The sequence below is a fragment of the Fundulus heteroclitus genome, chromosome 6 (genome assembly GCF_011125445.2).
Source record: "Fundulus heteroclitus isolate FHET01 chromosome 6, MU-UCD_Fhet_4.1, whole genome shotgun sequence".
Lineage (NCBI taxonomy): Eukaryota > Metazoa > Chordata > Actinopteri > Cyprinodontiformes > Fundulidae > Fundulus > Fundulus heteroclitus.
In genome coordinates, this window is record NC_046366.1 from 23,063,858 (window position 1) to 23,185,824 (window position 121,967).

The 121,967-nt window shown below is 39.0% G+C and overlaps 4 protein-coding genes across 6 annotated transcripts; 2 read left to right on the forward strand and 2 right to left on the reverse strand.

The window, feature by feature from the left end:
- Positions 1-2,500: 2,500 nt before the first annotated feature.
- LOC105937829 (oxygen-regulated protein 1) lies at positions 2,501-17,306 on the reverse strand. The gene is made up of 6 exons (XM_036138360.1): positions 17,250-17,306; positions 14,202-14,370; positions 10,626-11,309; positions 8,991-9,150; positions 4,859-8,283; positions 2,501-4,771 (listed from the first exon to the last, which is right to left on the reverse strand). Exons 2-6 carry the CDS (start codon positions 14,202-14,204, stop codon positions 2,849-2,851), a joined length of 6,195 nt encoding a protein of 2,064 aa, XP_035994253.1. The 5' UTR covers positions 14,205-14,370; positions 17,250-17,306; the 3' UTR covers positions 2,501-2,848.
- A 1,139-nt stretch (positions 17,307-18,445) lies between these two features.
- On the forward strand, positions 18,446-32,093 carry tcea1 (transcription elongation factor A (SII), 1). Its single transcript, XM_012879349.3, has 10 exons — positions 18,446-18,706; positions 20,253-20,315; positions 20,439-20,544; positions 21,393-21,495; positions 25,652-25,800; positions 25,898-25,954; positions 26,508-26,662; positions 26,797-26,943; positions 27,166-27,237; positions 31,840-32,093. The coding sequence occupies exons 1-10, from the start codon at positions 18,632-18,634 to the stop codon at positions 31,846-31,848; spliced, it is 936 nt and encodes a 311-aa protein (XP_012734803.1). The 5' UTR covers positions 18,446-18,631; the 3' UTR covers positions 31,849-32,093.
- Positions 32,094-36,350: 4,257 nt separating this feature from the next.
- rgs20 (regulator of G protein signaling 20) lies at positions 36,351-59,192 on the reverse strand. Of its 2 annotated transcripts, none has more exons than XM_012879316.3 (5): positions 58,786-59,192; positions 45,948-46,114; positions 42,641-42,715; positions 42,307-42,541; positions 36,351-40,351 (listed from the first exon to the last, which is right to left on the reverse strand). In XM_012879316.3, the coding sequence occupies exons 1-5, from the start codon at positions 58,969-58,971 to the stop codon at positions 40,163-40,165; spliced, it is 852 nt and encodes a 283-aa protein (XP_012734770.2). In that variant the 5' UTR covers positions 58,972-59,192; the 3' UTR covers positions 36,351-40,162. The 2 variants fall into 2 exon arrangements, with proteins under 2 accessions (XP_012734770.2, XP_035994254.1); XM_036138361.1 differs by lacking the exon at positions 58,786-59,192 and adding an exon at positions 49,820-49,941.
- Positions 59,193-60,285: 1,093 nt separating this feature from the next.
- On the forward strand, positions 60,286-105,578 carry atp6v1h (ATPase H+ transporting V1 subunit H). Of its 2 annotated transcripts, XM_036138362.1 has the most exons (14): positions 60,286-60,426; positions 62,104-62,252; positions 63,442-63,541; positions 64,061-64,150; positions 65,272-65,385; positions 75,363-75,467; positions 76,344-76,403; positions 77,361-77,458; positions 80,425-80,617; positions 86,433-86,611; positions 87,033-87,158; positions 90,535-90,636; positions 94,676-94,789; positions 105,212-105,578. In XM_036138362.1, the coding sequence occupies exons 2-14, from the start codon at positions 62,149-62,151 to the stop codon at positions 105,279-105,281; spliced, it is 1,455 nt and encodes a 484-aa protein (XP_035994255.1). In that variant the 5' UTR covers positions 60,286-60,426; positions 62,104-62,148; the 3' UTR covers positions 105,282-105,578. The 2 variants fall into 2 exon arrangements, with proteins under 2 accessions (XP_035994255.1, XP_035994256.1); XM_036138363.1 differs by lacking the exon at positions 76,344-76,403.
- Positions 105,579-121,967: the final 16,389 nt, after the last annotated feature.

Here is a 121,967-nt window from a genome sequence, read left to right on the forward strand (position 1 = left end):
CTCCATAGCAGCCGTCAAAGCCTTTGGAAAATATTCAGAAAGGCCACTTTGTAAAGACCTCTCTATTTGTATCCCTCTGTCTCTCTGTGGGAAGAGTTTGCTCGCAGCAAGTGATCGGGTCAAAAACAGGGCGAGGAAACGCTTACACAAAAATAAACAGCCCCCTTAAATTAACGTTAAAACGTTTTTATTTTCAAAGAAGAACCTCCTGTCATCTGGTCAGATTTATTTCAAGGACAATACCCTCTGGCTGCACATAATTTTAAATCGCCCTCCTAGAGAAAATCACATCTGTCACTTCCTGAAGCCTGTTGACTTCAGAAGGGCATCAGTGACACTGACAGCTGCAGATGACCCTCAGCCTCTCCATATTTACTTAGACTGATAAATTGAAACAATGAGAAGAACCATTGTGTGGAAATTAGAAGTTGAAGCAACCTCTGAAGGACTGCTGACGAATTTAGCACATTTAGATGAAGAAGAATTCATGTCCACACGGTCATTTTCTAGTAAATAAAAATAAAAGATCACCTAACATATGTTAAGTCAGTAGCTTATGTGATGCCTTTATTGCTGCTCTGAACTTATTCTGTGCTTAATTAAATTTATCTTGTTGACCTAAGCAGACACTCACCTGTCCCTGCAGAGGGATCCAGCTGTAGATTCATGAAAAAAATATGTAAATCAAATTAGTTTTCATTGCTATCAAATAAAAATAAAAAAATAGAAAATCTCAGGTTGACTTGATTCTGCCAGGAAGATTAAGAGAGAGTCCTTTCAATGCATTTATGTAACCAAAACACAAGGAAAAAAAAACTAGGTTAAATTTGAAGACCATTTTTGTATTGACCAATCCAGAATAAAAAAAAATGTAATCAAGTTCAAGAAGACTTTGATCCCTCAGAATATTCTAAATGTACGATAAATAAAGTAATGATGTTTATCTGGCCATTAAAGCAAACCATCAATGTGCTCGGGGAGCATGAGTAATCTGGTTCCAGGAATAAGGTGCACCCAAGGCTAAGTCGGGGTCACATGCTTTCCTCAGTTATTTACTTGAAAAAGGGTTAAATGCCATCAAAGTGACACGAAATTCTTCCAAGCAATATTTTGGATAGACGGATACTATTTTGCAAATTTTAAAAAGCATGATTTTTGCAAAGATTTAATAGAAGAAGTAGGTTGCTGCTGTTCTGAAGCTATTCCAGGTGGTGTCTGACTAGCAAACAAGTCTGACTAGTGTTTTACATGTGATAGAAATTTTCTGTAATAATTATGTGTTTGGACTGCGTAAAAAATTTGCAAGACCAAATACTTTCTTTGGAGTGTGGTATGTACAGATGAAACCAAATATTAACCTTTGAGGGTCCAAATTTGAATGTTTCGCACAAAAACAAAGCTGAATAGCCCGAAAGAACACAATATGCACAATGAAGGAGGGTCATGGCAGCATCAGGATCTGGGTTAATTGTATTCTGTTTCAAGTGAGTTCAGATTATTCCTAAAGTGTCAATGCACACAAAAATTCAGTCCAATCATACTGCCAGATTCAAAGTCAAGCACATGCTTCCCAATTTGATCTTAGTTATCAAACAGTGCAGTCAAGCTGCAATTTATTAAAGCATTTTCTACCCAGCAGATTGCATAGAGTCAAAAGTTATGGAGTTACACGACCATAGTCCAGAATTCAATTCTACAGAAAATGTGTGGGGTCATCTGAAGAGGGGTTTTTCTCCAAGATTTTTCTTCACAAATTGATAGATCTGAAAAAAACGTTTGCAAGGGAGAATCTGCAAATATTGTAAAATTAAGATGTGGGACGCTTATGGACAACTATAACCACAAAATTATAATAAATGGTGTTTTTGAAAAAATGGGACTTCAACAAAGCATTAGTTACAGGGGTGTGCACACTTCTGCTACCTGGTTAATGCACATTTTTGTTTTTTCATTTCGCTTTTAAAAGATTTGTTTGTTTTTTGATTCATTTGAGCATGAAGTTTATTAAGGTATGTGTGTGGGGGAAAAAAAGGTTTAAATGATTTAAGATGGTCTTAATTTTCACATCACAAAAATCTTGCCCCTGTCATTTTAACTGTAGTGTTTAGACTCCAGTGTAGAGTTTTGCTTACAATATAGAAACAACTGTCTCAGGACTCTTTACAGCATAAAAGAAAGTTTTTACATATTTGCAAATTGAAATCAGAATATCTCTGAACGAGGACAATGACAGGCGAGAACTCTAAATGAAAACACTGTCTAGAGTCGAATAAGAGAGGCACGCTACTGATATCAAATGAAGGAAGAGTTGAGACGAATCTTCATACATGTGTTGGATGAATAAAAAGAAAACTGCTTACTAGACTTAAATCTCATAATATGTTGGAACTTCCTACCATCTGGCTGGTACTCCATTTTCAGATTTTCTTAAAGCTTTCCTAGTCCTTTGCTCAGTTCTTAAAAATAGAAAACATACAGATAAGTTACAGGATGTTTGCCTAAAGCATTCGATATCTATGCTGGCAGTTAGTTACACATTATTCAACAACAGTCTGAGGCATCAAATTGGTAAAAAATAGGTCATTTTTTAATTTTCAGGATACATTCATTAGCAACCACCTGGAAGACAACACTAAAGTTACTGCAAGTATAAAAATAATTTTACTAGATATCAAGATAAATAAGAAGAGGCACGACTGTCGTGAGTCACCAAACATATCTACGAGGTTACTGTTGGTCATGATTTAATGGAAGATAAAGGTTTTCTAGCAGCAACACAAGACAAAAGTTCCCATAAAACTAAATGTATAATGTGTTTTTTTGTTTTGTATATTATAGTGGCCTTCTTTTATAGTATGGGACAGTACTGCCCACATCTCAAATGCAGCGAGTCCAAAGAGTCTTGAGCTTGCAGTGCACCCTGTTCACCATTAGATGTCCTTCTTGGCTGCGTCACTGCAGAGGAGTCCACCTCAGGGTGCACCTTTCTGTCCGGGATTTTGAACTCAACTGAAGCGAAGGACGACTGACTGCCGTTCCTGTTGGCCCAGGTTTTGGAAGTGTCAACAGCTGGCGACACCCTGAAGCCTCTTGCTTTTATGCTGCTTGCGTCGTGTCTCCCACTCCTGACGCTGGCATCGTCCAAGAAGGGGTCCGAGTCGCTCCCGTGTGGCATGTTGTAGTAGGTGCACTTTGGAGTCGGGGGCTTCGCCATCTCCTCGAGCTCTGAGGAGGATATGTCTGCGAGGGGTCTGTGCGGGGTGTTAGCGTGACACAGGGAATCGACGCTGGTGTTTTCCTGGCCTGTGTCCATGGAGGTGCTGTCCAGGTTACCGTACATTCCCAGAGACACAGGGGGGGATTTTCTTATGAGATGGTTCTCCTTTAGCAGCCATCTCCCTTGATCAATCAAGACCCCATCACCAGAGTCCTTATCAAAAGTTAAAGGTGTTTCACCTTCGGTTTCGGCTTTTGATGAGCTTGCGGCACTGAAATAAGAGAGGTCCTCCCTTGAAGCTTTGGTGCCCTCTTCACTGGAAGGACTGTTTCCACTTTTTAATGAGCAACTTGCAACAGACAACTTTGAGCACCTTTGTTGTGAGACTCTTCCCTCAACGCTATTTGCTTTCTCTAAAGGCTCTTCTGCACTTTCTGAGACAATATCGACAGACTCCTGGGTGTTATACCCTCCACTGCCTGATGTTTCTGGTCTATAATCGGATAAATCGGACGTGATGGGGCTCGGGAGGCATTTTAGACCATAAGAACTATCCTTTGCGGGTTTTGGTATCAAACTTTGCTTAGTTTGTACGACTCTAGCGTTATCAGGCACAATCTTGATATTTCCCTGAGTGTCATACGTAAATATAAGGGAATAAGACTGGAGGGCATCGTTCACAAAGTCAAGCAGCTCCTGAGAAATTTCAACAGGATGGGTTAAGCTGTTTCTTCTGTCCTCTTCTCCTCCCTCATCTGTCTCGTGAATAGTGTCTGTACATTTGTCCTCACACTGGCCTTCAGATGAATATTTCGATACAGTTTCTGAAGCTGCTTCACAGCTGTTACTGTGCTGCTGCTGACAAGAAGCTTCTTCTAACGTCGTTTCACAGTCCTGACTGACGGGGAAATTGTCTTCATCGTCAGACAGAGCCCCTTCCTCTGCCTCATCCTGCTCTGATTTCTGATCTGACCTGCTTTCTCCACAACCATTCCTCTCTTCTTCATCTACAGTTTGCCCTGTCGTTGTATCATTGTCATTATCAATGTCCAACTCATCCACAAGGTCCTCCTCCTCTGCCCTTTCTTCCAGCAGTTCGGTTTCATTATTCTCTAGTGTCATTCCCTCATCTTCAGCCTCATCATCCTTTTCTCCAGCTGTTTCCTCCTCGCTGTCCTTTTCTTCTTCATGTTCGCTCTCATCTTCTTCCTCGTTCTCCGTCTCCTCCTCCCTGTTTCCTTCACTAAGCCCATCTGTTAACTGCTCTATCTCATCCTCCTCTTTTTCCTCAACATAATTCTCAATTTGGTCACTTCCTTCTACATTACCTTGGCCTTTAAGTGCACAAGTAGGTGAATTAGGCATATTATCATCTTCTATGTTTTCTTCCTCAGGTATCTCAATAGCTTCCCTTTTTACCTCAGTTTCCACTTCCACTTCCTTCTCTGTATCCTCGGAGAGAAAGCCTTTACATTCATCCTCCTCCTCCTCCTGTTCCTCCTTCTCTTTCTTCTCCTCTTCCTGCTCCTCCTCCTCTTTCTTCTCCTCTTCTTGCTCCTCCTCCTCCCCTTCCTGTTCCTCCCCCTCCTCCTCCACCTGGCCCTCCTCATCATCATCCTCTTGCTCCTCCTCCTCCTCTACCACCACCACTTCCTCTACGTCCTCCTCATTAATTATAGTTTCTGCTTCATCATCATCTTGCACTTCAGCCTCCCCATCCTGAAGGTTTTTTTCTTCCTCCGTCTCTCCTGCCCCCTCCCGATCATCTGTATCTTCAACACTATCACCGCTTCCTGTTTCCTCGTCTACAAAACCTTTATCCTCCTCCTCAAAAGCTGGCTCTGTACCCTCTTCATCCCCTGTCATCTCTTCATCTACTTTTTTGCATGATTCCCTTTCACTTGCCTTCTCTTCATCTGAGTCCCTCTGCATCTCTGTGTTCACCTCCTCCTCTATCTCACCTTCTCTTTCCAATTCTTCCCTGGCATCCTCTTCGTCAGCATCTAAGTCTTCTGTATTTGCTAAATTATTCATCTTTTCTTCCTCGTGGTCTTCATCTTTTAATGCCTCAACTCTTTCTGAGAGTACCAGTTGTCCCTTATCTATTGACATTTCCTTTACTTCTGTGGCTACCTCCCCATTCACTTCGTTGTAATGTATTTGCTTCTTCTCAGTTAAGTTCCCGGTCGTACTTCTAGACTCTGGGGAATCTTTTGTTTCCTCTTCACACTCACCGGCAAATCGTTCTACGTCTTCCTCTGACTCTGACTGGTTTTTAACGTCCTCAGCAAAAGTGCTCTCCTCCGCCGGATAGAAACTTTTAGTTTGTTGGATTGTGGAAACGATCTCCTCTCGGAGGTCTTGTGGCATGTTCAGCTCTTCCATGAGCTCGTCAAGAACCATTTGCTGTTCGTCAAATGTGTCACCCCCTTCAGAGACAACATCCAACGCAAACTCGGTCTCCGAAACTCTGGGGGAGAGCGGCTCGCTTTCAAGCCTCTCCCTCAGAGTCTGGAAATCCTTCCAGCGTTCTCTTAGCTGGGAAGACGCTCTGCTTTGCAAGTCGGTAAGACTCGCCCTCTGCTCTTCTTCGTCTTCTATAGCAGAAATCTTCTGGAGGGATTCCATCATTAACATGGCCTCTGAAGGGGTTCTCGATTGGTTCCCTTCCTCTAGTTGGGAGCCTGTTACGTTGTCTCTCAGCGTCATCACGGACAAGAATGAGACGAAGGCTTTACACGACGAGCCGAACACCGAGGCGACTTGTGTTGAGAAATTAGGAACGCTGCTTGAATTTTGAAGAGTGGGGGTGGTGCTGCCGCCAGATGCTCTTCTCAAGCACTGAACGGATGAACAAACTTGCCGAAGGACCGGCCTTAGCTTTGCCTTTGGGCTCAGCAAGTTAGTCAACGACATTTCACTGTCATTTGGACCGACGTCTTCAACAGATTTGTGTAACCTGAGATTATTCTCGTTGTTTTCTGGGTCAGCCCTGACACTTGGCATTGAAACACAAAGACCTCGGGCTCTCTGCTCACCATGGTGTACGCCTGATGCCGGCCCCTCGTGGCAAAGAGGAACGGATAAACAGGACGAGGATTTCTTCATGGCATCGTTTAAACCAGTCTGGCATTGATTTATTTCATCTGATTCCGAGTCGTCGCCTATCTTAAATACAACCTTTGCCCGAGTTTCTGCTCCATCTGTGAGCACCTCCTCTACGTACGGCACAGACTCTGGGCGGACGTTTTCCAACCAGTTCTCGACATACTGGTGAATTTCCGTAGGAGAGGGATTTAAGGAAGGTAATGATCCACTCTCACTCAGCTCTAAAGATGGTTTGGTTGGTGATAGTCCACATTCGATCATGGACTTTGGTCGACTGATTGTCTTTTTGCCCGGTGAAAGTGTTTTTTTGGTTTGTAAAATGTCTGACATGTTCTTCCTCATCTGGGGCCTTCCAGTTGGAGTGTTAATATTATGGCCATCCTGTTTTGCTGATGTTTTGTTTTGGGTTTTTTTCTGTTGTGGGTTTATATGAGTATTTCTAGGGTTAAGTAATGAGGCTGAATCCTTTTTGGAAATTTGTTCATCTCTGATTAACTTTTTAGAATTAGACTTTTCTACTCCTTTATTCTTTAGCCCACTTTTAGATCTCTCTAGTGAATCCCCGCTCTTTTTTCCAACACTAGCGTTGCTGCTCAGCTTGTCAGTTGAGGAGTATTTACTATGTTTTGAGGAGCCTTTTGTGCTTTCTTGATGTTTTTTATCTAAGCTGTTTGTTGAAGCTGAACTCTTCTCATTCCGGTGTGGCCGAGCAATCGTTTTCTTCTTAGTGCTTTTGGCAGCATTATCTTTATTTACTGTTTCAACCGTTTGTGAGCAGACAGCCTCGTTCTCAGTTACCAAAGACAGATTGTTTGTTGCCTGATGTGTTAGAGACCCTGGCTCTGATGATAGGGATAGCATCTCCTCTTTCTGCCTCTGTAGTGAGTCAGCAGTGGACGGATGCCAGTTACAATCTATATCACAATCGTCGCTGGACGACTGCGGCCCTGAGGCAGTGGACCGTTTGCTTTCTGCCGCCGGAGGGGAGCCATGCAACGAAGCGCCGTCTGCACTGAACTCCTCATTCGCAACATAGTTGTCGTAGCAACCCTGACCCTCGTAAATATGCATCACGGTCTCCGTGACCTCCATTCCACCATCCTGTACGTGAAGGACTTCAGCGACCCCTGATGATCTGACAGAGGAGCATTTGCTGCTCACTCCTGACAATGCCGTCCTATGAGCTTTAGGGGCCGGTTTGTTGCTGCTGCTGCTACTGCTGTGCCTGACAACGCAATATCCCTCAGTGGTCTCGCCGTCAGCAGTCCTCTCCATGTATGAATAATGTCCCATGGTGCTCTGTTGAACCCCTGTCTCTGTCACCATTTTCACACTTTCTACAGAAGCCCTCTCGTTCACATGCTGTGGCCCTGGTGTAGAGACACGCTTAGATCGTGTTTTCGCTCTACCCAGAGTTGTCGAGCTGTAGCCGTTATAGATGTGCTCGTCATTAAAGGCAACTCCTTTTGCAGGTCCGCCGCGATAGTTCTCTTCTTTTCTTTCATCCTCTTGAATGGCTGAGGAGTCATTGGCGACAGCATTGTTTGAGTCAGGTGAGCTGCTGGCTGACCCAGAAGGGGAGGCACATACTGTCTTCTTGCTAAGGCCGGAGCGGCTGAGCGTGGTCGTCCAGTGAAGCATCTCCTCCTCCTTGATTGTCAGACGAACTCTCATCTCCACCGTCATACTGCCGTCCTGATTTACGCGGAAAGACTTTTCAATGTCGTCGTCATGAGGGATGATGTAGTCGCTGTGCTCATCATCTCCCCTCTCAGGTCCACACGTCTCCATGGCTGCGTGATGCTGATGAGCTTCTGTTGCAGACGGTCCGTTGGGACGGTGCAGGTCGCTGTTCAAGCTTCCATTCTGAGACTTGTTTATCTGGTTTACGATGAATCGCTCTGATGAGAGGGAGAAGTTTCTTGAGACTCTTCCGCTGGATAGGGACGCGTCTTTCTCTGCATGTGGAATTTGGAGTTTGTGAAGGACAGGCGAGGAAGAAAGAGAAAAAATCAGTTGTTTTTGAATAAATGTGTTGTATTCATATAAGGCAGGGTTATTTGTACATCATGTTCCATAAATAAAGTAATTCAAAGTGCTTTGTAGGAAAATATTCAAGGAAATTACAATGAAGACAAGACATACACTCAGAAAAGTAGTGCTGTTTACTCATCTTAAAGAAAGAAAGAAAATATCTAGTTTAAAACAAGCAAGACAACTAATAATGGCCAATAGCTTAGACGTTACAAAATGAGCTGATCAAAATAATATTTTATGTTTATGATAAAGCTGCTATTTAAAAAATGTATATTTTAGTCCTGATTTAAAGAACCAACACCTTCAGCACATCTGGTGTTTTAAGGGAGTTGGTTACAGAACTAAGGAGAATTAAATACTTCCTTGCCTAGTTTGGTTCTGGTCCTGGGAACTCTGAACAGATCTCTGATAACCTGCAAGGTTTATACCTGACTAGTACCCCTGAAATTAACCTTACATTGTCAAGAAACTGAAAAATATCCTGTGAGAACATATGAAACTGTAATAATTTTAAGTTTTTGTCATGTACAGGGCTGTTAAAACATATTTCCCCTTTACTGTTTTTTATTGCTGTTTTTTTTTGTCTTGGCTTTTGTTGTTTTTCTCCATAATACTAATCAACACTTACGCATTCTAGGTTGTAATGATGATGGTTCTACATGTTCCACATACATGACCTGGGCTGCCTGGCCGGTTCTGTGAAAACGCTGGTTTCCTAATCTGAACGGCTCATTGCCGGCTGCCACAACGACTCCAGAGCAGAGGATAAGGGCAGCAAGACCATCAACCTGGAGGAAGACATTGGAAGCAAGTTCAACACGTGAAAGAAATCATCATTAACAGTATGTGGGATTAAAATGCCATACTTGTTGCTGTGTAAGTACAGATGTTTGAATTAGACATCAAAGATTTGTTTGTTTAACAGAAATATTTTACTGTCTACATACAATTTCTGCACAAAATGCTAGGTTCAGCAAAATGCTGTACTCATGGATAGACTTTGATGAGAAGTCAGAAGAGAGGCACACTGTCAAACCTTCACCAGAACACGTGTCCAAATCCGCATATGGTGCTCTTGATCTTTATTAGGAAGCTTTTTGTTGCTGAAGGACATTCCAGATTAAATAGAGGGGGGTGGGATGACGGCACTTCTAAATTACGTGTCGGAATCCATTGTCTCGCCCAAAATATCAAAGCAAAATCGTGTTGTATTCAGTGTATCATCTCTTTCAATATAAATTATTATTCTGTAAACTTTCCTATGTTTTTCTTGTCTTTTAATAAACACTTTAAGCTTTTCGGGCCAGGTGGCATACAGCTCAAAGATCAGAAACTATTGAGATCAGATGAGACGGTCTGATAGAAAATAAATTATTAAACTTAAGGATTGTCTTAGTGACAAACATTAGAACTAGACACGCATTCAACACTATCCTGATGGTGTTTCCCAAATAAATCTCTCCCTAATATAGTCTTGGGTCTCTTTAGATAGAGTACTAAGAATCCCAACAGATTAGGAAGGCCTAAAGAGGTTGCAGAACGCCGCATGGTGCCGGCGGTAATGTCCTAGAATCATGTCCGTCTTGGAAAAAGCAACATTGTAAAGAAAGATATATTTGTATTGCTCTAACCTGCCTTTGTGTAACAATTGATCACCTATATATTGTCCCATGCTCAACATAAAAATGTTTCGAGTCTTTTGAAAGTAAGTCATAAAAAAGTATCTTTCATTTGAATTAAATCTGCATTTTCTTGTTTGTTTGAGCTGTGCTGCACTGAATCTGAAGATTCTCTAGTAAATCGCCATTTAGTGATTACAAAACTTTTCCCCCTCCAATTTAAACAACGCATTTTACAGATGTGTTCGTAAAACCAAATACCTGTTCAAATTGCTCTAATTTCTGCTTTTATCTGTTTTTTGGGTTCAATTTTTTGCTGCAATTCTTCTGAAATTATCATAAATTGTTTTTATTAGTTAAATAATATAAATAAAACTCTATAAGGGTGTACTTTTTTACCCACACTATCGGCGGGAAAGGTCAGAGATAAATATAAAGTTCCTTGTGGAAAGCCAAGTAGTTGAACTGGGAAATGGAAAACGGAGTCTCTACCTGCTTCTCTAACTCTTTTCATCGAAAGCAAAATAAAGGGCCACTGCAAAAATATTGCAGTGGATGTCATCATATTTATTTAGACTAAATCAAAGCAACACTTTTCCTGTGTCATAACATCTACTGATCATCCAGTTTTGGCAACCACCTACCCGTCTCCCTTCTGTGGAGAAGAGCTTCACCACTGGAAACTGGAGGATCTGAGACAGGTAATCCAGCAAAGCATCAAACGTTGGTGCTGTTCTTCTCTGCAGCACAATGGTTCGTCTAACCGCAGGATCCCTGTTTTTGATAACTATAAGCTTCTTGGGCGTCCGTACTGCCACTCTCTCGGTAACCTTCGCTGGCCTGTTGCTTGCATCAGTCCCTCTGCCAAACTGGCGGCGCCTGACCTCCTGCTTCTTACGCCGCCCTGCGCTGGGCGGCCTCGTGGCGTTCCAAGGCACCTGCCTGCGGTTCACCTCTCCCAGGTTTAGTGGCTTCACTCGTTTCTGATCCGAGCACACGTAAGCTCCCCCGTCCTGTAAGTCTTCCAAAGCTTTGACAAAGTGAGTTCCTCGAGGAGTGGTTATGGTTCGCACTCCAAACGGCAGAGGCACTTTTTTGGACAGAGCGTCCAGCAGGGCATCGAATGTCTTGAAGGTGCGGGCAGTGACTGTCATACGATGCCCACTGAACTGATAGTCACCGCTTTTGTAGAAGCAGACCCGTTTAGAAGCTGAGGGTTCAGAGATGGCCTGCGCAGGCCGAGAAGACAACATCTGCCCGCTGCTAGAGGACATCTCCTGGGCCGGAGGGTCCAGGACAGGTGTGTTGCTCATACTGTCGTGAGGTGGCTAGAAAAAAAGGATGCATAAAGAAGGTTTTTACTTTTTTACTTTTATTAGTAGTGTCTCCATTAATTTGCAACTGCAAATACAGTTGATATCAGTTTCTATCTTTCCATGGACTCAGTGTAATGGAAACAAGTATTGAGTTTAGGCTTTTTACACTACTCGTGATGAAGCACTAATGTTAGAACTGAAATAAATTCAAGTTTTTTTTATTCCACTTTTCAGGGATAGTAAAAGTCTGTGTTTTGTTTAAAACCAGAAGTCATTGTCAACCTTGGACATCTGTTAACATCTTTCATACCATGGTCTAGGTGAATACTTGATTGTGATTGGCTGCGGGGTGTCCGTTAAAAGTTAGCTGGTAACGGCATATAGTTCTCTCACCCACTTCTTGTGAAAAACTTAAACATTAAAGTATTAATAATTGATTTAAGATTTATTTATTTATTTATTTTGTAAGAGGCCATGGTATAAGCGGGATAATGTCCTTCGAGGTGTCCATTATTGGAAATTAAGGGACTTTGTGGAAGCAACCGTCCTCCGCTTCGTGTCGGACAGTTAACGCCTCTGCGTCGTCAATTAATTTCCAATAATGGACACCTCGTCTGGCATTAGCCTTTACATATTAAAAAAAAAACAAACAAAAAAAAACAAACATTTGGAACGTAAAGGAACACATCAGTTTTTTGCATATTTTTAAGCTGTATCTCGTGGAAATGTTGAGAACCATTTTAGTGACAAAACACTCGTTTTCATATCGCCAACATGTTTATTGAGTGTTGAGGCTTTTAGGACACTCGCTCCCTGTGTAAGCAAGGACACATTTTTTAATGCTTCCTGTCACTTATAAAACTATTAATAGGAGTGCCCCTGTCTATCTTAAAGATCTGATATTCCCATACATTCCCATGAGAAATCATCTCTCGCTTTTTGCAGGAGTTTTAATTACCTTTTAGAATTTCCAGAATCGGAGGCAGAGTTTCAGTTTTCTGGGTTCCTGCCTTGTGAAACCAGCTCCTTGTCATAACTGCAATGCAAATTTCCTACTGTTTTTTTTAAGCTAAACTTAAAGTATTTAATCAATGCCTGGTCCCTCAATGATATATTGTGCCAAGTCCATGTCTTTATTACAGAGCACCTGTTGAAATACCAGGGCATCCAGCATAAAAGCTCGACCAGCTTTGTGTGCAATTATTTTTTTTTTTTGCCACTGTCACACCCTGAAATTTCTCCATTGTGGGACAATAAAAAAGTTTCTTATCTCTAATGACTTGCTGTGGCAACCCCCGAACAAAGGAGCAGCCGAATGGACTCTCATTTTATCAGTTGTTGAATACTTTGTCTCAAGTGTTTTTTAAAAACCTTTTGTGAATTTTCAAACGTGTCCCCTTTTTATTATTGCTTATGCTTATGTTATTGTACAGTGTCTTTGTTTATTCTGTGTACTGCTTGACTGTTTTTGTCTTGTAATGTACTTTAAAGTCAAGGTTAAGGGCAGCAAGACCATCAACCTGGAGGAAGACATTGGATGCAAGTTCAACACGTGAAAGAAATCATCATTAACAGTATGTGGGATTAAAAAGCCATACTTGTTGCTGTGCAAGGACAGATGTTTGAATTAGACATCAAAGATTTGTTTGTTTAACAGAAATATTTTACCGTCTACACACAATTTCTGCACAAAATGCTAGGTTCAGCAAAACACTGTAATCATGGATAGACTTTGATGAGAAGTCAGAAGAGAGGCACACTGTCAAACCTTCACCAGAACACGTGTCGAAATCCGCATGTGGTGCTCTTGATCTTTATTAGGAAGCTTTTTGTTGCAGTGTCTTTGTTTATTGTGTGTACTGCTTGACTGTTTTTGTCTTGTAATGTACTTTAAAGTTTCTTATTGGTTGAAAGGTGTCCTGTGTTAATGCTGAGATGAACCCGAATGCAGGCAGGATGCAGGCAAAATTAAAATCAACTGGATCTCTATAAAATAAAGAAGTTCTTACACTAAAACAACCGGATGCACAAAAAGCAATGACTGGGAAAGCAGACCAGTGAAAAATTAATAGCAGCATGAAAAGGATCTGACAAAGAATAAAGTGAATAGAGGGCCTTAAATGCTCGGGATGTTGGTTAGTTCAATGCAAAATAAACTAAATGCTAAACGATATTAAATATAAGATTCAAAATGACTGTAGACGGAAACACTGGGGTCAGGGAAACTAAATAAACAAAGCATTCAAGGTTGAACACAAAACCGAAGTGACAACAAAACCTATACCTAGCCATAACAAAACAACGCTGTGCTGAGTTGAACAACATAGATGACACGGGAAACTACTTTTATTTGTTTTTTGTTCAGTTTTGATATTTAGAGAAAACAGAAATATGATAAATCTGCTGTTGTTTTTTTTCTTGACTTCTCAGTATCAATAGAGATAAATGTACTATCTGAGTCTGATCCTGGGCATACTGAACAAGCTACCTCTTTAATGCTTTCAGTCTTTTTTGTAGATTTTATCTATATAATCATGGACAAAAAAAATTACAAAAACACTAGTTCTTGGCTGAAGCTGCAGAACTAGTGAGCATGAATGATATATTTGTGCACTTGTATAAAAAGAATGTGTTCTTTAGCATATTTCAGAGTTCTGAGAGTGTTTGTGTCTAAGTCTATTGTGAAATATAGGCATAAAGACCTTGAGAAAAAGCATCATAACTGAATTTATTTCCCTTTCAAACAAATAATTATCCTCCGGATACGGCAAATGGCAGCTTTATTAAGCAGATACGGACAGAGGCCTTCCATGGCTCAAACATATAGGCAGATAACAATCTCAAAGTAAGATAATATCTGATGCGCAAACTAACCAATCAATTGATGTAATTAGCAAAACTTACCATAAAATGTGCATTTCTCCTTGTTTTATACCGGCAAAAACAACTAAAAGCCTGCCTCCTTTGCTTCTCTCACGGCCGATCAAAGCCTCTCAGCCGTGTTGGAAGGCTATTTTAGGACATGCAGCATCATGGCCAATTTGCTTAATCTTTGCTAACACTTGATCAGCACCTAAGGTTGGGGGAAAATAAATAGGAGAGAAATGGAAATAAACAAAACACTACTCGAATTACATTTCAAAAAGCTGTTAACCTAATTTTTGCAATTTTGGGACAATAATGTGATTTTTTTTTAAATAATTCTTTAGATACAAATGTATAGTTGTCAAAGAAACGTTTTTTTATCAGTATCATTTTCTACAATTAGTTTGAACAATAAGCAGTTAATTTCTATTGCATTTTTATTGCTCAAAGTCAACATGAAAATAAAATAGGAATGTACATGTTGGTAAACAAATAGATTAAGGAGCAGAAAGAAAAACAGTGATAGTTCACTAAAATAGATACATTTCCTGACATAAATGATGGTGATACTGTTCTCAACAGACATCACAGGTGGTTTGGACTATTCTGAATTTGCAGGGGGCCACCATAATCAGATTTGTGAGGTCTTGGCCTAATAGGGATTAGTTTGAAGATTCTGCGCACCTGCTGACAGCAGGAGGCAGAATAAAGTCTTTAAGCAGTACTTTTACCTGGCAGCAGGTAATTGTACTTCCACAGCCAGACCACAGGACTAAACAACACATCATTAGGACTTGTGAACATGGTAGCATGTTAATACTGAAATATAAAATCTGAAAATATTTGCCACTGGCCTGCCCCCACAGAAAAGACACATGTGTTTTTCTAGCAGATTGCCATTTGCACACTTTGCCTTTAAATTCAAAGAACCAGCAATCTAACTGCATCAAGAGTTCACCACTGTGTCACAGTTTTCCAGGTAACAGGCACTGTGCCACTTTCCACCTGTACCCAACTGTGTATAAGCTGCTGATAATTCCCACCAACATGTGCAGCATCCTGGAAGGTGGGAACTGGTTGTTGGGAGCGGACACTCAGATTCCAGTGCAAAACAAAAAAAAAAAAAGCATAGCCAAAACAAGCCACAATATACATCAGAATATTGGTATATTATAAGCAAATGGCTATTGATGTGGTTGCTATCCTACAAAATACCTCTAGCTAACAAGAGCCAAAAAGTAGAACAGTCACAGTACTTGATATATATATATATGTGTGTGTGTATATATATGTATATATATATATATATATATATATATATATATATATATATATATATATATATATATATATATATGTGTATATATATATATATATATATATATATATATATATATATATATATATACACACACATACATATACATACATACAGATAGATAGATAGATAGATAGATAGATAGATAGATAGATAGATAGATAGATAGATAGATAGATAGATAGATAGATAGATAGATAGATAGATAGATAGATAGATAGATAGATAGATAGATAAATAGATTTGCTCTTTTCAGATTTATTTTTATATGTTTTAGTAGAAGTCCAATGTTCAAGATCATAAAAAGAAAGATACAATTAATCACAAAAGTTGATTCAATACAAATAAGCAGTTTTCAAATTATGATTTCATCAAAATAATTCATTAAAGGAAGCTATACAAATCCACCTTATACTGTGTGAAAAAAAACAACCTTCCTCTTGTTAAATGGTTAATTAACAGAGATCAACATTTATTTTGATCAATTTCCCTAGCCCCACCCAGGACTGGTCACTGGCACACATGTTGAATCAGGAAATCACTTCAGTAGAACCTGTCTGACAATATGAAGTCAGAGTTTAAAGACCTTAAAAAGTAGCACATGATGCCTTAAAATAAGAAAATTCAAGAAAAAGTGAGAAACACTGAGCTATATTATACACTGGGGTGCTAATAGCCCGCTGTTAGAATGAGTCGCTTTGAAGCCACCAGCCGCCATATTGGTACTCCCTATTTTCCCCCAGTAACTAGGGAATACATGCGCTACAGCATGGGATAACGAGGATTTTCTCATGTTCAGGGGGGGCTTAAAACTTTTAAAATGTCAAATGCCATATACTTTTATGTTATGTTCTAAAGCTATCAAGTACTGAGAAAGTCATGTTTTTCTTTATTCAAATATATATATATATATATATATATATATATATATATATATATATATATATATATATATATATATATATATATATATATATATATATATATATATATATAAAAAACAATATACAAAAACATATATTTACATATACATATACACATATATACATATGCACATACTTATATATACATATATATATATATATATATATATATATATATATATATATTTAATATGAATAACGTGCAAAGTATTTCAGCACCTAATTATCTAGTAGTTGATAGTGTTATTACATCCCCTGGCTGTAGAATTACCTGTGAAACGTTTTTACACAGCCAGAAAACTGCTTATTGTTTCAACCAAATCCTATGGGATTCTGTGAGAGTAGGGAGTAGCAAGATGGCGGCCAGTGACTTCAGTTTTTCCGCAAAATCGGCACTCCAGTGTATAATATAGCTCAGTGGTGAGAAACAATGGCATTGAAATGTATTCGTTGGAAATTATACATAAATAGAACATGACACATTGATGAACATCCCGAAGGGGTGACCAGTCTACCCACATTTTTGTGACCTCCAGGTGGGGACTGATCCAGGAGGTCACAGAAGAACCTTGAACAACATGTGACCACTAATGTCACTTGCCTTAGCTAAGATCAGTGTTCACAAATCATGACTGAGGAGGAGGATGACAAGGAAGACCAAAACCACTGCTGTTCAAAAAGAACACAAAAGACTGTCTCACATTTCTCAGAAACATCTTGATTGTCACCAAGAAGGCTGTGAAAACGTTCTGTGGACTGAGAAGATGGACTGGGACTCCTTACGAAGTTTGCATCCCATTATATCTGACCTAAAGCAAACAAAGGGACTTCAGAAAAACAACATACCTAATGTGAAACGTGGTGGCCATGTGATAGTCTGGGGCTGCTTTGCTGCTGTAGGATCTAGACCACTTGCTCTAATTGATGGAACGTCAAATTCTGCTGTCAAGCAGAAAATCTTAAAGGAGAATATTTGTTCATTAGGATGCTTGGGTTATGCAGCAGGACAATGCACCAAAACACATTAGTATGTCCAGCTCTGACACTCACAAACACTCACAACCAGGAACTGTTTAAGTGGACCAGGTTGGTTTGCAATGTCCCCCCCTCTTCGTAACAGAATCATCTGTTTGGACATTGCATTTTGTATTTACTCTGGTTAACTTTAGCTGATGTTAAAATTAGCTTGATGCCAATTTAATCATTAATGTGGGACATAAAAGTAGCAAAAAATATATTAAATCTAAAAGGGAAAAAATATTTTTAAGAGCACTACAAACTTTAATAACTCGTTGTACTTGTGATAGTTCCCCCCACCCCCTCCTTGTTTGTAATTGGAAGTCGATGTTTAGAAGTTCCAAGTCAGAAATTCAAATAGAACGCCTGCCTCTAAACATCTTGGAAAGTGAGGGGTTTGCATGGCTGTGATGTTTTAGAACACATTCACAGCTGCAGCTAAAAAGTGTTTATTTCTATGATCTTTTGATGGTTTGTATCCGATTAAATCAATGGGACAAACAAGTACTGTACAATTATATTGTTTATTTTAATCGTAATTGCTCAAACTGATTCATGGCCCTCTAAAGAATATAATTTTCAAAATGATGTGCCAAGAGATTTTTTTTTCTTTCAGAAATGTGGTCAATGGGATCCATTTAGTCCGTGCAAGATACGTGCTTTGTGTTTTCTCGTAAAGGGCATTTAAAAATATATATATAGCTGTGAATTAACCTTAATACAACAAACTGATATATTTCCGTGAGTGTTTGTTAGAAAAAACACCACGCTTTCGCGCCATCTAGAGGTAGTCAGTATATTACTAAAACTATACCGAAATTTGTTATGGTTGTACAAAGAAACGCCTTTTGGCATAATTTCGAAGTTATTATGAAGATGGATGCATTTTGAAAAATAAAGAAAACAAAAGACGTGTTCTTATAAGATTTCAGCGTGATTATTATGACAATAGCCACTGACGACATGATCCATGCTTCTGTCTCGACTACCTCTCCTTTGTTCCTTCCACTCGGGCATCGACTAGTCAGGTCTGCTACACAGCGGGGGCAGCCAGCTACTACTGTGTGGTCCCGGTCCGCCAAGTTGACGCTGCCGCCGTCTCCGCCGTTGCTGCTGCTTTCTGCTCATCGGCGTGGTCTTTTTGTCCCCCCGTTTTCTTTTTTTCTTTTTCGCTTACACCTCCTTTACCCCGTTCTGTCAGATCAACCAACATGGGGAAGAAGGAGGAAGAGGAGATCATCAGAATCGCGAAAAAGATGGATAAAATGGCGCAGAAGAAAAACGGGGTGAGATGTTCGGAGACGGATGAATGCTACTAGCCGACCGTGCTAGCACGGGCTCTAATGGGATACGATGGAGCTCAGCGACGGCTAATTTAGCTTCTAGCAAGTTCAGTCAATAAGAACAAGCCCGATTGAAACATCGCCGATCTAATCCGCGAATTTACACGCACATACTCGTATCCGGCTTAAGGACTCACGACTATTATGTATGAAGTCTGTTACCAGCACGTTAGCTGCCAAAGACAAGTTGTTGTTGTTGTTCGCTCTCAGTCTGTTTGTGTTGCTAGAAAGTTAGCAGTTAGCAGCCTAGTGACATCTCCGAAGCTGCGCGAGCGTCAACAAAACAAACAAACGCTCCACACGCGGTTAAAAACTAAACGTCAATTTGGGAATACGATATAATCCGAGGTGCCATTCATGTGGAAGTCGTGTTTTTTTTGTTTTGTTTTTTTTACACTGTGCGAATTCGCTTCCTTAGTTCGCCTGGGATGCTCCGTATTTAGCCGCCTAGCCAGTACAGCGAATCCGTCCGTGCAGTTTTACTACTGTGTTGTGGTGCAGCTGGAGGGAACCGCTGTCTGTTCATTGGTTATTACGCCGATGAAACAACCAGCGTCCGGAAGGGATTTTTTATTTTCTTATTTAAAAAAAAAAAAAGCTCAAAATTAAGCTTCAGTGGTCGTTTCAATGGAATATCCCGAATCGGAGCCATGAAACTAACGTTAAGAACGAGGAAATGCAGGAGTTCACCGAAAAGAAGGGAACATTTTCAATCTGATTGTTTAAAAAATAAAATAAAAATGTTTTTCTTGTTTCTCCCCACGTTGTGCGCCGATTCCCGCATTTTCTTAAAACACGCTTTTGTTTTTCACTTGGGGAAATGTGATGCTTTTTGTAGTTGCAGTTTTAGTTAGCATTAGTGCAGCATTAATTTAATTTAATAGGCCTGATGTTTAAAACACATCATTCCCACATGTTTTTGTGTCTATGTATAGGTGATATAGGAAAAAACGCATATCGATAAAATAGAAATCATATTGATCGATAATTATCAACAAATTCAAAACATATATTTTAAGTGCAGCCCTGGCCATTTTATGCAGACCTAACAAACTGAATTCAAACTCAATCCCTTTTTTTTCCTACCAACTTTTTACCTAAACTTCAAATGCAGACCCAGCGTTCCTGGGTTTGTGATCGTTCGGGAGGATGTAGTGACTAATATTAACCTGCATGGCTAGAATGCAAAAGAAAGAAAAACTTATTCTGCAGAAATTTCTATTGGCCCTATTTTCCTATCATCGATACGCGTCTGTCGACCGGTATGTATTTTTATTGAGTTATCGTCCAGCGCTGTATGTACGTTTGTTCCAAAATGATTCGGTCTCGTGTAAAATAGACTCACATATTTTGAGCAAATCAGCTTTTCACAGCCCACAGTTTAGTGTCTATTCAGCTCTGATGGAGCTTACTAGAAGGCTAAGCTGGAGATGCAGTGTTAGACGTACTGGAGCCTTCCTCACAGTCTCGTATCTGCTTTACTCTGCAGGCCGGGGCATTGGACCTCTTGAAAGAGCTGCGCAGTGTACCCATGACTCTGGAGCTGCTTCAGGTATATTTTGTCGTGTTTCTTTTTGTTTTTTACCAGGCGCTTTGCATTCAGGCATTTTTATCAAGAGATAAGTGTAGCTGGTCTCAAGTACTGATGCTTTTTTTTTTTTTTTTTTGTCAACAGTCCACCAGGATCGGCATGTCTGTCAATGCTATCCGCAAGCAAAGCACAGACGAGGAGGTGACATCTCTCGCCAAGTCGCTGATCAAGTCTTGGAAGAAGCTTCTGGGTAATTTTTTATACCTAATGGTGTTTAATTCTCCTAAGATAAGTTGACAAAATTGTGATTTTTTTTTATTGTGGAATTGTTTGCCAGTGTCCGGTGTGAAATCACTGCCAAGCTCCATGCGTGGCAATTTTAAAGTTCACGTTTGCTACATTTACTGCTGACAATATATATTTAATCTGTAAATGTTGAAAATAACCACCTTATAAGCACTAATAGGTGATGAAAAAAATTGTAATTTGATTATTATGTATGCAGAATGTAATTAAAAGTTAAAAAATAAATGTATCCAGAGTTATTTAGACACGTCAGTTTATTAAATAGTGTGCTGTGGAATGTATTTGTTAAAATGTGTAGTTGTGTTGAAATCATATGTAATTATTTCAGTGTTATTTCATGTTTGATTTGCCGCAGTGCATCATGCAATATTTTAAACTGTCTCATCAAATAGACCCTAACATCTGATTGGCTAACCTGCACCATGTGTCTGCTGCAGAACCGCGTCTTTTATCTAGAGAAGCAATGTTTGCCCCCTGAACCTGGATAATACTAATGGATCAAAAAAGTTTAAACAAGTAAAGAAACAAGTGTGAAATTTGTGTTTTTTTTAAACTCATTTGATTAGTATATGTAATAAATTATTTATATATTCCCTCTATGTTAATTTATCCTTGCAACATCTACAGCAACATCAAGATTTTTAATTCAAAATTTTTTTTATTGCTTTGTGGCACTTTTGGGTTCCCTACACTGAAACCGTCTACTCCATGTTTTATGATATAGATTTAATATCTTTTAATAAAATGTATGTGATGTCTATATTTGCCTAATATGGATAATTTACGTTGCAGATGAGCCTGGAGGTGGAGAAAAAGCTCCAGATGAGAAGCGAAAAGAGCAAACAACACCCGTCGTCTCTCCCTCGCAAGGAAGCCCAGAAGCAAAGGAAGAGAGGTAACAAAACGTAAAAAATATGATATATATCAACAAAGCATGGCTGATAGAAAGCTATGGCTCCACTTTTCAAAATGCGCTGCAGATTACGCTCCCTGCAATGGCTTTTAATCTGGGGAAGCACCTGCTCGTAGCTGCCAATTTTGCGAAGTTCTCGCTATAATTTTAGCAATTCTTCATACTAGGGCTGGGCGATAGGACGATACATATCGTACGGACGATAGAAAAGTGTCTACAGTGCTAATTCTATTCTATCGTTTCTATCGTTTCTACCACCATTTTATCTCGTATTCAAGAAAATATTCCCCAATGTAGACTACGACAAACTTATTAGTGTAGTCACGTAGCCTACACACAGTTTATAAGTGATAAACAAGATTTATTTATTTTTAATTCACAAAGAAGCGCCGTCTTGTGGTTTTGCAACATGACGCTGCTTTACGGCTTTTGACTCACACGCGGGTTTGCGACATGCTTTACGTTACTTAACTCATGAGAGCTGAGAGATGGAGACGCAGGAGGCTGAAGTCTTAAACCCGTGCTTGCAACAAACAGAGACAGCTACGCCGGCAACCCAAGATGAAGCACTTTTACCAAAAAAGTTTCGATAATCTATATTGCCGTTATGGTATGCAAACTTTGCACTACAAGGTTAAATATTTCAGAAACTTGTAACTAACGTTTGTTCAAAAATGTGTGCTTTTCTACTCCGAAACTTAAACTAAACATTAGTGCACTTTTATTTATTTATTTTGGTAATTTAATTTAAAAACCTGTAGGATTTTGAAAAAAAATGTGAAGGGTACTGTAGCGCTACCTCTGCCTCATTTTATGTATTTATGTTACTGCACTACAATTTATTTTTGTAATTTGTGACAGTACTATAAATGTCACTTCAAAATAAAGTTGGAAAAAAGTAAATAATTATGTTTTGTCATATTTTTCAGAGATTTGCTGAAAACTTACTTAATTGGGGCATATTGCAATATATATCATTATTGTGATATAAAATAGTCCATATCATGATATATGATTTTTTCCATATCGCCCAGCTCTACTTCATACCCGTTCAGTGACCTTTTTTCAAAAAGCGACTAGCAAAAAAATCTAGTGACCTTCTTCAGTTATTGGCGACTTCCCGGGAACGTAACAATTGTTATGGAGTTACTGTCTGGGGAGAGCGGTGAGTGCTGCTGTGAGCTCCTTCCAACTTCTCCTAGCTCTCTGTCACAGACTGTTTTCCTTCATGGTCGGGCGTACTAATCACTTACATTTCTTGTGACACATTTCTACATTTCTCACACTTTCTTCCAGGGGCACGCAGCGAGGGGATAGTAGCATGCCCGTTAAGCTAGTCGGCACCTAAAGTCGCTTCTTCTCCAGCAGGCACCGAATTCGCAGCTGTCAATGAGGCTGTGACACCGCGCGTCCACTTCTGATTGGGGCAGTTCAGTGCATCGGTACATATAAAAGAGGATAGGAAGACCTCTACCCGCTGAGCAGATTACAGGGTGACCACGGTCTTAAAAGCAAGAGCTTTGTGTGCCTGGATTCATGTCCGCAACTATGTGGGAGGGAGCTTTTTGTCGGCTGCAAAAAAAGCGATCAGCTCTCTGTTAGCGCTCGCATTTCAAATTGACGGCGCGCGCACTGAGCGCCCCGCGGTGTTCTGCTCGTTTAGTAGATCCTGGGTTTAATGGTTTACGGTAAATTCTGTGATTCTGTTTTCCGCATCGTGGAAATTATGAGCCCCAGCAATAGCAACTTAATCGACACCTCATAGATTACAGTCAGTCCTACAATATGGGACTGAGAACATTTACTGAACTGTGAAGCACCAGCTTTACTGAGCATGACGTAGGCTGCTGATGCTGGTCGCTGCGTGCATGACGCACACCTGAGTGAGGGCGGGTGGTCCATGCGCGCTGCTTAAAAAGCCTATGTGGGGATTTTATCTCAGTTTACCTGAACGGGCCGCCCAAGTAGAATCTATGTATGGGAAACACAGACAAGTCGCAGAATTGGCCCAGCTATTAAAAAAAGTTTGACATATAATCTGAAAAATATGATTTATGTTCATTGATTCCATTTGCTTGTTTTGAGGGAAATGTGGGAATTCCAAGCAGACTAAATGAAACATGGAATCAGAGCATCTGCAAAAGTAAATGAACCACAGCTGCACTGGTAAAGACAATCAGGTAAAAGACTCAGGTGAAACACACGTGTGAGTGCTCGAACAATCAATTAAGCAGACCAATAAAAATGAGACATCCTTGGGGTAAGTTTTGAGGTGCGCTGGTTAAAAGGGAGAGGAAACCAACCAAACCACTGTTGTGTCAAGGCATAAAGACCAGATCAAGAATGCCGAGAGGAAAGGAGACATCTGAGGACATCAGGAAGAAGGTGGTGACGGCCCATCGGTCTGGGGAAAGCTATAAGACCATCTCCAAAAGATTCCAGCTTCATCCATCCCCTGTGAGACAAATCATTTACTACAACTCTGGCCCGAAAGTGGACGGCCGTCAAAACTTACACAAAGAAGCACCAGAGAAATATAAGAGCAAGTAAAGGCCGACCCACGCACCACCTCTCCAAAGAGTTGCAGACCTCAATGTCAGCGTCTGGGATAAATGTACATGCGTCTACAATCAGGCGAAATATCAATAGACATGGCATTCATGGGAGAGTTGCTAGACGGAAGCCTCTGATCTCAAGGAAGAACAAATCCACCTGTTTGAAACTTTTCCAGAGAGCACAAACAAGAGTTTTTCTGGAAGTCCATTCTCTGGACGGATGAGTCCAAAATTGAATTATTTAGCCGCAATCACAGGCGCCATGTTTGGAGAAAAGTCAACACTGCATTTAAAGAGCAGAACCTCCTCCCAACAGTGAAGCATGGCGGTGGAAATGTGAAAGTCTGGGCCTGCTTTTCTGCCTCCGGACCTGGACGACTCCATATAATACAGGGAACCATCAATTCCCAGGACTATCAACAAATTCTTGACCAGAATCTCCTGCCATCAGTCAGGGAGTTGAAGCTGGGACGAAAATGGATTATGCAACAAGACGACGATGTGGAAGGAATGCTGTGGCAAGATCTGAAACGGGCAGGACGTGCCAGATGTCCCTCCAACCTCACTCAACTGGCAGAGTTCTGCAAGGAGGAGTGGACAAAAAGCAGATGTGAGACAGTCGTCTGTGGTTACAGAAGACCTTTAGTTGAAGTAATGACTGCAAAAGGAGGTGCACGAGGTATTAACTGAAAGAGTTCCCATACTTTTGTAATTGGCAGATTTTCTGTTTTTTGACAGATAAAATACTTTTCTTGAATAAATAAGGAAAACATGTAACTTTTTTTCTTTGTTTCCCTTATTTGGAAGGTCTGCATTACAATTTGAGATTTGGAGGTTCATTTCACATGATTATTATATTTTTTCTTTATTAAACAATGACCATGTTTGGGTGGTTCACAAACGTTCAAGCAGCACTGTATATATACTGAACTTTATGGCCATTTTGCATCTGCCAACATTGCTGAACTTCTATAAACCAGTTAAATTTAAAACTACACAACTGGACATTTACTGCATTTTGGCACCATTATCATTTTGCACTGCAAACAGTGAACAGCATGCTTCTGCACACTTTTTCCAAAAAACAGTTTTTCTCCTGCATTGTTACATTCTTATCACTGCTGTACTTTATATTTTTAATGTTATTTTATTTTAATTGCAATCTCATTACACTGTTGTAAGCCTTATGCAACAAAATCTCATTTTGTATGAACTCTGTGCATACAAAATCACAATAAAGTTTGTCTAAGTTCATATATATATATATATATATATATAGTGTGTATATGTATATGTGTATATGTGTGTGTATATATATATATATATATATACACACACACCATATTTTTCGGATTATGAATCGCTTTGACGTCAGTCAAAAACTGTGTCATAAGAAGAAAAAAACATATAATATAAAAGTGCACCGGACTAAAAGTCGCAGGAGCGGCCAAACTATGAGCAAAAAATGGGACTTATAGTTCGAAAACATACGAGATAAACAAACAACCAATCAAAACTGGCTCCTCTTGTTGAAGTGGGCTGCAGCGTCCATTGATTTCTTGCGTTTCTCTTCACTTCTGCAGCAGCTCCAGCAGTAATTCCAGCAGCAAAAGCGAAACCTCTGAAGTCACTCCCAACACGTTTACCACCACCTTTCCTCGTGCGCCGTGCACCTCCGACTCCATCCGGCTCAAATGCAGAGAGATGCTGGCCAATGCTCTGCAGACTGGAGGTATGGCCTAACGTGTCACGTCATTTAATGTTGTTTGGTTGCTGTTTTTCATCTTTTAATTCCTTCTTATATGTTAACTATATGTGATCATTTTCAGAGGATCATATTGCCATTGGTGCTGATTGTGAAGAGCTGGGAGCACAGATTGAGGAATATATCCTTTTACACAAGCTCTAGATCTTATCATTTTTAATTCAAAGGGTTCATTTGTTATACATTAGTATAATTTTGGGAATAGTGGTATAATGTCATAGACAAACAATTCAGTGGCAAACCTAATAAACCACTTCATATTTTATCTGTTAAAACAAACACCTGAAAGTAAACAACTTTCCATTCAGTTTTATGATATTTTTATGCGTTTGTTTTAAGGTACACTGCAAAAACGGATCTAAAAATAAGTCAAATGTTTTTAAAGTTAGTGTATTTGTCCTTGATTTGAGCAGGTAAATAAGATGATTTGCCTATGGAATAAGATTTTTGCACTTAAAATAGGAACAACTCATCTCCATCATCTTATTTCAAGTGAAGGATGTCTAATTATCTTATTTTAGGGGTCAAAATACTCATTCCATTGGCAGATAATCTTATTTACCTGCTCAAATCAAGGACAAATACGCTAACTTTAAAAACATTTTACTTATTTTTAGATCCGTTTTTGCAGTGAAAATAGATCTATAAAATTGAATTCCTTGACCTGCTTCCACGTATCTTCCAAGAGTTTAAGAACACAGACATGAAATACAAGAACCGCGTGCGAAGTCGGATCTCGAATCTGAAGGACATGAAAAATCCCAACTTAAGGAGGACCGTGCTTTGCGGGAGCGTAACCCCGGAGCGGATGGCCAAGATGACGGCAGAGGTACGCCGTCTGTCGATGATGCACTTTTCAGAGGGCAATTGGCCACTTTTTTTCCCGCCTGTCTATGTTCGTATAACGTCTTCTTAGAAGGACGAGAAATCAAAGCATCTGTTGTTTCTGCCACCGTTGTGCAGGAAATGGCCAGCGATGAGCTGAAGGAAATGAGGAAGAATTTGACCAAAGAAGCTGTCAGGGACCACCAGATGGCCACCACCGGGGGCACTCAGACTGATTTGTTCACCTGTGGCAAATGCAAGGGGAAGAACTGCACCTACACACAGGTAGAAAAGCCCTTTATAAGTTGTGATGCACTCAAATTTAGTTCAGCATTCTCAGTTATAATGCACTGATTTGCAGTTTTCAGTGTTGGCGTGCTGTTAAGGTAAATCAATGATATAAAATGTGTTACCTTGTGTTCTTTGATTTATTGCTTTGAATGTGGGGGATTTCACGATTGTGACGTTTGGTAACAAGTTGTGTCGATTTCCTTTCACGATTTCTAGGTTCAAACTCGAAGTGCTGATGAGCCGATGACCACGTTTGTCTTCTGCACACAGTGTGGAAATAGATGGAAGGTACGCAGCTTAATTCAGTTCTTTCCGGCTTGCTCTTTAGACTTCGCTCTGACTTTAGATTTCACTGTTGAACCTGTGAAGCTTGTTCTTGTGCTGGAACCCCCCCAGATCTGGATTTCTCTGGGAGTTTAAGGGATCTATATGTTCTGAAGCCAATTTTTTTATTTGACATTTATTTATACAGGATAAATGTCAAATAAATCTTTCTCATTTCTCATTGAGAAATAAATTCTCATAAGAGACCTGTTTCAACATCACAAGCAGTCATGGTAGTTGCATACAGAACCTCAGTAGTACAGTGTCAACATTTTTGGATGATAAATACGGTTCTTTATCATTTGTAACCATCCCTGTTAAGAAGCTTTGTGCCACAGGTTGTGAACCTCCTCTGCTCTAGAACATGCTTCTGATTCCTTGTCCTAATAACTTGTGAAACACGTAACTCTGTTCCTCTTATTGCCATTTGGCAATGAACGTCTTGTTTACATCTTTTTAAATTGGTGGTTACAGAGTATCCACCTCAGTGTCTTTTTCGTATGAATAAACAAGACAAACAGACCAGAAACAGAAACATCAATGTTGTTTCATCTTTGCGCGGTTTGTGTTGCGACCGGCCGAGAAATGCCCGGTAGATGGAATCGCCTCCTGGGGGCGACTTTGTAGTATCTGTGTAGTATTATATAGTCCCTCCATTTCTTCCAGCTTTAATCCAACAGGTTCTTCTTATGCTTGACCTCAGCTGTCGTTTTCTCCATCCTGTAAATAGTTATTGTGATGTCCGTCCACATGTCCAGAGTTGGGCTTTCCTGTAAGAGCATTTTTTTTTCCTTTGGCCATTCTTCAAGCAGAAGCCCAACAAATAGAGTTTTACTTTCCAAAGGTAGACGAGTGCTGAAAAATTAGTTGTATTGCTCCATGTATTTTCTTTCAATACACTCTAATAATAACACAGTCCCAAAAAATATGAGAGTGATTTGCATTAACATTTCTGCAGTTTCTCCAGCATGCTGGTGAATTTTATAGCAAGATTTTTCATAAGGAGTAATGTAATATCTGGTTCTGCTTTCCCATCCAAATTCCCTCCAACTATATGAGCTACTGCATTTCCATTGCTTTGGCCGTATGGTTTTTCATTCTTCCTCTTTTAAATCTACTCCCCACCTTTCCTATTATATTTTAATATATAAAGTTGACTATGTTTACATGTTTTTCAGACCTTTATATAAACCAGAAATAACACCTCTATCTTTATTTGAGCTTTATGACCTAATCTAAAGTTAATTGAATTTATCAATCAACATTTCATTGATAAGCAGCCATTTTCTTAAAAACTCGAGTTTTCTCTCGTATCAAGAGAGTCTTTCTATATCATGAAGGGCTGTTTCGTTTTACAATGTGCTGAATTTAAAAAAGTGGCACATCATTGTACTTTAGCAATTTATTGTGTCACCTGTATTAAATACGGACTGAATAAAAAAAATTGAGATTTTTTTTTTCACGCATTATTAATCTTAGACATGTTTATAGAATATTACAAACAGGAACCATTACATTACTGACTAAACAACATGAATAGAATAAAATATGTAAAAAATTCTCAAGAAAGCCTTCATCATCAGCCGTGGTTTTGGCATCATGTTACAAATCGTTAATGCGTCCAGCCCTGCCGCGGCTGGATGGGTGCAATTACTTGAGAAGCTTGTTGAGTGTTTATATTTAAAAACAGAGCATCCTTATCTCCATTAAACACTAAAATATTCTCACGTCAGACTGTGTTTGGACCGCTTCACGTTGCCTCCGCCACAATTGTTTTGTTTTTCTCTTACCAGTGTTGCCAGATAAAATCACGTTTTTCCAGCCCAAAAAATCTGTTAAAAACCGTCACAACATACAAACCCGCCTAATCAAATAATGTTGTTTTTACTCTGAGGGCGGGCCTGAATGCACATCAATACAATGCGTTTTCTAAAGCTGCAATCCAACAAAACCGGCCCAGAGTTCTTTTCCTAAAGACCAGCGACAACAAAATCCAGTGTGAGCGTAACGTGACACATCTACCCACCCTGACATGTTTGAAGATCAGCTTCAAAACAACCTTTGTTTCACATTCGAAAGACACAAACCTTGATCAATATGCACAAATAAATAAAAAGATTAATTCTGCACATTTTAGTAAATTACATTTACTATGGTCATCAAGATTTTTTTATACCTTTTATTGCAAAATCCACTGTTGGCTGAAAGGCTGAATATCCGAACACTGAACTTACTATAAAACAATCCATTGTGATTTGAGATCAGTACATGGTTGAGTCAAATTTCCCCAATAACTGCTATGAACCAATGACAAATGATGAAATGATAACATTAATAAGGTTAACTAAAATAAAAAAACACACCAAACTGACTTCAAATCTGACCAAATTATGTCTACCCGCCCAAAGCAAATTATACCCGCAAAATAAAAAGTAAAACCGGCCATTAGGGCAGAAATCTGCCTAATCTGGCAACGCTGCTTACAACTACTGTGGTCTGGCTCCACATTAGAATGAGTGGTGGCGCCCTCGTCTGGATGGCGGCGATACTACAACACTGAAAGGAGGTCTGTATGTGGACCTCATCAGTTAATCTGAGGGAACACGAGTCGCTCTTTTTACCTTCCACCATGGCTCATAATAATTTGGACTAAAATGGTAAACAGACAACTGCTGTTGTTATAGACAGATGAAATTACAAATGAATGTTTTGGACGTTTTTTTTCATAGAATAATGAAAAAAATATATAATTTCCACAGCAGAATGAAATTAACAGCACCAGAAATGCTAAGATCTATATTTCCTGTCATTAGGTTGAAAAATGTGTTTGTTTGTTTTTTTTACATAATTTTCATCCAGTAGAAGAAAGTGTACTCGTCCTCTTATTTCAAGAGTTTTCCTTTATTTTAAAACCTAAAAATGGAAATCATGTGGTGGTTCTTTATAAATCACAACACATTTTCTGCTGTAGATATTTGTCAAAAATCAAAAGTAACCTCTTTTCAAAGGGTCGTGTAACATTAACAGCTCTGTGTGTTATTTAGTTTGACTTTGGGCAACATTGGCTCTTTGTATTGTGAAGGTTGTAGCCCTCAGCACCGGTGTATACATTTCTTTAATTCTTTCAAAGCTATGTTTTACCTTCCTTCATTATTTTGTAATCAACATATTTTCAGGAATATAAGTCGCATAAGTCAGAAAAGGGCGTCACGAAGAAGAAGAAAAAAAACATGCATAAGTTTCACTGGACTATAAATTCCATTTATTTTGAAACTTATTTCACAAAATCCAAGACTAAAAACTGACATTTGATCCGGTAAGGCAACATATTCAATTACACAGATGCATCCACAACAGGCTGAATAACATGGAACATACCTGGGAGGTGGAAGAGGTAAATTAGCATAAGAGGCCAGCATAGCAACGCTCCGCTGCCTGAATGCAGGCTGAAACAGCGAAACGACATACATACAGGTGTTCAGTCTTTGAGTACAGGTTCATTTTTAAATAAATTCTTATATGATACAGGAGCAGCGTATAGTTTTCACAAGCCTGAAGCATCCCTTTGGTTACTTCTGTAGACGGTAGTGTTTACTCCTTGGTTCATGTTGGTCACTATGAATTATCATTTAAAAACATGTTAACTATTTTATGTATGTCGCACCTGGCTATAAGTCGCAGGATCAGCCAAACTATGAGGGAAAGTGCAATTTATAGTCCGAAAAATACGGTAACTGTTAATTCATTGTTTGCGTAGTGTTGCTTAGTGAATCTGTTATGTGATTTATTTGAAGTGAAATGTGTACCATATACGCAACACTTAAGAATTGCTATATCTTCTTCTAATTTGTATTCTGTAATCACCGTTTCCCGGACTTTAAGTCTCTGTTTGCTCCATTGGGTTTTTCTATCGTTTAATGAAGCCTAAAATCTCTCCGTTCTACTTAAAGAAGAAAACTTGCTATTCTCTGAAAAGCTTCGCCATGCTGCACGCTGCAAATGAGCCAAGCAGGCAATCACAGGAACAATTTAAAGAATCTTAAACTTTCAAGAAAAAAAGAGAAACAGAAAAAATTAAGTTATTGAAAATGACTTGATTTCATTCCCAAAGTGTTCACGTTGAAGCCATGACGTTGTATCAAGCAAGGGTAAATATTATGGCTCGGCCTTGTTGTACATTTATTAGATTTTAAAGGTAGAAAGTCAAATGAAAAAATAGATTAATTTGGTATGTGGGTGACCGTGTCCTCTGACTTTTTAAATGTACATTAAACAAGTTGCCTTTTATTAAATGTGAGACGTGATGATGCTTGACCAACAAAAAAAAAAGCAGCTCAGATGGCCGGAGCGTCTTCAGATCTAAGTGCACTGAAAGCATATTAATAATGAAAATAGTTCAGCCCATCAGCTTATTAAAGATTGTGTCCGACTCCTTTTATTTAAAGGATGAAACATCGCCTGAACCAAATATTCTGTTTAATCCCCTTGAGCACCCCCTAAAGCTGCTTACCAATAACTTAGTGTGTGATGTTTAAGAGTTAATACGTTTGCTTCATGTCTCCCTAGTTCTGCTGAATCTGCTGGCGTCATCCACGGCACTCCCGGCAAGTAGCAAAAATTCCCGGACCAGGTTCTGTCCACCTGCAGCAGAGCGGAGCTTTGTATTGTGTGGTTACATCGTAATCAACATCCAAGACGCCACTACGGTTACCGTTTGACTAAATATCTTGGTCATAGATTGAGCTTATCGTCACTTCCCGTAAAGGCCCCTCTCTCTAAATCTCTTACTGTTGTCATTAGTTGTTTCTCGCTGTCAGATATACGCCATCAATCTTGTGTCATTCTCTTTTATCTGCGTTTTTATATGTAGTTTTAACACTTTGGATTATATTGTTTTTGCTTTCCCGGCACAAGCATTGTATTGTTTTATTTAATTCCCCCAATAAAATGTAATCCATTTGATTAAAAAAAAAAAAAAGAAAAGGAGTTGTTTTTGACCACTAGTCTATTATTATTCTCCACTGCTTATGTAAATCTTTAACGTCGACCTAATGCCTGTAAGGATCTGAGCAGACGAACATCCTGGATGAGTGTGTGGGAGTATACTTTTGTAATTGGTGGAATACTCATCACTTCAAAGTGAATGCAGATGTATGCATATTATTAATCTGTCTAGAGACAGGGTAATGTCATTGGCTGGATCAGGGAGTACACAATTGTCCCCCCCTTTGGTGGAGCTTTTGTAATTGCCAGGTGCAAGCACTCTGTGCTGATGAGCTGCTTTGCTGCCTTTCTACAAGCCTCGCTGAACCCAGACCAGATATATGCGCATTGCTACAGGAATAAGAAGAGCATTTATGGGTAAAGAGCCACATGCAGAACCTCTTGGAAAAGTATTCATGCACTTTGAACTTTTCCACATTTCGCCAACTTACAAGCTTAATTTTGTTTCACTGGGATTCAGGCCCATATTAAGACAATGTGGTGCCCCGGGGCATTATACCTCAAAGCCCCCCCCCCCCCTTACCCGTGCTGTCCTCCGGTCAAAAACATCACACATAATCAAGGGGATTTCTGTAATGTAATTTACTATTTACTAACACAACTACATGTAGGCATATGAGCAGTGAGCAATATTCAAATATCTCATTTTAAAATGTTGAAATCAAAAAAATCTTGATTTATTTATCATTTGTTATTATTGTGACATCAGTGTTCACAAAACAAATAATGCATGGTCTTTCAACAATTTCAAGTAAATAATATAACAATTTATGAAAAATATATTTTTAAAGCATGTGTCATGTGGTGCCCCCCTCCCCATGGTGGTTGGTGCCCCTGGGCACTGGCCCACTGGCCCTTATGGATAATAATCCGGCCCTGCTGGGATTGTTTGGAGCAGGGGTGGCCAACCTTGTCATGTGGGCAGAAATCGTCAAGTCATAAGTACTAGTGGGCCAATAAAATATAGTTTTTTAAAAGGCTAAAATCATTGTTTGGATTTTTTTTCTCCCTACCGAACAATAAACAAATCAAGCAATATTTTAATTGAACAACTAAAGAAAAGGGGTAAATAGCTGTAGACCCAAAAACACGTCTTTGTCCTGAGGCATCCAGTTTGCCAATTCTTTTAGGCTTAATTGATTAAAAACAACTGAAACAAAGGTAGTCTGTTACCTGCAATAAGAACAGCATTTGGGTCTCTTTTTTTATCAAAGATTAACAAATTAATTAAAATTAGAATTTGTGCCAAAGTTTGCTATTGAGTAAAAGTCACTGGACATATGTGGTCCTGTTTACAAGGAAATTAAAGGGAAGGCCAAAAGTGTGGTTTTCAAAAAAATTATAGTTTGTGTTGTACTTAACATTGTAATTAAAAGTTTTATTTTGTCAGTTATAATTTTGCCCAAATTAAAAATAATGACTCACAAAGTCAGTGTGGGTCATTTTGTGACACCCATGTTTTACACAAAGGCTGAAATTTGTATTTTTTTTTTTTTTTTTTTTTCAAAAAGATTCTCAAAATTTATTTGTCTGCCCTTTGACTAGGCCATTGTAATATTCAAATATACGTTGATTTAAACCAGGAGTGGCCAAGTCCAGTCCCTGAGAGCTACTGCCCTGCAACTTTTAGATGCATCCCTGCTCCTACACGGCTCAATGAAATGGCCGAATTCCCTCACCAGCATTCAGTCACTCAGGCCTGCAGATGCCTGGTAACAAGCCATTCATTTGACTCTGGTGTTTGAGCAGGGATGCATCTAAATGTTGCAGGAGTGTAGCTCTCCAGGACTGGACTCTGCTATCCCTGGTTTAAACCTTTCTATGTAGCTCTGTTTATATGGACGAGGTAACTGTCCATACTGAGGTTTTTTGTTGTTTTTTTTGTAGCCGCCATGAGGTTTTCTTCCACGATTACCCTGTATTTAGTTCCTTTTATATGGAGCTAAATCAGTGTCATAATGTTTGTTCGAAAAATAAAAAGAATTGAAAAAAGATTGGAAACTCAAAACAAATGTGAAACTGAATGAAAGATATGAAACTGAAAGAAAAACTGAAAAAATGTGACTAAAATGTCTTTGAAACTGAAAAGAAAAGACTTGAAATTTATATATACAATATATATATATATATATATATATATATATATATATATATATATATATATATATATATATATATATATATATATATATATACTTTGGGATTTGTTTTTGTGTTTTAGTTTCAAACCTTTGGCCCTGTACTGTGAATCATGAATTCCACACCCCTATAATTTGAGGCCCTGCCCTCACGCCAAAACAGGGCCAAACGTTTGAAACTAAAATGTAAGTGCAAAAAAAAAAACTATGTGAATCTGAAAAACAGTGAACTTCTTTTACAGTTTCCAATTTTTTCCGTTTCAAAAACAATTGTTCAGTTACATTTTTTTTCTGTTTCAAATCTTTTTTTTTATGCTTCAGATCTTTTTTTCAGTTTCATTTTTTTTAATTTTTTGAACAAATATTATGACCCCAATTTAGCTCCATATTATTTCGCTACAGAAGAGCATCCCCACAACATGATGCTGCATTCAATCATATAGCACGTAACACCTAGGAGACAAAAAATAAAGTAACTTGTGGTCTCATCTGGCCGGAGCACTTCCGTCACGTGGTCCCCCACATGGCTTGTGGCAAACTTCATATATTTTTATTGCGAAAATGGGCTTTTATCACAAATTAGACTTAAAAAAGCTGCTATATCTGGCCAAGGTGGAACTAGTTGCTATAATAGTGTAAGAAAACTGTAGAATCTCAATGTTACGGGTTTTGGTCAGACCTGTGCTTATCAGTGTGGGCTGTAGTGAAGTACTAACTCCTCATCAGAAATGTCTAACATGGATGGTTTGTTTAAAAGATGTTGGAATTTAGAAATAATAAATGTATTAATATCTTTTTCTCCTCTGTAATTTAAAAGCTATCACCTCTTAACAAAGAACTGTTGCTGCTATGAAGTTTTCATCTATAGACGTACAGAAATAGCTCCCATTCTCATTTTTTCATCATCACCAAACAATAAAGATCAGGATCCAGATTAGCAGTGACTCTTCCCTCTTAAACAATAAGAACTCAATTATCTGAATGTGCACATGTGAAGTGCCATGGCTGAGTGGTAAAGCAGGGGTGCACTATAATATAGAGGCTATCCGGCACCACAGCTGTCCTTGGTTTGATTCCCAACCCAGACCATTCACTGTTACTAATGAATAAAGGTCACTACCATCACAAAATCCTTAGAAGAAAACATGCAAATGTTTTAGTGTCTTTGGAAAAATTAAGAATCGACAGATAGTGTAAAATCAAAATATTTTAATAAAAATACCGAAAGTAAGAGAACAACAATAACAGTGGTTAAAGGGTTACATAATTACTAGCATTTTCTAAATATGAAACTTTACATTTGTTCCTTCAACAAAATCTAAAAAATAATTGTGTGTGCTAAAATTCTAGGATTGGGCAGGTTTTTTTCTTCAGACAAAGAAGTTGATTGTCATCTTTTACTTAGTTTATGGTCTTAAAAAGGTTAAAATGCTATCAACAAAAAGTCCTGATGCATATTCACAAACAGATTTACAAGGTGTCCAGGGATGTTGAAATCTCTACTGTAGCAGTGTATGATATAATTAGATAGGATCAAAGCAAATGTCGCTAGTTGTGATTCAGAACTTTATCCAAAAGAGTTAAAACTTAAGTGGGGAAGTCTATGTTGGCTGGTGCACTGAAAAGAGCGTCCAGCTAACTGGGAGTGAGCTGCAGATTCAATTCCAGTGCCGCACCTGCACAGTAAAACCGGCCAGGATCAAGAACCATCGAATGGCAGAAAGAAAAGCAACAACGTTTGAAGTTTGCATTATTGTGCATGAATATTACTGAATATTTATTCCACTTGCACTGAAAATACAACAATAAAGAAATATTTTGCTGCTTATGTAGAACAACAACGAAAAATACTGTAAGTGTCTGAAAAGTTCCTGTTAGGAATAACCTTCATCAGTTTCAAAATGTCAATATTTAATTGATGAAATCACTCCAGGATGAGTAAAATTATTGTGCTTTATTATATATATATTTTTTCAATCGAAATGCCCACAAGTCAATTTATTTCTTGGAAAGAAGCAGAACGAAACAAAACAAAAAAAACTAAACCATACTGTAAACATTCACATTGTTGTTGTTGTTTTTTTTTTTTTTCTTCAAAAAATGTTTTTATAGGTAAACTCAGCGCAAAATAACACATTTCATAAAGTAAACAGAAGAAACAATTATAGGCATCACTCCAAACCATTGGCTTAGATTGTGTTTTGAGGTTGATCTGCACAATGGGACCCTTCAGCTCAAATTGCACATCATATGTAGTGAGTTTGAGTTAACTCTAAGACAAGTGCCACCATGAAGCACAAAGGTCGGCAAGAAAGCTCCATCTCCTCAGCCCTGGACGCAGCGATCTCCGTCTTCAGCTGACAAAGAGGCGCTCCTTCCTGTCGCCGTGAAACCGATGTACTCACGAGAGAGGAATCGAGACCAAACACGTGTGACGTTTTGGCCAATGAGAGGGACAATTTCCGGTAAAACTGGAGCCGCGCTCCAGTGAACGACCTTCCGGCGCAATGTCAGCGAACAACTGTTGCCCATGAGAAAGATGTCAGAAAACTGAATGTCAAGGCACTTCCCCATGTGAGGATCTTGTCTTCGAGTGACACGACGTGAGGCAACAAAGAAATTCAAATAAAACTAGATATTATAAGTATTAAACACTTGGCAACTCCAATTTTAGTCTAAACCCTCTTTAAACATATGAACACAGTATACAAGATAGCTTTGGTGTTTATGCTAACCTGGCAAGACCCCCCTGCCATTAATTCTGACCATAATATTTTATATACATTTTCAAATATATATATGACTATTTTATGATAAATCTCACGGTGATGCTTTATTAACAGGTCTGTAATTTCTCATGACTTTCCTGCCTGTTCTTTGGACACACTTTAAAGTTTTACTTTTAGTTATTGCTCATGAAAATGATGTGGTTGCTTCTTTTTTCCCCAACAAGTCAATAAACAGCATTAACCGAAACTGTTTTATTAAGTTGGATGAATGTCATCGTGAAATTTTTGAGAGTATATAGAGGAGAGCCAGAAAACCCCAGAAAACTTGAAAGTATGAAATAAATGTAAAACAATTCAGCCCTTCAGTTGCTTTTTTAAGCAGATAAGTCATTTTTAAAACGTGTCTTTCTGAAAAAAATAGCTTTTTTTCAATGAACCCCCCAAAGCAGGAAGGCAATACCAGATAGACCGATTTTATGTTTATTCTTTACTTTCTGAATCATGGGCACTGTGCTGATTGGCTGAAACCAGGAGGGAACTGTAATTTCAGTGTAAAGAGAATATTTAAAACACATGCAGTCAGTAATGCTTTAAAAATATTGCTGTAAATGAATAATAATTGACAGAGATTCTTGGAGCGGAAAACCTGTCGAACTATATGATAATTCTCAGTCTGGACATGTTCTGGAGGCGTATTGAGGAATCTCCTGTTTGTTAAAATGTTAACATAAGTTATCAAACAAGCTTCACACCCAGAGTGCCATATTCCATCTCAACAACACATCAAATGAAATCTTAAGACGCTAATTTTCTAAAAAAATCTGAGTATTGATGTGTGCACCATGTTTATGGGCTTTTGACTTTTTAGCTCCAGATCTCAGCATGCCTTTATGTTTCATGCCCTGCTTGAGTATAGTAATGTGGCTCTTTTGCCAGCAACACGGAACATGAAAGGGTGACGCTGGCAATCCTGACCTCACACTCCATATAAATGGGTCTTTATATAAATGATGACGCTGCATCTGAAATGGCACCAGTTTTAAAGCTGTCTCTCTGTGTGGCTGTAGGCAGATCATGGATTGTTTTATTGTTGAAATATACCTTTTTAACAGAAATATGTCTCATGGATATGTGGCTTTTTTTTTTTTGGCGAGACATAAAAAGAATATAGCGGGCACTTTTGCAACAAATCTACAATTCTATACCGAAAACTGTCTGGTATTAAACACAGACAGGGAGTAAACTAACTACAAATGGACTTGTAGAGTTTTGATGGTGTGAAGGCGTCGTCTGAATAACGGTCTGACAGCTATATTACTAAAATACAGTTACACACAAAAGAACATGGATGGATTATGTAGAGAAAAGAGAAACTTTTCCAACCACTGCATGACTCCCTAATCAAAGGTAATCTAGGGCAAGTTGTTTAGAAACATGGGCTTCAAAGTGACAATGCTGGTCAGAACTGGAGCAGAAATTACCTCTACCTGAATGCTGCCAGGATTTGTTTCGACAGTATTTCCATTTACACTTTTCCTCTAAAGCAGTAATTCCTCATCATGGTGCATTCCTGGCAGACTGGGCTTACCATTGGGCAATTTTAAATCCCCCTGTTGGGTGCTGGTTTGCTAGGTCTCCAAGCTACGGCTCTCAGACAACATTTCTGCTGACTTTGTCCCCCTCACTGAAAAAAATTTGCAGATGAACTCGACTTTGCTATTACTCTGTTTTTCTTAGGTGAACAGTGTGTTGAGTTTGACACCGCAAATGTATCAACATCACTGTTTGGCTATTTTTGGCAGCATAGCCATGCACTTGATTTTATTATTATTATTATTAATCTAAAATAAGAGTTGTGGAAATATGGTTTATGTCTTTACAATAAAACTGCAGCATATTTCGAAAACTCGCCTATTATTATTTTGTTTAAGTCTAATTGCCTCTTTTGAAGTGACAGAATGTAGCTATTATAAGGAAAGGCTTGGAAAGTGTTAGGAAAATTGCAGACCCATCAAATAAAATATCTTGAATAAAATGTCTTAATTTTCTTTGTTATGTTCTTTATCAAAATAATTAAATATAATTTTAGATGTTGAAATATGAAATAAAATACTTTTTCTGGTGAAATCTACTTACTTAGTTTCAAATGTTACACCAATAAATCTTTAATAAACCTATCAGGTGTGCTATGTGTAACATTAGCATTGAAAAAACAAACACTGTCTTTTGCAGGCAATTGATAAAAGATAAAACATTCTTCACCATTACTGATACTTTTTTTTTTTTTTGCACTCTATCAGTTCAATACATACAGCATTTTAAACTGCGCACAGGCTGTGCGTGAACTGGAGTTGCCAAGTCGCTGCCACAGGTACTGAAGTTTGAGGTTCGGTAACAAAACAAAGTGAAACCAAATAAGAATAAAAAATAAAACAGTACCCCACAAAGCTGCCTGCAAGTCAAGCTAATGTGTAGCTTTGACTTGAGCTTTGATTTTCATACGCAGTAAATAGAACCAGGCGTTTCCACATAAAATACCCACAATTTCATTTGAACTATTTACAAACTCATAAATATATATGTATATGTAGTCTACAGTAGGAATCATTTTCCCCCAAAACAATCATACAAAAAACAACAGACCATAAAAAACTCTGAACACAAATAAAATAGAATATTTCTATCAAAAAAAGGAGAAAAAGAAACAGAAATAAAGTGTTATTTGTATTCCTTTGGAGTGTTTTGCTATGTCGATATGTAGCAGTACATGTGATGTCGAGCCCTCGGGAGGTTTTTCAGACCTGAGTGTCTTCGGTCAGGTGCAGATCACAAAAGCACTGAGATCCCTGGGAGGGGCCGGGCCCTGAGGCCTGGCTCATGTAATCCTACACTGAACATACAAAGACAAATTTTTTTTCTTCTTCAAAAACTGGGGGTAGGGATCGGGTGGGTGGTGGAGGATTCAAGGACTAAGAAAGGGCAAAGAGGGTTAAAAGATCACAGGTTGTCGTCGCCACCCTAAGATTCGGGGGACTGCTCTGACAGAGTGTTGAGCAGGTTTTTGTACGCTGGGGAGTTCAAGTAGCGGGGATAAGAGTCTCTTTGCATTAGCGTGTAGATCTGCAACTGGGCGTCGTCAAACGTGTGCAAGTTGGGCTCCGGCATGTTCCTGTTAATTGCCTCGCGCACTCGGGAGTCGAGACTCACCTGGAAGTTGAGAAAACACAACATCAGGAAGAACCGAATTTCTCTTTCTCGGTGATACGGATGTGAGATATTGGATTTTCTACATTTTCTTATCAATAGCTTAAAACAAAAGATCTTTAAAAGTCCTCAGACGAGTTTAACTTTGCACAAAGACTGCATGAAGCAACTACCCCAGCTTTAGATAGGCTAGGTCAAAAATAGCCTATTATTTAATGCTTATGTAAGTCTGGAGTGTTGTGTGGTTCACACAATGGGAAATTCTGTTGCTTTTTCTCAGTTTATCGACTGAGACTAATTCATTGCCTTTTCTTGTTTTTTAGTATTAAGTAAGAGCAAAAACACTGTGAGATACAGTTGGCAATATTTTATTTATCTAGATTTGTGCAAGGTCATCTTTTAGCCGACTTCATGTTGTCAAACAGGTTCAATTTAAAGGTCTGATTGTGAACTGTGAAATTTAACTCAGGTATCCAAAAAATTTGGTTAAGCTAAGCTAATCAATTATTTATTGCAGAGAGGGTGATCAGTTTGTGATTTGGACGGCTTTACACTCTGAATACATTTGGTCATCATTTAAAAGCTGATTTAGGATTTACTCGGGTTATTATTGTATGATGTTATATTTTCTTTAATAAACTGATTTTTTTCCTCACCTATTCAACTTGCCTCGGATTTTGTAACAGAAATGCCAGTAGTCTACTACCTTTATTTCTTTATTCATAATTTTTGTTAGCCAAAGTGTAAAGCACCCTCAGCCTTGTAAGATAGTAAATTATTAAGCTCTTGACTCATTTGTTTCAATTCCTGCAGTATAGTGTCATTATAGTGTTTTATAGCTTTTCTTGGTTTTTCTCACATTCTTTTTTATATTAAATAAATTTGCTCCTCAAGTATGCTATTGCTATATCCCATTAAATAGAAGGACAGATCATGTTATTATCATCATGTTATCTGTGACATCATCCAGAGAAGACGGCTCACCCGCAATTACCATCTAATGTAAAACACATTACTGGATCAATGTGTGTTTCTGTGCTTTTTTGTCTGTCTTGTTGTGTCTCTGCTCTGTCTTCTGTAACCCCCAGTCGGTCGAGGCAGATGACCGTTCATACTGAGCCCGGTTCTGGTTCTGCTGGAGGTTTTCCTTCCCGTTAATGGGGAGTTTTTCTTTCCGCTGTCGCTCCATGCTTGCTCAGTATGAGGGATTGCTGCAAAGCCATGGACAATGCAGACTACTCTCCCTGTGGCTCTACGCTTCTTCAGGAGTGAATGTTGCTTGTCGGGACAAGCAACATGGGAACATTTTGTGAAACTAACAGTGAATCTTCATCGTTGCAGACAGAGCATCTGCAAAGTGTAGTTTGATATTTATTATATCTACTAACTGGTCATAGCTGCAACAATTGAGTAACCCTTGAATCAATTCTGCATCAGTGGAGCATATGTGCGGTAAATGTGTTGTCTCTAAGAGGCGATGCAAATGCCATAGAATTTCATGACAGGGGCATAAAATCTGTGTCATCTTGGTTTTGCCGGAGTTTAAACTGCATTTACAACCACACAACGGTAATCCCCACCCAAACCCAAAAATTATATCTTAATCAATGTTTTTTGTTCAACTTTATGAAGTTGCTTTTATGTGCTAAATAGTTACAGCTAAAAGGCTCACCTCATTTCAATTTCAACAACTTAGTAACGTTAGAATGGCATGGTCGGTAAGGTCTGAGTGAAACTTTTGTTTTATTTATTAATTTAGAGAAACAGAGTTGAACTAAACACACATTAGAGCAAATACATGATGGATTTTATAACAGTGTGAAACTGACCTAAGTGGCTGAAGCTTCACAGAAGCTTGAAAGTGTCATTGATATTCTCATTCAACTCAGACATCATAAGGTTTTGCCCTTCAAACAAACCCTATTTTTAACAAAAATGAATCAATAAAGTTCACACACCTCTTTTGGCGAGAGAATGGAGATGTAGTCCTCGTAGATGAGCCGGGCTTTCTCCTCGATCACACTTTTATTGGTCTCTTTGCTGAACTCCTCGCATGCAAGCCAGAACAGCATGTTCTCTTCGCTGAACTCGGTGCGAAGAAATAGCCGGAAAGAGTTCCTCCCCGCTGGACAGCCCATCAGCTTATCAAACGACTGTCCCCACACGCGCACCTCCTCCAGCGTGGGCTTCGGGCTGCAACGAACATGAAAACAGGCGAGTAAGTCACTATAACAGATGAAGTAGGAGTCTGTTTTATTTGTCAAGCATTGTCTTGCAGGGATTTGGACTGACCAGTCTTCACAGTCTGAGGTCTCTTCTTTGACGTCATACGATGCCTTTCGAGTCCTTTCATCCCTGTCTTCGTTCCTGTTGGAAATGGAGAGAAACACCGTGGCGAGACATATCAGTGGAACACATTTTTGTAATTAAGTGGTGCAAATGATCACAATAACACAACACGGTTTGTTGTATTAATCCCCAACCTTTGTGACATTACACTACACATCTACAGTGTAACACAGTGCTAACTAGAAGTTAACATGCAGTCTTAAACGGCATGAATGTCATTGATTTGGGGATTTTATTGTTGCATTTCTTGTTTTCCAAGGGTGGTATGATGATACAACAAACATCTTCAATGAACAACAACAGGAGTTGAGCGCACAAGTTTGAACTGATTGCAAATTCTTTCTAATTTCCACACATGGAGATACTGACTCAATTAGCTGCATACACTTATATTTGGTTTGATATTACTCAACAAGTTGGCGAGTATCCAGTTTTTGCCATTAGAAATAAGCTTCTGAAGGGATGTCTGACCAATCTTATTATCAGAATTAATCATTTATTTTGAATTATATTTCTCCCCCCCCCCCCCCCCCCGAAACAGAACTGGCTATATGGTATCATTCACTAATATTTAGTTGCATTGTACATGTTTTGATATTTCTTTGGGATCATTGTCGTGCTGGAACAAGCAACTGTGTCCAAGTTTTTAATCATCTGTACATTGAATGGATGTTAACTAATTTGGTAACAGTCCTCCTTTGTCATTCTATATGCATTGTGTAATGCATATGTACAGCTGGCAGCTTAATGCACCCTAACAACCTCACAATGCTACCACTGCCATGCTGAAGAGCTTGTGTGGCGTTTTTAGGTGTGAAAGCCTCGACTCCAAACATTGTAGTTATTTAGCCCAGCCTTCACCTGACACTAAAACCTCTCCCCATAGACAATTGGCCTACTGTGGGTTAAATTCCAGCTTCCCCTGTCATGTGCCGATGTGCCCCTGGGAAAGGCACTTAACTCCAAGTTACCTACCGATCTGCGTTTGTATGTATGAATGTGAGCGCAATTGGGTAAGTGTGGCTATAGTTTAAAGGGCTTTGAGTGGTCAGTATGACTAGAAAATTGCTGTATAAATTCAGTCTATTTACCATTTTATATTTACCATATCAGCCTGCATAGAGTTCTCAGGTGCATGCGTGGGTTCTCTTCTGGAACTCTGATTTCTCTCCAAATTAAACATAAAATTAATGTTAGATTAAAGGGGCCACTCTAAATTGCCCTTAAAAGTTTTTCTTTGTTGCTGTGTGATACAATGGCAAACTGTCCAAGGTGTACCTGCTTGTTACATGCCAAAGATTAAGGAAGGATAGAACATGATAGACTGATGGATTTATAGTTTATGAAAGACTTGAGCCTTGGGATGGTTCCAGGGATTTTCCAGATTATAATAATAATATAATAAATAATATTTATATAGCACCTTTCAAAACATAGTTACAAAGTGTTTTGCATTAAATTATAAAATTAAAAAAACATGAAATATGTAATATAATTTAAAATGTATTAAAAGCATGCATAGAATCAACAGTTAAAAGCCGATCTATAGAAATTAATTAGTGTGGGAGTGTAAGGAGTATGTAGCTCGGAAATATAAGATGAGGCAAAGCCATCCATTGATTTAAGAACTAACATTAATTTCTTAAAATCAACTCTGAACATCACAGGTAATCAGTGCAAAGAGGCAAACGTTTAAGTAACATGTTCCCATGACTACAGAAACCAGATTAGAATATTTCAAAGATCGAACTTTTATTTTAAAAGGCTAATAACAGAGTATGGGCAACTTTTTCCAAACCTTTGGCCACAAAAGGTAGTTTGGAAATAAGTCTAAAGTTATTAAAATCATCCAAATCGAGGTTTGATTTCTTTAATAATATTCAATGTACATCAGTGTGATGCTACCACCAACCACCATGTTGACAAGCTTCACATTGATTCAATAGCTCAATAATGTTTTAGTCGAAAGATAAAACCTTTCTGAAGAAGGAATTTAGGATGTTCATGACGGTAGCTGCAATGTTTTTTTTAAGCTTGAATGAATTCATTTCGGAGCGGATGCTTCCCTCCTGGTCATCACTTGTCATCCCCCTGGACTGACAATTTGCTCACATTTGTGGGTGACGGTTTGGATCAGGTAGCTAAAACTTGAACACATTTGGATGTTTAAACAATAAGTTTACATGGGTTTTAGAACACCCAGAGAAAATGAAACAGGCAAAAACAGGCTGACATTAAGTTTGTGGAATAGGCCAACACTCAAACACATTAAAAATGGATGGACTATGCATAAAAGCTGGGTTTGTGGCTGGAAATCAACCGCATAAAATGAGGAGTATCATTTCTGATAAGATATCGGATCTGACATCCGGTCAGAATTAGACAAGAAGCCTGCTGATATCTAATAAATGCATTAATTAGTTTTGACTGTTTGGATATTAGAGAACATCTGCAGTGAGTTTAGAGTTGTGCAGCCGGTTTTTGTTCTTGAAATCCATTGATGTTGTTCAGTATATAAGCATTTACCCCTGAAAAAAACAAGCAGTGCATCATTAAAGGCCCAAAATTAATGCTAATCATGCCGATGGTGAGTGAATGTATACTGTTCAACATGACATCGTTTCTTATTAATTTAAAACCAAATATCTATCTTTATGTCAAATGTCACCTGCACAACATAGATGTCTTGTTATTGTATCAGCCAGGTAGATGTTCAAAGGATTGTAATAAACGATCACTTTCATAAGGACCGGTGTTGTTTATGTGATTAAGTGATTGAACAATAAAAAAAAAAAACAGAAATGAAAAGCTAGCACAGCATCTGTGTCACACCGTTTGACACAGTAACTTTATTATAACTGCAGGTCTAAACATGCAAATTGTAAAAGCAGTCCAGATAGCTAATTAAAATGTGAGCATTAATTGCAAGCAGCTCATTAGTAATTCAAATTCATTCTGATTTTGACTGATTCAAGTGTGTCCATCGGAGTGCAGAGCAGCAGAGAAAGAGAAGAGTTCACACAGACATGCACATGCAGATGATGTTCAGGCTTTCCTGAATGTAACCAGGCTGCTGCTGCTGCTGCTGCTGCTAAACTGACATCCACGGATCACATGGAAATCTGTCAAGAGTGTGAGACAGAAGCTGACGCCTGCTGTTGAGACACACTAGCTCAGCCTGTGGCTTCTTGCATGCAGCTATGTCGGCCACCCCGCGCGTCAGCGAGTGAGTTCTCGGTGAAAGACCTACCAGGAGCAGCTACAGCAGCAGCACCAGCAGAAGCAACAAGCGTTGGAGCTCCGTGGGTTGGCCTGGCCCGGCTGGTCCTGCTGGGCCGGTGCAGTTCCCCCCGCTGCCGACTCCTGCTGCACCGACATCTGCCTCTTTCGCATCTCCATCCGCTCTGATCCCATGGGCTGCAGACAGTGGAGAAGAGGAGCGGGGGTGGGGGGTGTGGAGGGAGGGTGAATGGTTTGGAGTGTTGATGTCAGGAATAGTATGTAACTGGGATTTTATCTTGCAGGAAAAGCTTGTGGCCTGCAGAGCATTAGTGTGATGGAAATCAGTTCCACTATAACAAGTGTAGCAAGGGCAGCGCTGGGTGTAATGCTGTAATGTCACAGTAGAGGAGGTGGTAGTGTGAAACTCTGACATTCAATCCATTTTTGCCACCATGTTTACAAGTGGGGGTTAAAACTAGAAAGAAAATGCCTTTAATTTGTTTATGGAGAGTGACATATTTAGAATAGGTTGGTTCAGAAAGGTTTCGGAAATGGAAACACAAGCGTGGAGATGTTGCTGCCTTACTGGTGAAGTTGGTCAAATCTTTCCTGAAACTTATACAAAATATGAGATATACAAGGGAAAAAAACTGAAACTGAAAAGATGACAGCATCTCGTGACCAGTTTAAAGTCTGAATGCCGTCTCTCGCTTAAAGAATGTGGGGTTTCAAAAGATTTTTTAAGCAGGTTAGAGGATTTTCTATTTCTTTCAGTGAGGCAATATTTTTAGAATAAAGAATAAAACTACATATGGAAAAAACATATTGCTGAAAAACATAAAAACACTGAAGGTTTTGATATTTGAATAGTTGAAATAGAACAAAGCTTGAAAGACCAAAAGATGAAAGAAATTACCTAGAATAAAAATGCTATGGATTACCATAGAATTTAAGTAACAGATGTTTTTACATAATCTTCAAATTTTAAATTACCAACTATTTATGCGGTGCACCTGGTATTTGACTCAAGTATCTGCTGGCATGCAATGTTGTGCGCTCTGAAGGAATGCCATCATCCACTACCGAAAATATTGAAGTGCAGAAAATACTTTTGTGGCTCTTTAATATTTTATATTTTAAACAGTACTTATTTCCCATGAGTGAGGAGCAAGGTGTTGAATGGATGAAAAAGAATATTCAGTTTCTAAATAAACATAACAGTGAGTGCTTTTATTTTGAAGAACCAGAATTTCAGTAGTGTAATAACACAAGCCTAACAGCAAGAAAATACAATGTCTGAGGTAAGTTAAGTTTATGTTGTTTCTGAAAGGATACATTTCTGTTTTAGAAAAATCTATATGGTTAATATTATGATGCAGCAACGAGCAGGTTGTCGTGGACTACTAATAGCCTACAGCGCACGAATGTCCTTGACACTAAAAAAAAACTAGAAAATCTGCTCATCTCTGTCAAAGCAACGATTTCTGATGTATATGCTAGAAATGCTTAAGCAATAGCATACTGTATAACAAAACCAGCATCGCTTGGACGCTGCTATTAACTCCTTTTACAACATTTAAATTTTTGAGGTAAACATGGTAAAGAACCGATAGATACTGCACTGTGTGTAATGTTACCATGATAACCAGTCATTTGTATACACTAAGGTATCTCAGAGGGGACAACATTAATCATTTACTAAAACCATCTTCATTGACAGGCTTTTTTTCACCTATGATTAGCTGAGATAACGATTGCTTATGAGATTCAACCCGCAAACTTTGAGTCCAAAGTCCAGAGTCAAAGTCAAAAGCATGTTTCAGATCATACGATCAACTGATGCTCTACACAGGTTATCCATTTCTAGCAATTAGCTATGAGGTCCCAGCAATGAATGGAAGGGGGGGGGGGGTTGAAGTTGACCCACCAATATTTTATTACGTTCACACAGCAGCCGAATCCATCCCAAATCCGATCTTGTTCCCCCACATACACACTTAGTACCACTTTCGTATGTGCTACTAAATTGGTTGTATATCCTATGTTTTCAAAGTGTCTAAGGTCTGAACGTTCATGTCAAATTTCATCCGTCTTTCAAGTCACTGTCCTGGCTCTCTAACCTTGTCTACAAGCTGAATTCTCGTGGTAGTTGTGCATTCACAAACATAGGAGAATCCATCTTGTACATCTTTTGCTTCATCCATTTGCAACCGAATCAAAAACAGTTTGGGCCAATGACGTTGCAGTATTGTGGTTTAAGGCGGGACATACCACTGTGGCGAAAGCAATAGCTGCCGAGCCCACAGCCGAACAGCGCAGGAGGACGCACACACAGTTTCTGCTATCGTGTCTGTTTAGTTAGAATCCACGATTTCATCTTTGAAAGAACAGACGTTTCTTGACCATCGTTAATTATTGAGGTTTCTCATGATGCCTGCTGCTCACATGTTCATTTGATAATGTAACTAGCTAAAACCAATCTTTGGTAGGCGGGCACAGGTGTCGCTTCGTCCAATCAGCTCAGAAAGTTCTGCTGAATATCCTTCTTTTCCCCAAACGGATTTGATAGGAGCAGTCCCAAACATAAAACCATTATGGAGTGGAAGGGTAAAAAAAAGATTTTGAAACATAGTGTGACATGCAGTAGAAGTATGATAAAAAGTAAACCCGGTAACACAGGCCACGCCTCAATGGCTTCCATGAGCCCAGCTGTATGGTCTGAGAGTATGCATGGCCCATGATCGTGCCAGATCAACCAGAATTTTATGAAAGACATGATGATCCGTAAAGAGTGGTGCAGGGCTGTGCTATATTGCAGAATATCATCTAATTCTCAACTATCTTCTCTTGGGAGCCCCCTGCAGGCAGGGGGACCTTAAGCTGACTTGGCTTATGTCCTGGGCCGGCTCTGGTCATTTAGGCTGCACTTAATGGAGCCTACATGAGGAATTCCAGATCTAATTGTGAGTATGAATGTCTGGCCTATACACAAGAATCCCATCGGTTTGTAGGCCCATATAGGCAGACAGGCTTATGCTCCCGGAATGTGAGCTGATTTTAACAAATGTGTCATCACTGGGTCAGACTCTGCCAAATCCTGTCAGATCATTTATGTAACAAAGCGGTCTCTTCCGACACACGCCATCATCCAGACACTACCTGACACAAGACACGAAGCCTTAAAATGCGTCTACAGATTATGGTATATATAATGGAAGAGGGGTGGTGGTGGTGTGTGTGTGTGTGTGTGTGGGGGGGGGGGGGTGATGCTGAAGGTGCAGCGTGCAAATCCATAACGCAGCATCGTTCTGTTACATCCTTTTCAGTGAATGGCTACAACACCATTTAGCCTTTTCTAAAATGGATCCGCGGTTTTTCACAGATACCCGAGCTGGCATCTGCCCTCAGACGTCGTGCGTCTTGCCAAATGGTACATTTTTACGCATTGTATTGGGTGTACTTCAAAGCTGGCACGATGGCAGTACGCTAGGGTTTGACTCAACAGCTATATTGAGGATGAAACGGAGGGGCGCTGCGCGGCGGGGGGGGGGGGGGGGGGGGTCGTATCCATTGAACGCATAAATCATGATAACTCTTAGGTATACCCCTGTTTTTCAGACAGCCCTGAAGGGACGCCGGAGAATGTGTGACCCTTCATTGATTTAGAAGCAGAAAATACACATTTTAACAATAATAATAAAAAAGAATGCACTGGTGAGTCGCGCATCACATCAGTTGAAAGTGCCACCATGAAGAACCGTAGAGCTTCATCGCCCTGGACAACCACCGAAAAGACACTGCCTAGATCTGTTAATGACATGCCGTTAAAACCGCGACCTCAAACGCGCAAACCGCAACATGCCACCTGAAAAGACACAGCCGTTCGCTCCCGGTACTTACAATTTCACCATGTATGCACCACGAGAAGAGGGAATTCTTTGCTTTGATTACATCCGATGGAACATAAGGCTTTTTTTCCCCCCTCTCCTCCGACCGGCTGCTTCAAGTCAGTACGCATGCGTCTCCTCTCCAAGTCGTAGTAGCCCGCTGAAGAGCGTAAACCCCGACAGTGTGGCACAGGTTTACAGTGCCGGTCCTTTGACATATATAAACGAATGTTACGAACACTATCTGACAGTGTCAAGTTATAGTACGGTGTACAGGTGCGTCACAATATATTACAATTTCACAGAAAATGACATTTCTTTCAGTTATTCAAATCAAAAGGTTACATTTATATAAATCATTACACACGAAGTGGTATATGCAGAGCTCTTATTTATGTGGCTTACAGGTTGGCCTAATGACATCCCACAATTCATGTATCCGAAGATAAGAATGTTACATAAGACCCGTAAGACAATTATTTTGTAATGTAGAAATGTCATGTTATAGCCATGTAAGCCCTACACAATCATGTAGAAGACCACTGACTCGACAGTTGTCCTGCAGTCAGTCACTGAACGCTTCCACAAAGAGGATATGCAGCAAAAGGTCATTGTTAAAGAATGTACCCATTCACACTAATAGAACGTTTGGTGGAAGGAAAAAGTCAATTGTCTTCTTCTTATCCAAGATTTAGACAAGGTCTCAAGTGTTGGCATTGACGTGGACCCAGCAGGTGGCAGGGACGAGGAAGAGCCATGGTGAGGTGATGAGATTTATTGAATGAAAACGTAGAAACTTACAAAAATACGGGGGAAACACAGAAGCCAAGAAGGAATCGGGAACAACTGGGTGTGATGGGAAACAACGGGGAACAACGGAATGTAATGCAGAGAGTTCAGTGAAAAAGAAACAGAAACTGGGAGATAATCTACTAACAAACAGGTGAAAACAATAATCAAAAAGCAATCAGCTGCGGGAACTGAGCAAGGCACAAAAACAGAGAAAATAAAATGCAAATGAGAGCAAAACACAGGTAACTGTGGATCACGACACATTGCTGCAGAGGGTAAATCTAGATACCACTCTCCCCAGCAGCAATAAAAACACAGTTTTGTTTTGTTATTCTGTTAAATTTGAATATAATGGGGTCCAGCTACTGAAAGCCCAAAGCTGATGTTTTTTTATTATTATTACATTGATGCATGAGAGTTGTAAAGACAAAATATCTTAATGCAGAAATAGTATACTCTGGACAGGTTATAGCCAACACAATCATGTGCAAAACTGCTGATTTAACAGTTGTCCGGCAAACATTTCTTGACAGCCTCCAGAAGAAGCATAAGCAACAAAGGGTAGCTGTAGAACTTGGCTGTTCATGGGATGATGTTCCCAAATCTATTAATGGCAAGGTGAGTGGAAGGAAAGACGATCGGGTGACATAGGTAATAGGTAATAGAGGTGCTATGTGAATCTGATGGCAGGCGATGGTGGGGCACCTTCTGGATAGGCACAGCCTTGAGATGTATGAAACAAAGTCCAAACCATTGACCAACTTTCTGGATATACCAGTTTCTTTTTCCAGAAGGAACTTAGTATCTGCCCACATTATCAAAAATACTAATATCTGGTTCAATTATCATGGTAACCTGGGCTTGATTGGCCAACAAACTTAGCCGGAAGATCAGAGACAACAGAGACAGCAATGCGCTTAAGCTGAAAACCGCTATTTAAGTAGTCTGCGCTTCCTTCACACCTCAGCAGAGTCACACAGATATTTATCTCTATTTGTGTAATGAATGTAAATAATATTTAAATTAGACGTTTTTGAATTGAATAACATCTTTCACTTTTTTAAGAGGTCTATTCAAAAAATAGTTTCAGCCTTTGCCTACAGTCGCTGTCTGTGGTTCTGAAATCATGCAGTTTCCAGAGTGTATTCTGTAATTTATTATGCTGGGTTATTTTTGAACTTTTCAGATATTTCTTAATCCCACAAATGTATAATTACATGTCTGTACTTCCAATAATGTGTGAACGCGATGCTGTACAGAATTGCGGTTGAAAATGTATTGATATGTTTTATCTAAGTATGTCACCCCAGCTGCAACATGGAAAACAATGGGGCTCTGCAGCTCCAGAGGATAGTGGGGAAACTGAAAGTAGAGCTGCACATAAATAAGAAATCACAAATTTCTATTAAGTATTGTTATGGCAATGTTGGTTGGAATTAAACCACGCACCTCAACCTTCTCCCTCATCTTTGAAATCATGATGCCCCTACTTTCTGCATTGTTTGTTGTCACGAAACTGCCTGGATATATAACTGGCATTCAGACCATGAATACATTGCATTTGAAATATAAACATCAAAGCCAAAACAAATAAACTTAGAAACAGCTTCCACCCCAGAGCTGTGAGGGCAATCGGCCCCTGATGGAAGACTGCAAGGAAATTTCACCTCGGTGACGCGCGGTGACAATTAAGAATCTTTGAAAAAAACCATCATACATTGCTTCCAAGCGCTGCAAGATTGGATAATGCTCACATTTATTTTGCAATGACAATTGCAATTCAACGTAATGTGCAAGTCTAGCTGAAAGGGTTATTGTAGTGACTCAAGCCTCTGTCCAGTACGGTTTCAGGGCCCCTGCAGGAGCAGGACTCTGAAGATTATGAGAGACTCCCCACACACATCTCCATTAACATTTTTTTTACTGCTCAACCACAAGACTGTTACGTACCTTCCTGCCTTAAGCTGTTAAAATGGCAAACTGCTGCTGAGATTACACACTAAGCCTCACACAAAAGGATATCATAGCTTTTTAATCTTTAATGGCTAGGTGTATCATTTTATTACCCTGGAAATCGGTGAAGTGCCCCTCTATCTCACAACTGCTTAAAGAAGCTTTAAGTTTGAATAGAACTGGACAGAATGAATCTTCAGATTGTTGTTTCACCAATGGCAACTCTTCTGCTCATATTTAAAGATATACCCCTGCTGCTTGCTTTTGTCTTGTTCTGTTAGTGTGAATTTGTGTAAAAATATTTTTTTCATTAGTAAAAGCGAAGGATCCGATCTCTTTGTTTGATACTGGTTTAATGCATTTTAAGCATTTGGTATTTTCTTTGATTTCATTTAGATATTCTGAAGAAATACAAATTATTTTATGCTTGTATTTCTGGAACGAATTGACAACTGATTTGATTGATTTCCATAATACATTTAACTGTTTTATGTTACCATAAGTGAGACTCGACGGCGTGGGCGTTCTCTAGATGCCATATACAACACTGCATCTGTTGCACTCGCTCACACTGTGAGGATGCTCTTATAGCTGCTGGATACACATTGAGACATTTCAGGCTGGCTTCACTTGCTTATAACTGCTCCAATGTTTCAATTTACTCTTCCTGCTCTGTAACAGATTATTATCAGGAGGCTGTTTGCAGTTTAATTCTCTGCCCATGACGGTGACGAGTGATAATGTAGAGAACAACAGTGCCATCTCAAGGTAACAGATACTAAAGCACTAACATGATGATGTTCCTGTGCAGATGATAGAAAGGCATCATGTGCTGGCTGATGATGATGTTTTGTTATTTTCTAACAATTTTGGGTGGCTACAACTTATCTTTATATAATGATATATTTTATTATAGCCGCTTTTGATTTTGCTTTAGTTTAAAGCCTATGAATGTAGGTTATTTGACAGAGAGCTATCCCAGCTTTGGGGTTTATTTTCACATAAACATTTCAATATGATCTATTATATACCAGTTTGATCACTTCTGCTTTTGGATCTCACTGTGTTTCTTGCAATGGATAATCACAAGATGGCACTATGCACTCAGCACCTGTCGCTTCTGCAAAACTCCAGCGTGACACAGCTTTCTGTGTGCTTAATTTACACCAGCACATTCATGCTGTTCCCTTTCGGGGACACGCTATCCGTTAGAGGTGCCTCCTGATGGCGTGAAAATCAATCTCACCAGATTCACATCAGAGTAAGAGGAACCACAAAAGAGAGGGACTGAATCCTCTTCTTTCAAAGGGTTTTTACTTTTCAATTTTACTGCATAGCTAGAGACTCGTAAAGATAATCAGTAATCCGGTTTGTCATCTCACAAAGAATCACAACATATGCAAAAAGGGTTTTCACAGGCACTACATCTGCTGCAGGGGTCGCACAGTTGGTTGTGCAGTTGCCTTGCAGCAAGGTCCTTGGTTCAAATCCAACAAATCTTTCTGCATGGAGTTTGCATGTTCTCCCTGTGCATGAATGGGCTCTCTCCAGGCGCTACGGCATCCTCCCACAATCTAAAAATATGACTGTTTAGTTCATTCTCATTGATTCTCTTCAAAATTGCCCTTAGGTGTGAGTGTGTGCGTGCATGGTTGTTTGTTCTATGTGCCTCTATGTTGCCCTGTGATGGACTTCCAACCTTTCCAGGCTATACCTGGCTTCTCACCCAAATGACCATCGGAGGTAGGTGCCGGCTCCCCTGTGACCCTGCATGGGTAAGCGTGTATAGACAATAGATGCATCTGTTGAACTTCCTCTGCCTGTGACAATGCTCATATGCAAATAATCACAATATAAGCTTGAACAATTTTCTCAACATGAAAGAAACCGAGCCATTCCTTGGCTAGGCTATGTAATGGGAAACGGCTTACTTTAATAACTGTTTATTGGATTTAGAATAATTGTCATCCCTGATTTGATAATGTATCTAAATATTATCAGCAAAGCGGTGGAAAGCGATATCATATCTCCAAAATATGGAACCTAAAAAGCACATATAAAAGAAAATAGCACGGCGCCTAAACTATAGCATTGTGGATAATAAACATAGCCATTGCTGCAGCTGCCAAGTGTTCACCTTTGTGGACACCTGAAAATGCTCCAAGCCTTTATAAGAGGATTGTGCAATGTATGCTATTAAAAGCCATTGCCAAGTCTAAAAGAACCCACCCATCCGAGATTACTGAATCGACATTTAAAAGAAAAACATGTGAACCTCTCAGAATCTCCAATGGTACTTCTGCTTGATGCTCTTTCCTCATAATGCCATGTCCCATTTGTGCATTGCACAAGTCCCCAAGGAAGTAAAACTCCCACACAACATGATGCTGCCACCCCCATACTTCAGTTGGGATGGTGTTCTCAGGCTTGCAAGCTTCCTCCTTTTACCTGCATGGTGTAATAATGGCCATAATGATCAAACATTTCAATTTGATACCTGGACACTGTTGTTAAGGCTTGCATATAATTGTTTAAACAGATGAACATATGATGAACCGTCTAAAACAATAGTGATCTTAGTCAATGCGAACCACTGACTTTAAATAAAAACAAGTGGTAAATTCTTTTACCATTCTGTAATCAAGCAAATAGACCAATATTTGGTAATCCTTACTGACTAAACATAGGAAATATTTATCCTGATTCAATGTCAGACAGTGAAGAAAAGAAGTGTTAGGTGTCTTTTTATACAGTGCATGTAAATACCTGGTTTCAAAACTTAAAATAGTATTTTCTTTCCCAGTGATTAGAGAAGGTTTTCGCAGCTTTAGGCAATTTGGATTCATAAGAGTGAGAAGAAAATTGTTATTTGGTCCCTTGCTCTAAGTAGAAATAATCTGAAAGTAGGAAAATAATGGTTGCACCCTTTTCAGGACAAGGTCTTTTGTCGTATTTGGAAATTATATCCAGACTAGAAAAGAGCACGTCCATCAAAATGAAAGTCAGTAGATAAGTTAACAACCATGAACCAGTTGCATTGCCAATCATATTATCTACAAGATAGCAAAAACTGGATGTCACGAATTATCAGTGCCAAAGGAGAGAAGATGAAATTTAGAGCAACCTTCAACACTCATTCTGTTGTGTTAATTTAGTCGATGGCCTATTTCAAGAAAAATGTATTTGTTCCGTCCATGTGAAAAACAAAGTTTACTATAGTTTCATCACATCCGCTGAATGAGAAAACTAACAAAACAGTCAGTGGCATTGTTCAAAGACTGATGCAAAGTGGCTCTTAAAATCAGTTTGAATGGAGGTTTAATCAAACAGAACAAGTGGAAACACCTGGGAAGAAGCAAGGAGCACTGGCGAGAGTGATCAAGGACACTTGTGCCTCTGCTTCTGTTACAAGCTGCTGTGAAAAGAGTCGTTACTGATTAAGAGTTGATTTGTAAAACTCAAATGTGGCCACCCGTTAAGGTACAGAATGTTTCCATACAGGCACTGTTTTTGTGAAATCATGACCAGGTGACATATATCTGACTATAAAACAGTCTGATCAAGAGATCTGGTGCTTTGATTTATGATCAGGATGAAAACAAATATTTACTCAGTATAAATGCACATATATTTGTTCTCACTGTCTGACAAGAAGTGGGACTAAACCTTCCATGTTTTAGGTCAGTTAGCTTGACCAAAATTATTTCCATTCCCTAAATGTCAGAATATAGACTGAAAAAAGGTTTACAGGATTTTATTATCAATGTCTTTAAATTCAGGGTTTACAAACGTTAAGATTATCATGTCTTTAAACTATGTTGGACAACCCAGAGGATGATGTCATAGCTTTGTGAGATTCTGATAGGATGATTCATATTTTAGCTAATGGGGCCCAACGGTATGATTGGAAAAAAAGGGGAATCAGCCAAGATCTGAGTAAGAGAATTATCGACTGTGTACAACTTTATGATGCCTGAAGGTACCACATTCATCTGTTTAAACAAAGGCATGCTGTTATGATCCACAGGTGTTCGGGTTTTGGTTTTCTTTTGTCTTTTCATAAATTTCCTGTTAATTATTATGTTCTGAGGTGCTGCTATATTGGTTTACTCTTTTGTGTTTAATTTCTTGGTTAATTCTTATCTTCTGTTCTTTGAGTTATTTCTGTTGGATCTCTTAGATGCTTTGCCCTGGCTTGAATGTTTTTTTTTTTGGGTAAGTTCAGCTCCATTCGTGTTAATTAGTCGCTCTCCCTCAGCTTCCCTGCCTTCATTCTGCCATAGATACTCCATATTTTCTCCGATTAGTGGATACAATTCCTTGTTCATCTTCTCCTGACTTCTCATTGTTCTCTGCTGAATTCTCTGTTTCTCTGTCAACCCTGTCTGTTTCTCTACCCATGCCAGTTCTCTTTGACCCACACCATGCGTAAGTTTCAAAATAGTCAGTCTATAGCTGCACTTGGGTCCTTCTCAAAACCAACCGACATGACATATGAGAGTTTTAACATTTTGGGAATGTCCAGCAATCATACTTTTAAGGAATGAGACAGGTTCTATGCCCCAGACATAAACATGTTTTGGTGTGAGACACGTATATCAACCCCAGAACAAAAGCAAAAGTCCTTGTGAAGATGCTGGCTGAAGGGGGTAAGAGTGTCATTATCCACACTGAACTGGGTCCTCTGCCAACATGGGCTGAAAGCCCGCACAGAGAAGAAGACTCCATTATCCTACAGCAATATTAAATGCAATAAGGAACAAAGATGTTTATTTTCAAAAATAACATTTGGTCAGTTTGGCCATCATGTGCATTGTTAAAAGCCAAGCAAAAAGGTGGAAGCTTGCTGGTGAAAGAGCACCATCCCGACTGAGAATTACAGGGGTAGGAGCTTTGTGTTGTGTCGGATCTTTACGGCAAGAGCAACTTGTGAACTTTACAAAGTGGATGAGGTCCAAGAAGCAAGAACTTTACATGAAAGTCTTGAAACAAAGTATAAATTCATCAACCAGAAAACTAACGTTTGGCAACAAAGGGGTCTTCCGAACATAAAATAATATCCCCAAGCACCCGTCCAAAACAAAGTCAGTGTTTCGGTGTGACCGTCACAAAGCTTTTATGTCATCTAGGAAGCCTGTGGAAGAATAACCAAAGTGTTTAACCCAGTCCATTCAGTTTAAAAGGCAATTCTACCAAATAGCAGGGAGATGTATGTAAACTTCAGAATCTGTAGAAAGCGTAATAAACAAATCTCTACAAAAAATATCTGATGTCATTCTGGAAATTAACAAATGGAAATAGTCTTGCTAATCAAATCTGACCAAAAATCAGGATGCTTAGACTTAAGGAACAGTTACAGTTTAAATATTTGATGTCAAAATGTTTCTATTATTTTGATTGTTAGATAAGTGTTTTGAAGTTAAATAATTTTTATTTCAAAATGTCTGCTAAACTGGACTCATATATCCCCGGTCAGACCTGCATGCAGCTCCCACGTTTCTTAAGACTCTGCAATCTCTTCCTTTCTAGGAATAGCAACACAGGTCTCCTCACAACAGAGAGCTGCCGGAAATCTTTAATTATCATTTGCCAGGATTAATTTTTAAGCTTCATCCTCAACATGAATGCAGAATGCTCAATTTGCTGTTTCTTATTTGACCTTGTTGTCATACCCATGGTGGTGGAAGATATTGTTGAATGGTTCAAACCCTTTTTTTAGAATTCAAGCCACTTGACTCACACTATTTCAGGTCACGCTATCTTCTTCTTTTAATCTTCTTTTTAAGCCTTGTTTAGACTGCAAGCGCTTCCCTAAATAGCGGTTTTGTGTGAATCAAAAAGACTCCATAAGCCCTACGCAAGACCAGTCTATTAACAGCAAAAGTACATTATCAAGGGTGACAGAAATGTTAAATAAATGATATGAGGACATGTTGCTTCACTGGGTTTGAAAATTAAACTGAGATTCTTATCTGAGAGAACACTTATCTGTGTTGTTTTGCTTTCTCGAGCTTATTATCAGAGTCACGGCAAATAGGGAGGAAACTTTTAATCTGTTGGAGATCAAAATATGTTTGGAAGAAGTTCTCGGGGGGAAAAATGCATAAAATTGTCCCCCAGATTTCGACAAAAAAAATTAAATAAAATGTTCACAGGGTTTTGTATTGAAATTTATTAAAGGGATAATAACAAAAAAGAATGATGCTGGGGGAGAATATGACAACACGATCATACCTCGAGGCACACCATCTCCTGTTCTGCTTGGTCTGCATTGTAGTTAACTCGGTAGCCCCAGCTCTGCCTGCAGGCCCGGTTCAGCCCCTGAATCCACTGCCACATGAGGACCCTGGTGTCTTTTATCCCACGCAGCACGACTGTGGGCCTGATCTCCCACTGCCTCACCACGCTACTGCATGGCATGCTCTGACTTTGAGGCCTCCCTCGCGTAGTGAGGCCCAGGTCTGCTCGAAGTCACAGGAAATCCACGCTTCCCCGGTCATCCTTTCCATGCTTTCCTACAGCCTGACGTGAAACCCTTCATGACTGAGACGGAGAGGGGCTAAAAAGCACCGGCGACCCCGACAAAGCTAAGAGTGTTTTCAAAAGAGAGGGCAGATGGGGATTACGACAATGTTCCCACTGGTTACGATCCTGATTCCTATGTGCTTTTCTGCGTCTCACCAGCTTAGGCCAGATTAAGTCTGGAGGTCTTAATGTCTACGCTAGATGGACAGAGAGGAAGACCAGTGACAGGCACAGAATCATTTCTGATTGTTTATGACCTGTGTTTACTTCATAAGTATACAAGATTATATTTTTTTACATTTGACAATTACTGATTAAATCTCTATGTTGTGCAGCCAAATGATGTGTTTTGTATTCTTTTAGACTCTATCGCTAACTCTTAGTATCAATAAAAACACTATATGTATATTTGTGAAAAAAAATATTGCACTTTCATTAAATTAGATCACACCTTTTTTAAAACAAAAAAACGGTTTAACTGGATATTAGACCAAAAATAACAACAAATTAATTTGTTAAAAACTCTAAATGTGTTTATTAGGAACAAAATCAACTTTCTTCCCTGACTATCCAGTTCCCAGACCTATACCTTAATTATAGCCAGTTTCCTGAGCAGATTAGATGAGTGTATAGGAGGTTAGACCCATCACTCTTGACAATCTGTCAGATTTTGCAAGATTTTAATTTTTTTTTTTAATCCCCCTTTCTGGATGCTCCAACATTGTGAAATATAAAAAAATAAACTTTCAACAATAAGGCAAAAAAAAAAAAAAAAAGAAAAAGTGGTCCTACTAAAAAGCAAGGGGGTTGTGCAAAGTATTAGCAACAGGGATACCAATAAATTAAGCAAATTTGATTTTGTTTTAAAAGCAATTAATTCTTCATTTGTATTCTAGCACCCGCTGAATGTTTGTGCTCAAATTAAACATTGGATTTTCAAATGTTTTCTATGCAAGATTGTACTTCTTCAAAAAAAATAACATTCTTTTTTTTATTTATTTTTATTTTCACACGTGCTTACTAGGGGAGCAAAAAAGGTGCCACTTTAGTTTTAGCTTGTTGGAAACCTCCTGGTGAGGTCGTGTTTATTATCAATAATATTTCTTCTGTAAATCCATCTGCATTCAGCTGTAACCCATACCAAACCGTGAAAAGAAACATAATTTCAAAATCGTATTATTTACGCAGTGAAAGCCAGTCAGCCGCAGTATCCAGCATGACGTGCTGGGGCAGACTGGGGATCATGTGACTGACGGAGTGACCGTCACATGACACGTCGTGACGCCGTGTTGTAGTCTGACAGCTGTTAGCATAGCTTAGCCTAGCCCAGGACAGCAGCGCGGAACAGCTGTAAGTTACACCGCTGCACTCTTTTATTGTACACAATTTATTTAGTACACATGTTGTGATACTGTAGTATCTGATTACTGGTATATCACGTTTTATTTTTACCAGTTTATGGATTGCCTTTGTGGCTGATTTAGCACAGCTACTGTGGGTTAGCATGCTACTCGTTTTTATCTTTACTCGAGCTAACGGTTTTCTTTTCTGTGTGTATCTGTGAAGGTAAACATTTGACATTTTTACATGTTCAGAATAAATCTGGTCAAATTCTATTTGCTGTGTTTCGTTGCAGGCTGAGTACTGTGTCGTTTTAGTCAAACCTATCACGACTAGTAATGACATTGTGTTAGCTAAGATTGCAAGCTAGTGCTGTGTAGGTTCAGTTTCTGCGACTCTCTCAGTCTGATAAATAAACAATAAAGAATCTTAAATAGCTGTTTCCCCACTAATCACTTGTGGGATAAACGTGCCAACATATAATCTCTCCTTTAGGCTGATGAGCTCTCTAAATTAGAGTTTAACCATCCAGGTTGTACTGCTGTACTCCCAATTACCTGCAGTCCTTGGCTTAATCTGAATTCACAATTTAAATGTAATCTTACCAAGATTGATGTTTAGCACTTGAACAGATAAAAAAAAAAAATCTAGATAATTATTTTTGCAATTATCAGCTCAGTGGTTACATAGGGTTGCACAGCAATAAGCGCACACAACAAGCTGAAACAGAATGAGCAAAGTCACTAGCTATGCGCAGTAGGTAATTAAGGAGTTCCAAGCCCAATTAGCCCAATATATGCAAATAAAAAAGTCCACTAGGTCAATGCTGTTACTTGATGCCTTCATGGATCTCAGATAGTGGGAGTTGTTAATTTTGATGCATATAACTAAAGGAAGGTATGTCCGTATAGCCAATTGGCTCCTCCAATTATAAGCTATTTTGTATATTTTTATATGGTATGCACCTTTAATTGAATGCTACATGTCAAAGTATTCTGTTTTTTTTTTACTTAAGAGCTTCTTAAGTAAATAATCCTTGCAACTGGATTGTTCACTTTATGTTCAACAAGGATTGATGTCATACTCAACAAGCTATTCTCATGAGTAATAAGATTCTGATTAATATTTTTTTTTTTTTTAAATAGTCCTTGTTTACAGACATCTTTATCTACAGGGCATTTTTATTGCTTATGGTTAATGCAAAGAAATGCCAGAATTAAATCGTAATTTATGGCTGAAACAAATCGCAATTTAGATTTTTTGCAATATGGCACATCCCTGCTCTCCAATTCAGCGTCACTTGGGATTTAAACTTAACATATTTTGAATTGCGTCTCATTTGCTTTATGAGGAAGTACAACAGAAATATAACCTGACCAATTCAGAGAATTTCTCTCATCATGTCTGTTTCCTCCGATTGTCGTCCTCACGATTTTATCCAGCTTTTGTCTGGAGTTTGATGTGCACAGTCAACTTTAGTTGATTTTATAAAAACCCTGCAGTCTGTGACCAAGCAGCAGGTGAAGTTGTCAAGTGTGTGTGATCTGAAACAACAATCAGTCTGCTAGTTGTGAACGCCTAGTCTTTTTTTTTTTTTTTTTTAATATGTCACGACTGTAGAGGTCTTGTAGTGTTCCCCAGTAATATGATCACATGATGTTGAAAGTTCATTGTTTTTCTCTTCAGATCGTGTTTTCTTCCTGACACATCCTCTAAAGAATCCAGGACAAAATGGACATCCGCGGGGCTGTGGACGCTGCAGTCCCAACCAACATCATTGCTGCCAAGGCGGCTGAGGTTCGGGCCAATCTGGTCAACTGGCAGTCCTATCTTCAGTAAGTTAACTCTGCTTAACCCTTAAGGTTCTCACTATTAGGATGTCCTAATTCCAGTCCGTTCATAGCTATAATATAATGCTGTGATTCAATTCAGGTTTTCCCTTGTTTTTTTTTTGATTGCTCTGTTCAAGAATCAACTGGTTAATAAAATGGCCATTAAGAGCATTTAATGCCAATCTATGTGGGAGCATTTTTAATAAAAAAATAAAAAGTAAGCGTCCTGTCCCGAGAAACCACAGAAATTAACTTTTGTCTGTGTTAGTCAGCCATCCATTTCCATTTTAAATTCAGTAAAGAGCTAACCGCCTTGCTGTTGTTCGTTTGTAGCTTGTTCTAAGTTATCTGTTTCTTACATGATGGGTGAGCACAGAATCTGTGCAATCGGTTCTTAGCTTTTGATTTTAATAATAGTAGCTAAATAAAGTCGGCTTCTAGGCTCACACATGCTCTGCTGTTGTAGGTACCGTCTGCCAAATGTGTCACGTACCGAGTTTAGCAACCAATATGTGATTGGTAGAGATCTATTTGGACATTAAAAGGGTTTTCTGCCATTGTGTCCATGGCAGCTTCACAGATGTGCTTCTTTAGAAAGCCAACATGAAAGCAGATGAAGTTTATTGTGGTATGTTTGACATAGTTAACGTTGGGAGATCTGCTGTATTTCATAGCCTTAAAGCAGCTGTTCTGTAGTTCCTCATGGTGATTCACTGTCTTAAGTTATACTTCCTGTTTTAACTCCGTTCAGTTTAACGGCTCTGATTTAATTTTAAGCCCACAGTATTATGTTTAAGTCAATAATCCATGATTATGGATACGATTATGATCTCGGCTTCAATTAGATGGCCGATTTTTAAAATTGCGGTTTTGCCTTTGCTGCTTACCATTTCAGACCCGGCTGCGTTTTTTTTTTTTTTTTTTTTCTTTCGACATGACCACGTCTTATGTCTAGTGATTTATGTTGTTGCTGAAGGTGGCTCTTTGACTTTTAAGTGGCATGCTACTGCAAAGCGAAGCCGCAGTGCATATATGTTTATGAGCTGCATGCACGGTGAAATGTTGCCTTATCAATAAATGGCCGTTTATTCTTTTTCCTGCAGACGTTAGTTTTGTTCACATATCATGTGTTGTACAAACTTTATTGTAGCTGTGCTCTGACAACCATTGTGGTTGTTTATTTTGCTTGTAGGAGTCAGATGATCTCTACAGAGGACTGTGAGTTTATCAAGAAGTTTGAAAAGGCAAACTCTGAAGAGAAACAAGTCATTCTGACCAAAGAGGGGCACCAGGTAAACCGTTTGTGTACGCCGCAGTGTACTTTTCATATCGTCATTCAGTGGCTGCAGTTTATTCAAAAAGTACCGTGCTGGTACTTAAACGATCTCTTGCACATTTATTTACAGCTTAACCTGTAACTTAAAGCCTTTTTATAATAAAGACCCTTCCAGAATCGTCTCCCTTTTTGATAGAAATGCAGAGTTGTAGTGTCTTACAGAAGTCTTAAGTAAAGTGAAAGCTGTTATTTGGACATTGTAAAAAATATTATCTGTATTCTATGGACAGCATGAGTGAGTTTTAAGGTCCTTCTATTGATTTTCATGTTAGTGATTTATTAGCTTAGCATTCAATTATTTTATTCAGCATTTTACTAGTAGCCCAGAACAGATAAAATGACTTCAGCTAAATCCCTGCTGTTATATAGCCTTATTTATCATCTTTGTTTAGAGGTGCTTGTCAAATAAAAGAAAGAAGGAAAGACAATGTTGTTGATTTCTTGAAAAGAAATACATGTCTGTTTGTTTATTCAGTGTGCAAAGACATTTCTGAACCTGATGGCCCACATCTCCAAGGAGCAGACAGTCCAGTACATCTTGACTCTGATTGATGACACTCTGCAGGTAAACAAATACGACCTCGTGTACCATTTTGTTCTGTCTCAGTAACGTTCAGTGTAGCGAGTCTTACCAGGTACATCTGCACAGAAAAGTTATTTTATTTAGAAATATTTGCTTTATCCTTTATAGAGGAATAACTGCATGAACAAAATGTTTTTATTAAGGTATCAGAAGTGGATATACAATATGCCACTTTATATATATATATATATATATATATATATATATATATATATATATATATATATATATATATATATATATATATATATATACCATTAGAAATTCTGGACTGATGGGAAAGCATAGCTTTATACATTTATAAAAATTTCATCTGTTAACAGAAAAAAATCTTATTGAGATAGGTGTTGGGTATCAAATGACATTGATAATGAGTTTTATTTATTTGATGTTTGCAAATATCGAAAACAAGTCGTATAATTGAGATTCTTACTTTTGCTGTCCAAGCTATTCTTGCATTGTTGACTGATGAGAACACCAATAAATGGGCCGGTTACATTTCAAAATATGATCAAACATAATAATATTAATATAATTGCACTGTTGAATGGAACTGTTGCCATGACGTAATATTTTTCATAAGGGGTAAGGTATTAATATTAAAAGCAGTTTTTCTTTTACTCAGTATGGAGTCTCTGTGTAACAGATGTTTATTGGGGTTGAATTCCACATGTTGGGATATAAAAGCATTTGCTTAAAAAAATTAAAAAGAATTCCTGTAGAGAAAACTAACTCTAAAATGGGAATACAAAATACCCTATGTAAGTAGTAGTAGTAGCCAGAAGAACTTGGTGAATTTTTAAGTACCTATTTTATCCTAATTTTTACCTAAAATATTGTATACTTAGAATAAGCGAATTCAGATGCATAGTGGTAAAGAAACTGTGGTTATGAGTTTGGAGAAGGAATATTATTTAATAGCACATTTTTTGTCAGTTTCATATCTTCACTGTAAACATCAGTCCTATTTTCTATTTTCCCCCCTTTTGAATATTATTGTTTGTTTCTAAGGCTGTGGTCTCTTTCATGCAGTCAGGTTGATACGCAGTCATGCATTTACAGTTCAAGTCCCAATCCAAGATTTTACTTTAATTGTTTTTTAGGAGAACCACCAGAGAGTGAACATCTTCTTCGACTACGCCAAAAAGACTAAAAACACCGCCTGGTCCTATTTCCTTCCAATGCTCAATCGCCAGGACCTGTTTACTGTCCACATGGTGAGTTGCAAGAGAAATTGGACATCTTGGTAGATTTCCAGTTCTCTTTGAGGTCAAAAATGATGATTTAAATTTTTAATGTTTGTGATCTATTTATGTTATTCTGATGACTAAAACACAAAAATGAAACCAACTGTGCTGGAGGATCTTTAAGAAAGGTATTTGTTTCGAATTTCTCCAGAAAATGAAAAGATTAGATCATCTCCATTTATGCCTAAAAGCAAAAATTTTGATTTTTATTAAACTTCAAAGTATATAAAAATAAATGCTCTTGGTTAATGCTTTTATTAGGTTAAAATGTTGGAAGTTCTTGGTTTTGTTAGAATAACTGCGTAAGGGAAAAATAAATCAGATTTTTAAATATTTTACCTGCCAAACATCATTCAGAGCCAGTAAAGAGAAAATTGTCCAGTTCTAGAGCTGTGTCGATATCACAATATAAATTTGTACATTTTTGCAGTCACAAAAGATGGCTTGGATGCATTATGTGGTTGGGTATCTTATTTGAGTACTATGCAATCACTCCCTGCTTGCTAGCAATATATGTGGCAAGTTAGAGTGTGTTCACACCTTTTATCCACTGGTTTGGTTTCTTTTCACACTGAGAACGCTCCAAGCGAACCAAAGCCTGTCACTATAAACCCCATAAGAACATGAAAAAGGGAAGAGAATAAGGAAATCACGTCGTAATTGTAATTGACCTCATCACCTCGATATTCTGCAAAAGCATTGCAGTTGTGCAGCCCTAGCCGATTCCAATTTTGGTTTATTGATTTTAACATTTCTACAAAAATGTGTAGATAAACCTGTTAAAGCTGTATAGTTAGTAAATGCTTTTCATAAGTAATGTTTTTTTTTTTCAGGATAAAACACAACATGAAAACAACACATAAGTAAATTTCAATTAACTCTTATTATATTAGAATGGCTGTCTGGGTGGTTTATTTTCTATTCAATTATAGTGCATTACTGCGCCGCTGGTTCTCATGTATTTAAAGAAGAAGGTTTTGCAGTCAGGTAAGGTGCTCCTTGTAAAAAGTGGTTTGCACTTAATGGAAGGGTTATATATTAAAACCAGCAGTGAACTGGGAAATGTAGTGCGAGGCATTTTTGGAAGCAGATATTCATGTCTGGAAAGAAACTGTTTCACACATTAACAAAAAATAATAAAACGTGTCCGGATTGAGAAACTTAACAACACGTGGTGCATTGCAGTTTTCAGCGCATGGAGCTGCAGAGCAACAGCCTCAGCACAGCGTCCAACACTGACAACTTCTGTCCTCTGTAGAAAGCAACTAAAAGGGCATGTCTGTCTGAAAACCTGAGTGAAGGAGTGTCTCCAGAGACGGAGGTGACCTCGTCTATTGATTCATGTTTTTGGGTGCTTTGTGTGACTGGCAAGGAATGTGTGGTAACATTTGGGAAAAGATAGCAGAAGACGTGATAGGAGGATGGTAAGCTGGTAATGCAGGGTTTCCGCGCGGTAGTTAAAGGTAGTAAATGAAATGAGCTCAAATTAAGGCCAGTGAAAGGTAGTAAAAGGTAACAAACAGAAGCTGACTTGGTAGTAAATGTTTAATCACCTCTTCAATATATTCTGACTTTTCTATTGATGCTAACTTCTTGTTTTAAGCTCGTTTAACTATAGAATCTCTATGAAAAATTATTACTATGGCAGGACCTGAGCTAATGTCCATTTGTGTCTTGTTTGTCTTCTATCCCTGCCTTGTTCCTTTCTGATTATATTTGTGTTTCACACTCTGTGTCTGTAGCCATATTTTTATCCAATTCTCATTCAAAATTTCTGCGTATTTTTAAATTGTTGCACAAAAGAAAATGTGAATCATACGTGTTTCCATCTACTTGTTTCTAGCAGTTTAACCAGGCAACGCTAAGCCTTCTGCCGTTATACGTTGACATTACGCTGTAACAAACAGAAAATAGAGGTTGCTAACCAGCACGGACCACAGATCAGTGATGAGGTTTAAATCAAAGTGTTGCTATTTTTTCTTGATGGATGAGACTAAGAAATGCTCAAGTCTCTTTATCATTCCACACGTACCTGTTGTTGCTTCCAAACATGTTTCCAAGCATTATGGGGACGTTCAGGAAAACAGCAGCAGCGGAAACATCTGATCAGTCAAGTGATGTAAACGTTCGCTACGTCAGAGCTTATTCGACAAATGTTTCCATCTCTTCTTTCGTATATTTACTGTTTCTCAAAAAAGTTAAAATCATGGAGGATGATGGAAAGCACATAAAGTTAGTTCTATGAACTAATTTATTAGTTCACTGGAACTAACTATTTACATGATAAAAAAATTATAAATAAATAACAACAAATGATTCACAAGTTTGAACCAGTTAATACTAACAATCAGCTTGGGACCGCAGTTTGAAAGGTATACAGAAAAAACATTCGCCATGACTCCCCATGATCACCCTTAATGAACGTGTCACAGGGAGAAAAGAGCTTCTTTAGTTCAATGGGGAGGAGGAGGAGAAAAAAACAGTGACCGCCGCTGCAGTGTATGGACATTATTCTATGTAAAGTTAGATGCTGTATGTGTAGTGATGCATGATACACTGGACATGGGCAATGTATGCGCTTCACGTGATCTCAAGGCACGGCTGCTCAATGCGCTATTGGATCAATGAACGCATTCACGTATCGGCCGATACTGATACAGAAAAAAATAAAATAAAATATTGTCCCTTCAATGTATCAGTCAACCTCTAATGTCTAGGAGAGAGAGCTAAACACTGAAAGACAGGACCAACTGCATCATCCACAGGATGAGCTAGAAAAATGAATTCATGCATTTGTTTTTTGTCAAATTGATCAACGGTGTTTTCACAGGTCTGCCTAAAAAGTGGATCAGAAAGCTGCAGCTGATCCAGAACGCTGCTGCCCGCGTTCTGGATCGTAAGACTGAGAAAGTAGAGCACATCACCCCAGTTCTAAAGTCCTTACACTGGCTCCGTGTATCTCAGAGAATAAACTTTAAAATACTTCTGTTAGTCTATAAATCACTGAATGGCTTAGCACCTACATACATCACAGACTTGTTATCAGTGTATCAACCCTCCAGACTACTAAGGTCTTCTAGCTTCAGCATTCTCTACCCAGAACCAAACACAGAGAAGCAGCATTTGGTTTTTATGCTTCACTTATCTGGAACAAACTCTCAGAAGAGTGTTAAAGAGTGTTAAAGTGTGGAAAGCCTGAGTTCCTTTAAATCAAGAGTTGCCTTTAAATATTAATGTTGAAGTTTGTAGTCCAACTTGTCTTATATTATCATACTGCTGCTACTGTTCCAATGCAATGTGCTTTTTATCTGTAATGTCAGTGTTTCCCCTAGAAATACTGTCGGGGGGGGGTGTCTTTCTTTCACTTAGCTTTCCATTAATATCACAGAAAACAGCTTTAAAGGAGCAATCACCTTATGTCTCTCTTAACCTTCTTCCTATTTATCCATCTTTCTGTCTCTCTCTTTATGTTTTGTCTCTATCATGTAGAGACATGGTTATATTTTGAAGGCTACCTGCCTTTCTTCCTTCCTACCTCTCGGTTGAATGAAAATCTCTTTAAAATCTAGATCTGCCAGAGTTTATAATATATTTGAGCGTAACTGTATTCAATTTTAATTTTATTACGTTTGGGATTTGTTTCTGATCCATTCATGAGATCTATCTAGCAACAAAAATGCATTTTCCAAGGACAAAGCAGCCATCTTATTTCATCGATGGACTCAGGAAGGTGGATTTTTGTTTCCAGCAGAGACTTTTGGTGATGTGCAACAATCAAAGCAAATGTTATGTTTTGTTTGTAGGAGATCTGAAAACGACCATAGATCCGATTACCTGTTGAATATGTGCTGCATTGAGCATTAATGCTTATAATAGTCCATTTTAAACAGAGGTGATCGTCCCCATATCTATATCAGGCAAATGTTCTCAGCATATTGAAATAATCAGGGCACCATGTGAAATAAACAAATGCGTTCTTTGCAGTTATAACACAACAGTAACAACTGACAAAGGACGCATTTATCCTGTTGGATCCCGCGCTCCCGACACAATCAATACACATTCCGTTGGGGATAGTTCTTGGTAATTTAAGCATTTCTCTTTAATGAACTCCCCATGTTCCCCCATCAGAACAGCCTCTGCCGATGTCTTCGCAGCCAGGAGACGCTCGGTATTACAGAGTCCGTGGGAGTTTTACAAAACGCAGAAATATTTACCAAGGCAGGTAGAAATATGTAGTGACTGAGCGTTCTCTCTCCTGGCGGGAGTGTAAGACTACCTGCGTGCAAACCCAGGTGACTCTGAGCTTAAAGTAAAGGAGAGACGACTAGCTTAGGAGAAACATTAAAGGCGGCTGTACACCTGGTTGTACCGTACACCGCGCTGACTCTCCGTCGACATTTTAAACTTCATAGTTGAGCAAAGTTATTAGCTACATGTCTTGTGACAAACTCCTACATTTCCCACAGCAGCACCCACCGTACACCTGTCGGTCCGCGGTGCAGAGAGGCTGCAGGAGCTTGCACGTGGCAGAGCTGCCATGGAGACCTCTTCCCGCCGAGCAGTTTATAGTGACGTCACGTACGCGCTCGTAAAACTAAGCTCTGCGCGTACTTGTCAGCGGACGCATCTCCACCTTGTGGGAGCCTAGAGACAGAAATATCTCAGAATGCGATCTGCTGCTATTTAGAAAGGCTAATTTTAATGAGGTTAACCAGGAACACGCACAGACATATAATAATTTACTACATACTGTGAACTTCTTGGGGGGGGCGGACAATTTTGTTGGCATGACGGTGCGCCTTAGTTGTTGAACGGTAGGGCAAACACTTCATGTTTTTTTTACTCAATAATTTTTTTTTTTTTTGTTCATGTTCAGCACTTTGAATTGTCTTGTTACTGAAAAATGCTTTATAAATAAACTTGCCTCGCCTATAGAAGGGAAACAGGAAGTTGTTTGCAGCAGCGGTTCAGCCGATGCCCCGATCCAGGACAGTGTTGCAGATAAATAGAATGCCAGACCAGTTGTAGCTACTATGAAGATGAATATCAGAGACAACATAAAGTTCAAAGTTGAAATAACAGGAATTCTAGGTCTCCAGGAGGCCAAGCCTATAGCAGCATAACCTCAGAGATAACACAGGATAACCTAAACCACTCCAACTATAAGCTTTATCAAAAGGGACATTTTTAAGCCTAGTCTTAAAAGTAGACAGGATTGCTACATCAAAGATCAGCAATCTGGTCTCTGAAGCAGCACGGACCTTGATTATTAAGGGCTTTATGTGGGAAGGAGAGTTTAAAATTCTATTCTGGATTTAATGGGGATCCAAGAATAGAATAGAATAGAATAGAAATACCTTTATATTCCCACAGTGGGAAATTCAGGCATGACTGTAGCGAAAACAAGTTGACAGAAGGCACCAAACTCTCACACAAGATTAAATATGGATAAAAAAAGCTACTTTTAAAGTTAAGCTGTAGAGCGAAAGAAAAACAAGTTATTACAAAGGGAAAAAATACAGCACTGTATTTCTGGTAAAAATGAAATGTTCAAGTTAAAATAGAAGAAAATCAGCAGATGAATTACAGAGCAAAAGGAAAATTATCTCTTACTCATTTTCATCAGGACTCTTGCTGCAATGCTTTGGATCAGCTGAAGGCTTTTATCTGACTTTTGTGAACTTGCTGTGATAGTTAAGAATTACAATAGTCCAGCCTTAAACTAACTAATACATGGACTAGTTTTTCAGCGTCTCTCCTAGACAGAATATTTCTAGTTTTGGCAATATTCTGGAGGTGAAACAATGAAATTCCAGAAACCTGTCTAATATGGGATGTCAGGATTTCCCACAGAAAATGCGACGACCCTGGCGGTAGGTGTTGTTGTGGGGGCCCGGCAGGCTTATAACACACTGGGGGAAACCCTGGATTTAAATGAAGTGGCCTGGTCAAAAATAACATCAAGGTTGTTTACTTACCTGAAGCCATTTAAATGCCATCCAGATTAAGCGACTGACTAATCAGTGTCTTTTTCAAAGACTCTGATCCGAAGGCAACAACTTCTGTGTTGTTTGAATTTAAAAGCAGAGCATTTAAAGTCCTCCACATTTTCATGTCATCCTCAGCGCCGCTTGCAAGGCATTCTGGGGCCAAGGGTTTGGCTCAGGGACGCATTTAGCCAATACTTGAGCCACATATTACTGCTTTAACCATAAGATAAAACTTGAAAACCTACAATAAAAAGGAAAAAAAAATAATACATTGTTTTTTATTTTTTTTGCAACCCAAAACAGATTGGTTAGTAATCAAGATTTAGCTCTGCAGGAACCGTGCACCAGTTGGCTGATTGTCCTATATTAGATAATGATTTCTTGTTAACTCACTCAGTCTCTGCTGGATGTTCTCCTTGGTTGGGCAAATGTGTGAGCACCATACTTTTGTTTTTATTTAGTCACCAAATGTAGTCTGATTAGTGTCTCTGACCTTCCAACTTTTTTCTACCCTGCATGGCTCATCATGTCTCCACAATTTGTACTGATTCAGATGTAAATTGCTGTTAAATTATCAGCTTTTGCTTGGAGATGAACCAGTCAGAATTGTCATGGCCGATTTCTGATCTCCCGTTTTTGTGAGGCTTTAACCAGCTAAAACCATTTATGGCCAATTCCAATATCTCTTTTGGGACTATATTATAATATGAGATCAGTATTTATGTGAAAATATAACTTAGATATTGATACGCAGCAGAATACTCCAAGTCTGAGGCCATGGTCCTTGACCGGAAAAAGGTGGGTTACTCCCTCTGAGTTAAGGGTCAGGCTCTGCCTCAAGTAGAGGAGTTTAGGTATGTTGATGTCTTGGGCACGTCCTGCTGGGAGGAGACCCCGTGCAAGATCCAGAAATATCAGATTATTTTTTATTTTTTTCTTTCCAACCAGCTGGTCAACTGTGATGACTGATCTAGCTGAAAACAACCAATACTGAGTGTCTCTAATTTCATCGTATGTGTTACAGCACCAACAGGTCGTCACCTTAGCTTTTTGTATTTACGAGTGTCAACGTCAATGTGGCTTTCTTCATGTTAACAAGAACATTTTCTTTTCTATTCTCTTAAAGCATGACTGCACCCATTGAGTTTGCGTTTTCTACCTCAACACTGGGAAACGGCGTTCGTAAACTGTGTTTATTCACAGTGGGCTGTGATAAGGATGGACAGTACTGAATAGTAAAAGAAAGCCCTCGTTTTCACCTCTAACATGGTGCACTGCATTAGATTTTTCACATCCAGTCATTTTTTTAGCAGATACTTCTGTTACTAATCTTAGCAATTCATCAATAATTCCTCACAAAACAGCCTTCACCTTTTCCTGAAAAGCAACCAATTAATGTTACGACCGGTCTGCCTCTCTTTTCAGTTCAAGAATGACCCATCTAATGGCAAACATAATACTATGACATGACACACACAGTCTAATTAAGACGAGCAGCCAGATGGTATCCAGCAGGTGGGCATAATGCGACCTCAGATCTGTGACACAGCACTTAACTCAATCCAAGTGTCATGCTGGGTCTTACTTTCAAATTTCAGCCTCGTTTCTACTCATCCTCCCCATGGCAAGAAGGAAATTGGAGAGTTTAATTTTTTCCCCGTCTCATCTTAGGGCACAGGGAGGCTTTACGGTGAGGAAATTGTTTATGAGAGATTAGCCTCTGTGAGTCCTACCATAGATGGGGATTCTACCATTGGCTGTTTTAGGACAGCTTTGTTGAAGTGTTCCTGGCGAAAGTCTTTTAAAGGAAAACTCGTATTATCTCAGTGTGCACCCAGATTGCTTGCTTATCTTTTTTTTATGGCTATGCCTGTGGAATTTAAATTACAGATGCATCATAGAACACCTTCTCATCTGGTGTGCTGAAACTTTCTTAAGGTCACTCCTGTCATACTATATGGAAGCGGAGCGATAATAAAAGAATAATAATAACTTGATATCCAAGCAGCATTTTTTAATCTCACCATGGCTCTATGTGGCATGTTTGTCATTTTAACGAATAACATTTGTTGACCATTGAGTGTGCAAAGATATTCCTGTTGACGTTTTTCCCATTTTGTGATGTTAACCACAAACCTCAGTTTATTCTGTTGGGATTTAATTAAATAAAAAGTAGTTTAGAATTAGAAGTTTGAATGAAAAGACTTGGATTTTTCATTTTTCTTCTAGTCAAAATCTAAAAAGTGTGGCATGCATTTGTAGTCAGCCTGTAGTCATCCTGAACAAATACTCATAGAACCACTATTTGCCGCAACTTCCCTTGCAAGTGTTGTAGAGACTGAAATATTTGTCCGCTTCTCTTTGCAAAAGTGCTAGCAAATGCGAGTTTTGAAACAAATTCTCAATGTAATGTACAGTTTTGTTTACTTTGATTGGACTATTTTAATCAATGACTATACTTTGATCGTAACAGTTGTGATGTAGCTCTTCCAATAGGTTTAGGTTTTCAATTCAGTTCAGTTTATTTATGTAGCGCCAACTCACCACACACGGCATCTCAAGGAACTTCACAAAGTCGGTTCTATCTAATCTTACACACAGATTGCTTAAAAGGTTTTCTATTTAAGGAAACCCGGCGGATTGCATTGAATCATTGACATACAGCTCGCACTCCTACTAGAAGAGCATGTAGCAATAGTGGACATTCACCTGCATGGTTTGGTTGACTTTGCAGCAATCCCTCATACTAAGCATGCGTGTAGCGACAGTGGAGAGGAAAACTCCCTCCAAAATGAAGGCCTTTTGCAATCTGTAACCAGTTACCTGCCAGGATATCCCTGCATTGAGCTCCATCAATATCCTCATGAACTCTGGCCTGGCCAGCCAGACTGAAATACACGGGACATAAGTCAGTCTGCTAAGGCTCCATATGATCCGGCCTAAAATGGAATGGACCAATCACAGTGCGGGAAGCGGGACTTTACCACGCATCATTCTCAGTGGCAAAATGACCCATCATGCAGCAGCGCTTTTCTGTAACCATAACAGTCAAGGTACAAACGGATATTTTTGTTGGAAGATTAAGAAAGTATTTGTGAGTATCTTACATTTATTTTGTTTTAGACAAAAGCAGCAAAAATTGTTAACTGAAGAGTTTGCTCAACGGCATGACATGTTTTACAGACTACAAATTAAAAGAACAGAGCGTGTCGCTTGGAGCTTTTTGGGTCACGTCCGCTTCTATTATGTTTCACTGCAAGGATGTTCAGGGATTTGAGCCCTGTTAAGCTTGTGGAAAACTGCAAATGGGATTTCTGGTGGTTTTCCTAAAGTGTCGAACAAATAGTTTGAGCTCAAGTAGAAGAAACACCATTCTCTTACTTGAGCGTTTGCATCTCCTCCAGAATTACCACGGCCTTGTTGGCTGCTCCCCTGATTAATCCTCTCCTTGCCGTACCTGTCGGTTTAATTGGACTGCCATATCTTGGTGGTTTAGTTTAGTGGTTTTGCAGTGCTCTTCATCTTTCAGTGTTGGACTGAACAGTGCTCTGGGTGATATTCCATGGTTATTGATTTATAACCAAACCCCTGCCTTAAACCTCTCCCCGAACTCTTTGATCTTCAAATTGCTGCTTGTTCACTAATGTCTCCTACGTCTAAGGCCTCCACAGAACAGTTATATTTATGGAGTGGATTTTTTATTTTTTCATTAAGTGATTTCTGATGGCAATTTAGGTGCACTACGTTTTATTTATGGGCGTCAGAGTTAAAGGGGGTGAATATAAAAGCACATGCTTTTCAAATTTTCATAACAGATTTTTAAAAACCATACATTGTTTTCCTTTCACTTCAGTCTTCAAAGTCTTGACTAATCTTATAAAAAAAAGTCTTACTATAGATATCCCTTGTTGGAACACAAGAATATTGAATATGAACTGTCATCTTTCATCTTAGGCTGCAAGGATCATTGCTAAGCTGGCTGCCTGGGGTCGTGATCTGATGGAGGGAAGTGATCTGAACTACTACTTTAACTGGATTAAAAGCCAGCTCAGTTCACAGGTATGCAACTCAAAGTTTAATACAAAAGAAAATCTGTTGTGATTTAAAAAGATATACTGAGATTGTTTTCATCTCCAATCCAATTTCAGAGCTTTCAATTAGAAACTAAATACTTAAGAAACACTGAATTTTTTTCCGTATATCTGACACTCAGTATAATGCATGCATGTCGTAAATTGTTGACGTTTGCACTTGAAAACAATTGTGGTGGATAGAAACGGTTCAGTCCAATTGTCTGATCGTCATGTTGAACGATGAGTGAAAAAAATGGAATTACATTGCTTGTAAATTAAATTGGTTACGTTTTTTTTAGTAGAATGATTTCTTTTCCTTTAATTCCTAACAATGAATTGTTACCTCTCAGGTATAAGCTTGCTAGTCTGTAGCTTTAGTTTCTTCCTTCTCATAAGGAGCTTAAATTTATTCCCTCTTTAATCAGTTCGCTAGCTGTAGGCATTTCTAATTTCTCCTCCTATTCATTTCGTCTTCATTTTGTTCGGTGGGTTGAATTCAAAGTAAAACCATTATCTAAATTAATAATATGTATTCGGTTAGATTTGATTTCAGCAGGCTCGTTCTTCTCTAAATTGGTCTAATGACTGCATATTAAACAATTGCCTTGCCTTGGTAGATATTTTCATGAAAGTTTGAGTTTTAATACTAATGAATGTATATCTCCTGATCTCTTGGGGCTCTTTTTCTACCCATCAGTGTTCCTAATATAAACCTGTGGAACAGATTTTATACTGACTTCCTTCAACAGGGACGAAGGGAACCCTTGAACGTCCGCTGCTCCTACATTTCCTCTCTGGTCAAGCTCAGAGGAAACGCTTAGAAGCATTTTGCACGTGTTTATTTTTTTCTATCTTTTATTAGAATCTACATGGTTCAGGTCCAGAAACAGGCACAGGAGCAGGAACGATTTCCCCCAGTGAAGTGAGTATGAGCAAAGCGCATCTCCAGTCAACTCAGCCCCTGGAAAGAAAAAAAGGGGAAAACATCTGGCGTATGTTAGCTGTCGCTGGACTTTCACACCTCCTCTGTCCCTCCTTCTTTTCTCACCCATCCTGTTGTTGCACTCCAGTTTTCCCATTGCCGGCTTTAGACGGTTGGAGACATGAGCAACTTTAGAGCTACCTCTCCATTTAGACGGCATGGTGTTTGCTGCCACAAGCTGATCTTAAAGGTCCACGTGAAAGAATGCATGCCGGAAGCCAGTTCTGCTCTAATGCTGACGGGTGCATGACAAATGGCTTTCTTTAAATATTAGACTAACAAGAGGGAATAGAAATAACCTTTGCACAGCAGCAGCATCCCACCGTCTCTTACTTATCCCATTCCCTTCGAAGCGTATTGCAGTTATTCTGAGAAGTGTGCTCAGAAATGTTCTCGCGCAAGCTATCTAATGACTTCTCATTTTCCCTTCTCTCTGCATTTTCAACCAGGTAACGTCTGCTCCTCCACTATTGTGTCTCCATTGCTGCCTGAACCTCTTGCTGGACTTTTGCTTTTATTCCACCTCTTTCAATTAACAGATTAATGCGATCTAATTTTTTTTCCCCCTCTCAGCTTCCTGCACTCTAATGTTTCTTTACATTTTGCTCAGGTTTAATCGGAGACTCTTTACTCCACTGTTGCTTTGTATTGTAATCCTCGTGTGACTTTTAGCATGTGTTTGATGTGTAAATAATATTGTCTGCATGTGCACTGCCTCTGGTTTGACACGTGACAACAATGCAAGGTTTGAAGTTGCCTCGTTCCGTGTTTTCTGCTTATGAACCACTAAATGTTTGGAGTTGCACTTAAATTTCTAACATTTTGTTTAAGTCCCGTAATTTTGCCGCTCTAGCCCTTGTCCGTGGTTGATTTTGGATTTGCCTTTGTGTTCTGCAGAGCTCTCAGTACGTTCAGTGTGTGGCCGGCTGTCTTCAGCTGATGCTGAGGGTCAACGAATACAGGTTTGCCTGGGTCGAAGCCGATGGAGTCAACTGGTGAGTAATCACTTTGAGGTCACTGAAAATTTGTTTTTGAGCTACTTTACGTCTTTTGTTTGCATTAATGTGCTGGACTAAAGCCATTAGGGTAAAATCTGCATATTTATTGATGTTTGACTGTTAGAAATTGTTACTATTATTAATTTCCAGCACAAACTTTATAAAGACACAGCCCTAGTGTGGCACATTTTACTGCTCATCTTGTAAAATTAACATATTGTTTTGATTTATAATGATATTTGGCAGCAGTCCTTTAAATTTAGTTGTTTTTGGTTTTGTTTGCTTCTGATTTAAGCTCTGCTAAAGCGCGTAATTTGTCAACGTCCCTGTCTTATCTGCTAATGACAGAGTAACAAAATATTTACAAGCAACAACAAAGCTTAATTTATTTCATTTCATTAAAACTGCTCCAAGTTTTATGAAAAAGGGTTTTAAAAAAGGGAAGAGGGAATAAAATACATCTTATTTGTAATTCTTAACTTTATTCTAAACTCTTAATTAAATTTCTGTCTGTACTGAGACTTCTGTTCTTCTCATCTGTACATAATTTTCCATCCTAAAACCTTAGCAGACAAATGGTAGTAAGCTGCTGCATTAATTAACTTACATCACGTTCTGTTTTCTTGTTAGAATATTTTGTTCTTTCTTAGTGGCTATTGCAACATTGGGAAAGATAATTAGTCATGCAGCATTTTGAGGTTCTCAAGCTATAACCTTGATTAGAAATGCAACATTATGACACTATGAATGCAAATTTATAACTCGGCTAGAATAATAAAATATATATGTTAATAATTTTTTAATGGTGTTTTGGTATTACTATTGTTAAAGGTTGAAACAATTCCTGTAATGATTCGGGGACCTCCATTTCAAAAATCTCTTCAGGCTTTGGCTTCGTTCGCACTGCAGGTCTTGATGCTCAATTCTGATTTTTTGCTGAGATCGGCTTTTTTTGAGGTGGCCGTTCAAACTACGATTAAATGTGACCGCCGTCAGACTTCTGTCTGAACGGCTCAAGACCACAAAGTGACCCGCATGCGCAGATAACAGAAGGAGACGTCACACAGCAGCGCGCTGTTTACGGAAGTAATGGTGAATGTAATTGTTTCTAGAAGTGTTCGATAAAGTTAAAAAAAGGAAAACTTGAAAAAATAAACAGATACCGGCCGCCATCTCTTCTTGCTATTATTAGAACGCTGCTAAGAAATTGTAAGCGACAATATTAAGACCACATCAGCTATTAACAATGGTATTTTATGGAGCGCTAACTGCTGCTACTGTGTGTGGATGTGTAGTGAGAGCCAGGAGAGTGACGTGAAAGATGGATAAAATGTTACATGACCGTTCAGACAGTATCCAAATTAAGACCACATACGCAAGTGGCACAAATCAGATTTATTTTATTTATTTTTTTAGGAAAAAACTTTAAACATAAAAGAAAACAGCACAGTGCGTGCACTGCTAAGCTGAATTAGCACAACAGCTAATGGCGCCACACAGACGGTTTGAGACGTAAAAGCAGGATTTCTAGAGATTTGCAGTAATTTGTCAAAATGATCAGCAGAATCTGTAGACGGCACTAAAACACAGATAAAAGAAAGAGGCGATTTGGGGTTGAGTTACCCTTTAAATGAATTATAATCTGGTATTTTACATATACTATCCTGAAAATGTCTGAAATTATGTTTAGTAATTTTTAGGAGAAAAATGTTTTAAATGGAGCTCATTCTGACCCTTTTTTATACCCCTTTTTATCTCTCGCGAGGGTACGCAACGAGAATTTGATATGCGTGTGCGCACGTTCATGTGCCAGGGTTTGTTTACCATCGTTTCCCGGCATTGACGGCGCTCCCGTGAGTGTCTGTGTCGAGAGGCGAGCGTGGCCTACGTTAGCGTCCTTCCACGAATGTCTAAATTAAGGAGAAGCACCAAGATCTCGCTTTGTGGAAAACGTACTCTTGTGGGGTTTTCTGGTTTGCATAAAGAACCCCCACAAAAAAACTAACAAAACAAACAATTCAAGTTCAGACTCCTGATTTCTGGAAGGTTTTAACTTAGACCCAACACACAAGTTTTAACATGAAGAAGTCCGGTCTCCAGCTGATGACTCCTTTAAGTACTTTCCAGGTTTGAACAAGAACTGAAAAATAAAGCAGCTTGAAATAAAAAAACTGTATTTCTAGACTTATTTTTTTATTTTTTTTTGCCCCTTTTGGCTAGAAGACCAATCCTTCAGTTTCTCCATCCTTTATTTCGGTGTTGTTTTTGTTTTTACAAGTTCCATTTGTAAAGCCTGCCCACTATAGAACTGTCCATAAATTGATAATAAACTTTTGAATTTATACTTTAAATACCCACATTAAAAGGATGGAGTGCTGTTAGAAATTTCAGGAAATGGATCAGACCTTACCCCGAGACATCTGTCGGGCATCTTGAGGTTAATGGCTTTAATTTGAAACTTAAATTAAAAATATGTCACCTGATAGCTCACTTACAAATTCAGAACCTGAAAACTCAGAGCCTTCCACTTAAAGCAAGATATCCCAGATGAACTCTGCTCGTGACACGTACATACGATGTTTAGAAACCAGGTGATTAAAGCACTCCGAGCCTTGCGTTTGCTGTTCAGTGATTCTTAGCATCTTTAAACTGGCTGTTCGTAGAAGTGGGCTGTAAAACCAGCCTCGCCACACGATCTCGGAGCTAATCATTGCCCATCGATAAGGTCCACATCTCTGCACTTAACAGTCATTTCTGCAAATATACCAGTTGTCTAGTTGCAGGCTTCAGTGCTGTACAGTGCATTTTGAGCAGCTTGTCCATTATCTGAAGACTGTCTGAATATTTCATTCTGAGCAATTATCAAAGCACACGGCTACAAACGACAGTTTGAGTAAACATGCATTAGATCTAAAAAGCGAGTTCTCCTCTCACTGCTTTTGTGTTTGTTTTGCCTGTTTTAGCATCACAGCAGTGCTGAGCAATAAGTGTGGCTTCCAGCTTCAGTACCAGATGATCTTCTGCATATGGCTGCTGGCCTTCAGTCCTCAGCTCTGTGAGCAGTTGAGACGCTACAACGTGGTCCCCGCCCTATCCGACATCCTTCAGGAGTCTGTTAAGGAGAAGGTCACTCGAATCATTCTGGCTGCCTTCAGGGTCAGTGGGGAATTTTTCACTTGTCTTTCCTCTCTGTAAAATGTTTCTTTTCATGGGAAAAGACTTTCAACCAAATATAACTGCTTACCTGTTCCCGTGATTGTATTTATTGTATTTATTTCCTCCTTTCCGCTTATTTTAAGTGCTAAACAAAACCTGTTGCTTTGACTTTTTGTTTAAATCTTTATTCACTCGTTATTTCCAGATGTATTTTCTGCCTAACGCAGAGGTTGTTTTTCAAAGTAAACCAAACCCTATCCTAGCCGCTCAGCTGAGAAGGGATTGAAGAAACTAGGTGAGGTCAGCTACGTTTATGGCCGTCTCTTCGATGGTCGTGTTTTATCCCTCAGGGTCCGTTTTTCGTCCTCGGTCACCGTATTGATGGGTACTGACGACCACCACGACCAATGCTGTGAATGTAATTTTCTCCGTTGGTTGGCAGGTTGTAGCTGATGACCGGGGGGTGGGTAATTAACCATGACCCGCCAACCAACCAAATTCTAGCAAGTCATTTTAAAACATTACAGGCCTATAGTCAGATTTACATACAGTCAACTCGGTCTTCATTATGGTGCCTCACATAAGTAACACATTTTTCTCATTGTTGCTGAAACGAATTTTATACAGATCCAATAAAAAGTAAACACTTGTCGGAATTGCATTATGTGCAGGTAAAGCCACGTTGAACAACAGCAACACTTTTGACAAAGTGGCCAAATGCAAAGATGAGCTGAAAAATGACCTGACATAGTTAAGGCCAGTGGTTCTCACATGTTTTCTGTTGTGCCCTCCTTTGAAGAAGGAAGCATTTTCCCCCCCCCCCCCCCCCAAACCCCCATTCCAACAAAATGGGTGCAAAAATGTATTTTTTATCATTTTATGTTATAATGCAGTAAGAATCATTCTGAAGTTTAACCAGAACCAGTTTTAAACTTTATATAATATATATATATGGGTTCTTTTATAACTCATAACAATGGTTTCTAATAACCAGAATGATTTTACATTGCCACGCTTTTTAAACTATATAATATAAACAACAATATAAATGGCTTTTAGCCCGACTCGTACCTGCAGTCAACTTTTAAATAGCTATGAAACCCAAATGGCAAAAATAATATCAAGCCATTAATATTAAAGACAAACTTCACTTACGTTGTACACTGTATTACACTATATTCATCATACTACTGACCGCAGGTATAGACCAAACAGCAGGGGGTGCTGTTGTCACATTTAGAATGATTTAGAGTGTGTCAAACTCATTTCTATATGGGGCCACTTTGGCATCATGAAGTCATTATAAGGGCCGGGCGCACCTATATAGATAACACTTTTGATTTCATAATTTCATTCCAGTTCACATAGTAACATAAAATTACCACCCATAGGCCCATTTGAACAGTTTATTTGCAAAGAAAAAATGATATTGGGGTGAGTTAAATTTTAAACTCATCATTCTGCATAATCTTTTATCTTTTTGAACATTTCTGGATTGTTTTAATGTGACATCTGACATCTAGTTGCAGGATGCTGTTACTACATTATTACTACACCACTTTAGAAGGACATATTCCTCTACTGTATGACACGATATGCCGTTTTTGGCTCTTGAGGTCTGGATAAATTGCCCTGACGGGGCGGATTTGGTCTACGGCAGGCATGCCAAAAGTGCGGCCCGGGGGCCATTTGTGGCCCCTGTACTGATTCTGGGCGGCCCCCCCACCACAGGTGGCTGATGCAGATAGATTTTAGTTTTTAATTAGTCCAAAATTATTACAGAAAAGTTAAAATCCTACAATTAAAAATGTTAAGTACAACACAAAGTATTCATATTTTAATAAACATACTTTTGACATTCTCTCTAATTTCATAGAAACATCTATCCTAAGGTGCATTAAAATTTGCCTTGAATTCAATTATTAAAACTGGCTAATTGCTGCAAGTGTTTTCGAAGAGCAACCGACCCAAATACTGCTGTTATATTGCTAGACCAAAAAGAGTAAAGTTTATTATTGTTAAAGGGTCAAATTAAATTATTTAAAATAATTTGCAAACTGGATGACCATCTTTTAATGAGCAAAACCCTTTTTTAAATTTTGGATCTACAATGATTTACACATTCATTTCCTACAGAAAATCTGACTAATTTTTTAAAAAAATTATCATATTTTGTAGAGCAGGTAAAAAAAAATTGACATCATTTTTTTGGTTTATGGTAATTTTTTGGCCCTCGAGTTCATTTGACTTGACAATTTTGGCCCATGCACCGAAAAGTTTTGGCACCCCTGGTCTACGGGCCTTGAGTTTCACACATGTGATTTAAAAGGTCTGTATTGTCTGGGCAAAACGGATCAAGCCTCACCAGATTGGCCTGTGTTTAGTTTATTCCAAACAAGAAAAAATGTAACTACTTCCTAAATAAATAATTTAGTGGTTTATGATCTTGCTTCCAGCCCAGCTACCTCCTGTGTTTGCTCACAAACATCCAGGGAACGTTTAATGGCATCGTTAGCGGTTTCTTCTTGATGTTTTGTGTTTATGCAGGGTAATGATACCCATGTTGTCCTATGTTGACAAAAACAAGTGGTTATAGGCTTATTTACAGTATGTTCTCTATCTATAAGCTGATCTTTAACTACAGGGACTGGGATTGCTGAATATCTGGACCATCTGGAGTGGCACAGCAAGTCAGTGTGATCGTTTCTGTTCACAACAGCAAAGTAGAGCATTTAGAAAGCTCATAGTAACGATTTCACGCTCAGCTCATGCCAGCTGTCTGACGCTAACCTGGGCAAGCCCGTGCACCCATCTGCACCCTTCTAATAAATGTACAGTAAATTAATTTTGACTAAATGATTTATGACTCAAAGAAGTAGGGTTTTAAAAAAAAAAATAGCTTCAGCATCAACCCGTCTACATCAGACGGGCTAAGCGACCTTGGTCCCAGTACAATGGTGAGATAAAGGGGCCCTGATTACATGTTTGAAACATGAGCTCAGAACAAGCTGATTTTTAAACCCCGATTTATAGAAAAGTGCTTTGTATTTAAGGCCTCTCCTTCAAGTTGCCATTGCTCTTTCATTGCAATCATTTTGATCTGTGGCTGGTGTGTATCTGTTTATTTTAAACTCTCCTTTTTTGTCACCTGTTTTTTAACTAAGAGAAATCAATTTGAATGGGATTCAGTGCTCCATGACGTATCGGGTCTGATTTAATCAGATTTTAATACAGTTACAGAATCTGGAGAAGTGTCAAATTTGATTTATTCATGTTTTGAGTCTGGATAGTTGTGGATAAAGACAAAGTAGGGAAAATATGACTTGTCTCATTGTCTAAATGTTCCAGTCATCCATGCAGGATATCTATCCAACCATCCATCTCCTTATGTTCTTTGGTTTTGGCCAATTCTGTACTTAAAGCTTAGCCTCCGTAGAAATATGTGCAGGTGTTAATAATGAAGTTTTTGCTATGCATGCTTTTAAAAATGGGCCCAAATATGACTTCGAACTTTGTCACTTTAAGTTTGGGAAATTCAGAAATGTTGTCATTAAAGATAAGTAGGAATATTAATATTACTCAGAACTCCTTTGGTATTTAAAGTAAGAAAAAGTCAAGTAGTTAATGATTCCCCTGTTAGAGATTCGCTACCTTTAGGTGTTCTTAAAAGTTGTTGAGCTAGAATGCTTTGTTTACAACTAATTAAAACAAGTGGCGAGCGGCCATGGCAGAAGGGACTCGTGTTAAGTGGGTTTCCCTTGAGTCGTCCAACTTCCTTTCCGCTGTTTGTTCCTAAGAATTAAGGCCGCTACACAGTTTCCCAGTTCAACGACAATTCGTTGATTTGTAGAAACCTGAGGGCTCTCAAAGTGTCACTGCAAATTTTTCATCAGCTTACAGAAATATTCTGTTAATCTAGCAGTATTCTGCATGTTTGTGTTTCCCCAAATGTCCTCATTATGCAAATGATTCTGGTCGCCACATGGGACGAGCAAAGTGACTTAAATTATCCACACCATCTGGGTGTCCTTGAACACATCATCAAATTCTGCGCTGCAGAGTCAGTGCAGCATTCCCTCCAGTCAAACACTGTGAAAAGATTGTGATCGAATTGTATTGTTTCTCTACTTTCCTTTTTTTTTTTTTTTAAGGCATATTTGTCCAAAATACAACACGATGATACTGTTTTTACACAATTAGCAAGAAGTAGGATTTGCAATTTTATTGATAAGTTAGTATACAAGTTTTAGGCTCCAGTAAAGTTTCCGTTGTCTAATAATAGCAAGAATGATGCTAGAAAAAGATGTACAAGACGATGGTGAGACCAGGGATGCTGCACGGTTTAGAGACCGTGGCGCTGAGGAAGAGGCAGGAGGCAGAGCTGGACGCAGCAGAGATGAAGATGTTGAGGTTCTCTTTGGGAGTGATGATGATGACGGATAGGATCAGGGATGAGATCGTTAGGCGGACAGCTCATGTTAGAAGTTTTGGCGATGAAGCCAGAGAGGCCAGACTGAGATGGTTTGGACATGAGCAGAGGAGAGATGGTGAGTGCATCGGTAAAAGGATGCTGAGGTTAAAGACCAAAGAGGAGATTTATGAATGGAGGGAAAGAGGACATCAAAGTAGTTGGTGTGAGAGAGGAAGATGCAGAAGATAAGGTTATATGGAGACAGATGGCTCACTGTGGCGACCCCTGAAAAAACAAGAAGTATTCCCACTCTGCTGCCTGCCTGTAAGGGTATACATTATTTCAGCTTCCAGCTGAAGAAACCGTTCAAATCTTTTATTCTGCAGGAAATGTTAAACAACAATTTTTATTTTCTTTCAGCTCCATACAGAAATTTTGAAGATTTTTCCAAAGATTTTTGTTTAAGAATCACTTTGTACATTTAAGCCCTGGTTTAAAACGTACACATGCTCTATATGCGGAAAACATACAGTTACCACTAAAAAACAGCAACATGGGCATGAAATCTATATTACTGTAGTTTCACTTTATGTCGGAGGTCTCATTTTACTTAACCTGCTTAAAATTGTCCTGGAAATTAAATTTCCAGAACAGAAATTGAAATTGTTCTCGAAATAACTGTACAGCTGGTGTGTCTGTTATGTGAGAACATTTTTACATGGGATCAAGAATCCAGAGTCTTTTATTGTCACCTCGTGTTACCGGGTTGAAACGTAAAAATGTTTGAGACAGACACCGGCTCAGGATGCACTCAAATAATGTATACAGGTAAACACAAGCGACATCATAGTGAAGAGAGAGAGAGATATTTGAATTCAGTCAATTGGCTGCACTGGCCAAACACACTTCCCAGGAAGCCCAAGATAATAAGAACATTATAGAATAGCTATGTGCCTTAATTTATCATCACGGCTTTGTATGAAAATTACAGGAGTTACTGGAACACCTTGTCTCACATTGAACTGTTTTTGTCCACTGTGTGCATCCAAAACTCCAAATGCACTGTTTACACTTCTGTGACGATGACCTGCATGATTAGATCAGTGGCCATTATTCATTTTAAACAGCAGTTTCTTTATATAACCCAATCCTTAACATGGGCACTTTGAATTCCAGCCTCAATCGATATTCCGGGTCTGTTCAGCTGATCAAATCTGCCGAATCCAATCACACCTAATATTTTAAAGTGTCTTTTTTTTCCCCCAATGCATTGCTTGACAAAAAAACATTTGATCTTGTGCAACAAACAGATGTTGACGTTATCATTTTTCTAGGTGTTTTTAAAAAGAATCCTTAACTGACCGTATCGGTCAATTGATGTATCGGCTTAATTGCTGTTGACAGAACCTGCTGGAGAAGTCTGCGGAGAGGGAGACGCGTCAGGAATACGCTTTGGCCATGATTCAGTGCAAGGTGCTGAAACAGCTGGAAAATCTGGAGCAGCAGAAGTACGACGACGAGGATATCACCGACGACATTAAGTTCCTGCTTGAGAGGCTGGGAGAGAGTGTGCAGGATCTTAGGTATTTGGTGGCCATCATTTCATGACTAGGATGCAATCAGTGGCCATTTATTCTTTAGTTCTAATTACTTCAGCAATTTATGAGACGTTATGTCTCAAGGGTCATGTACAATTGCGATTCTACATGACCCCTTGCCTAACCGAGTTATGGATATTATATTATAAAGGCTGATTACTGTAATAATTGTGAATACGGGGTTGATTGCATGCTGGGATGACGTCTGTATATTAGAAATGCTGCCATGTCTGCTGCTGCACCGCTCAGATCAGCTCTTTAGATGAAATGGGGTTAAATGAAAGTAACTTTTGTGTTTTACAAAGTAAAAATTTAACAGTTAACTCTTAACCTTTCTTCTCTGGTCGTTTTATAATAGCATTCTCTCTGTTCTGTGTGTGATTTTTTTTGTTGTTGTTGTTCAAAGCTCCTTTGATGAGTACAGCTCTGAGCTGAAGTCCGGCCGTCTGGAATGGAGTCCCGTCCACAAGTCAGAGAAATTCTGGCGTGAAAACGCCGTCCGACTGAATGAGAAGAACTACGAGCTCCTCAAGTAAGATAAAGGCTCTTCTGTGACTACAAAGGGAATTATATCCTTGGCCTTAAACTTGATTTGTGATTTTGAAACTACAGTGAGAGCGAAACTGCTGAATGTGCAGGTTGTTCAGCCACTGAAGGACACAAAACGAACTTTAATGCATGCTGATGTCAGACAGTGCCGGCAGGACAAACCACTTCGTCACATTTTAATTGTTTTCTTTGCGCTGAAAGTTCTTTGATAATTAGGAAAGTTTTAATGCCATAACTGTAAGGACAAGGTTTTGACCTTTGTTGGGTTTTTTTTTGTTTATTTTGTAGGATGTAATGTAATAAAAATGTACATTATGATGCACGATTTCAAAAGTGACGAACAAATTCCATCCAAATCTTTTTTTTTTTTTCAACCTTCTCAACTATTACTACAAGGAGTACCCTGGATTTGTCTCACTCTAACCACAACCTTCATTTCCAGCAATCTGGAGGTTATATAATTAGCTTGTAATCATTCCAGTTCTCATATGAACACCACTGTGTTGCTACAAAGATGGAGAATTTAAACTTTTCACATTAACAATTTTGGAGACTTAATTGCATTTTAAATCAACAGAAGTTCAGAAGATCCATGTTTGACTTTATTCTTTCATTTAGGCTGTTCTACAGAGTTTTAGGTTTAATTTGGCCTTTAGCTGAGCAACCCCATTTTGTTTTGATAAAAGCTTAATTCATGGTCTAATCTCTCATTTTGATTTTATCAGATCAACTTCACCTTTACCACTATCAATCTTGTCGTAGAATAATAGTTGCACAGCTAAACTTGCTCGTTTACATTTTTTAAATAAATTCTGTTTGATTTTATCAAAATAATTATCTGGTTATGAAAAGTTAGTAAATATACTTTCATGATAACAGAATTAATTAGCCTTATTTTGATATAAAAATCAACCTGTGATCTTGAAGCAATGTCCAACAAAATAAATAAATAGTGGTTCAGCTCAATGGTGATGAAATTGTTGTGTTAAAACCAGATATAATGAAGTAAATATCGGGTCAACATTTGTTGCATATTCACTTGAGGTTTTGCAGGACTAAACTCTTTACTTTCCACTTTTACTGAGTACTTACACATTAATTTAAGGCAACTGAAGCCAAATTCCAATACATTGTATAGTAGTAGTGTCCAAACTATGTGGAGTGCGCTCCGTAATCGGCATGTTGGAAGTAATCAAGGACCCAAACAAATTTAAATCACCTGAATCATTTAATTGCATTATTTTTTTACTTTTGAAAGGTCAGCAATTAACTTTCCATGCAATGTTTTAATGAAATTAAGTCAAAGTTTTGTAGAAAACTAAGATTGTTAACAAAATTGGTCGTCTGTTTTCTATTTTCGTGGTCTTTCAAAAGAAAATTTTATCTTTATTCACACAAACAGGATATGGGTCCATTGTTCCTTTAAAAACTAAATTTAGGCAAGTGTAGCAATTGGTTGGACCTAACTCCGCCTTTGTGTAAAAGTCTGTGGAGGTTTCTGGTCCTATTACCTGTGATGTTGAAATGAAAACAAAAAAAATGTGGCTAACAAAAAAGACTTTTTGTCGTACCTTTAAATTAAATATTTTCTTTTAGCCGTTTTAAGGGGGAAATTAAAATTACCCCCTTAAAAATTCTAAATTTGTACCGTTGTTGGCTTGTCAGCCGGAACCGTCCAGATCTTTCTATAGGGCTGCAAATGGCTCCCATGTGGAGAGACAGGGTGTGTTTGTATCACCTTGTCGGAGTCCGGATCGCCTACAATAACCAAGAAGTCATATAAGGTCTTACAGTTCCTAATGACAATTTTAGATCCTGAAAAGTTTTTAATACATTCAGATTACATGAAATTTAAGAACTGGAACGATGGAATTGGTTTGTTTGGCGTTTGGGATTACTGAGAGATTATTGTGGGTATTATACAAAAACAAAAATTACAGGACCTATGCTGGGGAAGATTCTCTGTCATCCAGGTCATGGTCATTCCAAAAAAAGTAAAAAACAAAGCAACTGGACTTGTTTTCCGTAGTTGAAGACGTTTGCTTCCTCACCAGGAAGCTTTCTCAATTTAAAAAGTCTGCAGTAATGTGGAGTACCAAGCTTTATACTACTGTCCAAACAAAGGCCTTTGTTTGGACAGTATTTACTTTTTTTGGAATGTACAGGACCTATGATGCACACCTGTTAAGCCTTTTCTTGCAAACTTAATTCAGAACTATTTGGGTTTTTTTTTTTTTGTTTTGTTTTTTTTGTTTTTTTTTTTTTGTTTTTTTTTAGGGAATTGAAACCGAAATGTTCTCTTTACATTATCCATCGTGAGCTTCTTCATCTTCGGAAAGGGCCGATTTACCGAAGTTTGGCTTGAAACAGATTTTAATCGTATTCTTTAAAATCAAAGATGGAAAAAAAAAGCCATTTAAATAAAATATTATATATTTAACTTTGCTTCTTGGGTTTTCATCCAAATGCAGTCACACTGATATTAACCAATAGTGGCATAACGTACGAGAGAGCAGCTGGATGCTGAATTTCTCCGATGGAGACACCTCTAGGAATAGATTTTACTGCTGGTCTGATTTCTCCAAAGCGTTTCTAATTAAGAAGAAAAACAGAAAAATTCAGCTTTATAACCATAATCATCCCAGGATCCTAAAGTGCAAATTCAAAAGAAGATTGACCCCCTTCTAAGGCAGTAACAACTTTAAAAAGTTCCTCCCGTCCTAAACACCTGAGCTCTGTGGCAACGTATTTTACTCCACCACCCTCTTCTCCTAGAAAAAAAATAAATAAAAACACTCGTGGGTGTGCCAAAATCCTAATTTAAAACATTTAACTCACAAGTTGTTCTTTGTTGACACCTGTCTCTGGTAATACTTTTAACAACACCAGCACCTTGTTTGTCAAGTTTTGTGTGCATCTGTGTAAGGACTCGGGCCACTAGAGATAAACCAAAATCAATCTGTGGTTGTTTTCTTTGTTATTCCGGTCACACAGCCTGATGTTCTTATTGACATTCAGTAAAAATCCTAATCTGCTCATCTCTGTCTCATCGCTGTCCTCCTCCTAATCAGCCCAGGCATCAGATTAAATTGCCTTTCTTTACTCTTGGTACGATTTTCTCTTGAATCTTGCAAGCTTTTTGTCTCAATTTAAGCTTTACAGAGAAACCTTAATGTTAACCTTAATGCACCTTTAGAGCTTTGGAAATGCCTGTGTTTTAAAGTGACATTAACTTCAGAGTTCATGTTTTTTCTATTTTAAATTTAATCTTGACTAAATTCTCTATGAAAATATAAATCTATACATCGGGAATACTTTTTTGAATATGTCTCTCCTTTTGTCTGTCTCATCTTCGAAAGGATCTTGACGCGTCTGCTGGAAGTTTCCGATGACCCTCAGGTTATCGCCGTGGCGGCTCACGATGTGGGAGAGTATGTGCGACATTATCCACGTGGCAAACGGTAAGATTTGACTTAAAAGTCCCTCATGTCAAAGTTAAATCCCGGATGATTTCATGTTAGCTGTGGTTATGTTGAATCTGTTTACATACAGAAAACTCACAGTTTGTCTATGATTGTTTCATGCTTACTGGAAACAGGGTAGGGGTCTTATTTAAGCATTAGTCAGGGAAATTATTGATGGAAAAACCTGGTTAAGAGCCTTAATAAATAAAAACGTTCCTTTTGCTTTTCCTTAATCCCCTTTTAAAAAAAAAACACTTAAATCCATAGTAATATGGACCTGTAGTAATAGTTTTAAACACATAATTATCCTATGTAATTGATATTATTATGCAATCCTAACTACAATTACATAATTTGGAATAATGAACAAAACATTTTGATTGGATAAAGAGCGAGTTATTAACAAAAGTCTGCCGTCATTACCTCAGTAACCAAATCCCACATTTTGTCAGGATAGGTTGTGATTGATAGATTCTGATTGGGATAAATGGGAACCATAGTTGCTAATTGATTACAGAGGAGATTTGTATACAAGTGACTGTTACTGAGTGGTTCTCGCAGAATGTAATCTAGACCTAATTGTCAGCTTTAAGTCTCAAAATTGCTTTGTAGAAAGGATCAAGTTTGTGTTTTTAAAAAATACATTTATTTTACCTTGTTGGTCATGAAAACCTTTTTGTGGGAGCAGCTGCCCTTTACTCGCAGTCTGTATTCTAACAAAGCTAGAGAAAGGTCCAGTTATGTCTGATTAGTATTTAGGGAATGGTGTATGGTGCATATTGTAAAAAAAAAAATACGCATGAATTTCTTTTGGTTTCTAAACTGTTGGGTTAGAGACAAAACCTGGAGGACAGGTTGGTGCACATTAAAGTCGTTCTAAATCGCACCATATTGGGCAATGGTGGCCTAGTAGGTAGAGCGTTGCGCTTGTGTCCCACAGGTTCTGGGTTCAACTACCACAGACTGCTGCTCTGGCTCTCTGAGCGAGACCCTTGACCCCAGATTGCTCCCCAGGCGCCGCACAGTGGCAACCCACTGCTCCCCAAGGGGATGGGTTAAATGCAGAGAACAGATTTCATTGAAATTTAATGTTGCAATGACAATAAAAATTATGATTGTAGTCGTTAAAAAAAATTCCAGTCAAGCATTTTTTTATTGTGATCCTCTAGATGAGGTCACATTGATTATTTCATTGTATTATCATTTCTACAAAGCAGAGGTAAAACAACTATCTAGAGCGTTGTTTCCAACATTTGTTTAATCCTAGACTGGATACCTACTCCTTGGGTAAAATGTTCTTTAGGTGAGACATGCAAACAAGGCTGGTCGTTTCCCTAAATATTTACCGGGAGTCAGAGGTTCAATTCAATTAAATTTTATTTATATAGCGCCAAATCATGAAACATGTCATCTTGAGGCACTTTACAAAGTCAAATTCAATCATATTATACAGATTGGTCAAAAATGTCCTATATAAGGAAACCAGTTGATTGCATCAAAGTCCCGACAAGCAGCATTCACTCCTGGGGAAGCGTAGAGCCACAGGGAATGTCATCTGCATTGTACATGGCTTTGCTGCAATCCCTCATACTGAGCAAGCATGAAGCGACAGTGGGAAGAAAAACCACCCATTAGCGGGAAGGAAAAACCTCCGGCAGAACTGGGCTCAGTATGAACGGTCATCCGCCTCGACCGACTGGGGGTTACAGAAGACAGAGCAGAGACACAACAAGAGAGACAAAAAAGCACAGAAGCACACATTGATCTAGTAATCTGTTCTACATGGTAGTAGCGGGTGATCCGTGAGTGTAACTCACCCCGATGTAAAAGCAAAACACAGACCGATATTAAAAAAATGTCACCAGAGTGGGCGGTTCCAAGAGACAATGAGGGGCGGGGCTAAGTGGTGGAATGAGCGATGGGTGTTAAGCGGGGCTGTGGTCGGGACAAGGGAAAGTGACATGTTGAAACCAGGGTGACACTGGTTGTTTCGCCAAGGCTCGGTCTTTTGAAGTGGAGGATTTTTTACGCCCCTCATCACCAGAGGTTGATGGAGGCTTTTAACACGTTTACACTATCCTTTTTTAACCGAGCTGAGACCAGTCCGAGCTCGGTAACCGAGATAACTATCAAGTGTAAATGGTAAGCAAACTGAACTGAACCGAGCCAGACACAACCGGACCGCGCTAAATGCAGCCCAGTTCCAGGTGTGAGCTCGGCCTGGTTTTTCTCTGGCCCGGTTTTCTGATAACAAAGAGTGCATGAGCAGACCGCGTCATCTCCTTACAGCCAGCTGACATTTCAGACATTCATAATAATACTAGCTTCCCTACCGTGACAGACAATTTCCAGTAATGATTCTGCTTAGCAGTGTGATGAACCTCAGCGTCAGTCGTTTTTTCCTGCGTCTGTAAATCCTCATTAGACGTTTGTTTGTCTTATCCTCGTCCCAAAAGCCGACCCTGTCCAAGCATAAATTCCTGAATGTTACAGGTGCCGCCATTTTGATTTGCTTGGTCCCGCCTTCAATCCCAGAGAGCCGTAGTACCGCAGATCGCCACTAGGAGGTTAGGAGGAACCAAGGAACCGAGGTAGCGTGGTGTGTAAACGGTCGTCAGAACCAAGCTCGGCTTGGTTAACTGATCCAAGCTCGGACCGAGCTCGGCATGGATCGGTTTAACAAGGGTAGTGTGAACGGGGCTTTTGTGGAACCTGAGTTACTCAACAATGCCCAGAACCTGCGCTGGTTTGATAGTGGAGGACAGATTGTCTGCAGTGGGAAAGCGATGTTAGCAGCATCATTCCTAACGTTCAAAGCAGTAATAGCGGTTCCATCTCCTGGGTCTGACTAGCTGCAGGGCGGGGGGAGTGTGTCTGAGACGCTTTTATACCCAAACGCGGGGCTGTGCTGACAAAAGCCAGTACCGTTTGAACCTATAGGAAAGCTCAACTGCAATAGCCACTGTTCAACCCTGAGAGGGCAGCACCAAAACGGTTTTAAGACAAATATTGTAAAACTAAACAAATTAACATGAAAAATGTAAATAATTGCACGGTAACATTACAGTAGCACCCTCAGTTTATACAGTTTATTTCCCAAAAAAAAGTAGATTTTTGGGTGAGTTACGCTTTAAGGAAATCCTCCTTTTCTGCTGATCCGCTTGATGTCCCTTTACTCAAAACACCTTTTGAAACGTGAAAAATATGCGGCCTTGATATCATCTTAAAAACAGCCATCAAAGTCAGGGGACCATCTCCTATTGTGATGTGCTTTGAAGGAAACATGAATTTGCTTGCTATCATTTTTGCCTTCTGGGTGCCTTTGACAGATGTCCCGTCACACACACACCCATGCTTGCACTTCATGCTGTGAAAGCACATCTCCGGAAGAAAATCTCCTGCTGAGAAGTGTTTGTGCAAACCACAACTACAAAAAACAAAACAAAAAAAACAACAACTTTTGTCCAAAATGCTAGCATATACTCTTTATCGTTTTAGTTCCTTGGTAAAAACAGCGTTAGGTGAATTAAATGGATCCTAAAGGCGTCCTCTTAGCTCTTCTTTGTTCAGATGAGCTTCTCATTTCTCCATGTTTCATAAAGGTGTCCTGAAATGTATGTTGTTTATATTCAGATGTCTTTTAATACAGCCTGTGTCGTGATTCTGACATGTATTTGGATTTATTTTTTTTAGAGTTTGTGTTCTCAATCTCTAACCTTAAATTGGTAATAGGACAGGTCTGGCATGTTTTTCGAGCAGAAGCGTAGCCAAACTGGTGCAAACTCCTGTTACATGGATGTCCCTGTTTCTCTGTAGTTAGATCATGGACTTTATGTGAAAAGCATCATGCAGCACATTGTTTCTTTTCACAAGCATTATGTCCTTTCACAGGGCCGCTGACCCATTATAAGATACACAGAACATTTTCAGATGGACTGGATTAGATTACATGATGGATCACTGAATGACCTGAAACATGGAAACGGCGCCCCGTGCTCTGTTTATAAAGGCTGTCTCCCATTATCTCCCATCTCAGGGTGATTGAACAGCTGGGTGGAAAACAGCTGGTGATGAATCATATGCACCATGAAGACCAGCTAGTCCGCTACAACGCCCTGTTGGCTGTGCAGAAGCTGATGGTGCATAACTGGTATGAACAAATCTATCACTTCATTGGTTTACTAATGTTTTTTTTTTTTTTTTAGCTTGATGTTCACAGCTGACCTCAGTGAATCGCCAAAGTGCAATCTGGACCAAACTGTCTGATTTTGAGGTGCCCACCAGCTACAATTTCCATACAAATGACTGAAACCCTTAGTTCACCCTCATACTTTATTTCATTTATCTGAGTCATCATGTTCCAGGGCCGTATTCTTTTTTTTTTTTTTTTTTTTTAAATACTCAGTGGTTTTTAGTAACATCCTTGAAAGAGAGTTTAAGACAAGAGTTTAACAGCGTAAATAACCGTAAGATGAGTTTAATGGAGAAAAAATATTATGGTAAAGTTTTTTTGTCGACATATTATTTTCGGCAAACTGGGGCACAACTTTTGTTCCATAATTAACGTTGCAATCTAAAAACATTTGTCTTCAAAGGTTCAGTGTTTTCGCCTATAGAGAAGCTGTCTGACTAAAACTGAATACATTCATGTCAAATTTGTATTTTTAAATACTTTATAAGTACAGATCTATGGTCCTATTTTCTATGTTGTTATTTATTAACAAGAACTTAACGCCTTATCAAAAGATGCACCAATCAAAATGTTTCTCCATTTCCTTTTAAAATTTTATCAACTTTAGTCGATTACAACTCCACCTATGATATGTGCAAATGTAAGAACTGTAAATAAACAGCAGTTGTTTTCTTCAATTTAGACAGGTAATTTAATTGAGACTGGTGGTCTCAATTACAAGAGAAACCTGTAGATTGTGTTTATATTTTGTTAATAATTTTGTATTATTAATTTGGTTAGTAATTTTGTATATGAGTAGCAGAAGCAATGTGTGTGAGAGAACGGCTGCTTTAAGACGGGGTTTTGCTTTTTATTTTAAAACAAAGAGACGGAGCTGACTATTTAAACCGGTTTTAGCATCTGATATTAGACTTCAGTCCAGCCAGCTTTAAAAAAAAAACTAATGTTTCTTGGCGTATTCCCTACGGGATATAGATCCCTACCTTAACATTTCCAGACAATTTGAAAGCTCGTAACTATACAACAGAGCAACTTTCCTTGTGCTCCATTCAACCTCGCAGCTTGAATGAACCGCAGGCGTTTCTTGACATGTTGTAGAAAATCCAATTTCCTTTCAATTTAGCTTCAGCATCCCTGTGCATCCCCTGACTTCATGGCTAACTTGAAGTCCTATCTTTGTAGTAACAACTTCCACGCCTAAGACTGTTGCTGCCTGTGTCACCTTGTAGCGCTCAGTATAACAAATGTTTGAAAACGGCCTCCCCTTTTTTGATTTTAAAAATTTTATTTGTTTTCATATCCAAATTTTTAAGAATGGAAATTTAATGGAAAACTATGTGGAAAAATGTATTTATAGTTATTTTATGTTTTGAATAGGAATAATATAATATAATATTAATACTATTAATAATAATAATAATTATTATTATTATTATTATTATTATTATTATTATTATTATTATTATAAAGAAATTGGTGATGGATAAAAGTACTTTGAAAAAGACAAAATTAGCTTTTAATTAGCTTTTTAAGAAAGATGGAGTTTTGCCAAAGAGTGACGGGGTCTAAGATGATGGGCAAAGTTTAAAGTGGAAAGATTTTGACATCTCACACCAAGACACAAAAATGTTGTCTTCCCATTAGACTAGCGTGACCTTAAAGGTGACATATGTAAAATCCAATTTTTCAGGCCTTTAACTCATCGGAGTGTCTGGGAGTGCATAACTCTTAATTTTAGCCTGGCCAGGTGCTGTGTAGATATCTTTATGTTCTGTTCAGGTTATATATTTCAAGCCGTTAATTTTTCTCTCTATTCTATTTGAAATTTTTTATGTTAATTAATTACATCACAGTATTTGCTGCAGAGCTGCTAAACAAGGTGATAAACTCCAAATCCGCAATTTCTATTTCTCTGAGCGATTTTGTAGCACAAGCTGAAGGATGTCGAAACTACAAGTGGATAAGTCATCTGTGTTTTATTACACCGCCCCCCAGCGTAAAACAAAAATGCCCAAACGGGGTGGAGTGGAACGCAATGCAATCTGTAGGGGGGGTGTGAAGAGCCTCTTTCAGATTTAAAGAGACCGCAACAAAGCGAGTTGCTCAAATCTTTCCCAGAACATGGGTAACGCAAAATTTGCGTCTGCACCCAAATAAATATACGTCTTCTATACTGTTTGGATCAGCTGTAACTAATCTTGAAATGTGCAAGAACAGAAACTCCCAGTGGAGGAATGCCTCATATTTGTTCGTCACAACACACTGGCACGTTCCTTTTTAAGGTCAAATGATTGGGCACAAGTGTTTGTTCCAGCTCTCCGCTGTCATAAGTCTTAGCTGTTGATCACCTGTCCAGATTTGTCACCAACCACCATTCCAAACCCTTAGTGATTGATTTAATTTCCAGCACACTTCCTCTTCTTTTGTATTGTTGTTATCGAAAGGCTCGCTCACAGCCCGCTGCACTGCCTGGAAACTCGAGAAAACAAGAAGCCAAGGGAAACAATTTTTTTTGTGCGGATGTGTTATCTATATCATTTTGTAAAGTTCTTTTTTTTGCAGCTTATCCATCTAAGTTGTGTCCCCTGCAAATAATGTAATCACAAAAATGTGTGCAGAATGTTTTTAAGCGAGGGAATAAAAGGCTTTCTGTCTTGTTTTGGTTACGGAGAGGAAAGAAAAATGCATTCTTGTAATCGAGGCTTTGGATCAAAGATAGATGTGCTTTTTTTCTTTCTAAGTACTATTCTATACACCAAAACAAGGGTATATCCTTATATCTCTGACTGTTATTTTATGTGTAATTACATCTTACTAACAGAAAGAGATAAGGTAGGTGTTGTGGAGAGGAGCCTTTAGAAAAAATAAGAATCACTTTGATCATGTTAGTATATATTGAACCTTGTGGCTGGCTCTCAAGTCAAATATTCTGTTTTTCCGTCTTTGTATTCTCTATCAAATGAAAACTAATAGTGCAGCTTTGCACCGATGAAGGCAATTTGAAATATGAACGTAGAGCAGCGTCCATCATCGTAGGCATTAATGTGGCATACCGAGTCTGACTTGAAGACTCATGTAAAATTCAGCACAGTCCCCTCATACAATGACAAAGTTAATTACATTGCATATGAAAATGGACATTTCATCGCACGCAGCTTGTTTCCTCTCTTTTTGAAAGCAGCGGCGTGTTACTCAAAAGCCCGGCATACAAATCACATCTGAAGACTTTCATCTGTTCTTTAACGTCTCCTTCTTTATGAGACATTAGTCACCCACGCCTTCCCCTTGCGAGAGCAGATTGAAGGGGTGACACACTGTGCTGACGCAGTTGTACGGTTTTTGTGTTCTCCACATGAGAGACAACGATAACAAAGAAAGGTTATTTATGCCCACCTTTTTCATCCTTGAATCACCTACATTTCCTCTGTTTTATTTGTATTTGTGAGGACCTGTAATGTCAGAGAGTCGGCGGGTCGCGTCCCGAGGTTGTGTCGTCACTTCGGATTATCTGCTACCTACGTTAATTGACTCCATGAAAACAGAAATGTATGAATATGTCTTTAGGAGGAGGTTTATTTTTTATCTTTTTTTTTTTTTTAAAGGCAAAGTTTCATTCAGCCGCCGTGTCGAGATATTTTCAAAGCGCTTCAACCTCAGCCGCTGTCACCTTGAGTGGGTTTCTTTGTTGTTTACACGAGTTCTTCATTTCCTTACTTATTTAACCCTCTTGCTGTCATGACAACAGCGAATATGTGCATGTTATCTTCGTGCCCTTTTACTCAGCTTTGAAAAGTTCCTCTTTAATGTATGTCCAGATCCTGAAAGAATGTCATTTTAGCCTATCGGCTCTGTTTTGAACTGCTGAAGTGCACAAGCTATTGACAGCCTCTCCGTCCTTGTCCTCACTTGCCCTCTGCCTTGTATTAGTTATTAGACTGAAGTACAACTTTTTTTAAATGATGTGTTGCATAGAAATGGAGGAAGTCTAAATTAACCTTCGTTCTGAGTTTCAAGGATGCATGCATTTATAGTTAATCTCCCACTTTATAGTCCAGACAAGAACATGCAGAGGATTTCAAAAGTGGTAGATCAAGGTTGCCATTTAATCTTGAAAACTTTTGAAAACTATGGCGTTTACTCCATATATTTTTTTCAGTCTAGTAGAAAAAGAGGGAAAGCAATATTCAAAATGAATTTCTAGACTCTTTGTAAATCGTTTTAAAGCTAAAACTGTCAAAGGACTGGATGTGATTCTTAGTAGGGCTGTCTATATAATATAGTATCTATAACGTGTGTGTGTGTATATATATATATATATATATATATATATATATATATATATATATATATATATATATATATATATATATATATATATATATATATATGCAGCATATTTCTTAAAGCCAAATTTAAGAAAAATACTTGAAAAGGCAGAAGAAAGAATCTCATTCATGCAGTCAGCTTTTGGGATTAGCAAAACTCACTGAGTTTGCCGTTTTACAGCATTAATACTTTTTTATATAATTTGTTTTTTCTTGTATCAGATAAAATGATATTGCCCTTCCCTGATCATCACTGTGGTGTCCCCGTCTGATTTATTTACCACATCTGGCCTGCGATTTACGATTGTGGCCGCCATTATCTTAGTATATGAATTACTGACAGAAGCAGAGAGCGTGCCCCAAAGTTTGATTTACTGAGGTAAAATTTAGGGCTTTATCAGGAAGTTTTTACATCAACCATGGCGAGAACGGCAAGAAGGACTTTAAAGCGCAAATCCGCAGATTTTGATCGCAGTGAAATTATATTCTTACGTTGGGTATTCGTGCTGCGCTGATTCGGCAGAGTGGTCTTTGGGTTAGGTGCTTTGAGGAGAACTGCTGTAGCAGCATTCTGGAACAAAGCAGGCAGCTACAGCTTGCCGTCCGCCTTTTCCTGCACACAGCGGCTCGATCAGGGGCCATGAACAACTGTTTGAACCACTCTTTTGAGACAAAACCTTATTGCTTTCAGTGGGTTTAAAATTAAAAAAGCCTCTGTATATCCGATTTAGGTTATTAAATACAGCTCGTCTGTCTGAGTATATAAAGCTAAAGTGTCTTTTTTTCCTCCTTGGGCATTGTTGATGGTTTGTAAATAGTAAAATTATATTTTGGTTTGACCCTCTCCATTAATGGTGGTCCTTAACATTAATGTTGTCGCTCTTCAGTTTAACTTTTCCCTGGACTTCCTGGGATACAACCTTCTCGTATCTCCTCGCTCCATGGCCAATCGGTGAACAGCGGTGTGTTCGCGTCAGTTCTCGGCCCTACTTCGCTCTGATCGATCCCTACTCCTGAGCAGGGCCGAAAAAAGCTGGGCTGGGGATGAAAAAAACTTTAATTAAAATGCTTGCAATACAGGTGAAGCCTTGTAGAGCATGGCTGAATGGACCCAATGGAGTAGTCCAGGATTTAGTCCAGGAAAAGGTTCTGGATATTTGACTTTTTTAAGTTAAAATTTAGGCTGAACAAAGATTATGAAAGTCACTCATGTTTAGGCATTTTAGACACCTATACCTATTTTCACTGTTTGGATTGCAGCCATATTGTCTTTTTTCCTTATAATCCCAAATTACTGTTTTTGTTGGGGACTTATTTTTTTGATTGGATAGTTTCAGGTATAAAAATAGACCATCTAGCAGTGAAACGTCTGAGTCTCCAATAGAGAAACAGTCATTCAAGTGTTTGGTACATTGAAACCAAATCATTTAAAGGAAGTAGATGAAAGACTTCCCTCTTAATTAATTACCAGTTCATTAGATATACAGGAACTGCTTTGCAATCAACAACACTTGATAAGCTATATCTATTCAAGCTGTGCAATAGAAATATTTATCTGGCACGTTTCCATTACCTGGTTCAGAGCAAATCCACCAGACTGTGAAGTTTATCAAAACATAGAGGCAAAGACTTCATTTATTGCTGCAATTGCTTTAGAGACTCAGCTTTGATAAAGAATGAGACCAAACGTTTTGCATTGGTCATTTTTATTCCAGCTCCTCTTTTATGTGAGTATGGTTTAAAACCAGAAACTTATCACTCAAGGGACAGTTTTTTTATTTTTTTTTGTGCAAAAATAAATAAATTTGATACTAAAAAAAATGGCTTTTACTTGTATAGGGCTTTAACTAGTCCGACGACCCCAAAGCGTCAGTCATTCACACCCTGACGGTTTTTCAAAAAGAGCAAAAATGGAAAAAGTCTATAGAGCGAAAATACTTTTTTTCACAGCTTTTTACATCAGAAGTTGACACAGACTCAGGTGGATAAGGACTCTTGTGTATTAATTTTCCTTATACATATAATAAAATATAAAAAGTGCCTCCTCAGGTGTTTATATTTTTAGTTCCCTATTCACCCTTTGATTTTAAGCTTTAACATTTTGTCCTGTTTCATCTCCTTGAGTCATTTTGCTGTGCTGCAGCTGCAAAACCCTTCATCAGAACGCACCTCATCTCAAGAACCGTGGCGTCATGAATCAATCACAGATCCAGTAGTTTCCATCTTCATTTATTAACTCCCTCAGATACTTGATAGCTACTTTTAGATGCGATCCACAGCGGATCTGATGAGAACTGTAGATTTAGTGTAACTTAGTGAAGCTGCTAACTTCATTTACTGTAATAAGTCATCGTTTTAATCGGGCCGAGATAAACTGAGTTGTAAAGGATCCATCTTAAAGTAAAGAGCAATTTTTAGCTGTTTACTGAGATGGCTCAGAGCTGCATTCGAGCCACTGAGATTCATAGTTGGTATTATTACAGGAAAGTACCATCCAGTAAAAAAATAGAAATTTATTTCCTTTGAAAATTCAAAGAGAGCTGCTTCTCTGTGGGGACACGTTGAGTAATTATAGAGTGAGTGGTGGGTTGTTGGGGTTTTTTTTAAGAGAAAAAGTAGCACTCCCCACCATTAGCACTGGACAGCCTTTTCCATTATTAGGCTCTTGTAAGACCCTTGATGTTTCTGGTTCTAATAAGGTGAGTGTCATGGTCTAAAATGTTTCTGCCAAGGAGACCTGCCTGAGAGCTATAACCTTTCAATATGCTGTCATTATATCTGAGCTGTGCATAACACCCAGGTCCGAATAACAGGGAGAAGCTCATATCTTACGAATGAGAAGCTCCACTGAAACCTGCTCTCTTATTAAGGAATAATAAATGCCATAACTCCGCAGAGATAGTGAGGGGATTAAAACCGAAATGCACTAAAATTAAACGATAGTTGGACATAATTACTCTCTTATCAGCAGCTTTAGAGCTCCGTAATCACAAATTAAAAAAAAAAACGCAAATAGATGACAGGAGTTTTTATATTAAACTGCTTTTTCTGGACACCAGACTGTCGAATGTAGAGCGGTAAATATTATTCAGTTCAATTGTTTTTCTTATTTTTTTCCCCCATGGCTTTTATGTTTATTGCCAGAGAAAGAATGTTTATTCCAGCCCTATAGAGCAGAGTAGAGGCAAAGAAAACTTGAATAGATCTGGGTTGTTGTAATATGTGGCTTGGACTGAAAATAGTATTAGTGTTTTGTGATGGACGTGATGATCTTTCACATATGTTCTCGGTAGCATTAAGCTTAAAAGGAGTGAAAATCTTCCACTGGTGTGCTAGAGGTGTGATCTGTTCATCACAGTTACTCAGAGCCCTAGCATATAAATGTATGAGAAGAAGAGCCCCATTTCTCCTATTGTTAAAGGATTAAATGAAATGAAAAGTGGGTATCGGAATATTTTTAGCTCCACTGTGGAAAATGTTTCATAGTTGTTTAATTTTCTTCATTTTCCATTAGCGTTATAAACTAGATTTTATAGAGAAAGAGTGCACTTTAGCCAAGTATTACTTTTTTACTACCATTTATTTGTCTTTTTGTGTGTGTGTGTAAGGCAGAATAGCTTAAAATGAACTGTACTTAAAACCTCATGGATGTAACATTAGTCCGTGTGACATAAGTTGGCAAATAACAGAAAATACATATATAATCTGTTCAGAAATATTCTTTGGCTTCAATGCTTTGGTGCTTTTGTTATCTTCACCGAATGCATCAGTATGTTTCTACATGGGGAAGCTGCGGAAGAAATTCTAATGTTTATTTTAGTATAAAAAAAAGCTATTTTGTGATTCGGATATCTCTGAACTAATGAGATTATCAACAGGGGTCTTTCATCCTATTCAAAGAAGAAACTCAGTTCTCGATTATTACATCAGAGCGGTAAGAAGGGATCATATAATGACCTTCGAAAATATGGAGAAGACTGCTGTCCAGTTGTGCAGCAGACAAGCCATGATCCCCTCCACAGGGAGGATAGGCCACAGAAGGTCATTGCTAAAGAGGTTTGCTGAGTGTTGCATCCTGGCATATTAATGAAAAGTTGAGTGGAAGGAAATATTGTAGTAAATGGCGCACAAGCAGCATAGGATAACAGCATCCTTGAGAGGTTTGTGAAGAAAAGCTGATTTAAAGGTTTGGGGGCGATGCACAAAAGGTGGACTGAGACTGGAGTCTGGGCTTCAAGAGACACAACAAACAGACTCATCCATGGCCCGGGCCACAGCGGTCACATTTCCTTTAGTTAAGCCACTCCTGAACCAAAGACCGTGTCAGTCTTTAGTGTGGGAGAGAAGGGGCTGAAGATAAAGTTTGCATTTCATTTACAAATCAATGTCCCAGAGTCTGGAGGAAGATTTGGTTGAGGATCCAGTTTGAAGTTTCCGCTCGGTGATGCTTCCGGGCCCTCTGTCATCTGCAGGCATTGGTCCACTCTGCGTTTTAGCATGTCCCTCTGATCTGGGTTTTTGGTTTATTGTATTTTTAATTTGTACAGTTCTATTGGTTTTATGTAGCACTTATAGATCTCCTTTTTAAAATAAAAAGTGCTTTACAAGAAAAATTTATTATTATTATCAGAGCAGTCGTCTACAAGGACATTTAAGAGCTTGCCTGCTTTCTTCTCCTGACGAGCCGTATGGAGATGTTGTCCAGACACAATAATAATAATAATAATAATAATAATAATAATACATTTAATTTATACTGCACTTTCCATCAAAAGATCTCAAAGTATTACAGGTAAAAAAGAGACCCAACAGTGCAGACAAGCTAAAGGCAGCTATGAAAGCAGTCTGAGCCTCCTTAAAATTATTATATTAGATTGGGCGTGGCGGTGGCACAGGGGCAAAGCACGCAACCCATTTACAGAGGCCTCAGTCCTTTACGTGGTGGTCCCATGTTGGAGTCCCTACCTGTGGAACTGTCAGCCTACTGTCAATTAACGGCTACTAAGTGTCACCAAAAAAAATGTTAGAGTTGAATCAAACTGAGCAAGCTGATCCTAAATATATTCTTTACGGTAATTTTGGCTATAACCTTAAACTACTTTGCAGTAGGGCTGTCATAATCGACTATTTTAGTAATTGATTATTCTATCGATTATACTGGCAATTAATCGTGTAATCGGATAGAACATTGACAATCTGCAGAATTTTCACATAATTACTTAAGCTTGTTTTATGAGTAATAGAAATAAAGGGGAAAATGCAAATTGGAAAATAATGCAATTCTTTTTTGAATAACCAGGACAAATCTGCAACTAAAAATGTCTGGAATCAAAATGTTAAAAGCTCAGCCTTTTCTGGTTGACTTAACATCCATACAGTGCAGCTGCCTATATAGTGAAAATGGTCACAAACAAAAAATGCATAAAGTTTCACTTTCATATTACATTCTGGATTTTTATTTTTTTTAGATTACAAAGCATAATTCTAATATAAAACAACCTTTTTAGTGTACATCAGGCCATACCACAGAATGGTATGGCCCTCATGTGATTGGCCGCATAGCCGGCATGTTGACCAATCAAAACAAGTCGTGGTGAGAGAGGAAAGGTGGGGCCTGAGCAGTGAGTAGAAGAAGCGCTAAGCAACTAGAGTCTCAGTCGTTACCAGGGAGCTAGCTGCGCAGTTTTCTTTTCTGGTAAATCTAAGCTGTCGCTACACCTCCAAAAAGTTAGATCTCGTTCTCTACGCTGCTATTTACCCGTTGCTTTCTGTCTCCATAACAGATAACCACACTTGCCATCCTTGTATTAGCGAGCTAGGCTATCACTAGCGTTAGCTGCCTGGACAGAACACAGTGTGCTAAATAAATAAACAATGTAACAAAGCTTTGTGGCAGATACTCATGGAGTATTGGTGTTTTGCACCAATCCAAACACGTCTTTGTCATTTGTTGATGATGCATATCTTGATGTTTAGAAGAAAAATATTGAAATTTTCCTTTTATGTGTGCCTAAATGATAATTAGCAGTAAGTAACGCTGTATATCCTTTCACAGGGAGTACCTTGGCAGACAGCTGCAGTCCTCTGACCAGCAGCAGGCTCCGGCTGTGGCGGCCCGAAGCTGAACTCTTCGTCCGCACGTGTGTTTGTGTGTAATTGTATGGATGAGATCGGAACTGCACTGCAGTCGGCTTCGCATTATGTGTAACGAATTAGAAAAGCTTTGTGGTTCCCTCTTCCAGGCGCGCCTCACGCGACCCTCGATGTGTACTGATTTAACTGTTGTGTTTCATGTTGTGACCTCAGCTTAGTGATGTGTTATGATCGGATACGCACTTTATGTCTGTGATGTACTAAACTGCAAGATATTTAAGTCTGACTTGAAAAACGTTCTATGAATTCCAATAAAGATGTTTACCTGATTTAGATATCTTGTTTGTGTTTAAGGTTATAAAGTAAAAAAAAAAAAAACGTATTTATAAGTCACCATTGACCCAAGTTGGACCTTTATCTGTGAATGCTGAACATGTTTGGAGCTCTGAAACAGGATCATATTCTTGATGACATATTTATTTTCAGACGTTAACCCTTAGGATGAAGCTGAGTTTAAGGAACAGCGGAGTCCAAATTAACGTTTGGGAATGTGCAAGACATCAAATGCTCTGTTTAGCATTTCTAATTCTTTTTCACCGCTGAACCTAACTCAATTAAACCTTATCTGGGATAAATCCTTTTATAATTGTGTTGAAAATGTATTGGCAAAACTATCTAGCACTCATAAAACCTATTTATACGTGGCAATCTGGCCTTTTTTTTGTTTTTGAACCGGCTTTCCCTTTGATTTTGAGTCCAGCACCTCTCGCTGTCAGTTTTTCTCAAATAAAATCAGACTCGGGTCACCCAGCCCTTTGAAGGAGACCTTCCGGAAATGTTGCTCTGTCTACTCATTACTTCCATCTCAATCTGACCCTTGAGTGACAGGCTGCACTTTAGAGTCACCTCCAATAACATGACAGCGAGACGCTTTCCAAAGCTGCCAGAGTTGCACGTATTGCACGGGACTAGCTAAGGTCCGGACTGCTCTCGGATCGTTAAGAAAAGGTTGACTTAGTCCTAGGGCTGGACAATATGACTTAAAAATAAAATCTCAGGTTTTTTTTTGCTTGTTTTGTACCAAATCAGATTTATTGATTTTCTTCCCTTTTGTTTCATAAAAACAGATTGCTGAAATAGATTTTAAAAATCATACCTTTTATTTCAATAATCTCATCTGAGTTTACCTAAACTCAAGGTGCAATCCATTACGAGCTTTAAAACATGCCTATAGAACAAGATGGCAGGCTCCGCCATAGTAAATGATGAAAATATAACACAACATCTTTGCTGCTGGTTGTATTACACATCTAAGAACAGGCTTCACTTCACTTTAGTAACTTCACACCAGCTTAAAAAATAAGATGAAGCCTCTTTTAGAGAGAAAGGGTTTCCTCTTTGGAGTGTTTTGGCAATATTCTTTCCTAGATGTATATTCAACATTGCTTGCTATTTCCAAAACAATTTCACCTTTCGGGACTTTCGGTGGTTTCATGGAAGTCCAGGAGAGTGTATCAAACAATAAATTAATCTGTTTTCCAAAATGAAATCTTAAGGAGATGAAAATTTAAACTAATCAATTAAATCTGAGCGCTCAGCCTTACTTAGTCCTTTTATCTGTACATGAGCTGCTCTTACAGACAAAATAAAAAAAAATAAGCAGCATCAACTTTCTGTACATCTGACACTGTAGCCAACATTATTTGTCCTCCAGCTAAGTCAGGGTGCAGTTAATTATTTGGTCATTGTCAGGGTTTTGTTTACCGATGAACTCAGGACGCACACACGGGACTAAAAGTTTGAGTCTTTATTGAAGGAAGTATGCTGGGTGGTGAGTGATGAAGACCGGAGGTTCAGGACTGCAGAAGGTCAGGGATGAATGTGATGGCAGGAGCTGACGGCCCGGAGACAGATAGTCCACACTAGCTAGGTGCTTCTCGGCTAGCAGGCCTCATAGCACTCTGGGCGGCTAGTCAGGTTAGCAGAACTTGGGAGACACCAGGGCACAGAGCTGAGCTTCTCCAGGGCGGCTAGTCCAGTTAGCAGTTCTCTGGAGACACCAGGACACAGAGCAGAACTTCTCCAGGCACAAACAGCAAAGTATGAGTCAATAGAAACTGGCAGGACTAACCTTAAACAAGGAAAACCAAAGCTTCCAAGGCAAACCGGGGACTGGCATGGAGAGGTGTGGATTGATGACGGCCCAGTGCTGAACTGAAGGCAGAGGGAGGTTTAAATAGAGCACTTCACAGGTGAAACAAGGGTCTGACTAATTAACTGGTAAATGATTATCAGGTGTGACTGACTGCTGAGGAGGTGAAGTGAAAATTGACAGAAAATAACTGATGACTGAAAACTAACAATAAATAAAGTCAAACCTAACCCAAAAGAGATGAAAAAATGAAAATAACAGAAAAACAAAGCCAAACCAAAACTCAACCATGACAGTCATGACAACATAAATATACTGCATCTACACTATATTGCTGAAAGGATTGAGTCAGCCCTCTAAATTGTTGGATTCACTTGCATGTTCCTCAGTTTGTTAAATTAATCGCCAAGGCAAGGCAAATTTATTTATATAGCACATTTCAGTACAGAGACAATGCCAAGTGCTTTACATCATTAAAATATAGGAAAATAAAACAGAATAAAAGCAAGTAGGAATAAAATGTAGAAACAAAATAAAACATGGGAAAATAGAAACTAAAAGCAGACTAACAGAAGTATTTTAAAGTCTATTCTCTGAGATACAGGGAGCCAGTGTAAGGACTGTAGAACTGGGGTGATGTGCTCTACGTTCTTAGTCTTAGTGAGGTCACGGGCAGCAGCGTTCTGGATCAGCTGCAGCTGTCTGATCCACAGACTGCAAACATTTGTGAAAGAATGAGTCTCGTCTTTAAGGAGCTCGGTGGTTTCCAGCACAAGGTGGGTCCAGCTGGTGCACAGCATCACAGGTCAGCCACTTTCTGCAAAGTCCTAACTTCGTTTGGCCTTCAGATTAGCTCAAGAGCCCTATACGCAAAGAGCTTTAAGATAGGGGATTCGAATGTTGAGCAGCTGCATCCAAGTTTTTACATCAAGTGAAATGAAAACCATCAGATGCAACGGTGTAAGGCACATTGCCACCGCCATCTAGAGAGGTGGAGACTTTATCTCACATTCACAAATATTGCCTTAGTGTGAGTGGAGGAGTCTGGGTTTGGCAGTTGCCTCACACACGTGCTTCTGGAAGAATTGTCAGAAATGTCCATAAACGTTGTGGAAAATCCTCAGAATAGCTGAAGCTGTTAAAGTTGCAAAGGTGACTGAGTGGCATCATCGTAAACCTGACGGATTAAGAATGCAATCTCTTATCTACATCAAATGTGTGTGAAAGCAAGAGTCCCCAAATTTAGGTAAAATAGCATACAGACCCATTCAATGAATTAGACAACTATTGAAAAAGCTCATTTATTTGCTGACTTGGTTCACTTAGTGAAACACATTATATAGATTAATTTTTACACAGACCTTCAAGCCTTCTGCTAATCATGATGATTTTCTGCGTGCAGCTGCTAAAAACATGACATTTAAGATTAGAACATAACATTAAACCAACAAAATAAAAACATTTTAATAGAGAAATGTGGGCTTTAATGAAAACGCATGTTTAAAGGTTGTTATTTTTAAAAGATACCTCCAATGTGACAAACCCATGGGGTAATCAGGGATCTTGTACGTTGATCTTTCATCCTCTAATTGTAAGGTAATCAAGAGGACAAAAAAATTAGAAAAAGCTGTTCCTGTGTAACAGCGAGTGAGAATGCTAATCTGCAGAATGATTTGAGCAGAAGATGCAGAAGATCCATGCAGAAGAGAAAAACTAGCGGAAATGAAAGATCCAATAGTAGTATACATTTTTTGAATAATTTGAAGGAACTTGAAGAATTAGAGCAATTTGAATAATTTGAACAAATTGAAAAATTTGAAAAATGTGAAATATTTGAAGAATTAGAAAAAATTGGAATAATTTGAAGAATGGTAAGAATGAGAAGAATTTGAAAGAATTTGAAGAATTTAAAGGAATTTGAATAATTTGGGAAATTTTGAAAATGTTCAAAAAATAAAAATTTGAGGAATTTGAAAATTTGAAGAATTTGAAGAATGTGAAGGTATTTGCATTGATTTCAATAGGAGCAACCAAAAAAACACACAAAAAGTTAAATATTTTAAAAAGTATAAAAGCTAGCAAAACCATGAGATATAGCACTCGAACGTTTTGATACCAAAACTGTTGAAATCAGTTGAAGTATGCGGGAGTAGTTAGAAGCCCACAGAATAATAATAATATAGAAAAACAGGAAAACAATAAGAGAGAATGCTGTATAGCACTCTCACTTATTGTTGACTGAGTAACTTGACAATGTCATGTCAGAGTAAATATTCTGTCCAGATGCGACAGCCAATTTAACTTTTTACACACTTCATGCCGTGGCAATACTTCATACAGGTGAAAAGAATCGATGCTTCACATAATTTACTCGATCTCTTAACAGAAAACCTTTTTTTCTGCCTTCGGCATGCCGACATACATGCCGAGGGTTAGGGTTAAACGTTTTGACAGAGGCTTTGGTTGTTTTTGTCTGTCGTCCTTCAACCATTACTCCTTTGACGTGAACAACGGCCCCTTAAAACAGCTTTGAGACTATTTTTTTTTTGCAATAAAATCAGTTTCAAAGGATGAGCTGACATTTCTGTCACGATTTGAATTAAATCCTAAGCATTTACTCTCTTGTTATCTGACTTGGAGAATCAACTCCACGCCGCCTCTCTGTAATTATATTGAATGGTTGCGCTGAGAGCAGCTGGGAGTTGTTTGAAGGTGTTTTCTTTTATAGAATGGGAAATGTCACCGAAGGACCGAACATTAGATTTAAATGAAACATGGGCATCCACAGCTGTTTTGTGCCTGGGTGCTGAATTTCATTTTGTTTTGTTTTTTTTCTCTTTAATGAGTCACTGAAGAGAAAAACGACTCCCATCTGTGTGTTAAGCAGCTGGAATAATCACTTTGGTGTCTTGACAGAGCAGCCCCATGATCACTGCACATAAAAACAAAACGCATCGTAAACATTTCATCCACGTCAAACTGGATCTGCAGGAAGACAGGTTAAACATGACTCATAATGTTTAATAAAAGAACAACAGAGATGCTCAGTGGTTTTACCTGGAAGTATTTTGTAGTTAGTTTGACCAATCAGTTTAATATTTCACTAAACTTCTAGTATATTCTATCTGAACCTGCACAAACAAACTACCTGCACAAACAAACTCATCCATGCGAGCTCAATATATGCCCCCCGATACTTGGGAAAAGAATGCCCTTTAATACACACTGGTTACCATGAACAATGTATTGGTTATTTAGTCAGAAATGGGAGAGTTAATTTGATTTGGTTGATTTCTTTTAAGCACAGCCCACAAATATTTCAGCGTAGCTAAAGCTGTGGCGGGTGAAAATCCGTCCCACAACTGGTTTGGACACAAGAACACCCTCCTGTGTCCAAATTGTGGCTAGCTGGTGTGAAGCTAAAGGATTTTGGGATTATTCTCCCACTACTGGCTCAAAACAGCCCATGATGAAACCTGATGCAGTGCTCTTAAGTTTGAAAGCCTCTCACTCTTCTCGCTGTGAAGCCAAATATAGCTCAGCGTTTGTCTCGTTTCAACATAAAGCTTTAGACCACAGGACATCCAACTGGCCATGGGTGTAGCTGAAAGTCTACTTAAGGAACTTCAGTCATCATAATTTACCTCACAGTGGACAGCAGCTAGTATCCTGACCATGGTCGGCTTGGGCCTTGGCGTTATCTGAACTTGTCCTTCCAACCAATTCATTGATTGGTCAGATGTTTGCAACTTTCGCCCTGCCGGATGTTCCAGCAAGGGAAAAATCCCAAACTCAAATTAAAATGTGTTTTAGAATAGCTGAACCAGGGCATCTGGAAAGCCATGACCTCAACTAAACTGAAAGCGTGCAGACCAAGCTCAAAAAAACTGCGTCACCAGTCTCCACGCTCTGCTAAAATGAGTGATGAAGTATCCTGCCAGAATGGAGCCAGAAGCTTTACGGTGGCAAAAACAAAACAAAACAAAAAACCTGTGGTCAAGGTTCAACTCGCTAAAGGATAACTAACTAAATATGCGTGGGGGTGTATGTAAATGCAAATCCGTATAAAAATTCAAACTCGATCGCCTGTTCCTTGTATTTTATTTTTAAGACATTAAATGTTTCTTTCTAAAAATGTTTTTTTTTTTTTTTATAAATCATTTTTACGTCGTAACGCTGGAGATAGGCACCAGCAACCCCCGCGACCCCATGAGGGATTAAGCGCATCAGAAAATGGATGGATGGATTTTTACGTTGTAAATGAATGTGATTGTGGGGCATTCTGACTAGTCCTGAATCTACAGCACAGATATGGATATCTGGGTAGGGAAAATAAAAGGTAGATTTTTTTTTCTAAGGCCACGTTTGAGACACTTTACAAATAGTCACTCAGGTCAGCTGTCAGAAATGTGCAATAACGCTTAAAGAAGTTTATGTATGATACGTTCTGGTGTCTGGAGTAAAATACAAAATAAGTAAATAAAATCCACAAACTCTAGTATTTGCCCTGAGGTATAACAACTTATACAAACCACTCGTTTACTGTTTACAACAGCTACCGTGTGATTCAGCCACAGCTGCTGCTGTGCCAGTCAGTCAGATTCCCTTTCTGGCTGCAGCATGCCCAGAGGAAATCTACTTCCAGATGCCTTCAGCGCTATGAAGTTAAACTCCTGAAAGAAAAGGGCTCTTTTCCCCCAGCTTCCCAACCCCCTGCAGAAACCCGTGCATACATATGCTCAGACTCCAGAGCATCAACATTTCCAACAGACATCTTTATTCCCCTTGCGCGCTGCAGGTTTTCGGCCTTGGTAAACAAAGCGCGCCTATTCAACGTGAACGCCTACAATCCCTTGAGCGTGGAAGCAGTCCTCCGTGTTTGTCGGGGCGCATTCAAATCAGGCTCTCTCCTCTTCGGAAACTCTGACGAACTCGTCCTGTCTAAAAGGTGCGGAGAACACGAGGGGGCTGTGCGTAAAGTCAATATTGATGCAGAGGCGCTGGCTGCAGAGGCCTGGACCCCGGCTTCGCTCTCCAAACACTGTTTACCGCGGCTGGCACGCAGTGATCCCAGTGCGTGCTCAACCTGCACCAGCCGAGTGAACTCTGGACCCTGAGACAAATGGTTCCTGCGCCCCGCTGCCTTTTTTTTTTATTATTATGCTGCACACATTTGTCCGCGGGCTGACGGCCGTGTGCGCGGCTCAGCCGGGTTGTCTTTAATATTAGCGGGGACGTGTCTGCTTCGTGCGTCTAAATCTTTCCGCTGTGACACCCTCGATCCGCCTGGCTTGGGTGAAGCAACCTGTTGTTGCCTCGCTCTATCGATCAGACCCGCTTCGCTCCGGTCTCCGCGGGTCAGGCGCTGTCCGTTCCCATGGCCACCATCACAACAAGACAGCCACCGAGCACCAATTCCCGTTTAAGTGGACGGAGAGTCACAGATGGACGTGCGCCGTCCCCGCCCCGCTCCTCCACCTCACCATGACGCGTGCGTCTGCGGCAAGGGGAGATGAAGATGGCTTCTTCTTCTACTTCTTCTACCCCATGCTGTGGAATCAGCGCTGTTGTGTGAACGCAGCTCATGGCCGAAAGTGAAGGTGCCCCTCGTAACAACGGCCCCGCTGAGCTCTGTTTGCATGTTTTCAGGCCGGAAAATAAAATCTAGAGAAAATGGTCTGCACGCAGCAAGCCACAGCCGATGCAGGAGTAGTAAATATGAACAGCTCTGGGCGGGTTGCTTAAAGAATCCTGTTGTTAGAAGGAAGCAGCCGACTTGCTTGCTGGTGCATTGAAACTTTTTCCTGATTCTGCAAAAAAAAAAAAAAAAAACACATCACTATGAGCAAATATTTCTGGGGATATATAGTCAACTTAAAGAGCTTCCATGTTGGAGACAGAGAAACAGAATCGTTTCCTCTCTTTCTTTTTTTCTTTTTGCACCAGTTGTGTCAGTGCCTTGCAAACCAATTTCCTTGTTAGACTCTGATTTTTTTTTTTCCCTTTGCTTTCAGTGACTCATTGAAACCAAAGACAGCTCAGTGACACATCAGTGTGTGCTCGCAACCAGCAAGTTCCCAGCAGCTCTGTTGGTTATACAGATTCACATGTATGTGGTGCCTTAAAAAATTAATTTTGATTCTTGCTTTGACTGAGTTTTTTGGGGGTTTATTTGGAACTGGGGACAAGGCACAGTTTAGGCTACTGGCGTGCTGCTTTCTCTGCCACTTTAGACCTTTAATTTACATTTCCACCCAAAGAAACAGACTCAGAGTTCAATCCTGCACACATTCAGTGGCTCGCAAAAGTCGACAATCCCCTGTTGAAAATCCAGGTTCCTGACAGAAGACATTGTCCATGTGCAACGTAACATTCACAGAGAAGGGCCAGTAGATCCAAAATCCTGACAGGGTCGGTCTTTCTCTGCCGGTTATTGCTCAAGCTTGCTGTTGATTTCCATTTAATGTTCACCTCTACCGCCTTAAAGGGTAACCAACGTGTATTTTGACATAATTTGTTTCCAGTCATACAGAAAACGCTACTTTTAAATCTGCTTCCCTCTGCTCTACAGCAGACAGAAAGATTTTGCTGTTTTTGTGGCCTTGTTGTGCTCCCTCTTCTTCTACTTTTGCATATATAGGCTGCTTATTCTCAAAACACATATTTTTTTCCACCCAAATCCTCTAATCTTTACACACTGGACCAACACGTACCTCGGGGTGTGCCGTCTTCTGATGTTTTGGTGAATGCTGTGCTCGCACGCTGACCGTCAGCTGGCTGTTATGCAATCACAGCTGCATGGGATATAACGGTTCTTCCATCTTAACCCTTTTATGAGACCTTATATGTATTGGGTCCAAAACCCTGTATGTAGGACCTTTGTTCTCTTGTTCCATAGGGGATTTTTCTTCTTCAAAATACTCTTATTATGGTGAAAATGTGTTTATCTGCATGTGAATTGTATCTGATTATAGACACGCCTCCGCACTACAGAAGACTAACATGCACACACGGACATATTTGCTAAGGCACAGTGAAATGTTCTCCTCAAAGGAGGTTGAGTCGGTTTACATAACTGCCTGAACTGACCTGAGCACGTCACAAACAGCTCATTTATCAAGTGTCTGCTTTTGGCCCACTTTGTTTGATTCCCCCGGGGCCCTTCGGGGTTTTAGGCACAAACCGGTCATCCCAGAGCTCAGCACTACGGCTAAATTATCCGAGAAGATAACGGCTGGTGTCGATCAGAGGAGAATCGCGCAGACCTGAGTGACCCTCCATCTGGACACCTGGATGTGCAGGCGATGATCTCTGCGAGGCACAACAGCTTCTGCATACAAAGTTTCACCCAAATGTCAGGAGAGGATAGGCTGCTGCAGCGATTGTGCCATCCAAACCTTTGGGGTTGGGATGATAATCACACAAGAGATGGCATACTAATAGGTGTGACTGGCACAGTCCACTAAAAACTTTCTAAATAAGAAGAGGAATTATATTTTTCCCAGGCTTCGCCTGAAAATATTAACGTGATTCCTGTCACTCTCATGCTCACTGATGCAGTAATAGATAACCTGCACCAGGGATATCAGAACTGGATCTATATCAGATGATTTTTGAAAGTAATGCATGATCATGCAGTATTTGATGATGAGTGCAGTATGATGAGAAAACTAAACCCTTTATGCAGTTTATAGAAACTATTACAAAGTCTCTTTCAAAAGTATTGAATCCTCCCTTCCTCTTCTTTTATATTACAGCCAAATGAAACCATGTTTTTGCTGGTATTTCATTTTGCAGACCAATAGAAAATTGTGCAGGACTGTGAAATGAAAGGAATTTCACACACACACACACACACACACACACACACACACACACACACACACACATATATATATATATATATATATATATATATATATATATATATATATATATATATATATATATATATATATAAATTCAATAGTTAAAAGGGTGTCATACATTTATATTAGTGTCTCTTTACTATGATACCCCTGAATATATCCAGTGCACTCGTTGTTTTCAGAAGTCACATAATTAGTGAACAGCACATAGCTGTGTGTGATTTAATCTCAGCACAGATACAGCTGTTCTGTGAAGCCCTGAACATCTGCACCATGAAGAATGAGGAACACAGCAGATAGCTCAGGGATAAAGTTGTGGTGACGTTTCTCCAAGCTTTGATCCAACCAATTAATCATCTACAAATCCAAAAAGCTGCAGAGCTCTATAGCTCAGGTGGGGGAATCAGTTCTAATAGTAATGAAGTCCACAATCCTGTTTATTGTGGAAGAGAGGCAGGAAGAGAGCCATTAGAAGTTCTGATTGAAGTTTGGCACCAGTAAGGTAACGGAGACAGTAAATGTCTAATACACACACACACACACACACATATATATATATATATATATATATATATATATATATATATATATATATATATATATATATATATATATATATATATATATATAGCCCTGCCTAACAAAATATGATCATTTTAAGAAAAGATATTAAGCTGTGTTTAGCCTATTTTATGAAATGAATACCAATCAGATTTTAATAAACCAAAGTCTGCATTTGAGTAAAAGTTGCCCTATTTATTATGAAATTAAACTAAATGTAAAAGTGTGCTAATTAAAAGATAAATGTTTTGTGTTTTACCAAACGTTCAATTAAACCTTCAATTGAAAGCTTTTAACTTGTCTATAATAAATTTACCCTAATTAAAAATAAAAAGTTTCCACCTGCAAAAAGCCACCGGTGCTGGTCGGCCAATTTTTTCTTGAAATTCAGTTGGAGGGCCGCATAAAGTCAGCACAGGGGCCACAAATGACCCCTGGGCCACACTTCGAACACCCCTGGCCTAGTCAAAGTCCAAACCTAAATGCAATGGAGAATCTGTGACTTAAACTTCTCTTCATAGTAACTGGTCATCCAGTGTGACTGAAATTGAGCTATTTTCCAAAGAAGAACAGACAAAAGATTCTGAATCCAGATAAACTTTTGGGCAAAAGGTGGTTCCACAAGCTGTCAATTAAATGGGCTGAAGCCAAATGTAGGCCACACATTTCCAGATTTACATTTGTAAAAAAAAGATTTTATAAACCGCTCTGCTTCTCCTTTTACTTCTTCATTATGTTTCATTATTTTTATCATTTATCAAATCTTTTATTTAACCAGGAAAGTCACCACTGAGATTAACAATCTCTTTTTTAAGGGTGGGTGCTACTTTGTGTTGGTGTACAATGGAATATCTCAATTAAATGCATTTAAGTTTGAAGCTGTGGTTACATGGTAGTTTGTGGGAAAAGTCCAAGAAATATGAAGAATTTAGCAAACTGGGGGGTAGGGATTATTCAAAAACCAATAAACATGTTGAATTGTTGCAAACGGGTGACGATCTGGCCGATTTAAAGCACGTTTAACCCTGATGCCGTCCTTTCGTCCCGGAGACATGCATCCTGCACTGGGGCTGCTTCTCTTGATGAATTACTTTGCCAAATATGAAGAGGTCATTAAGGAAAACCTGCAAGGAGCGGAGAGTTTAACAGTAATGATTCACCTGTGAGCCCAGACAAGACAACCCCGCGGGGCCTTGAGGTCTGTTACTGTCCTTGAGCAGCTTTGTGGAGCTAAAGATGGCAGAGCACAGATTAACACCCCACCCCACCACACACACACACACACACACACACAGTACCCCTTTTTGGTTCCTGTCCTGTTCTGTATGACGGGGCTTGAAGGGATCCATCTGGAAGGAGGAGATAAATGTTTGCTAATGCAGGAGTACGAAACCTTCAGAGACTCGCTGTAAAGGTCTCCAAACGTTTTACTAAAATAGATTCCCAGGAGTTTTAAAGAGGTAAGGCATTTACTTTGGTCGGGGTCAGTTTGTAAGTGGAGATGATTAAAAGCTTGGGGGAAAAAACAACAACAATTAAAATTAAGCGTATTTATGAAACTTCTGTCTCCCTCTTTAAGACTGTCTGAGTGTTTTTATGCATTGGGGAGTTCTGCGTATATAATCCATAGGCTTCAGTGCAAAAACGTCCCTCCCTGCAAATACGCAGTCTTGTCATGAGCTACATTTTTAATGCTTATTTAAAGAAGCAATTTATTAATCTTCCCCAGGCTTGAACACTTGCACTTGGCGAAAAAGGAGTGCATTAAAATGCACACCTCCATCCCCTGTGAGTGCCACATCTCTAAAGAAATATACAGGCTCCACTAATGGTGTAAAATGATATGTGATTTTGTTCTGCCAAATGGGTCCTGGGTAAGTGTTTTGAGCATTGTGCAGATGCATGAAAATGGAACCGGGCAGGATGAGTTTTTTTTTTTTTTTTTTTTCTGAATATTGTGTTTATATTTAATGTAAGAAATATCCGCAACAGAGTGAGGCGTGCTGTAGGGACACTGACCGGCTCTGAATAAAGTTAGGTTTGTTTGTTTTCTCTGGCTAAACAGGGAGATAATGGAGCAAAGGTACCATTCAGTTCCCTTATTGAAATATAAAACACAAAGGTCCTTGTCCTGGTTTACTCAATGGGGCGTTTAGAATCTGAATCATCCTGTCGCATAGGAAAGAAGTGAAAATCCCACTCATTTTTTGCCTCTTATCTAATCTAATGTTTAATTTTGTGTTGTACATTCTGAGAGAATGTATATGTGCATTATTTTTGGACAGACATATATAAATTGGTTTTGTTTCTGTCATGATTTTGGCACTAGTGCTGGTCTGATTCACCATTTGACACACCTGTGCAGCTCTGCCCCGTTCTCATCAGCTTTCACCAGATTCATGTGCAACGCTGACTATAAAACCAGCTCTCAGACCGGTCACTAGCGCCAGATTATTACGAGCCACAGGTGAGTTTAATCCGGCGTTCCTGAAGCCTGCCTGCCTGCCTGCCTGCCTGCCTGCCTGCCTGCCTGCCTGCCTGCCTGCCTGCCTGCCTGTCTGTCTGTCTGTCTGTCTGCTGGTTACCTGACCTGTTTCTGCCTCGGGATTCTCTGAGCCTGCCAAACCCCTTTCGGACCTGATTGTTGTGCTGTCTGGATATCTGACCTGCTTCTGTGCCTTGATTCTTCCCCAGGATTCTGTTTTGGATTTTCCCTGGATCTCTCATGACCTGACTCTGGATCTGCTCACGGACTTCGGACTATGGTTACTCCCCCTGACCATCCTGCATGTCTCTGCCATCATGGTTCTGACCCTGTGCGTGTCCTTTGACCACCGATTACCTGCCAGCCCAATGAGTAAGATCGTTCGAGCTGCCCTGATCGGGCCCTGGATCACATTGGCCTTCACCAGCGACATCACCCGCCAACAGGAGCCTTCACTCACCCTCCCAGCCTGTTTCCGGATTGTGAGAAGGTTGGTGACCGAAGTTTCAGTGACTGTAACATCTCCTGAAGCCTCTTTCTGGTCATTAACCTTCTGTCTCCAATTCCAGTGATTCCTGTCCCAGACGCTGGTGATTCACCCTCGACCTGCAGCAGTTTACGTCTCAATAAACTGTCTTTTACGCTATCTGATCTTGTCTGGCTGAATTCTGGGTCCTCAGTTTCTGATTCATAAAAATAAAATGAACAAGTGTTTTATCAAGTTGATGCTTTGAAGCTACAAAATTTATATAATAGCTGGTCAGCTGCATGGGAAGGTAATCAAATGCATGCATTCACTTACCAGATTTAGTAGAGCTAATACTTTTTTTTTCAGAAATTCTACCCTATAGTGCCATGCAAAAAGTGTTCATACCCCTTGAACTTTTCCACATTTTATCACGTTGCAACCAGAAACATTAGTTTATGTTTATACCACTTGAAGTTATGGACCACAGATTCTAAGCTAGATTTGGGTCTGGACTTTGACAAAAACATAAGACATGAATAGGCTGTGATCCAAGCCGTTTCTATCACAGCCCTGGTTTTGTCTGCCATGTTGGCCTGCAGGAGAGTGAACCTTCCATTTTAATAGCTGTGCAGCATCTGCAGGTTTTCTTCCAGGACTGGCCTGTATTTACCTTCATCAAGCCTTCCCATTAACTTGACTTGCTCAGGAGGACGGAGGAAGTAAGTTGACGACATAATGCAATCAGCTGGAGTTCCTTAAAAACAAAACTAGGATCAAACTTGACAGAATGTGATGGTAGTTAAATGCATCTCCATGACTGGATGATTTTCGATTGCTGTGATATATTTCTATTTAATCAGCTATATATTGACCTGTTTATCTTATAAAATGTATTTTAGAAAGCATTTGTTGTAAATTGGAACAACATAAATAAACCGAACGGCTGAGGAAAAGCGTTCCCAAAGCATGATGCTGCCACCACCTGTTGCGCTCTGTTCAAGGTGAAATACGGAGTTAGTCTTCCTTCACGCTCCACGTTTTGCATGCAGGTTTAATTTTGATGTGACTTGACCAGAGCATCTTCTTTTCATATGTTTGCTGTGTCCCTTACGTGATTTGCGGCAAACAGCAAACAAGATTTCTTGTGACCAGCTCTCAACAGTGGTCTCCCTTTTTCTAAAAAACCCAGAATGGTAGAGCAGATCACTGATATGTCCAGTCAAGGATCCATCCAGAAGTTTCCACTGCTTTTGGGATTCTCTCCAGCTGTACTGAAATGATTGCCCTCTGAAATGGTTCGGATGCACCACTGATTCACTCATACTGCTCTCATCGCTTTCATTTCCAACATTCATCTGTGTTTAGATAAACAGCGTCAGAACCATGAGAGTTACCTCTCAACTCGTTACAGGTATTTTCTGCAACATCAATGCCAAGCTGAACTTTCTGCAGCCAGCACCCAATTTAGTCATGGGAAAACACAACCGGTAGGTTTATTGCATTCTGCTTCAGTTAATTTTTGCAATACTTTCCTTAGAGCAATAAGCCTCGCTGGGTTTAGAGGCAGACGTTTGGTGAAATCATAAGGATTTGATTAAACTTGTATTGCTTTTTTGGTTTATGAGGCTTTTCGTCTTTGAAACGTACACATCCTGCTGGGAGGGACAACGTTGTGTGGTTTCCAGCTGAGGTGCTCGGTCTTTTACCGTTGATGGAACACTCTCTAAAAAAAAATGTGTTATAGATACCATGCACAGCAGGATCAGTGAAGAAATTAATTAATAGCAATGGGCAAAATACAGTTAAAATCATCAGTTTGTCATAAAAATCCAGAAATTATTGAGTTCCAGTTCCAGGTAGAAGTTTAAATCCACTCGTTACAGGCATGAATGTCATGAGAATTTGGAGAACTTGATAATGCCATGCAACCTTTTATTTTCCTGTGTGGATTGAGTTCACAACATACAACTTCAATAATTTGTAAATTTAAGAACTGAGTGCACATGTTAAAATCTGTCACACAATTAGCGGTGTATCTTTATATTTTGTGGTGGGCTGGCAGAGGTTTTAAGTTTTGGTCATAACCCTTTTTGAATGTGGTCAGAGTTACATGTGATCAAGATTCAGCTAGCTGACAAACAGTCTCCCTGACAGGAAAATGGTTAAGATGTTGCAGAGCAACCAGGGAACAACGAAGGCTCAAGCCGATCGTGAGCTGCAAACTGCTGCGACATCAGTGTCACTGGCCGCAGGGAAGGATGTTTCACATTATCATACACTGAGAGACTGCCAAACAAAAACAAAAAAAAGAAGCATTTGACATTTTAAGTCACCATGGCAGCTTTGGAAGAATTAAGTGAACGTTTTAAAGGTTGTCTTGCCACGCAGCATGACTTCACAAATTTCTACGCCACACAAGACCACACAACCAGAAGTGCAATGTTGCACATGTATGCAATGAGTAAACACGGAGAATTAACGGAGCCGATCGAGTCAGCAACGTCCAGTGGAGGTTTAAAAATAAAAACATTAAATAACCCTAACCCTGTAGATCAGGTTGGTCTTTGTGCTGAGCTGTCACTTTACTGCGAGGCACTATAGGATGGTCTACATAGGCACAAAAAAAAGAAATTCAGGCTTTTCAAATAAACACTTTCAGGATGAACGCTTGATGTATATTGTTTTATTTGAAGATTAATGTGTTGTTGTTTTTTTTGTGTGTGTGTTTTCTATTCATGGTGAAAATATGTGACAAAACCCCTTTAAGCTTCACACCAGTGTACCCACTGTAAAGCATGGTGGTGGTAGCATCATGATTAAAGTCTGTTTTGTTTTGTTTTTTCTCAGTTGTGGTTGGAACAATAAAGAAGAAGGATCACCTCCAACTTATTAACTTCATCTAAAACAACTAAAAGATCTCAGAAAAAAAACTACACAGCCAAAACTTGGACCCAACTGGATGCTCCAGCAGGAATGTGATCCCTTGTCCGCATCAAAACCGGTTTTGGAATAAATAACACTGGCTAAATTTAGGTTTCTGAAATGGCACTGACTTTAACCCAACTGCATATTTATGGCCCTGGTTTAAAAGCCTGGCCACCAATCAGAAACCTGCCAATTTAGATCATCTTCACCCACTTCGCCATGAAGGTTGTCAAAATAATCCTAAATCATGTGAGAAGC

Coding starts and splice junctions, on each gene's coding strand:
- rgs20 (XM_012879316.3), bottom strand. CDS start 58,971: ATGCCATGCAGTAGCGTGGTGAGGCAGTGGGAGATCAGGCCCACAGTC. Junction 46,115..58,785: donor AGGAGATGGTGTGCCTCGAG/GTATGATCGTGT, acceptor CACTGTCTGCAG/CCCATGGGATCAGAGCGGAT. Junction 42,716..45,947: donor TGCTGCTGTAGCTGCTCCTG/GTAGGTCTTTCA, acceptor CATTTCCAACAG/GAACGAAGACAGGGATGAAA.
- tcea1 (XM_012879349.3), top strand. CDS start 18,632: ATGGGGAAGAAGGAGGAAGAGGAGATCATCAGAATCGCGAAAAAGATG. Junction 18,707..20,252: donor TGGCGCAGAAGAAAAACGGG/GTGAGATGTTCG, acceptor TTTACTCTGCAG/GCCGGGGCATTGGACCTCTT. Junction 25,801..25,897: donor CAATGCTCTGCAGACTGGAG/GTATGGCCTAAC, acceptor GATCATTTTCAG/AGGATCATATTGCCATTGGT.
- LOC105937829 (XM_036138360.1), bottom strand. Junction 9,151..10,625: donor TCTCCACAGAAGGGAGACGG/GTAGGTGGTTGC, acceptor GTCTTCCTCCAG/GTTGATGGTCTTGCTGCCCT. Junction 8,284..8,990: donor ATCATTACAACCTAGAATGC/GTAAGTGTTGAT, acceptor TTCCACATGCAG/AGAAAGACGCGTCCCTATCC.
- atp6v1h (XM_036138362.1), top strand. CDS start 62,149: ATGGACATCCGCGGGGCTGTGGACGCTGCAGTCCCAACCAACATCATT. Junction 65,386..75,362: donor ACCTGTTTACTGTCCACATG/GTGAGTTGCAAG, acceptor CTTTCATCTTAG/GCTGCAAGGATCATTGCTAA. Junction 76,404..77,360: donor GAACGATTTCCCCCAGTGAA/GTGAGTATGAGC, acceptor TGTGTTCTGCAG/AGCTCTCAGTACGTTCAGTG.